The 144,179-nt window shown below is 32.2% G+C and overlaps 4 protein-coding genes across 24 annotated transcripts; 2 read left to right on the top strand and 2 right to left on the bottom strand.

Annotated features, from left to right (window-relative positions):
- The first annotated feature begins 13,207 nt into the window (after window positions 1–13,207).
- LOC145316489 (lamin-like) lies at window positions 13,208–29,756 on the top strand. The gene is made up of 6 exons (XM_080157053.1): window positions 13,208–13,504; window positions 14,274–14,381; window positions 23,054–24,358; window positions 25,118–25,318; window positions 28,075–28,240; window positions 28,660–29,756. Exons 1-6 carry the CDS (start codon window positions 13,268–13,270, stop codon window positions 28,779–28,781), a joined length of 2,139 nt encoding a protein of 712 aa, XP_080013179.1. The 5' UTR covers window positions 13,208–13,267; the 3' UTR covers window positions 28,782–29,756.
- Window positions 29,757–31,928: 2,172 nt separating this feature from the next.
- Window positions 31,929–48,661, bottom strand: Inx2 (innexin 2). The gene is made up of 8 exons (XM_080157030.1): window positions 48,506–48,661; window positions 41,882–42,031; window positions 40,749–40,891; window positions 40,394–40,443; window positions 39,508–39,779; window positions 38,839–38,991; window positions 34,315–34,401; window positions 31,929–33,884 (listed from the first exon to the last, which is right to left on the bottom strand). The coding sequence occupies exons 1-8, from the start codon at window positions 48,590–48,592 to the stop codon at window positions 33,732–33,734; spliced, it is 1,095 nt and encodes a 364-aa protein (XP_080013156.1). The 5' UTR covers window positions 48,593–48,661; the 3' UTR covers window positions 31,929–33,731.
- Window positions 48,662–64,737: 16,076 nt separating this feature from the next.
- LOC145316484 (innexin shaking-B-like) lies at window positions 64,738–126,873 on the bottom strand. Its single transcript, XM_080157028.1, has 6 exons — window positions 125,216–126,873; window positions 76,291–76,386; window positions 74,532–74,655; window positions 74,159–74,292; window positions 72,190–72,299; window positions 64,738–68,856 (listed from the first exon to the last, which is right to left on the bottom strand). The coding sequence occupies exons 1-6, from the start codon at window positions 125,597–125,599 to the stop codon at window positions 68,586–68,588; spliced, it is 1,119 nt and encodes a 372-aa protein (XP_080013154.1). The 5' UTR covers window positions 125,600–126,873; the 3' UTR covers window positions 64,738–68,585.
- RhoGDI (rho GDP-dissociation inhibitor) lies at window positions 77,462–90,102 on the top strand. 21 transcript variants are annotated; one of them, XM_080157052.1, is made up of 5 exons: window positions 77,462–77,633; window positions 78,037–78,197; window positions 79,102–79,187; window positions 88,147–88,444; window positions 90,013–90,102. In XM_080157052.1, exons 1-4 carry the CDS (start codon window positions 77,495–77,497, stop codon window positions 88,358–88,360), a joined length of 600 nt encoding a protein of 199 aa, XP_080013178.1. In that variant the 5' UTR covers window positions 77,462–77,494; the 3' UTR covers window positions 88,361–88,444; window positions 90,013–90,102. The 21 variants fall into 21 exon arrangements, with proteins under 21 accessions (XP_080013178.1, XP_080013175.1, XP_080013167.1 ...); XM_080157049.1 differs by having other exon boundaries at window positions 89,814–90,102; XM_080157041.1 differs by having other exon boundaries at window positions 89,772–90,102.
- Window positions 126,874–144,179: the final 17,306 nt, after the last annotated feature.

The following is a 144,179-nucleotide window of genomic DNA, read 5'->3' as shown; positions in this document are numbered from 1 at the left end:
GAAAAAAGCTACGGTGAAAAATACGAAGAATCGCCCCTTCAGGAGCGTTGCCACGAAAGGGACTATACCCCTTTTTTCTTATGGACACAATTAATATAGAATTTTATTGTGCAATTCAAATAACATTTACTTGCTGATTCAATTCAGTCAATGTAAATATTCTACGACTACATCTTTTTTAAAACGAGGCTTTTTTATAATTAGGGTCCGTACGTCCGTAACGGTTAACTCATTTCGTTAATAGATATGTTATAATTGTCCTATCGATTTCTGACACTCTACAAGGGTTTATGTTCATTTTTCCTACCGTTTCAGAGATTCGCTATTATAGATGTTGTTATCCTTGTTAAATTAAATCTTTGAATAATAATTATGAAGTATAGGGGCGTGTCGGTGAATGAATTAACATTTACTGACATGTTTACAAATTTTAATAGCATAGCTTCTCTATTACAAGAGTATGGCCGTTTGTACGTCCGTCCATTAATTGCAATAACTGCAACTTTTTTAAAGTCATATAAAATTGCACTAAACATGAACCTCTATATAGTGCCTATAAAAAATGACGTCATAAAATAAAAATGACCAATGATAGTCCAAAAAACAGACTATTTTACCAATGGCATGTCAGTATACATTTTAATTGACCAATGGTAGGCCAGTATGACGTCATTTATTATAGACAATATAAAAAGTCTACTAAACATTAATTAATACTAAAATGAGTTGATTGGCCCGAGGCTAATAATGAAAATGTTTTATTTAGTGATTCATTTACAATACCTGCTAAGACTTTTTACTATTTTTATATTATTACTTCACCGTTGCTCCGCTTCTTATGATCATAACTAGGCTTAATGCATTCATTACTAGGGAGGGAGGGGACATTGGTCTGTTTATTATACTAGTCCCCAAAGTTTTACGATAATGTTTCTTATACGTTGGTTTCACAACTTTGGGGATTTTTATTGATTTTAATGGGTTAGATTATTAAGTTGAGTGTCCGAACGTTTCAACCACTAATTGTAATTTACAGGAGGGGTAATTTTGTGTATCATCATTGGGGATATGCATCAATTTATCGGTCATTGTCTTATCCTCTTTATCCCTGATTCATTATCGACTCTTTGTTAGAGAACAAAGATTTTACGATGTGCAATCTTATTTGCACAGATTTTAAAGTCTAATAATACCATACACAAAGTTTATATTAGTAATATATGTTTAGCTGTTAAGTAAGCAAAAAAAAATTGTTTACGGGATGATCTTTGGTGATTGTAACTTCACAAATAATAGGTAATACATCTTAAATAGTAGCCGAGAAATCACCATTTAAGATACAGACTAATAGTCGGACAGACAGACATGGTCAATCATGGAGCAGCTTTGCTACTAATTTTAATTGGTGTGTAGATATAAATATATGCTTAGTAAAATGGAAAATAAATTATTAGGTATGTTTTAAACGATGGCGCTTTTTTACGATGGCGTTTTTTGAGACATATCCTATTATTAGTTTCTAAAAGCAAACGCGTGGCCCAGGTGAAAACTTTTTTGTGTGATTCACCGGTTATTTTATTTTTCGGTTAAAACTTTTGCTTGGTGGCCCTAAGCGGTAGATTAAAGAAATTACTTGTAATTTACATTGAATTTAACTATTGTTTTAGAAAGTGTAATATAGAAGAAAAAAATTATGACCACGTCTGTATTATTTGTTGGCTAAAAAAGCTTTTGGTACTTTTACTGAATTTGATTGGTTGGTTCCAAACTAGAAGTATTTAATCTTTTCAGCCAATAATTTTATAGTGCTTAATTTTGTTCATAATCACCGTAATAAAAATATTTTTTTTTGTCAATTGTCTTATACCTTAATTACTAAAGCATATATTACTATTTTCGTTATGATCTTTTTTGATACTTATGTTTGAAAACGCATTAAAAAATAATGTTTTTTTCATACTAATTATTTAAATTCCCCATTGTAGAGCATATTTCGTCAGGGATCTAAAGGGATAAGACTATGCCCGATAAATTGATGTACATTCCCAATAATGATACACAAAATTACACCTTCTCTAGATTTTAATTAGTGATTGAAACGTCTGGACACTCAACTTATTAGTCAAACCAATCAAATTCAATAAAAGTTTCTAAAGTTGTTAAGGCAAAGAATAAGGAAACATTATTATAAAACTTTGGGGACTGGTGTAATAAACAGCCCAATGTCCTCTTCTTCCCTGATATTTCGTAATGTGACTTAAGATTAATCACATGAAAGTGAATTGAGTACTGTGACAAATCAGATAATTTTAATGTCTTCATATAGATAAGAAACAAGAAATATGTATTTATTGATTTCTCAAAAACTTGTACACAAGAATCCTTTTCTTGTATGGCTACGAAAACAATTAATATACGGTGGACTAAAACTGGTTCTCAGCCATACTGAAAAAGCATGTTATCATCGAAATACAGACAATCATCCACGAATATTAAAATGAAAATTATAAAATCAATAGCAGTTTTGTTAGTCAGGGCCTGGTTTTAATCTTATAAATTTTCATTTTAATATTCACGGAAAGCTGTCTATAATGCGTTGAAATAGTTACTATTAGAAACAACTTAACCATTCGACCAATTTAGATAGCTAAATCTTTTTACCTGATTCCTGCATTGGTCAATAAATTTGGTATTAAGATTATTTGCTATTAACGCGCGTTGGAGGCAAACCTGTTTATTTTTCTGTGCATTATTCATGGTAACTGGACAAAGTGTCTAAAAAATCAGCCTTGTGACGTCATAAAATTGAGGGATTATCCATCTCTTTTTAGGGGTTTTCTTTTGTACTTCTCCTCTCATCTCCCTTATTTTTATGCCGTCACATGGCTGATTTTTGAGACACTTTATCCAGTTACTTATCCATGTCCATGTTTTATGGATTAAATGGGATATTTAAATAGAAAAAAACTGCTTATACAGATTAAATCAAGTATAAGACATAATCACATTTAATCCTATTACTTCATATGGTCTTTTTCAAATAGCATATAGCTACTCTGTAACTTATATATAGTTTTTAAAGTAGGAATTAAATATCTAAAAAAGTTTTATTTTCATAAGTAAAAATAGGTAAATTTTAATACTAAAGCTCAAGCTCTTTATAGTGACTATAAAAAGGCGGATAAATTTAAAAACTTTTAGCCGAAAATCCCGAATGACGTTATATTAGATAATTAAACTATTATAACATGACGTTGTTCTGGATACTTTGGTAAAAAGCTATTACATTTTTCCCCTTTTTATAGTCACCATTAGGAGCTTCATAAAAGCTCATTGATTTTTATTAAAACATAGTAAATGATACACAAATTAATTTCTTCCCCATTTTCTTTCGAAAGCGTCACACGAAATATTGCGTATTTTCTTTTTAAAGGTTTGGTTATCCTACTTCCATTGGCCTATCACTGTATAGAAATTTAGAAATATAATAAGTTTAACCTATGTCTTAGGATAGATAGATTTACCTCAGGGATCTAATGGGATAAGACAATGGCCGATAAATTGATTTACATCCTTAATATTGATAAACAAAATTACCCCTTCTGTAGATTACAATAAGTGGTTAAAACGTTTGGTCAATCAACTTAATGATCTGACCAATAAAAAAAATCATTAATTTCCCAAGTTGTTAAGCCAAAGAAGGAGAAAACTTTGGGGATTAGTGTAATAAACAGCCCAATGTCCCCTCCCTTCCTGGATTTACCTACTTTTTTTTTACACATTATATGATTAGATAAATTGAAAAAAAACTCATTGTATTATAGACAGCTTTCCGCAGATATTAAAATAAAAATTGTAAGATTAAACTGATATTAATCTTATGATTTTTACTTTATTATTCGTGGAAAATTGTCTTTAATGAGATGCCATACATGAGTTTTCAGTATGGCTAAGAATCGGTTCTAATCCAGCGAATATAAATTGGTCTTGAAGCTATACTGAAAATAAAAATTTTACCTGCTAACTTACTCTTACTTCTTTTAAATCGCTTCATATTAATAAATTTCATTAACCATCACAATAAATTAAATAAAAGCAGTAACATTAAGCAAATCTTTAATTTACGCTGTGTCCAGTATTTATTTGTAGACATTTTTTAACTAATTTTTCCTATTACACAACAAACGAATAATTCTGATTTGTGGGAAGGATGGCAGCACGAAAATAATGTAGTAATAATAGTCTAGATTATAAATTGTTTGTAAGCCACAAATAAAAAAGTAATCATTATGTCTTTGATTGTTGGAGCTTATCACTTTACTGGTTGTGGATCTAATTTTTGAGTTGGGGAACTATTCTATAATTCACTTTGTCTGTCTGTACGTCCGTTTGTCAGACCATCCGTCCGACAGACTTTTAGTAAGTAACGCTAAAAAATGGATGCACTGGAAAGTGTCATGTGTGACGTCGAAAAAAAACGTCTAAAAATAGGGATGAGAGGATAATTGGGAAAGGAAGCTACTAAAAAAGAGACGGATAATAGACGTATTTTTATGACGTCACATATGACACTTTCCAGCGCTTCAGGAAATGTTATTTGTTGAGTCCCAATTTTAGATAGAATGCTGGTTTTTTTTGTGAAGAAATGCCTTATCAAATAGCATCTAGTATATCATTTATTTGGTCCGTTTTTCAACTGAGAACTAAATGGATAAGACAATAGCCGTTAAATTGATGTACTTCTCCCATGAGGATATACAAAATTGCCTCTTCTGTAGATTACAAATAGCCTCTGAAACTATTGGACACTGAACCTAATAAACAAACTAACCAAAATTCATTCAAGTCCCCAAAGTTGTTAAGACAACGAAAAGAAAAACGTTATCATAGAACTTTAGGGACTAGTTTAATAAACAGCCCAATTCTCTCTGGTTTTTCAATCAGTCATGCTACAAAAGATAAAAAATATTTAGGAGTTTGTAAATTTCTAGCATCTATATATGTTGTCATCCTTGTTATAATTATCCTGGTCCTACAAATAATGTACAACTGTCTATACTTTTTCCAAAATGTTTTTGGTTTTTGCATATTACATGAAAAGTCTTTTTGTATACCTTAAACTCAAGCTTTTCTATAGATATGACCTGAAAGCAAAAAAAATATGACTCAGCCATTTTGAAGTCTGCATTAGTCATCACATTTTTTATAGCGTTTTAAAGGCTTATGATGAATTTTGATTTATAAGATAGGACGGAATGTTTTGTTAATATATTATACATTCTCTAAATTATGTATGAATGTAGAATATACGTGGATATTATGACAGGGAATAAATGTCGTCAATTTAGCTTGCTAACATGGACTCGTTTGTTGGCCAGTTCGTTCATCCAGTAGGAGAAGGGGATGAGTTAAACAAGGTGGAAGGAAACAATCGTTATTTAGCCAAATGTCACTATATTAGAGAACTTAAAAATTTGGTATAAGATTCAAGTAATAATATATCCATTTCAAGGGCACATCGAATATCTTGTCTTTTTTGACGATATATGCTCATTTTCTGCTACTAGTAGACAATTTTAACTTTGTAATCCCAATTGAATGACGTCATCAAGGGGTAAACTGAAATGAAATGATAACAAGGATGACAACATCCATAAGTAGAAAAGCATATAAAAAAATAGATGGACAAAAAGGGCAAGTAAGTGTACTGGACAAATCAGCAGCCTTAAATAGTAACTGAGAACATTTCATCATTACGGACTGACGGTCGGACGGACAGACAGTGTGAATCATATAGTTGCTCCACTACTAAAAATGGAGATCTTTATATACTAGCATATTGAATTTCTACTATTTATTTTTAAGCTATGGTACTTTGCAGTAAATATCTAGAGAGAGAGAGGTGACATTCGGCTGTTTATTACACTAGTCCCCAAAGTTCTTTTTTTATTCGTTGGCTCTGAGGACTTTTATTGAATTTTAATTGTTTATTTTTTGTTTAGTAACAAAAGGTTTTAACCACTAATTGTAATATACAGAAGGAGTAATTTTGTGTATCATCATTGGGGATGTACATCAATATATCGACCATTATCTTATACCTTTAGATCTCTGTAAATATCTCAACTTTTAGACTAATCCAAACCTTTACAAACAAATATTCGCCAAAAATCACAACGTTTTCGTTTTGAAAATACATTTTTTTTATACTTTCTTACAAATTTTCCTGTCTAGTATATACCTGTTTTTAAAACCATTTTTGTTACCTAATACATATACGTAGTAATAATATATAATAATTGTTTGCGTATTTTCAGGGAGGGAAAGCGCAATTGTGCTTAAATTTTTTTTATTCAATTGATAATTTTAGGCTTCAAGGGGAAGAATTCTAGGCATAGAATATGGGGCAGTTTAATTTATCTACCATTGCCCCATCCATGTCTCCTTGGTTTATATCTCAATGATTTCTTCTAAATTAAGGGGAAAATGATGGTAGAAGTTGGTGATCATAACTATTTTCGGATATCTTGATTTACCCCCTCTCTTTTTTCCTTTCCCTATTTTTGGCGTCATTCTTGAGTCTACAGGTGTTTATACAAATGTGCCAATTTAAATTTTATTTTTAAATGACATCTGTTTAATTTTCCTTTGCAATTAAGCTTTTTTTTTAGATACAGGGAAGGTTTTTAACTATTTAAAATCCCCCCCAAATTTTTTTTCTCAATATTTCTTATTAAAACTCAAATAAAAAAGTAGAAGGGCGGTTGACTTATCCCCCTCCCATTTTAAGAACACCTAGAGGCTTCTTGGGGGCGTTCGTTGCCCCTAGTCTTTCTTAAAACAAAAGCTATGTCTTGCATTTTTTTACAATTAGGTGTTTGATCACGAATTTCATATGGTAAAAATATTTTTCTTATTTAATTGTCATCCTAATAAGATAAAAGATATGCTTGAAAATTGTTTAATAGCTATTATTATATGATGCATTTTTAGATAAACGTGAGAATTGTGATCAGAATTTGCGTATCATTTGCGTCATTTCTATTTTCAGATATTTATTACCCGTCATCGGGAAAATCTTGGGGACTGGGAGGTGGGGGGGGGGGAGAGTGAACTAAAGCGGTGTATAAACCGGGGGGGGGGGGGTGGAAAGAGAAAGGGAGGGGAGAGGATATCCTAACATTCCAGGCAGTGAAACTAAGCCATGGCTTGGTTGCATCAATACAAGGGATAAAGGGATAGGTCAATGGATCAAAATTATATTTTCTTGGTTATTATAATTTATCTGATTTAGGTTCATAAGTAGTTTGAAATGGATGGAATTTTATCTAATAATTTTGCAGAAAATGTGTTTTTTTCTTATGATTTTATAATATTACCAATAATAATATTTAAACCTTTTATCAAATTATTATAATATCTCTATTTTGTTTCTAAATTTTTTATTTATAAGTTTTTATTTTATTTTAGGCTCCGGGGGGGGGGGGGGTTGGAGGGGGGGAATGCATAAATACAACTATCTACAACATGAAAATTAAGTTTTATAAAAATAGCCAAATACAAAAAATATCAAAAAGCATTAGTTTCCAAAAATATTCTTGTTCTAAAAATCACTTATTCGTGTTTTAGAATTTTAATAGTTATTTCTCACATCGTATTATAAACAGCTTTCCGCGTACATTTTTATATTCGTAGAAAGCTGGATATAATACGATGCTAGACATAGTTTTTTCGTATGGAGGAGAACCGGTTTCTATCCACCGGATTCGAATGAATACGAGAAATATGTTTATGACATGAACAGATTTTAAATAATGGTAATCAAAATACAGAATAGTTCATTATAAGAGTAACGTTATTTTATTTTCATAATTGATTTTCTAAAGAATATTGATTTTGAAAACTGCTATTAATTTATTTTGTCTTATCCTTTATCCCAGATAATAACATCCTCCCTTTTACATTCTACAACTTTGTCCCCCCCTCACACTCCCTCACATGACGCTCCCCACCTTCTTACGGCGGTGGTACACTCCTCAAATAATACTCACCTGTGGAATTTAGGCAGTTCCACAGTTTGTTTCAGGCCATAACAAGCCAAGGGCACGACCAACGGCTTGGCTGTATAATTTTAGAAACCACTCCTTTATCAGTATAAATCTGTGACTATAAAAAAAACGACATGGTTTCAAATTTTGTCATGCCTGACTTTTTTTTTATGCTTTTGACAGGTGTTTAGTTTTATGCATGGAGTATGTTTTGATTGTGATCGATATATATATATACATGTATATATTTATAAATGGTTGCTAAATTTAAGGAAAGGAAGCGGGGGAGACCCTCCCGTGTTTAATGTTACCTATCTCCCCTCCTCTTATCTTTCCCTTGTATATTTGACGCTTTGGATTGAAGTATATTGCATATCTACCTGCTTGCTTTATATATATTACTCTGTAGTTTATACATCAGGGATTTAATGGGATAAGACAATGGCCGATAAATGTATGTACATCTCCAATGATTATACACAAAGCTACCACTTCTTTAGATTACAATTAGTTGTTGAAACGTTTGGCCACTTAATGAACCACCCAATCCAAATTCAATTAAAGTCCCCAAAGTTGTTATGTCAACGAATAAAAAAACGTAATTATAAAACTTTGAGGACTAGTGTAATAAACAGTACAATTACATTGTCCCCTCCCTCCCTGAGCATATATTGTTGTTGTATCTACCTATATGTTCTATATTATATTCCAATTTCCAGTTGAGAAAGGTATTTCAAGTGCTGTGGGTGGCGAATAAGTGAAAATACGTATTGCTGTCATTAAGGGGGGGGGGGGGTTGTACCACTTAATATATCGGCGTCGACGGAGGCGGAATTTGGTGAAAGTTTATAATTTATATTGAGGGTGGGTGTGTGTGGGGGGGGGGGGGGGTGGATGGGAGTTAAATGAATAACTTTTGATATTGTTATTGTGGGTTTAGTTTGTTATTACTTTGATTATTTCCTGACATACAGTAGCTGTGACTTAATAATATTTGTTGTTCCCATGTTTTCAGTAAGGGCTCGAAACCGGTGAATATCCGCTGGATTAGAACCGGTTCTCTGCCATACTGAAAAGTCATGCATAACATCGCATTCAAGAAATTTTCCACGAATATCAATATAGAAATCACAAAAATAATACCAGTATTGTTACCCGGGCTTTCGGCCCCTCGGGCCCAATAAACCTGGATTTAATACAATAATTTTTCATTTTAGTATCCGCGGAATGCTGTCTATAATACGATGCGATAAATAACTATTATAGTATTCTATATTTTATCTTCAAAAAAAAAACTACTTAATTCAATACCTACATATATTTTATCTCTAATTTCTCAATATTGAATATTACTATACTATCATGTCAAATGAAAATAAAACGCCAGTGTTATCGAAGCGTTACTGTCTACGATAATATGAAGGACGCAAATTTATACTAATTAAATTATTTTATCATATGTGTTTCATACAAATTTTTCATGCTAAGGTGCTTTTCTGATTCATATTTTTCTTAAAATGTGATATGAGTCATATATGAAATCTAGCTTGTAAATAACAAAATTTATATAAAAAAATGGTTATTTTTCTAATAGTCTATTAGGCAAAAACAGTATATTTAAGCATTTTTGGCGGCTTTATTGCGGCTGCATTGACTTGCAAAACTATCTATTTATAAAAGTTTTACCTTTGTTATTATTTGGAAAGAAAGTTCATAGCCACAGACAACGATAATCAATAAAATTAGATGATTGGTTTTATCAGGGATTTAAAGAGATAAGACAATGGCCGATAAATTGATGTACATCCCCAATAGTGATATGCAAAATTACCTCTTTTGTAGATTAAAATTAGTGGTTGAGACGGTTGGACACTTATCTTAGTGTTCCAATCAATCAAAATTCAATAAAAGTCCCCTAGGTTGTTAAGCCAACAAATAAGAAAATGTTATTATAAGACTTTGGGGACTAGGGTAATAAACAACCCATTGTCCCCTCCCTCTCTGGGTTTTATTTAGGACAATATAATCAAAACTTTTATATAATGATAATGACAAACCCCAAACTGTCCCAGTTTTGAGCATGACGATTCCAGTTACGTCATATACGTTTCGGGAAAGAAAAAGGGAAGGGGGGAAGAAAATCTCTTCAAAAGAGATGGGAGAAAAGGGAAGATATTTTCTTCCCCCCTTCCCTTTTTATAAAACGTCACAGGAATCGTCTTGCTCAAAACTGGGACAGTTTGGGGTTTCTCATGATAATTATTGGGAAAACATTCAGGATGGTTATAAAATGTCCTAAAAACCGTCGAAATTAATACAGTTAGTCTTTACCATTATTTTTCAATCAACAAGAATATTTTCCAGTATGGTCTTGAAACCGATTAGAACCCGTTTTAAGCCACACTTCGTCAATACTAATTTGCTTAGCCTGAGCCTTTGGCACCCCAGGAGGGCTAATAAAACTGGTTTTAATCTTATATTTTTTTTTATTTTAATGTCCCCAGAAAGCTGTCTATATTCGATGTGATAAATTTCTATTCTCGTCTTCAGTGGCGTGCACAGGGTATTGTGATAGGGATGCAAATATCTAGTAAGTGAAAAAGAGAGTTTATAATCTTCCATCCAATCCAAAGACACTGGAGCCGTCAGCCTTTGCCTTTAGAGCCATTCCATATCCCTAAGTTATTATAATAAAACATAATGATACTTATTTTATCTAAACCGCTGTTAGCTTGTTAATGCAATAAATGTAGAAAGTATAGATGTGTAACCCAGACAACTACCTGGAACCTTTTTCGTCTGCTAGCATACTGTTTTCTTTTCTTTTGTAACGACTTGGCTGTGTTAATATTTACGACACTATTGGCTGATATTCAAAGACCCAATCGAAAGTCGACTCAGGGTCCACAGGGTGGGGACATACAGTTATTTAATACCTTTCCCCTCTATTGTTTTCCTTTAATGTTATTGGTGCGCTACTTTACTGTTAATTTTTACTGTTGATAAACAAAGCAGAGGGCGTAGTTGTATTATTAAAGGGAGGATGCAAATAAACATTTCAATTATAATGTTATATATTTCCAGAGAGATGGGGACTATGGGCTGTTTATTACACTAGTCCCCAAAGTTTTACAACAACGTTTTCTTATTTGTTGGCTTAACGACTTTGGAACTTTTTACTTAACTCTGATTGGTTGGATTATTATGTTAAGTGTTCAAACGTTCCAACCTTTAATTTAAATCTACAGAAGGGATAATTTTGTGTATCATCATTGGGGATATACATTAAATTATTGACTATTGTCTTATCCTTTTAGATCCCTGGATATTTCAATCCTTCATAGTAATAATATTCTAACCATATGGATTTATAATTGTGCTATTGATTTATTCGAAATTTTAACCATAATTATACATAATGCCTGTAAATTTCTGTTTGACAGCAGGGACCTAAAGGGATAAGACAATGGCCGATAAATTGATGTACATCCTCAATTTTGAAACACAAAAATAGATTACAATTAGTGGTTGAAATAAGTGGACACCAACCAACCAATCAAAATTTAATAAAAGTCCCCAAAGTTGTTAAGCCAACGAATAAGAAAACTTTATTATAAAAATTTGGGGACTAGGGTAATAAACAGCTCAATGTACCATTTCTCCATGGTTTAATAGCAAAGTTTTTTTCTCACTAATTTCTCTCCTCAATTAAGCCTGATTTTTCAGAAATAATTTTGTCATCCTACTTTTAGGTTAGGTTAAGTAAGGTTTACGATATACCAAAAGGGCTATGAGTGTGTCAGTTGCACGATATTGAACCAAGAGGAGGTTTATTTTGGGATCAGCTTGCAAAAACAGGATTTTTCTTTTCAATAAGATACTAAAAATAACTTTTGTTATAAAAATTCCTAATTACAAAGAACTCCATTTGTTAAGTTCGCAATATAGGCCTAGGGCACAATACAAAACATAAAATTTCTATATTTCACCAACTAATCACATAAAGAGGGGAAAATCGTCCTTGGAGCTCTACTTAGACATTGTCTTAAAAAATATAACAAGCAAAATTGCTAGCTTAACTATCTAGTATCAATATGTATGTCTGTATTAAAAAAGAGGGGTGGGTTTCTGGTAGAATCCGTAATGGTGTGTGTTTTAAGGCTTAAAAATATTAGTAGAACGGTAATATTCACTAAATATGTGTATTTCTTATTGAAAAGAACTATAGACAATTTAAAAAAAAAAAGTTAACATAAATTTTTATCGTTATACTACTGTTTTTAACTTATAACACATAACCTTTACGGATTTTACCAGAAACCTACCCCTCTCTTTATTAATATTTAGAAGAATTTTTTATTTTGTTACCTATTCTTTTCCTAAATACAAAATTTATTTACTAATATAAAAAATATTAAAAATTTTACATATTTTTTTTGTTGAATCTTTTTAAAAAAGTAACAGGATCTGTGTCTGTCTGTTTGTTTGTATCCAAGGACCTCATGAAACGCTGAACTGATATGGTTCTCTTTTTCGTCTCATAGATTATGGGAAGGTATTAACTAATTTTGGAGAGGGTACCACCAACCGCCCAAAAGAAATCACCCCAAGAAAAGAAATTACACCAGCAAATTTTCTCCTTTCACTTTTCAAAACTAATATGAGAGAGGCCTCTAGGGGCGTAGCCCTTAGTAAAATATAAAGGAAGAAAAAAAAACTTTTTAATTCATACTATTTAGTGAATCTTTTCAACTAACAAAGCCAAAAAAATTATAAAATCAAGGCGTGTCTCTTTTTTATGCTTGACCACTTAAACGATCTTTTTACATGTATTTTATTATCCATGAAAAAAGTCCACAAAATTTTATTTTTTATACTGAGGTTTTAATCCCCCTAAATGGTTTACACTATCCTATTATATAAAGTAGTAAGGTTTTTTGTTTGAAGCTTAGGATTTCAATAACTTTTAAAACAATTGTTAACAATTTAACTATTTTTTTTTAGATTTAAGAGTCTTGGGATTGTTTTAGGCTATTCCTCTGCCCTCTACCTTAAAAAAGATCCTCTAGATATTAGGGCGCAGCTGCTAGTTCAATATAAAGCTTCTAAAAAATAACGGTTTAAATAATCCAGTTAAATTTTATTTAAAAAAAACCCTATATTTGATGTATAAATTTCAGATAATTTAGATTATTGTGTAACAAGTGAATAACTCAAATATGCCACCTGCGATGCGTCCCCGCGTCATTCAGGTCGACAGGAGCAACAGGGGCTTCGGCCTCAGCCTCATATACAGGGGCCTCGACAAGTACGAGGAGAAGGACACCGGCATTTTTGTGGCGCGTGTGGTGCCGGGCGGTCAGGCCGCCAGGTTCGGCGTGAAGGAGAATGATAAGATTATCTCAATTAACAACAGAAATCCTCGCAATGTAGATGATGCTGTCGGAATTATTAAGGTTGGTATACTTTTTTATGGCTTTAAAACTGATTATTTGCCGCTTGATTAGAACCGGTCCTAAGCCACATTGAAAAATCATGTATCGAATCGTATTATATACTGTTTTCTACGAATATAAAATGTAAAAACATAAAATTAAATCCAGTTTTGTTAGCCCCGAGATACATTTTTATACCCGCGAAAAGCTATTTATAATACGATGCAATAAATAAATGTTGCAATTCAACTCTTGTTTAAAATTAAATGAGCAATTATTTTCCTATTATTTTGGAGAAAAGAAACTTTTCTTATAACTATATTTGATTTTAAAAAAGATATTGTAATATCCCTCTTAATGGTTTACATTGAAGCTTTTTATAGTGCCTATACAAAAATGACGTCATTCTGGCCTACCATGGTCCATTAATTTGTATACTGGCCTGCCATCGGTAATTTAGTCTGTGTTATGGCTTATCATTGGTCATTTGTATTGTATGGCGTCATTTTTTAAAGTACTATGAAGAGCTTCTTTACATTTTATCCTAAATAACTATTTATAAAAATAATTTATATGGATCTTTGATTTAGGAAGGGGTTAAATAACTGTATTTCCCCATCCCAAGGACCCTGTCACTACTTTCAATTTTGTATTTGAAAATCAACCTAAAGCGTCGGGAATATTAACACAGCCAGGTGGCAGAAAATATTTTGCTAGCATACGAAAAAGGTCTCTAACAGGGGAATCCAGGTGGTTACACATAGATTATATTTATAAATTTATTGTTTAGGAGGCTGGAAAATCCATAAAGTTGATGTTGTTGAGACAAGAAGAGGTCCCAGATGTCGTCGTTGATGATAATCTCAGTCTACAGTCAACAGATATGGATTCCACTTGGGTAAGTTTTAAAAAATTGATCCATGGAAAGAAAACAAAGTAGCGGGTTTCGTCATAATTTCACAGTAGCCTTTGATATGATATTTTAGGTTAGGCAAATGTTAATGATTGCCCCGCAGGGGATAGAAATAGTAGAAAAGCTACTGTGAAAATACGACAAAATCCGCTACTTCGTTTTCTTTCCTTGGTCCAAAGATTTTCTCATAGATACCTAAAGTCGTTTTATATTATTATAAACACTTTTTTTTCCTAAATAGGAAATGGATGATCAAAAATATAAAAATCATTTCCCTGTGCCAGTAAAGCTTAAAATCAACCCACCCCCAAATGAAAAAAATGTTAAAATATAATTTTTATTTTACTCTACCCCTTGTTTTAAGTGCTTAGAGCAATATATTCGAGAAGGAAGAATAAACAAAAACATATATTAAGTAACTTAAATATCTTAGTTAAAAAATATTTGGCAATTATTTTGATTATTTTGATATTTATTTTATCATGAAAACACTAGTTAAATCCTGATTAAATCTAGCTTTTCATAAAAAAGTCTTTTAATAAAATTCTGATATTTAAAGTTCTAAACGTTTTTTGTTGGTTTAATTATATTTTTAAAACACTTAACTTTTTATGTCAACCAGTGAATTGATTGACATATGTTGGATTTAAATAAAATATTTTTAAATAAGTACCAGGGAAAAAGGAAAAGGGAAGCGTAAACTATAAAATTGTAATTCTTAAAACTCACGTAAGCCTAAAAGTGCATATCAATCTTTAAACCAAAAAATTATAGCAGAACCCCCATCAAGTATAAACCCCTACAAGTTAAATTGGCAACAAATCCTATTATACAATCTTTGGATGAATTTTGAAGTTTCTGACTTCAATTCCCTTATCCCTGAAACGTGTTTTTTTTCACGGATTTTAATCATATAAAAGAGTTGGGAAATTATAGAAATCGTCCTTCATACCATATTAAAGTTAATATTTTGAGAACTTAATAACTGAGTTTTGACTGTAAGTCGAAGCTAAGTGCCTATAAAACTGACACCATACAATACAAATGACCAATTGTGGGCCAATACACAGACTAAATTACCAATGGCAGGCTAGTATACATTTTGATTGACCAATTTTAGGCCAGTATGACGTCATTGTATAAGCACTAATAGAACGCTTCTTTGGATTTTTAACATTTATCTATATAGATAGTTTAAAAATATGCCACTTTTTTAGGTTTTTTAAGCACTCACATTAAAAAAAACATTTTATATTGATATATAATCAATGAATATAAGTTTACATTATTATTTATGAATCTCTCTATTTTGCTGCTTCTTGATTATATCTATTTTACCACTGATATTTCGTGATTGCACACTGAATGGCTTTAGACTAAACCCAGCATATACTTTTATCGCATTATTTTAAGAAACATGTCGCATTAATACGTCCTTAATGACGTAACTTTTTTATTACTATACAAATGACGTTTCATATTTTTTAGATTTTTTTAAAGGACGTGTTGTGTACCAAAAACACGTCGTTATCTTTAAAAAAACGTCACCAAAAAAATATAAATAATAACAATATTTTGAATTTAATTAATGACATTTTATCTTAAATAACGGCGCATTAAAACGTCAATTTTTCCTTTAAAACGTCCAGAAAAACAAGATGGCCGCCAAACTTTCAAAATTGTATTATAATTTTTTTATTATTTGTGGTAAATAAAATGATTAAATTTAATTCAATTTAAATCATTTAAGGCTGTATTAAGACGTCAAATTTTTATAAAACGTCAAAAAAAACAATATGGCTACCAAATTTGGTAATGTATTATTTACTTACAAACAAAATAGTAGAAATAGTTCAGGGTTAAAATTAATCTAATAATTTTGATTCAAACACATAATATGTTTCTATTATTTCATCGCTTACTTACAAGTTCTTGACCTACATATATGGTTCTATTCTTTCTAGAAGGTCTCACCAAAAAAATTAGTTTTCATAATATACATGCATAAAGGAAATAAAATATAGATTCATAGTGGTGTCTGTAGTACTAATATCCTTCATTTCATTACAAAATAATAATTGTCAAACTAAAAATAAGGTCAAAACATTGAGAAAACAAAGCTAAACAATGAGTGATTTCAACTGCCATCTAGTGTCAATATCAGTAACTATTTGATCCATTTCCTTTTTAAATTTATATAAGATCATTTTAATGCGTCCTTATTTATCAATACGTCATTTAAATTATTTAATTAATAAAGATGACTTATTACAAATAAAGGACGTTTTGACTCCACATTATTTATTTTATTTACTGTCACATTAATATGTATTCTAAAATATATTTTAATATGTGGAAAAAATAGAATATGACGTATTGAAACAACCTTAAATTTTATATTTAATCAGGCATTAATTTGTAATTTCTTTTTTTAAGAAAAATAATGGCAAATAAAAAACAATTAAGGCCTTATTAATAAGTCATTTTCTTTAAATACGTCACAAAAAAGACGTATTGAAAATTAACGACATGTCAATGCAACATTTCTAAAGAAACAAAACCACTTTAGTAGATGCTGGGAATAGTCCCAAATTAGTCCTTTTCAATATTTTATTTGGTCAATGGTCATGTTAGATTTTCAGCAGTTTTAGAAAAAAATTCCCATAAACAGGGGTAATTTTCATGGATCCAAAGGGATAAGACAATGGCCGATAAAATGATGTACAACCCCAATGATGCTACACCAAAATTACCCTTTCTGTAGATCAAAATTAGTTGTTTAAACGTTTGGACACTCAACTACATGAACCAACTAATCAAAATTTATAAAAGTCCTCAATAAATAAGAAAACGTTATTACAATACTTAGGAGACTAGTGAAATAAACAGCCCAATGTCTCTCACTGGGTAATCTTTCTAAAATTTAATCTAGCCTATCAAAATAATTAATAAAATTTCTCCTAAATTTGATAAGTAACAGAAATGCAGAAAGTATCATATTTTAAATAAATCAAAGAATTTATGTTAATTTAATTCAACTCCTTATACATTTATTATATTATTTTATTACTAAATCAAAGATTAAGGGATCAATACAAATGCTTTAATAAATTGATTTTTTCAAAAGTTTTTTTACTTCTTTTTTTATGCTATAAATTGTTTTACAATAATAGTAAACTAAACTGAAATGGGTCCTTTTATATAAAGCAGTAAGATTATTTGTATGAAGCTTATGATTTCAATAACTACTGAACCGAATGAGTTATCTTTTTTAGGGAAGCTTTTAGGCTATTTCAATTTTAGATTTAATCCTTGAGATGGTTTTACTTTTAGGCTATTTTCCTGATCCCTCATTGATTACAGATCCCGTAGATTTTAAGAGTGCAGCCTCGAATAAAATAAATACAAAGGAAAAAATAAAAACATGCCCATTATTGACAAGTGATAAAAAGTCACTTTACATTAATATGTAGAGAAACACTTTATAGTGCCTATAAAAAATGACTTAATACAATACAAATTACCAATTATAAAGAATACACGGACTAAATTACTAATGGCAGGCCAGTATAGAATTTCATTGACCAATGGTAGGTCAGTTTGAAATTTTTTCTATAAAAAGCTTCAAATATAGAACAAGTTTTTGGTTTATGATATTGACTTAAAGTATTTTTTTCTACATCTAAAATATTGTAAAGGCTGATTTGAAGCAAAAAGGAAATTAAAGAAAAAATGAGATGAGAAATGTTGGGTAAATTGTTGGTAAATCTGCCATTTCCTGTGAAACATTGTAAGGATGTGTACCAGGGATCTAAAGGGATAGGACAATGTCCGATAATTTATGTAAAACCCCAATGATAACATAAAAATTACCTCTGGAGTAGATTACAACTAGTGGTTGATACTTTTGGAAACTTGATAAACTCATAAACCAACCAAGCAAAATTCAAAAAGTTGTTAAGCAAACGAATAAGAATAAGTTATGATACAACTCACGGGCCTAGCTATTCTAACAATCAATTCCACAAAAAGCACAAAACCTTGGAAGTAAGTTGGGTGCATATCTTTTTTTTCGTGTAACTGAAGAGGCATGGGTAAGAAGAGGAGGAAAAGGCGAAGGGTGTTGTGGGAAAATTTTCCTTTATAATTGTTTGTCAGAGTCAGAATTCCTTTTCCCTGATTTATACGAAATCCCTTTTCTTCTGCAAGAAAATTGTTGAATGAAAGTATGAAACATGAGGAAACCACAAAGTTCACGACTCACTGAGTCCTCCTGTAAATTAAACCTTTCATAATTTTCTGGGCCTTGAACTTGTCAAAAACAAAAATGCATTTTTTTTGCGGCGACGCCGCGTGACACGTTTTTGAGAAAGTATTTAAACTTTTAAAACAAAGTTTTCAAATATTTAATAAAAAGTTGTCTGACTTTACAAGGTAATTAGTAGCGTAGCTACTCGTTGATTTGATTCATAATTAAGATCAAGAATATAAAAGCGAAATATCTACTTTTTATTAATATCCTTATGGAAATAATAATTTATTTATCAGTTCTATTTATTTAAACTTTTTTCATACCTTGTAACAATAATAAGCACTTTTTCGGCTGTATACAGTTTTCCTAAGAATATAAAACTGTTTCTCTGCTTCGCTTGTTAGGTTGTCCTTGTCATATACAATATCAATTTAAGTTCAAATACTATATATATATACTAGCGGCTTCGCCTCTAGCCTCTAGGGGCTATGCCCCAAGAGGTATAATTACATCTTCTATTACTTACCCAGCAGAACGGATCACAAATTTTCGCACCTACCCAGCAGGAAAACATTTTCTCGATTAAATAACGAATTCGCAAAATTCGTAAAAAAATAGAAATAAAAGAAAATAGCGATTAAATTACGAATTTGCAAAATTCGTAAAAAAAAAAAAAATTGGGGTTGAGGATTTTTTTGTTTTTGGGGGGGTTGGGGGTGTCCCACCCCCCAAAAAATAGCTTGAAAACCACCGCAGGACCAATAGGTATATACCCTGAAGAGTAGAATCCGATCGGTTCAGTGGTTACCGAGATCTTAAGCTTCAGACGGACGGACAGACAGACAGACAGACATCAAGCTACTTTGTATTATAGATACTTATCCGATTATAGCTTTCACAGGGAAATGGATACTTTTTTTTGCCTCTTTCTAAATAAATCATAATAAAAATATCTTATATCGTGTACATAGTCTTTTTAGCAGAACTCGGCAGCCGTGCCTCAGCCGCGAATAAGCCTTTGAACATGTTTGGATCCGTTAGTTTTGTTTTGTTTTGAGGGATTGTCATATTTGGATCAGGTTTATAGACTTCAAGCTAACTTTTAAATTTGTAATAGTTTGATTTCTTAAGACTTACAGGTGACAAGGGCGCTGCTGCAGAGCACTGCTTTTTAGCTTTACAAATAATATGCAATGATTTTTCCTACGTTGCCACATCCCTGTTCCCTAAAATTTGCATCCTTGGTCATTTTTTTCCATGTCTTTTACGGTCCATAAATTTTAAGGTTAATGATTTTTAGTTTTTCTCTTTCCATAGACATTTATATGCTCCATGAGAATGGATTTATCATTACTTGGATCTTACACCAATCAATGGATTATCATGTACTCTAATAAAGAGAAACGTGTAGCGGGCTAAAATAACGATCACCTCTTTCATCCCCTTTACCTCATCTTCTCCGGCCCTTTCTACTGGATTAATGAAATGACCTATAAATGACAAGGATAATATTAACTTAAATTGATTACAATTTCTCCCCAGTCATAATATTTACGTATATTCTACTACATCCATTACCTGCATGAGATTTGATTCAGCAGTTTTATCGAAATGGGAATTGTCGAAATTTTGGATATTTGTTGCGATAAACTAGTGGTGGAATACAGAGAGAGTGGGGACAGTATGCTGTTTATTACACTAGTCCCCAAAGTTTTTTTTTAACGTTTTCTTATTTGTTCACTTAACAACTTTGGGGACTTCTCATGAATTTTTATTGGTTGTTTCATTAAGTTGAGTATCCAAAAGTTTGAACTAATAATTGTAATCTATAGAAGGGGTAATTTTGTGTATCATCATAGGGGAAACATATTTATCGACCATTGTCTTGTCCCATGGATCCCTAAGCTAATGTGTTACAATTGCAGAATTATGAACTCGCTATTGTTTTAGTATTTTAGTCTGCTAATTATAATTATAATTATACTTAGTATTCAACTTTTAAATTAAGTATATCTTGCAAGGTTAAAAATAATTTTTATTTTATTTAGAACAATGCAATTTTTAATTTTCTGTCATTATAGCTCTGTTACTTGAAACTATTAATGTTTATTTTAAATTGGCGTTTTAAATCTTCCATTTAGCCTGTAAGGGAGGCACATACTTTCCGCCAATAATTTTAATTTACAGAAGGTATAATTTTTTTTTTATCATAAACGATTTTGTACATTAATTTAACATTGTCTTATCCCTTAAGATCCCTGCATTAAACTGTCTTTTCTAAAATTTGATTTGACAATTTAAATTTAATTATTATTACTTAGAAAAAATAAATATTATGATTTACTGTAAAAAAGAAAGAAAATGAAAATGAAATTTCAAGGTTTTGTTTACTTAAAAAATAAAGATAAGGTTCTTTTATTTAACATGAGATAAAAAAGAATTAGGGGAAAGAAATGAATATTTCCTTACATGCTTATTCATATCAGGGATGACAACATCCATAAAAGCAAAGCTTTGAAACGGTAGCAAAAACTGAATAATTTTATAAAAGTCGTAACAATTTTGTAAGTAAACTGGTTGAATATCTGCTTAAATACATGATATTGTTTAAGGACATACTTACATTTTTAGGACTTGATCATAGAGATGCTTTGCTTATAAATGTGTACTTTGTTGTTATAGGAATCAGTTTTAAAAAGTTAGATCAATCGGATATTTTTATCACATAAAAGAATAAAGAGTAGTTGTTAAAAAGTTAAATATCAACATGTTTAAAATGGACGTATGGACCTTCCGGTAATGATTATAGAGTTGCTACGCTTTCTAAATTGTACTACTACAGGAATCACCATGCAAAGTTTGGAATCTGTAGGACAATTCTAACCTGTTTAAATTAACGAAAAGAGCTAATCTTTACGGACCGACCCTAATTTTAGAAAAGCTTGCATTTAATAAAATTCTTTTTGGAGGGTTAAAATTTGCCTAGTAATCTGATATGATTAGTGTCGCTCAAAGCGAAGGACAAAGACGGTGAAAGTTGGTAGATTTTCTTACGAGAGGGGGTTGTTTTCAGGGAGGGGAGGGGAGGGGGAGGGGACCTTTGGCTGTTTATTACACTAGTCCCCAAAGTTTTCTCATTCATTGGCTGAACAACTTGGGGGACTTTTAATGGTTGATTCATTAAGGAGAATGACCAAACGTTTAAACCACTAATTATAATCTACAGAATGGGTAATTTTGTGTATCATAATGCGGATGTATAGTAATTTATCGGCCATTGTCTTATCCCTTTAGATCCCTTGGTTGTTTTTGCTTGCGTTTCTTGGTGTCCATGAAAAATTTGTGTATGTCTATTTTATGACAGTGTGTGTGTATGTGTGTGTGTGTGTGTGTGTGTAAAAGTCGAGGAATTTAAAGTCTGTACCAAGAAAAAATGCGTGCATGAAGGGAGGACGATTTCTTTGTGGGTATTACGTTTAATTCAAGAATATAAGGGTTTGGCATAAAAAAATATTTTTCAGGGATCTAAAGGGATAAGACAATGGCCGATAAATTGATGTAAATCCCCAATGATTACACACAAAATTATCCCTTCTGTAGATTATATTAGTTGAAATTTTAAAACACTCAATTTAATTTATATTTTGATTAGTTTAAGATTTATTTATCAACTATTAACCTATCCTTGTTTCCCTGATTAAATCAAAATGCAAATCTAAATTCTTAATATTGCACTCGAAGACCTTTGTGCACAATATACATATATCATGGAGAAAGAGGACATTGGTCTGTTTTTTTAAACTAGTCCCCAAAGTTTTATAATAAGTTTTTTTTCGTTGGCTCAGTAAGTTTGGGGACTTTAATTGAATTCTTATTGGTAGGTTTATTTAATTGAGTATCCACACGTTTCAACCACTTATTGTAATCTATATGGGAGAAGTTATTTAATGTTGTATTATTGTGGATGAAATTCAATTTATCGGCTATTGTATAATCCCTTTAGATCCCTGTCCTTCTATTTATAAATATCTCCCAACTACCAAAGGAAGTATTTTGCACACATTAAATTGGGGAAAGATTTTTTTTATCGATGGTCTTATACATTTATTCCTGACAATATGCTTATTGCATTGCACACATAAACAAATTCTATAGTATAGTATTTTTAAATCTCCACCTTATTTGAGAGTCACTTTGTCCTCCTTTCCGTTCGAATAGGCGACCAAATTGGAATAGGATATACCCCTATTTACAATGTGGATATTGCCTTCTTAGTTTCAAATATAAGTCTGCCCTAAATAACACTGACACTTCTCATTACTTTCTTCAATAATATGATGGTTTACATTTTCAAATATTAATTTGTAGTTTAATTTTAAAAATTTGATATCCTTTTTTTGTTTAGATGCGTAGTGCTATTGGTCAGCCCGGTTCAAGAACTGGTTCTGTGCGCAGCTTCAACACTCAATATGGCGGCCGCCATACCCCAGACAACAACAGCCCGGCTAGCCAGCCTCGCTCATCCACACTGCCCTCAGCAGCAAGCCAGCAGCAACAGCGCTTCCTTCAAGAGCAGGAGGAGTACAGGCAGCGTCAACAGCAAGAGCTGCAGGCGGCTCAGGAGGCTGAGGCACAGCGTCAGTATGAACAACAGCTGTTGATTCAGCAGCAACAACAGCAACAGCAGATGATGATGCAGCAAGAGGAACAGGACAGCCCTGTCAAGCAAAACGTTAGGGATTTGATTAACAAGCATGATCCTGATTTGTTGATTAAGCAGACCATGAGTACTCCCAGGTATAACTCAATGCAGGAGGAAACAAGACAATCAATGGAGAAGTTAAATATCACACAGCAGCGCCCCAAGTCCCCGGGAGCCATGTCCAGCAAGTCAAGCAGGTACAAGTCCACAATCAGCCTGCATGAGCTCGGCCTGGATGCCTATCCATATCCAGATATGCCAGAGAGCAGCAGACTTTCCAGAAAGGAGGAGAAACAGACTTTACAAAATCTTAACAACAGGTTAGCTGGCTACATTGACAAGGTCAGGCAGCTGCAGAGAGACAATGCCAAGCTTACCAAACAAATAAAGCACATTGAGGAATATCAAAGTAAAGAGGTAACAAATGTAAAACAGATCTACGATACTGAAATAGATTCTCTGAAAGAGGCCCTGGACGGCCTGTCTCGCCAGTACAACCAACTCAAAGTCGCCTCCGAGGGACTGCTGAACGAGAACGAAGATCTCAAAGACACTCTGCGTAGGAAGGACAACGATCTGAGAAACACTGGCGACATTGTGTCAAGCCTTCAGGATGAGGTGCGCCAGCTGAACAGCAGGCTCGGAGACATGGAGAATGCCAAGAAGAAGACTCAGGAGAAACTGGACGAAGTCCTCCCAGAAATTGCCAGGCTAAAGGAGAAGCTAAACGACGCCAAGAAGCAGCTTGACGACGAGGTGCTGCGCAAGGCCGAGCTCGAGAACCAATGCCAGCGGCTGGACGAGGAGCTAAAGTTCAAGATCTCGCTGCTGGAGCAACAGCTGGAGGAGGTGAAAACAAGGAAGGAGATTGAGATTACAGAGATGGACGGCAAGCTCCAGGAGGAGTACGAGGACAGGCTGCAGAAGGCGCTGAATGAGCTGAGAGATGTGTATGACAAACAGATGGCTCAAAACAGAGAAGATTTTGCTAAACTCTACGAGACTAGGGTAAGTTAATTTATTGCTAGTATGGCTTTGATGCGATTAATATCCGCTAGATAAGAAACGTTTCTAATCCATACTGAAAAGTCATTTATCGTTTCGTAATATATCCAGTTTTCTACGAATAATTGTACATTTTTATATCCGCGATAAGCTGTTTATAATACGATGCGATAAATAACTATTATTTCATTGCCAGATTTTGAAATAGTTAATTTGTATGATTTTAAAATAAAAATCTTGCAATAACTAAGATTTGATATGAAATTAAAAGAAACCACATTTTGCTCTAGTGATTTTAGCGGTTAAATTTAATTAAAATAAGAAATATTTGAGGAATCTCAAAAATAAGCAATACGCTAATCTTTGATTTGTACAAAATCTTTTTCATTATCAAAATGTAAAGACTAAATAAAAAATCTTTTATTTAGAAAATAGGATTATTTTTTTATCTTCCATCGACTTATCTATTTACCCATTTCATGATTTGTTTTAAAAATCAGTATCCAGGCATTTTATTAAAGATTTTACTGCTTTTTACACTAGTCACTAAAGTCTTAAAATATCGTTGCCTTTTTCGTTTGCTCAACTACCCTTCATTGATTTTTTATTGGTTGGTTCATTTAGTTGAGTGTCCAAACTTTTCAATCACTAATTGTAATCTACAGAAAAGGTAATTTTGTGCATTATCATTAGGGGAGGTGCTTATTATATGCCATTGTCTTATCCCTATAGATCCCTGATACTAATATTTATTTTTTAAAGGTGCATGAGCTGCAGAACCACCTGGCCTCTGAGAGAGGCAAGGCCTCCTCCAGCACATCCTCCCTGGCAGAGGCTCGCAACAGGATTGAGACTCTGGTCAATAAGATCTCGGAGCTGGAGGGAGCCAACCTCAAGTTGAACCAGAAGATCTCCGACCTGGCCCAGGATATCGAGGATCAGAACTCAAATCACAAGGCACAGGTGACACATTTTTTATTTATTTTTGAAGCTCTTTATAGTGTTTATAAAAAATAACGTCATACAATCAGATGACCAATGATAGGCCAATACATAGACTAAATTACAACTGGTAGGCCAGTAAACAGAATAAATTACCAGGCCAATAAACAGATTAAATTACCAATAACGGGCCAATACACAGACTAAAATACCAATGGAAGACCAGTATATATTTTAATTCACCAATAATTGGCTAGTATGAAGTCATTTTGTATAGGCTCAATAGAAAGCATCTTGATTGTATTAAAGCTAAAAATTTTAAGTATACTTTCTTAAAATTATGTTTATAAATCAACTAAAACAGGTTTCTTTAAATGTACATATAAAGAGATTCCTTTTTGAAATAAGGGTCAAGAAATATTTATTTGATATTTTCATTTAATTTTTCTATTTAGAAAACAAAACAAAAATTTTTATGAAAAGAATATTCATAAATCATGTAATTTATTTTCGCATAATAAGTTATCTACTGAATAATTATCAATCATTTATCAATATTACCTTAAATAATAATCTATCAATACAATTGCCTACGGCATAAAAATTAGAAATTTCCTCCAGAAAATAAAAATAGATAAATTAAACTTAGGAGTTGTGATATTTTCAATTAATAATCCGGATCTAGTGCAGTTAATGGTAGAATGTTCAACTTCTTGGTAATGATTATCTCCAAAATTCTATGAACTTTGAGGCTGCTAAACGGCCAAACGGTGGACGCATAGATTATGCTCGAACAAAGTTTTAATCTACAAAGAAAGGTCTACAAATAATCTGGAATAATCATTACTCAATAATGCACAGTTATTTCGCAGTGCACATGAATGCGCGAAAAAGACTTGTAGGTATTACGCGTTTTTTCTTCAGTGAAGCTTTACCTGTGTATCATTGGATCTTGGCTATTTCAGATGATTTATAGGCCTTATAGGAACATTTTACCGCGAACTGAATTAGATCCAAAAATCCAACAAAACATTGCAATTTCTTGCTTCTGATTTTAAATGATATATAATCAAACATTATTTGTTTTAAAAATAATTTACTTTTATATTTGTCAAACGATGTAAAATGAAATATTATTTTTTTGCGTTGTTTGTTATCAAATATTTGTGTAATTTGATATTTTATTGTGAATACAATATAGCTCATCTTTAACAGTTAGGAATTTGTGTGGATTATTTAAAACTTGAGCAGTTGATACAATGATATAGATCACTAAACTATGGAAACATTTCTTTATATAGAAACTAGCGGCTACGCCCACGACGTAAATATTTTCTTTTCAATATCTATTAAAATTAGCTGTTTACCAAAAAATAATTTTACGACTGTTAGATGTAGTTTGTTATATTTTTTGTGATTTCTCCTGGGAGGGTTGTTGTATCTTCCTCCAAAATATTTAGAAACCTTCCCAAGACATATGAGAAACTATCCTGTGAAGGAGAACCATATCGGTATAGTGATTAGCAAGATCCTTCTGTACAGAAACACAAACAGATACACAGAGATCCTGTTACTTTTTAATAAGGATAGGCATTTCATTTCTATAATTAATTGTTTATAGAAGTCTTATTTAAATATAGTTTTAAATCCATTAAGTCACTTGAGTAAACAATAATCAATTTATATACTTGACCGTTTATATAGACAAAACAAGGAGCATTTTTAAATTTTAGTTTTTTTTCATTAGTTTTCAATAAAACACCTACCAAGGCCATTGAATATTGATAATGATTTACAGTTATCCATGTTAAATTTTGGGCTATTATTTGATCAACATAATTATATATATGTGATCGACAAAAACTGTACAGTTGTTAGAAAAATTATTAAGCTCTTTACAGTGCCTGTAAAAAAAATGACGTCATACAATACAAATAACCAATGATAGGCCAATACAAAGACTAAATTACCAATGTCAGGCCAGTATACAGTTTAATTGACTAATGGTAGGCTAGTATGACGCACTGTAAAAAGCTTTCAAGCAAAATTGCGAAGATAATTTATTTGTAAAATCTTTTTTTGCAAGGTATTGCTATGAAAGATCATGTTTCAACAAATTTTATTATGCTTATTCAGACAGTTTATTGACCTAAAAAGAAAAGGCAAAATATCTTCAATCGATAGCATAGCATCCTTTGCTCGTAATAATGAATAATGGGCCGGCTAGGTTAGGTTAGGTTAACCTGCAAGGTTAAAGGCTCCCGATGAGTTTAAGATTAAAAAGTAAAAAGTAAAGGGGGGATGGGGGTTATATGGTTCACTGGTCGGCAAGGGTGGATGGGATTTTGCCTACAAAAGTGAAAATACATTTTAATATGTTCATAAAATACTCAATAATAATAGTTTTATTAAAATATAAATTTTCTATATAGAAATTCAATATTTCATGACTTTTAAAAATTATCTTGAAATCTTTTCAACATTTTTATTTGGAGTAAAATTTATTTAGTTGCTTTGTTATTAGTAAGGGAAAATGAGAAAAAAAAACTTTTTCATAGATTATTTTAATATTCATTGAATTTTTGTTAAACAATTGACCCTAAGTTTTCAATTAAATTCAATCACAGAAAAAATAGTTTTAGCTTAGCGAAGTATTTAATTCAGTAAAACAAACCTTTTTATTATTAAGCTTAAATTGATAGATCAATTATATACGAAATATCATAAAAAAAAAAATTTTCTAAGAACAAACATTTAACAATTTTTGTTTATTTTAGTTGACCGCCAAGGACGACGAGATCAAGCGGTTGTTGGACGAGTTGAACAACCAGATGAACGAGTATCAGACCCTGATGGACACGAAGGTTGCCCTGGACATGGAGATAGCTGTGTTCAGACGTCTCCTGGAGTCAGAGGAGGATAGGCTGGGTATTAATATTGGAGGTAGGAAACTTATCAATTAACAAGGGGGCCAACATCCATAAGTAGTGAAGCAACCAGAAGAATCATAGATCTAAATGCGGCAAAGGAGCTGAATATTGAAACTTTAGTTGAAGGGGAGGGGATACTAGTTATTTAAGAGAGCATTATTTATCAGCTTTCCTCGGATAATAATGAAAAATTATAAGATGATTTCCAGTTTTGTTGGTTGGCCTTAAGGGGATTAAGGTCCGGATTTAAAAAAACTGGTATTATAATTTTTCAGTTTACTAATAGTAGAAAACTGGATAAACTGCGATGCTATAAGTAATTTTTCATATGGCTAAAACCAATCATAATTCAGCGTTTATTAATCTGTTTTGAAGCCATCTGGAATAAAAGATATAACACCGCCATCAAATTTATATGTATTTCTTTTTTAGATGATTCCTTTGACGAGGGTATGATGGACCATAGCACCCCTGAAATACACAGAGTCGTCACACAGAACTCTACAGAATCAAATTTCCAGAAAAAGATCACTGTGTCTCAGACTCAGCTTTAAATAAATAAATATATATATTTGTATTATATTAGTACAAGTGTGCGGATACAGATTCCCTGGCTTCAGATAACCAGTAAATAAAAGGCGGGAAATTTAAAATCTCCTGTTACTGGGCATCTGAGGCCCGGACATCTGATATCACACTCATGTATGACATGTATTAATAATGGAATAATAAGTATTAAGATTATTTATTTTGGAAAGATATTTTCAAGGCTTTTCATATTATTATAATGATTTTATTTAACTTTTATTAAAAAAACAGTATTTTAATCAAAGGCTGATTTTCAGCAGTAGAATCTATAAAAGTTGCTGGTTTCTCTTCCTTAATTATACTGTTTGATACATATTTATTTAAAAAGAAAATAAAAAGCACAATTTTTGCCATTATGAAATGTTACTTATGTGTAGAAAACACTCTTAGTTATATCTATTATGTTATTAGTTTTGCTTTGAATTATTATTTAGTATTATCAGGGCTCGGCAGCTGACAAATCTGCAATAATATCGTTTTTTTAAAGTAAACCAACAACTAAGCAATAATTTTAGGCAATCTAGTTTTATTGGCGGCTTGTTTGCAGGTGCAGAGCCCTGTAATTTATACAAAACATTCCAATATGTACAACTTAAAAAACTGCCAGTAAAAATGTAAATAAAAAAATATTATTTTGAAAATTAATCTTATTTTTTAAACTCATTTTATTTGTAAAAATACTGACATTTTTTGCAATTTTAACTGTATAATAAAATTTTTTTAAACATCAATATTATATAGGATCTCCATTTTATGTAAAGGAAAATGTTACTTTTACTTAATTTGTGTTTTAAAAGAGAAAATTTGTAGTTATAGAGCTTTTTAAAAATTATTTGTTTATCAGTTAAAAAGAGCTCTATTTATATTTAAAAATGTTAATTTGTAACAGATGATATTTTTGTAAGTTGTGAAAAGTAATAAAAATAAATTTGTATAATCAATGTTATTTTTTCAAAAAATTTCTTCCAGAAGGAAGAAAGAGTGATGTGATTAGTGATAATCTACAACCCGTTCTTTTCTCAAGATAGTTAAGCATATTCTAAAGAGTCCCCATTCCTTCATTTTAGCTCCTAAACGACAAATCTCAATGATTATTAATACTAACAACGCGGCTTTGAATTTCAATTTTCTGTGATAAAGAAAAACGCAAATTAGCTTGATACAGGGAAGGGAGAGGTTTTTAAATAGTAAATTACGCTGGTACCCAAGGTTTTATGACTACGTTATTTTATTTGTTGGCTCATACCTTTGGGCACTTTTAATAAATTTGTATTAGTTAGTCGAGAACTATTAGTTTCTAAACGTTTCAACTAGGGTTGGGCCGGATACTTTTTTTGGCCGGATTCCGGATATCCGGTATCCAGCCGGATATCTGGCCAACGCTTGATATCCGGCAAAATACCGGATATCCGGCCGGATAACAGGATATCCCGCAGTAAAAATCAGTCGGATATCCGTTATCCGGATAGTTTCAATAACCTATAACCGGCCTGATATCGAAAATGGTCGGATATCCGGCCTAACCCTATTTTTACCCAATGATATTAATCAACAGGTAGGATAAACGTATTTATCCTCATTTGGGGATTTATATCAATTCCATTGTCTTATACCTTAAGATTTCTGGATAGACAAAGTGTGGAGATGGCTTGAACTAAGTATAATGTAAGCAAAGCGAAAAGACAATACTCGTGCTCGTGGTCAATGAAAAAGTTTTATGACTGACAATGGAAAAGGTTTCGTGATTTTTATCCGTAGAAAAAGACATTGTCCATTCAAAAATCACATATTGCATGGAGCTAATAGAAATCAACATTTATGTACTTCTCCAATAGATATATGAAAAGTATCAAATATAACAACCAGGGAGTAAGGGAGGGGACAATGGGCAATTAATTCAATATAAGAGTTATCAAAGAAAGGGCATGAAATCCAGTTTAATCCAATAAATTTGTAGGAAATTATAAAGGGATTGTTAATTGAATAATAGATTTCCATAGCGTCATGTAAAGTGAAATCACAACTTGTTTTTGATGAAATATATTGAGGTTTTTTGGTGTGATTTTTATATTAAAAGATTATTGGACCCGGCCAGATGCTAGCAAGAATATGACTGCCCCTTTTTATTCTGTTTATTTCTCTTGCCCCCACCTCCCTTCTCTCTTCTCCCCGTCTGCTACATTCCAAACTAACACAACGAGTGTTTATTTCCCTTCCCCCCACTTCCCTTATCCCTTCTCCCCGTCTGCAATATTCAAAACATACATAACGAGTAGCGGCATTCTATGCGCAAGTCCCCAAACTCAGTCAGAAACTGCTAAATTCTTACACATTCCCTTTAAGCCAGTCCCCAAAGTCTGAGACTCCTAAAAAATGAATATTCGATCCATTGTCCCCTCCCTTACTCCCTGTATAACAACAGCTGTTCCGGTCTAACAACTAACTTATTCTTTTTTTGAAAATAAAATCAAAGTAGTGGCACAAGAGCCTGAAAAACACTAGAAGAATAGCCACTAATTTTCGTTAAAAATAGGCTCCGGCTCCGGACTAGATAAATAAAGAGATTTTTTATAAATTATAATTTGGTAACTCTGTTTTGTCATGTGCAAATGCCCTTTTAAGTTCTTCAGGTCCATTTTTTTCAAAAATTGAACTTTTAAAACCTTAAATAGACGTGGGAAAAAAATATGTCGAGTTTTTCTTGATTTTAGGTCGGAGGCGGAGCCAAATCCTGAGCCACTTTTATCACAGACGGCTTCGCGGAGCCGGAGCCGCACCAAAATCAAACGGCTCCGCAACGCTCTTGAAAGAAAAAAATAGAAAATAAGGATGACGACATCATTAAAAACTAAACTCTGAACTCAAACTTGCACACTTGTAGAATGTTAAAACTTAATATAATATTTCTAGTAGGTTCCAAATTGTACCTAAACGTTACAGAAATCCTCATCTAAAGTTAAAATTGATGGGAAAGTTTAAACATGCCTAAAATTGTACCTAAACGTTACAGAAATACTCATCCAAAGTTAAAATTGATAGGACAATCAAACATGCCTAAATTTATGAAAAGGGCTAAATAATTATAGGAAAGCTTCGGTTTAAAAAAAAACATATTTTTCATTTACATTTTATTTCAAATAGGAAATGCATTGTTTTTTTTTATGAAATTTATAATACATACAGATATGTTATAGTTAAAGCAAATTTTACAGAAATTAGAAGCATCATGTTACAGACAGCTATCCGCGGATATCAAAATGAAAAATTACAAGAATAAACCCAGTTTTGTTAAGGCACAAGCTACCAAAACTGGTATTAATTTTTATAATTTTTAGTTTAATATTCGTTGGAAGTTGTCTGTAAAACGATGCTATACATGATTTTCAGTATGGCTAAGAACCGGTTCTAATCCACCGGATATTAATCGAAGCCATACTGGAAATTAATTAGAAGCCTCGGGTTATTTGTTTGCATAAAAGCTGCTACATTTTTGGGATCCATGATCCATTTTCCATGAAAGAAAACGAAGTAGCAGGATTCATCGTCTTTTTACAGTAGTTTTTGATAGGTTATTTTAGGTAAATGTTAATAATTGCCCTTACAGGATTAGGAAATTGGCCCCGATGGGTTAGAACCCACAGCAGGGGCTAGAAATAGGAGAAAAGCTACTGTAAAATATGGCGAAACTCGCTGCTTCGTTTTCTTTCCATGGTCCCATTTTTGTACTATATACATTTACATATAAAAGTATAAAAAGTTTTAATAAAAAAATATAAAATGTTCTTACTAGCAGCCAATTAAGGGTTACTTGTTTGAAAATGCTCGTCAGAAAGTTGTTCTATTGGAGTACTATCGCCTATCCTATCCTATTGAAGAGGTTGCGTGATTACGTGATTTCGTGACTATGTTAGGTTAACCTAATAAAGCTTAGCTTTCACACACGCGCAAATGCCGCGTAACCTCTATGATAGGAAAGAATATGGGATAGGATTTCAATGAAACAGAGGTATAAATTTTATTTACCGTATTTTTATGGAAGTTCTAAAGTGAGGTATAGTAAAAATATCAATAATAGCACTTTAATGAAGCTTTATCAAATGCCTATAAAAAGGCCGTTATACTGGCCTACTATTAAAATGTATACTTGCCTACCATTGGTAATTTAGACTGTATTATGGCCTATCAATGGTCATTTGTATTGTATGACGTCATTTATTCATAGGCACTATAATGAGCTTCCACTTTAATTTGAGAGTTTGGGCAGTTTTAAAAAAAATATTTTGAACGATTACATAATTGAATTGGAATTACATGTCACCGGTTATTTTTTAAGAATTGAAGCAAAAATGAAGAAAATATTTTAACTTTTTATAATTTAGATATTGTGTTAGATAAATATTTAGCAAAAATGTATTAATTTACAAAAATTGTGAAAATATTATTAAACATACATTATTGTTAAATTGTATTATTTCCAAACATTCAATATATTGTTAAGTATATGTAATTTTAAAGAAAATATTGCTTTCTCATATGTCATAGTAATAATAAGTAGATAATCGTTATTTATCGCATCGTATTATAGACAGATTTCCGCGGATATTAAATGAAAAATTATAGGATTTAAACCAGTTTGACCTGAGGGGCCAAACACCCGGGTTAAAAAAAAACAGGTATAAACTTTATGATTTTTATTTTATTATTCGTGGAAAATTGTCTGTAATACGATGTTATGCATGATTTTTAGTATGGCTGAGAACCGGTTCTAATCCAGCGGATATTAATCGGTTTCAAAGCCATAATGGAAAAAAGATTCTAGTAGAAAAAAAACAACCTTCAATATGTTAAAAAACGCACAATTCAGTACTAGGTCAATGGCATATAAATCAACCTCACGTCATTGAGCACATAAATATTTAGCTGTAGGCTTCCTCCACCTTGGAGTTGTCCTTCATCTTCTGATACAGGTCTCCCAGAAATTCTTTGAAGACGAGTGGATCAATATTTTTGCCCAGCTGGTACAGAAGGAACCAGTCTCCGATGCTGAACTTGCTGCACAGCGTGTTCACCTAAAAGTATATTATTTATTTAGATTACATATTTGAGGCAGTAGAAAATATCCATTGACTTATAGAGTGTGTTTGTGTGGCCCTAGTTTCTTAGTGTTTTGACCTTAGTATTCATAGAAGATCAGTAATAACCAACATAAACATTTCTTTCACTAATTGCCTTCCTTAAAGCAATCAAAACTTAATACGTTATTATCATATTATGTACAGATTTCCACGAATATTAAAATGAATAATTATAATATTAAAACCATTTTTGTTAGCCCCGAGGGGCTAAAGGCCCGGGCTAACAAAACTAGTTTCAATTTCATGATTTTTATTTTATTATCCATGGATTATACGATGCTATATATGATATTTCAGTACGGCTTAGAACCGGTTATAATCCAGCGGATGGTAATCGGTTTCGAAGCCATACTGGAAGTTTTACCTCTCTCTCAGGTGAAAGTCTTGATCTTGCACGCAGAAGCATTTCTCTCAATTTAGGACTGAAAAGGGTCACTCCACGGTATAGAACCTAAATATAGTATATATGTTCATATTTTGGGACTAAAAATAGTCACTCCACGGTATAGAACCTAAATACAGTATATATGTTCATATTTTGGGACTGAAAAGGGTCACTCCACGGTATAGAACCTAAATATAGTATATATGTTCATATTTTGGGACTAAAAATGGTCACTCCACGGTATAGAACCTAAATATAGTATATATGTTCATATTTTGGAACTAAAAATGGTCACTCCACGGTATAGAACCTAAATATAGTATATATGTTCATATTTTGGGACTAAAAATGGTCACTCCACGGTATAAAACCTAAATATAGTATATATGTTCATATTTTGGGACTAAAAATGGTCACTCCACGGTATAGAACCTAAATATAGTATATATGTTCATATTTTGGGACTAAAAATGGTCACTCCACGGTATAAAACCTAAATATAGTATATATGTTCATATTTTGGGACTGAAAAGGGTCACTCCACGGTATAAAACCTAAGTACAGTATATATGTTCATATTTTGGGACTGAAAAGGGTCACTCCACGGTATAGAACCTAAATATAGTATATATGTTCATATTTTGGGACTAAAAATGGTCACTCCACGGTATAGAACCTAAATATAGTATATATGTTCATATTTTGGGACTGAAAAGGGTCACTCCACGGTATAGAACCTAAATATAGTATATATGTTCATATTTTGGGACTAAAAATGGTCACTCCACGGTATAGAACCTAAATATAGTACATATGTTCATATTTTGGGACTAAAAATGGTCACTCCACGGTATAGAACCTAAATATAGTATATATGTTCATATTTTGGGACTAAAAATGGTCACTCCACGGTATAGAACCTAAATATAGTATATATGTTCATATTTTGGGACTAAAAATGGTCACTCCACGGTATAAAACCTAAATATAGTATATATGTTCATATTTTAGGACTGAAAAGGGTCACTCCACGGTATAAAACCTAAGTACAGTATATATGTTCATATTTTGGGACTGAAAAGGGTCACTCCACGGTATAAAACCTAAATATAGTATATATGTTCATATTTTGGGACTGAAAAGGGTCACTCCACGGTATAGAACCTAAATATAGTATATATGTTCATATTTGGGGACTAAAAAGAGTCACTCCACGGTAAAGAACCTAAATACAGTATATATGTTCATATTTTGGGACTGAAAAGGGTCACTCCACGGTATAAAACCTAAATAATATTATATGGTTATAATTTGGGACTGAAAAGGGTCACTCTACGGTATAGAACCTAAGTACAGTATATATGTTCATATTTTGGGACTGAAAAGGGTCACTCCACGGTATAAAACCTAAATTTAGTATATATGTTCATATTTTGGGACTGAAAAGGGTCACTCCACGGTATAGGACCTAAATATAGTATATATGTTCATATTTGGGGACTAAAAAGAGTCACTCCACGGTATAGAACCTAAATACAGTATATATGTTCATATTTTGGGACTGAAAAGGGTCACTCCACGGTATAAAACCTAAATATAGTATATATGTTCATATTTTGGGACTGAAAAGGGTCACTCCACGGTATAAAACCTAAGTATAGTATATATGTTCATAATTTGGGACTGGAAAGGGTCACTCCACGGTATAGAACCTAAATATAGTATATATGGTCATATTTGGGGACTAAAAAGAGTAACTCCACGGTATAGTATCAAAACATAGAAATAAATATTGCATTACCCGGATCTTACATAATATTTTCATCTTTCTAATAAAGTGAAACAAGTAGCGGGCTAAAATAACGATTCCCCTTTATCCCATCCCCTTCCCTCCTATTGGATAAACAATAAATGACAATAGCATATATATATGTTTATAATTTGGGAATAAAAAGAGTCACTCCACGGTATAGAACCTAAATATGGTATTTATGTTCATAATTTGGGACTTAAAAGAGTCACTACACGGTATAAAACCTAAGTACAGTATATATGTTCATAATTTGGGACTGAAAAGGGTCACTCCACGGTATAGAACCTAAATATAGTATATATATTCATATTTTGGGACTAAAAAGAGTCACACCACGGTATAAAACCTAAATAATAATATATGGTTATAATTTGGGACTGAAAAGGGTCACTCTACGGTATAGAACCTAAGTACAGTATATATGTTCATATTTTGGGACTGAAAAGGGTCACTCTACGGTATAAAACCTAAATATAGTATACAGGGTGAGTCAGAAAAAACTGAGTTTTTCGATTTTCAGAAACAACCAGAAGGAATACAGAAAAAATAATTATATGTCCTTGTTCTCTGTACAAAAGCACATCAAACTTGTAAAAGGTGTTTTTCATTATCTCTAAAAATGCGGCCTCTATGATAGGTGTATGGTGTCAAAAAATGCCTTGTGTGAAAAATGTTGATCAAGAAAAATTAAAATAACTCATCTATTTTGTATAAAAAAATCTTAAAATTTCAATATTTATTTAGAAAAAGGTCTAAGAAAAGTACTCTAATGAGTTTTAAAGGTGAAATGCTTTTTTGCTCCTCACACAAGCATTTTTAGAATACTGCAATTTGTCATTTTTTTCATATTTCTTGATTGTGATGCATGTCATTTAAAAGAATCTTCTATAATAACGTAGCCTATGGTAAAAAGAAAAAAACCTTTTTATTTGACAAAAAAATCTCTTAAGATAAAAAAGTTATCAAGGTTTGAATTTTCAAAATAAAAATGCCTTTTAGAAACCCTACCCTATTTAAATGAAGTTATTATGATGGATTATAACACACAAGTATAATTTGTCAAAAGGGGGCGGAGATTTTGTAGATTAAATCCAGTCTTGCACCAAATATAGAGGAAATTCTGGGGGAGGGAAGATGAATTTAGGTAACAAGATGAAATATTTCCGGTCATGGGGTATTAAATCTTAACAATAGATTACAACAAAACGTTTGATTTATAATGTGATAATTTAATTCAAATAAATTGTATTTTTAAGATGTTAAATATTTACAATCTGTTGAATAAAAATTTTAATAATCAAAAAATATGTTTGTTTATCTTTTTAGAATGGTAGACATTTTTTATTATAAATAAATCTACCTAAAAAGTACAAAATAATTGCCGAAAAAGTCACCACACACACTTTTTGAAATCTTTATGCTCTAAAAAGCGCCGTTGTTTTCATAGATATTCAAAAACACCTTTTCTAAGTTTAATATATATTTTTATAGAGAACAAAAACCTCTAACTGTTTTTTCCAAATTCCTACTGGTTGTATCAGAAAATCGGAAAACTCAGTTTTTTCTGACACCCTGTATATGTTCATATTTTGGGACTGAAAAGGGTCACTCCACGGTATAGAACCTAAGTACAGTATATATGTTCATATTTTGGGACTGAAAAGGGTCACTCCACGGTATAAAACCTAAGTACAGTATATATGTTCATATTTTGGGACTGAAAAGGGTCACTCCACGGTATAGTATCAAAACATAGAAATAAATATTGCATTACCCGGATCTTACATAATATTTTCATCTTTCTAATAAAGTGAAACAAGTAGCGGGCTAAAATAACGATTCCCCTTTATCCCATCCCCTTCCCTCCTATTGGATAAACAATAAATGACAATAGCAAGCTAAATTGACGAAAATGTTTCTCCCGTCAGAATATCCACGTATATTAATTTCTACATCCATAAAAAACGGCATATATGATTATATTTCAACAAACAGTATTATTGTATCTGATCTATATGACATTTCTTTTGAACACAGCAAAAGTAAGACGACTTTCTTACTATAAATCCCTAAGTATTCATAAAATTTCTTAAAATATTCACCATTTAATTTTTTTTATATATTTTACCTAATTAGTGATAGAATTGACTTAAAAATTTAAATTTCCAAATCTAATTAAACTTCATTCCAAATCATTAAATAACGAGCGGACACCCTTTTACTTATAAATAAGTATGAAACTCATTATGCAATTGTAACTTGCTTTTACTAGATATTTTGCTATAAATTAAAATCCTTCGCTACTTTATATTATACCTAGACGATTTTTAAAAACCCCAAATAAAAAGGTCTCAAATTTAGATTTATTAAGTGGGAAATTTAACGAAAAATTTGGCATAAAAACAACTCATACCTACCTAACCCACCCATGCGGTAGAGGGGTGTGAACACCCCGCCTCAAATTGAAATTGTTTACTATTGGCTAGGCCCTTAGCATCTAGGGGCTATGTATTCGAAGAGAAAGGCTAGAAAAATAGCTTAAAGCCATCCTAGGGCTTAAATCTAAAACCATCTCGGGACCAAAGTGAAGCTTACCGAATTAGAGAACTTAATCAGTTCATTAATTATTAAGATCTTAAGCTTCAGACAAAAAAAACCTTACTACTTTATATAATAAGAGGATTGCTGACCTGAATGGCAGTGACAATGGCGACAATGATGAACCAGAACCACAAGAAGACGTAGATCTTCTCGTTGATGATGTTGAGTGGAAGCACACACAGGGCGTCCAACTTCTCCACGGTACCGGAGCTACCGAACTTGTGGAATTCACACTTGGTCATCTAAAATTATAAACATTTACGTTTCATGTAAAAGGTTACTTTTTGCTCAGTCACCTTTTCAAAACTTTAGCTCTAAAATTCTCTGTTGTTAATGTAGGTAAAATTTAAATCTTTATATATTCTTGTGTGTAAATATATAGAGAACAAGGACATATGCTACATTATCTTACTTGGTCTGTCAATTTGTCAGTTATTTGCCTGTGAAATTACACAACACACTTTTGGGTGAACATAGAATCATCGTATCAGCTTCCAACTTCAATTGATTGATTCATTAGACAATGTTATTTAGTCGTTTTGGGGTAGGTTGAGAATCTTCATCTTTTATATAGCCAATTTCTATTGGGAGGGTGGTGGTACCCTCCCCCAAAATAGTTATAAATCTTCCTTGGACCTATGAGAAGCTACCCTGTTAAGGAGAACCCAATCCGTTCAGTGGTTAGCGAGATCCTTCGGTACAGACAAACAGACATTTAAACAAACATCCTATTACTTTATCATAAGGATTTTTCGTACCTTAGGGAAAACTCTGGACATGGGATCCATCCTGTTCTCCGGGGCCAGCTCAGTCATGGCCACCACCTCAGCACCGTATGTTGTAAACTCTCCCCCCAGGAAGACATCCATCAACCAGATCTGCCCGACAACATTCACAAAGTTGAGCAGCTCGCAGAAGAAGAACTTGTAGGCGTAGAAGTCGTGGTTGAAACGGTTGGAGGAGAAGTAGTCGACTAGAATCTTGGTGCGGTCCTTCTTCGCGTCCTCCTCGATTATTGGCACGTTCATGTCTAGACAAATTAAATAATAATTAGAAAAATTGTCTATCGCAAACTTTTATTGAATATTTGCTAGAATGAAACAAGAATAGCTTTCATGAAATGCCTTTTTAAAATGAAAAAAGCTTCTTATTGACTGATTTAGACAGTGCGTCTCTAGATTATTTGTAGTGTAGTGTCTCTATTAGCGTAACTAACAAACTAACAGACAAACGGACAAACAAACATTTTAGGGACCATCATTTCAGATGTCCCAAATGCCGTAAAAATGACGAGAAAGCATTGAAATGGTGAAAGAATTGAACACTAGATACAATTTTTTTTTCAAAAAGGCATAAAAAACGTACAAAATATCTGGAGGTAACCTGCATTTGAGTTATATAAGAAATTCCACAGAAAGAAAGTGGACAACGGGCTGTTATTACACTAGTCCCCAAAGTTTAATAATAACGTTTTCTTATGCGTTGGCTTAACAACTTTGGGGATTTTTTTTCTTCATTTTTTAAGGAAAAGTGTCTGTAATACGATGCTATATATGATTTTTCAGTATGACTGAGAACCGGTTCTAATCCAGCGAATATTAATCGGGTTAAAAGCCATACTTGAAAGTTTGTTTTTTATCTTACCTTGCACAAGCATTTTCAGCTTACCACACTCCCATGTCTTCCACATGTATCTAAAAAGAACAATTTAGATACCTAGTTTATTTCATAAATTACAGATAGTTTTTCTCGTTGGTTACTATTTAAGCTTTCATTTGAGGCTTTAATTTCTATTTAAATTTTAAAGATAGAAAAATTCGTCATAATCAACAAAAATTAGAAATTATTATACAGATTTAAAAATAAAATGTAGGAAATACAACCAAGTATTTTATTTAAAATCCATTTATTATTAGTTTTATATAATGCCTTTAAGGACAAAAATAAGCCTTTAATATGTTTTAACAATAAAATATAAGAAACACATTTACATTCATACCTGGGAATATAGAAGAGAATGGCTTGGAAGAAGAGTGTGAAGCAGACCCACTGATAATATTTGTGATATTTTCTACCAGATCCATCTCCATTGGGCGTGGCCACACCAGGGTGGGCTACATCAGCTCCAACAACACCATCAGCCTAAATATAATATACTATTATCTCTAGTGGGTGTGGACACACTAGGGTGGGCTACATCAGCTACAACAACACCATCAGCCTAAATATTAATTATCATTATCTCTAGTGGGTGTGGCCACACTAGGGTGGGCTAGATCAGCCTAAATATTAATTATCATTATCTCTAGTGGGTGTGGCCACACTAGGGTGGGCTAGATCAGCCTAAATATAATATACTATTATCTCTAGTGGGTGTGGACACACTAGGGTGGGCTACATCAGCTACAACAACACCATCAGCCTAAATATTAATTATCATTATCTCTAGTGGTTGTGGCCACACTAGGGTGGGCTACATCAGCCTAGATATTAATTATCATTATCTCTAGTGGATGTGGCCACACTAGGGTGGGCTAGATCAGCCTAAATATTAATTATCATTATCTCTAGTGGTTGTGGCCACACTAGGGTGGGCTACATCAGCCTAGATATTAATTATCATTATCTCTAGTGGATGTGGCCACACTAGGGTGGGCTACATCAGCCTAAATATTATATTTTATTATATCCATTAGGTGTGGACACAAAGTAGAACGATGTCTGTCTGTCCGTCTGTCTGTCTGTTAAGCTTAAAATCTAAGTAACCACTGAACCCATCAGGCTCTACACTTCAGGCAATAAACCTGCTGGTCTTGTGATGGTTTTGTGCTTTAGATTCCAATGACCACTAAGCTCTACATTTAAACAAAGCTTCACATTGGAACTTTTTTATCTGGTTTTCTTAAATTACCTCTAGATTTATTGCAAAGTATTTGCTTTGTTTGTGTCCCTATCAGGCTCAAGAGGCATTTTTAAAAGAAGAAAAGAAGGGGGGGGGGGGGAAGGACTTTTTTCTGTACAGAAATAGTGCAAAAAAGAAACAGTATGTATAATACTCCTCCTAATCCAATTGTAGACAGACATATCCTAGTTATATAGTAGCTCCGCTACTATTTAAAGTCAAATGACAACCTTATGAGTGACACTGTAGGTGGAGTGGATCCAGCAGTAGGTATCCATCACATTCTGAGGAATCTCTTCCACAATACAATCAATAGGATCCCCGATGTACTGTCTGGAGGTCACCAACAAGCTGCACGTCACCAACACGATGAAGGTCGCCTGAAATTATATCCTGTTATATAAAGTAGTAAGGTTTTTTGTCTGTATCTTACTGAACGGATTAAGTCTTCATTTTATGGAAGCTTTATATAGGTCCATGGATGGTTTTAAGGCTATTTTATTTTTTCATCTAAGCTTGTTTTTTTTTTAGATATTTTTCTATTTTTCTTACTCATTTGAATACAGAGCTCCTAGTTTTTATTAGAGGAAATGTATATATAGGTTTTAAACCCTAGGCATGTAGGGAAGTGGGGATGTCTACACTCTACATCCTTCTTAAAATTTAAATTATAAAGGTTAACACATCCCTGGCACAATCCTGTGCACGCCACTAATTCAAACATAAGTTTATATGTATATCACCAAATATACGTCTTACTTTGAAAAAAAATCATGTTTTAAAATGTTTATGTTAATTTTTTTTTGATACATTTTTGATATTGTTTTTAAAACATAAATAATTTTTACGAGCGAAGTTTTTCTGTAGTTAGGGTCGGTCCGTACGTCATTTTTAACATCAATTTATTATAAATATAATTTTATTGATTCTTATCACAACAATATACAATGTTATAAGCGACGCATAGCATCTACAAAATCAAGTCCTAAAATGTAAGTATATCCTTAAACAGTCTTATGTATTTTTAGCATTTTTGTAACAAATTCATTTCCAATATTGTTTAGACTTAAAACAGTGGTATTCAGCTTATTCAGTTCTGTCACTCAACAAGTGTTAATGTTCGTTTTCGTTTGTCCTACCGTTTCAGAGCTTCACTTTTATGGATGTTGTCATCCTTGTTTAAAAAATATATTTGGGCAGGAAAAAAGCTGTGATAGGATGCAATATCCTGATTTGCTAAGAGTACAATGTAATCAATCCAATCAAGGGTCAACTGAATTTGAGTTTTCCGATTGTGTACATAGTTTCCTCTCAATATCTCAATATTTACTACTAGCTAAAAAAGCTTCAAACTTTCCAAAAATCAAAATTTTTCTTCTTCCATTTTTTTTATGAAGTTTGAAGCTTTTTTTAGCTAGAGGTAAATACTGAGATAGGATGAGGAAACTATGTACACAATCGGAAACTCAAATTCAGTTGATCCAATCAAGGGGTAATGGAGTGGTAAAATGTTAACATATATGACATCATGTTATACATGCAAACACATCAATTTAAGCAACATTTTAGCAAAAATTACACAAATAGTGATAAATCTTGTGTTTTTCAAACTTTTGTAGCTTTAAGTGTTGTAGTATACATGTATAACTTGCATAATGAAGGTCTACAAATAATCTAATATATCAATGGCCAAGAAATGCGCCTGGCTTCAGAAAACGCGCGTTTAATTATTTTTTTCGCATATTTTTGTGCAATTCAATAAAACTTTGTATCATTGGGCATTTTTCATTCCATGTTAATGATAAATTGATGTACATCCCCAATCATGATACACAAAATGATTTCCCTTCTGTATAATACAATTTGAAACTTTTTGACACTCAACTTAATGACCCAAATCAAAATTCTAATAAAGTCCTCAAAGTTTTAAAACCAACTATTAAGCTATAAAAGTTTGGGGACCAGCTCCCTCCCTGGTGCTGTTATAAAATGCTTAAAAACAAAACATAAAAATACATTTGTTTAAAAAAAATAAGCAATAATCTAATTAAGTCTTTAAGTCTATTCATCACTTAATTGTCCTTGATTATTAATGTATAAGATTATAATTGATAATCTATTATAACTGTTCTAATCTGAATATTTTATCAACAATAAGTGCAACGAACATTCTACAGAATTTTATATTTTACAAGATATCCTTCGTTATTGGATATATTATTACTTGGATATTACACCAGATTTTCATGTTCTCTAATAAAGTGAAACAAGCAAAGCAGTGGGCTAAAATAACAATAAACCCCTTTCACACCCTTTACCACATCTCCTCATAATGGATGAACGAACTGGCTAATAAATTAGTTCCAAATTAAATTGACGACAATTTTTCCCCTGTCATAATATCCATGTATATTCTAAATCCATTCCTCCGTTCAGCGAATCCAACAAGGTATTTTACTCAAGAATATAAATTTATGAAATTGTAAATTTTGATTGGCAGAAAAGATTGATGCAAATTACTTTATTCTGAAATGTTCAGCGCTGGAAATTTTTTTTCAATTTTCAAAATTTTATTTTATTCTTATGATTTGATGTGAAAATAAAATATACACAAGCTGTGAGTAATTAAATTCAATGTGATAAGTAGTAACAGAATGTATTTGTGCGTGTGAAAGATCTCGTAAATGTGTGTCCAATATGTAACAAATTTAGGTTTTGAATCCAATGAGCAGGTTTTATGCTATTTATCTGATGGGTAAGTCAGCCTTAAGAAGAAACAAGGCCCAATTTGAAAAAATATCCCAATACCACCCCCCCCCCTCTGAAAAAATGATTGAATATGGGGGATGGTTGGGAGCGGGGTTAAACAAAAAATAGTAAGTATAAATACCCTTTAAATGACTTTAAGCTAATTTTTAAACATTGTTTTTAAACAGGCTAGGAAGAAAAATTGCGATGCCTCCTGCAAATATTACATATGAAATTATTACATATATAATACGTGTATCTGTGATATTTATTGATTATGTTAGTTATTTATCACATCGTATTATAAACAGTATTCCGCGCGCGGATATAGAAATTGAAAATTATAAGATGAAACCAGTTTTTTAGAACAAAGGCCGGGGTCAACAAAACTGGTTTTAATTTTATTTAAGTATTCGTGAAAAATTGTCTGTAATTCTATGCTATACTGGATTTTTTAGAAAGGCTAAGAACCGGTTCTAATCCAGCAGATACAAACCGGTTTCGAAGTCATACTGGAAAATATCTTCTGGTAATAAAGTGTTGATTAAAACTATGCTAAATGTTTGATGAATTATCCTCTTGAGTTGCCAACATGTTTCACAAGTCAAACCTCTTCAGGTCTTGTCAAAAGAAACTTGAAGTAGAAAAGTTTATAAATCATCAGCTCTTGGAACCTATTATATAACTTTTCTTCAGACTTCAAAGTTAAAATGATTTTCTATAGGACAGGCAGGCAGGGATCAGATATGTGTAGGTATAATTTACATTTTACATAGATTAATCTACATTCCTGTTCTTCCAACTAATAATCACAAGATTTGAAAATTACAGAATACAGCAAATATGATTGGTGGAAGATTAATTATTCCAACGTCTTGGGTTTTGACCTCCTAACCACCCCCCACCCCCTCCAAAAAAAATGTTAGAAACTAGGGTTGGGCCGGATATCCGGTGTGGCCGGATATCCGGCCGGATATCCGGCCATTTTCAATATCCGGCCGGATACCGGATATTGAAACTATCCGGCCGGATATCCGGTTCTATAATTTTTTATACTTTACACCAAAAATCTCTGCTTTTTAAAATTTTAAATGGTTATAATTTTATTATTATTGAAGCTAGAAGAACATTTTTTCTGAACAAGTTTAACTTTATGTAAATTTATATAAGATTTCTGAAAAAAAATTTTTTTGCTACCTTAGTATCTGGTAATTTGGCCGGTTATCCGGCCGGATATCCGGTAATTTGGCCGGATAACCGGATATTTGCCGGATATCCGGCGTTAGCCGGATATCCGGCCGGTTACCGGATATCCGGCGTTTGAAATCAGCCGGATATCCGGTATCCGGTATCAGGCCAAAAAAGTATCCGGCCCAACCCTATTAGAAACCAACTCCTCCTTTTAATTTATACCTACTAGTTTTTTTTGGGAGGAGGGGGGGGGGGGTTGTCGGGAGCTATTTTACACCAATAAACCTAAATTAACCCCCATATCGAGATATTTTTGTCTTAAAAACACTTACGACCTTTATATCGATCCATCCCCCAATTTTTTTCTTCTATTATTATGAATGGATTTATTATTACTTGGATCTTACACATTACCATGTATTCCTATAAAGTGATACTCGCAGCGGGGTAAAATAACTAAACCGCCCATCCTCCCCGTTACCCTACCCACCCTCTCCTACTGGATGAACGAACTAACCAATATTGAAAATTTTACCACCGTCATAATATCCACGTATATTCTACATCCATTTTATATTATGCCTGTTGGTTATACCTTGATCCTGCAGCATACATACGAATATATGCGTAATATTAGACTTCTCCAGAATTTTTATTTTTTCTTTGAACTTCACAAAAAGGAGAAGTGAATTTGTATTTGAAATTTTGGATATTGTTGCTGAAATTGAGCACTGAATATTGTAAACTTTGTTTTCTCAGGATGTCATAAATAGGAAGGATAGTGGGGAAATCAAATATAGCCTTTATTGTAGTTTTTTTTTGTAGAGCAGCCTCTTAATAAATAGAGCATCGTTGTTCGTCAAACCGTCCGAATAAATAAAGGAAAAAAGCTCGGGTATAGTCCCTTTCGTGGAATCGCCTCTTAAAGGGCGTTTCTTCGTATTTTCACAGTAGCTTTTCTCATTTTTCTAGCCCCTGCAGGGCAAATTGAGTAACCATGCGGGGCAATCACCTAACCCAATAAAAGCCATTTTTTAAATACCACTAATCGCCCCTTAAGAGGCGTTGCCACGAAAGGGACTATACCCAAAAACGCTTTATATTGTCTATAAAAAAAAAGAAAATAATTTTAAAAACTTTTGGCCGAAAAAGAACGAATGACGTCATATAAGAATAATAGACTATTATAATATGACATTATTCGGGATACTTCGGCCAAAAGTTTTAAATTTATCCCCTTTTTATAGACACTATAAAGAGCTTTAAAGGAAATTATCTATAATTTTATTGCTAATTCACAGATTTTTAAAAAATTACTTTAAAGGAAATTAAAAATATTAAATGCAGTATAACTTCCATATCAGTTATACCATATTTTTTTAAGAACCGTCTAATTCAATAACAAAGCCTGCCAAAAACTAACTTACTACACATGCATTAAAAACCCTTAAAGGATGTTCTAAACATTTTTTCATACTACAGTCCACTGTATTTTGTTATTATTGTTGCTGTACTTACTATGAATAAGAATGTTCTTTTGAATATTAAATAAACTTTACAATAATAAGTAGAATAAAAATGTGAATTTGTAATATGATTACATAAAAGGATGCAGAGAGAATTATTTTATCTACAGAACAATATTTCACCTCTACTTTTATGACAGGCAATGATACCATATCATATGTTTTTTCTTTATTAAAAGCGAAGGTTTCTATAATTAAGGTCGGTCCATCCGTCAGTCCTTTTAAAACATGTTTATTTTTAACCTTTTAACAACAATTTTTTTATGTGTTATAAATATTCTATTAATATGATTTTTGAAATATTAATTCCTATCACATCTAATATTAGAAGCAAAGCATCTGTATATTCAAGTCCTAAAAATGTAAGTAATTACTTAAGCAGTTTTGCAAAAAAAATATATTATATTATTCTTACTCAGTCTCTAAAAGTGTTAATGTTCGTTTGGTCTACCTTTCCAGAGCTTAGCTTTTATGAATGTTGTCATCCTTTTATTAATTACTATAAACTTAAATTTAATAATTATGATTTAGATTCCTTAATCTTATTTCTCGTATTCATTCGAATCCGGTGGATAGGAACCGGTTCTCATCCATACGAAAAAACTATGTCTTGTCTAGCATCGTATTATATCCAGCTTTCTACGAATATAGAAATGTACAATCATAAGATTTAAACCAGTTTTTTAGCCGGTGCCTTCGGCACCTCGGGGCTAAAAAAACTAGTTTTAATATCATAATTGTACTTTCTATATCCGCGGAAAGCCGTTTATAATACGATGCGAGAAATAACTATTCTTTGCAAGTGAAAAAATTTAAATAATTTATCTTTGAAAAGTTTGAATAAAATTTTTTTTCTTCAAAATGATTAAAAGCAAAACTTGTATCTATCAAATTTAATTGTATAGCAAACATACCTATAATTCATTAAAATAAATATTAGGGACATATAAAAATTTTATAACATTTATTTATCTTTTGAAAGATAAGAAGAATAAGAAAACAAGAATGACAACATCCACAAGTAGCAAATCACAAAAAATCGTGGATTGGAATACGTACAAGTACATAGATTTAAAGAGAATTTGTTAAAATCAAGAATATAATTTATTAGAGAAAATACACACTAAAAAGATGTCCGACTGCCATGGATGTTTATGCTCATTATTTATGGGAATGTTGACAAGAAATTTCAGTAGTCTATATTTTTTTAGTTGTACAGAAACTTTCAAACGATAAGAATTTTGTTCTTGTTGTGTAGTATAACTCTAACCGCGCGTTTATTGAGTCTATATTTTTAGGAGCTGAGAAATTCACGTTTCACCCAATACGTCTCAGACGGACTGACATTCAAAATTACAGAGTAGCTTCGCTACTAAAAAAATGACTAACCTTGTAATGAAGTCTAAAAATATTATTATCAATGCATATTTCGTCTAACTTTATCAGCCCTTTAACAGAGCCAAAAATGTCAAACATTTTGCCTGAAATTAAACCATAAATTATTTCTTTTTTAAATTAGAATTTTGTTTATAACAACAAAGTCCCCGATGAATTACTGAGCTGCAAAAGTAAACAAAGACTAGTTTCCTTGGCATGACACTGTTTTTATACAAACAAACCTTTGGACTGGGGACCTTGTTGAATCATAAACAAATGCCTGTATAGAAGAAATGTTACTCATATCAATTAGCGTTAATTCTTAATCATTTAGGTATTTTAAAATGCTAAAATAATTGTTATTGGATCAAAGCTTTAAAAATGAAGGGAAGGGTCACTGGTACCCAATGTTTTTATGACCCCGTTATTTTATTCGTTAGCTCTAAAACGTTGGATACTTTATCAAATTTTGATTGGTAGTTTCAAACATTATTTTTATCTAATAACTGTAATCTACTGAGAGGAAGGAGGAGGGGGGGGGGGGGGTGGTAATTTAGGTATTTATAAAAATTAAGATACCTAATTGTTATTGGAAAAAAACCTACAAAATTCCAGGGTGGGAGAGGACATTGGAATGTAAATGACATTGTTACACAAAGTTTTATTTGTTAGCTTTAAAAATTTTGGTACTTAATTAAATTTTGATTGTTAGTTTCAAACAAGAAGTCTTCATTATTTTCAACCAATAATTGAAATACACAGAGGGAGGTTATTCAGTTTATCATCATTGGGAATGAACATAATTTTTTGGTCATTTTCACTTCCCTTAAGGCCCTAGAAAATTTCCCTTGCTAGCCTAAGATTAAGGATTAATGATTGTAGGATTTGGCCCATTTTATATTTCACGAAAAACATTCTTCTTAAAATAATTATTTTAAGAAGAATGTTTCAAAGAAATTTTCCCAAACGGGGTAAATTTGGGGTAAATTCCTTTAATGAGCTTAATTTAACGAGTATATTCATTTATTGTGATAATAAATTTAACGTTTTAGGCTAGGTTAAATTATGATAAACGAAAACTTTTGTATACATATGAATTTGTAAAAAAAATGTATACTGTATAGTTAGGTTATGTACAAGTATATCATGTTGGAAATACGAAGAAGGGTACTTTTTAAACAACTGTGAGGTCTGATAAATACGACATAAATTAGTTTGTCCAAGGGGTGATGATTACCACCAGCATAAGAAATTTGGAATTGCCATAGACCCTTTTTATAGAAATTTAATCCCAAAAAGAATTCAAATGTGTAATTTCTCCTTCCCATTGCTTGTATATTTGAACCCTGATTGAAAAATTTTGGGTGTTAAGCTGCCAAAAATTTTTTAGGGTAAGGGGGTGAACACCCCATTACCCCCCTCCCTTCTTGGAGACATTGTTCCTTAGTAATTTCGACTTGATCCAACCTTCTTTTTTTCTGGAAGAAATTAAAAGTTTGAAACGAATCCTGGGAATTTGGACATTTTTAATAAACTTTAACAAATTTTAAAAAATACGAAGAACTAGATATAATTGTATTTTAAAGAAAACATTTGAATATTTTTTGTAACATAACTTGTGATACATAACATAAATAAGACTGTGTATATGTCTGTACCGAGGGATCTCTCTAACCGCTGAACCGTTATGGTTCTCCTTTAAAGGGTAGCTTCTCATAGGTCCTGGGAAGATTAATATTATTTTAGGGGAGGGTACAAGAACCCTCCCAACAAAAATCGCCACTAGAAAAAAATACACCCCCTCAACAAAAAAAGACATTAAATTTTTCTTTTTTAATCTAAAATAAAAAATTGGTTTATCTAATTCAACTCCCCCTTTCTAAGGTGCTCCTAGAGGCCTCGTGGGGGCGTAGCCTCTAGTAAGAAATAAATCACTACTTATTGTTCTAAATTTGGAAAAATCTAGTATTCATAGACTTGTACTGATACCATCTTCAACATAAAACCCAGGGATCTAAAGGGATAAGACAATGGCCAATCAGATGTATAGTATATACCCAAAAATGATCAAAATTACCACTTCTGTAGATTACAATTATTGGTTGAAACGTGTGGACAATCAACCCATTGACCAACCAATGACAATGTTATTATAAAACTTTGGGGACTATTGTAATAAACAGCCCAATGTCCCCTCCCTCCCTGATAGAACCTGTCAAATCTGCAACCATTGTGGCATTAAATCGACTACATGTCATTTATTACATGGTCAATGAAACCAAATCCTGGAAGCCTAGTGCCTCTAAATGACGCCATACAATACAAATGACCAATGATAGGCCAACACACAGACTCCAGACTAATGGAAGAACGAACTTGCCAATAAAAGACAGGGAAATAGCAACCTAAATTGACGACAATTTTTACCCTGTCATAATATCCACGTATATTATACATCAATTCATATAATGATATAATAACAGCACAAAATTAAGACATGGAATATTCCATATACTATACCACCAACCAAAACTCAAGATACTATTTGTTCATTCTTAAATTTGTTTAAATTTACATAGAAAGGCAATAAATTAAAACATTGGCCTTGAATTTTCTAGGGAATTTATTTTTATACTATTATGTACAACAACCAAATAAACAGAAAAACAAAGACAAAATTTCAGTATTTAAGATTATTAAATATTCTTACGATAAAGTAACAGGATGTCTGTATGTTGTCTGTTTGTACCGAAGTATCTATAAGGTTTATAACATTTTTGGGTGGGAGGGTATTACCACCCTACCAAGAAAAATCGCCTCTAGGGGCGTAGCCGCAAGTTTAAAATAAAGTAGATCGTTATAACTCCGTAGCTTAATAAGTAGAGCAGACAATTCTAAGTACGTCTAAACGAAATTGTACATAAACTTGTTACATAACTTCATAAATATATGATACAGTAAAAGGACATACTTTCATTTAAAGGATTTGATTATAAAGATGCCTCGGTTATAATATTGTACCTTGTTTTGCTAAGAGTCATTATTCCAAAAATCAGATGAAATCATGCAAAGTTTGAAATCGATAGTAGAATACTAACATTTCTAAATTAACAAAAGGACGGACGAACCGTCCCTAATTATAGAAAAGCTTCGCTTTCAACAATGTTAATATTTATTTACAATAATTTTTTGGAGGAGCTTTTGTAATTTTCCATAAATTTTTTATTAAGCAACGTATTTTTTGAAAATATAACACATTTAATTCAATTGTATTAAAAAGAATGAATATTTATATTTGAACACAATATATTTCTAGAAAATCATAGTTTTTAAGATATTCAAATAAAGTAGGTACAAACTTCTTAAATATAAATGTGATAAAAAATACCATAAACAAAGCTTTGTTATAAATATATGCTTTATTTTCACTTTATATAACTGAAAGATAAGCTAATAAGCTAAGAACAAACTAAAAAGAACAAAAACTTTTGGCACTAATTTAACTTTACACATCATGCTTAATGTTTATATTCTTCTTTATATTATAAAGTAACAACATGTATGTGATTGTGTGTGTGTGTTTATATGTACTACTAATACAATGTTTGATATTTCCTTCCCTAAATTGAACCAAATTCATTCTAAATAGGAAGAAACGCCGTCTTTCCCCCTTTGCATATAAAAATTAACTGCCTTAGCCCCCACCCACCCCCCTCCTTTTTCAATTTCCCCTTGTCAGCTTCCTGCTGTGTTACATTTCTTGTCCCACCCTCTCCCTCACCCCTCCCCCTCCTTCCTTATCAAGGCAACATACATAGACTTCTTAATAGGCATGTTTTCTGCTATGGCGCACTATATGGAGTGGGGTATACGAGGGGGGTATATTATAAGAGGATGGGGTATTTGAAGCTTGAATGAAGCTTCGCTTCGCATTCAGAGGAACCGGATTAACGTAAAGCACATATGAAATATATTATAGTTAATCTACCTGCCTATGTTATCCAAAAGTCGTTTTCGAAAAAGGACGTTATCTTTATTTGAAATTGAACGATTTTTTTTATAAGTTTGCACATTTTATTTACTTTTTTTTGTCTGTGCGTTAAGATCTCGCTATTAACAACCCAGTCAAACATGCGTCATCTCTCCAAAAAAATTAAATGACAATTTCAAATTCATAGAAATGATAGGAATCTTTTTTTCATTGAAAATGAAAAATAAATGACCAGCATTTTTTTTCCATTTTTGTAATTTTCCCCCAAATGCCAGAAAGATGAAAAGAATGTTTTTTTCATTGAAAATGAAAAGTGAATGACCAACATTTATTTTTCATTTTTGTAATTTTCTGAAAAATGACCCGGCATTAAATTTTCATGTTTGACTTTTTCCAAAATGTGCCAAGAATCTTCATATCATTAAGAGATGAAAAATAAATGCTGGTCATTTACTTTTCATTTTTTTCATGAAAAAAACATTCCTGTCATCTTTTTTTCATCTAAATGACTTTCATTTAATTTTCATTCCATTCTTTTTTTCTATATTACATGGTTAGAAAAAATCCCGCTAGAGGTCTCAAATTTTAATTTTAAAAGTGGGAAAAGTTAAGTAAAAATAAATTAATTAAAATTGAGTAATTATTATGTTATCAGAAAATATAACGGAAATATTTTTGAACATGAAAGGAATTTTTAACATTCATTTAAAATAAAGAAATCTTATTTGAATTACAATTTCAGTTAGTCATATAAACGACTAAATTCAGTGTCAACTACAACACATTATTTATTACAGTAATATCTTTGGCCATCATACTTAGGTACATGTGGCAAGTCCTTGGATGCTGCTTTACATTATATATTATTTCCTTAAAAAGATGACCTGGCATGTAAATTTCATTTCTCTACAAACATGACTGTCATTTAAAAGTCAGGTCTCCACAAAAATGATTGTCATTTAAAATTCATTTCTATAATCATCAAAATCGGTGCCATTTCAGAAGGGAGTTGATTCTGAAATATCCCTGATTTTCATTTTTCTGGCATGATGATTTTAAATGAATAGATGTAAGCGAAAAAGATGAAAATTAAATGAATTTTAATGAAAATGTTAGCTGGGAACTAAACAAATTAAAAGCTGTTCTTTATTTGTATAGCTTTTTATAGGTCCTTCCATGATATAGACTTTTTCATTTTTATATTAGAATTGTAGATCTGGTTTTAGGCTATTTTTCTTCATTCTCACCCCACATACGAATGAGGAAAACTCACTGTTTTTTTTATATAAACCCGAACGTATCCAATTTTAATTAAAATATTCTTAGTTAGATTTTAAAAAGGGGTAAAAGAGTTGCAGATTTCTAAAAGCAGAGTTGTTCTATTGGAACCCTATCCCCAATCCATAGGATTCTAAAGGAACATCTATTTAGGATTTTTGTCATCTCTAGGGGCTTTGCTCCAAGAGATGACAAAAAAAAGTTAAGGTGAAATTCGTAAAAAAAATAAAAAATAAGAAGGACCAAGGAAATCTCCTGCAAACAAAAAAAAAGGACCAAGGATATCTTCTACAAAAAAAAAATGGGGGGGTCGTTTTTTTTAGTTTTTGGGGGGGTTGGGGGTGTCCCACCCCTCAAAACCATCACAGGACCAGTAGGTATAATCCCTGAAAAGTAGAGCCCACTCGGTTCAGCGGATACTGAGATCTTAAGCTTCAGACGGACAGACAGACATTGTTCTATTTACCTTGTATTATAGATAGACTAGCGGCTTCGCCCCTAGCCTCTAGGGGCTTTGCCCCAAAAAAAAAATAATTTTCTGCACCAGCACCACCAGCACCAGCACCACCAGCTGCACCAGCAGCACCAGGAGTATTTTTTTGGGGGGGGTAAATTTTCATTTTTGGGGGGGTTGGGGGTGTCCCACCCCCCAAGAAAATAGCTTAAAACCACCGCAGGACCAATAGGTATATACCCTGAAGAGTAGAATCCGATCGGTTCAGTGGTTACTGAGATCTTAAGCTTCAGACGGACAGACGGACAGACGGACAGACAGACGGACAGACATCGTTCTACTTTGTATTATAGATAACGACCATAAAATATCGCTTAGTAGGCAATCAACTCTTTGATTGTACAGCCTTTGGCACAAAGTTGTTAGAAATTTCTAGATCCAAGCATAAGCCAAAGGCAATTCTATAATTAGGTTAAATTGTTTGTCTTGCTGACAACTAAACCGATTGAGTTCTCCATTTTAGAGAAGCTTAATAGAGTTCCCGGGATAATTATAGGTTATTTTATTTTAAATATATGCCTTGGTTGGTTTTTGGGATTTTTTGGCCACTAGATGCTAGAGTGCAGCCTCTAGCCAATAATAATAATTGTTTTCAACGTTATTACTTCATGCAGACTTTGCTGTAACTTAAAATCATCAACTCCCCGACAACTAGCAGATGAGTTACACATAAAGCCTTGGGTGGCATGACAACCTTCTAAGCATTAAATCCAATTTTCGGGTATAGTCCCTTTCGTGGCAACGCCTCTTAAGGGACGTTTCTTCGTATTTTTATATTGCCCTGCAGGGTTAGACCCCAGCAGGGGCTAAAAATAGGAAAAAGCTACTTAGGAGGCGTTGTCACGAAAGGGATTACATTTTTCCAAAAAGAAGAAAAAAAACAAAATATAATAAAATAAAAATAATTCTGGTGGAAATTTAGTACTGAAATCTCATGAATACATTCCAGAGTGAGTACCAGCACTGAATACAAATATAAACAATATCATTTACACTTTGTATTAGGGTATTATATATGTACATTAGAGAGGGTCCACTGAATTTGCCATGTTCAAGTATGTAAGACATCATTTACACTTTGTTTTAAGGTATTATATATTATTAGGGAGGGTCCACTGAATTTGCCTTGTTCAAGTATGTAAGACTTCATTTACACTTTGTATTAAGGTATTATATATGTACATTAGGGAGGGTCCACTGACTTTGCCATGTTCAAGTATGTAACACATCATTTACACTTAAGGTATTATTCAAGTACATTAGGTAGGGTCCACTGAATTTGCCATGTTCAAGTATGTAAAACATCATTTACACTTTGTATTAAGGTATTATATATGTACATTAGGGAGGGTCCACTGAATTTGCCATGTTCAAGTACATAAACAATATCATTTACACTTTGTATTAAGGTATTATATGGAGGGTCCACTGAATTTGCCATGTTCAAGTATGTAACACATCATTTACACTTAAGGTATTATGTAAGTATATTAGGGAGAGTTTACCGAATTTGCCTTGTTCCAATATGTAAGACATCATTCACACTTTGTATTAAGGTATTATATATGTATATTAGGAAGGGTCCACTGAATTTGCCATGTTAAGGTATGTAAGACATCATTTACACTTTGTATTAAGGTATTATATATGTACATTAGTCAGGGTCCACTGAATTTGTCATGTTAAGGTATGTAAGACATCATTTACACTTTGTATTAAGGTATTATATATGTACATTGGGGAGGATCCACTGAATTTGCCATGTAAAGGTATGTAAGACATCATTTACATCATCTTCCTCATTTTTATGACGTCACATGGCTGATTTTTAAGTCACTTTGTCCCACTACCCATTTTCCAAGATGTTTTGGTGTCTGTCAGGGGCGTCCAAGCTTTTTTTGGGGGGTAAATACTTTTTAAGGGGGGGGGTGGGATAATTCGTTATTCGCGCCTTAAATTTTTTTTACCTCCCCCAAAATTTTTACCCCGGGGGTAAAATTTGCTTGGGGGGGTAATTACCCCCCTGAAATCTGTTGGCAGGGGTAAATTTTGTTTACCCCCCCCCCCAATATTTACCCCCGGGGTAAAATTTTTTGGGGGGGTAATTTAAATTTTAGTAAATATTTAGTATTTTTTTTGTTAGAGATTTTTTATTTTGAGATGGGAATTTACCCCCCAAAATTGTTTGGGGGGGGGGGGGGGAATACCCTCTTCTAAATGGTAGAGGGTGCCTACGGCACCCCTGGGGTAGGGGTAAATTTTAAATGGGGAAGGGTAAAATGAAAAAAAAATTTGAGGGGTGCCTACGGCCCCTCTAATTCGTTTGGGGGGGAGGGGTAATCCCCACTTTACCCCCCACCCCCTTGGACGTCTATGGTGTCTGTAATGCAACATGTCAATATCCGTGGGTCCCCTGATGTAGATATTTGTAGTTATATGTGTGTGTAACTGTACAGGTAGACAGAATAAGAAAAGAGATTACTTTGATACAAATAGGATAGGATAGGTATTATTCTATCCATACAGATTATTCACAACTCATCATATTGATATTGTTCCACTTGGTTTTTAACAGAGGTATAGAGCCATAGGTGAATGGCTCCAGTTTCTGAAGCCATATCTCTTGCTGGAGCCTAACCAGAGTCTACTTAAATAACAGGTGGCAACGAGCCAGGAATAACTTTGACAGGATTCATTATGCTAAATTTCAAATCTATAGTTGGTAGAGTTGCTATGCTTTGCTTGCTAAAATGTTATAGGAATCATCATGCAAAGTTTGAAATCGATAGGATAATGCTAAGTTGCTAACATGTCTAAATTAAGAAAAAAAGCTAACCTTTACGGACATACTATGGACGGATCGACACTAATTATAGAAAATTTATTTTATAAATATAACAATAACTATTGACATTTTTTCAAAGTTTTTCAAGGTTTTGAAACAGTTAGACATGTATTTATACTATCAAGTAGATTAAAATCTCAATAACTATTAAACCGATTAAATTCTCTATTTTACATAGGTAATGTAATGGTTTTAAGCTATTTAATTATTAGATTTAAGTATTGGGATAGTTCCAAGCTATTTTTATCACCTTTCTGCCCCTTCTAATACAAAGCCCCCTGATGCAAGGGGGGTAGCCGTTAGTAGGTTTACTATATAGTATGGTAAACCTAATCTCAGCAGTTAATATTTTACATTGATTTTTTTAAAACCAACACATAAAAAAAGAACTGAAAAGCAAAAATTATATAAAAATGTCTTAACAAATTACAAACAAATTGTCAACCTTTTTCTTTTGAATAACAAAAATTGTGTTTTAAGAACGAGTAAGTCAATATCAGACAAAAGGGAGAGAGAAAAAACATGAAAGAGAATATAAATTGGATCCAAATAGTAAATTCATTCTGTTTGTTAATTCCTTGGCTACTATATTGTATACTAGCGGGTTCGCCCCTAGCCTCGAGGGGCTTTTCCCCAAGAGGTAATTGAAGAAAAAAATATAGTATTTCTGGTGCTGCCATTTTTTGTAAAGTAACTGTCTTAAAAGAAATTTTTTTTGGGGGGGGGGGGGAGTTGTCCCAACCTTCAAGAAAATAGCTTAAAACCACCACAGGACCAGTAGGCATATTCCCTGAAGAGTAGAGCCCAATAGGTTCAGTGATTACTGAGATCTTAAGCTTCAGACGGACAGACAGACGGACAGACAGACAGAAGGACAGATGGACAGACATCAAGCTACTTTGTATTATAGAGCTACTATATTGTATACAAGTTGCTGCGTTACTATACTTTAGGGTTGTAAAATAATATCCCAAAACACAGAAAAAAGTAAATTTTTAGATAGAAAAAGAAATATTTTTTTGTGTTTGGGTGGGGAGGTAGGGGGGAGGCCTCCCTAAAATAGAGTACAAACAAATTTGAAAAAGGCACCCTATATTTTTCAAAGCAAAGCTTTTCTACAATTCTAAAATTGTCCTATCGATTTCAAACATTGCATGGTGATTTGTATAACTGGAAAGAGTTAGAAAGCGAAACAATTCCATAATAGTATACCAATAAAAGTCCATACGTCCATTTAAAAAATGCTGATTTTTGACAACAGTTTTTTAGATTGGGGGATTCGTTATTTTAGCCCGCTGCGTGTTTCACTTTATTAGAGAACATGAAAATTTGGTGTAAGATCCAAGTAATAATATATCCTTTTTTGTGTGTTACATTTTCAATGTAAAAATACATTTTTCTGGCATAGTATAATTCTATTATTTAAGTATATTGTATATTTACTTTTTGTATTATTTTGTGCTCTTGCTTTTTATAAATGTAAATGTAATGCTCATATAGATTATATTATGTACTATGTACTATTTACATAAAAAGTGGCTGTGCCCCTAGCATCTAGGGGCTCTGTATTAAAAGGGACAGATAGGGGGTGCTAGGAAAAGAGCCTAAAACCATTCAAAGTCTTAAATCTGTAAAAGAAATAGCATAAAACCACAATTGGACCTATGTTAAGAGAACCTATAATAGGGAACCCAATTAATTCAGTAGTTATTGAGATCTTAAGCTTCAAAGAAAAATACTTTACTTTTAAATATAATAAAAGGACTAGGTGCTTCGCCCCAAGATTGAGGTAAAGACAGACAACAGACAGATTCCCAATTATAAAGGTCCTACGACAAACGCAGGTGTCCCAAACGTCGGAGTGGACACTTAACCTAACCTAACCTACTTTTGGCCATCTTATATGTTTTTTAAATGCATAACCCCTGCAGGGGGCTTATTTGTTTATTCATATCTTAACCTAACCTAATCTGCATAGAAATACTTAATACAATTAATATTTTAACACTCCAGCGTTTGTCCACTCCGACGTTTGGGACTCCTGCGTTTGTCCTGGAAATATAGTATATAAATACTATCAGCTGCGCGTCAACTCCATTATCTAGGAGCTTTGTATTTTTAGGGGTAGGGAGAGTACTGCAAATAGTTTTAAACCATACAAAGACTTAAATTTATGAATAAAATAGCCTATAGCCATCCCGCAACCCTTGTAAAGAATCTATAAAGGGAGAACCTAATCGGTTAAGTTTTTTGCGAGATCTTCACAGACAAACAAAAATCTTAAGTTGACTCCAACACTTTTTATCTGTACAATGAGCAGGGTGTCTATAGAAAGGTCTTTACATGTACCATCTAAAACTCGAAACATTACGGGGTCTATCTCCAAGTTTTCACGTTTCTAAGATGGTTTTATTCTCCTGGTAGAGCAATATTCTCCCCAAGATTTAGGCCTCGAGCTGTTGTGCTCTGAAGAGGCTAGTAGATTCAAAATTAGATATTGTTTTCTTATTGTAATTGTCGAAGCATGAATTAAATTAACTAAAACTAATATTAAAACCAAAATTGTGGGTTTTCTTCTTTACATCCTTAAATACTGAATTAATTTATTTGTTGTTGACTGACTCCACAAATAAGACTATAGAGTAGCTGCTAGGCTCTTCTTATGTTAAGGAATTAACACAATTGATGAACTATGAAATTTGTATTAGAATTCTCCTACCATTCACAGGCTTTAAGCTAGATGTTAATTTTACATATTTAAACATATACAAAATATCAATAACATGATATTTAAAGACCTATTTTCGTTATAACATTTTGATAATCCATATTTTTCAAAAATGAACCGCCAATGCCTTTGCATTGGTATAAAGTCCATATTTTTTGAAAAAATAAGATTATATTTTTAAATTGGTAAAAATATGTCGAGTAAAAAGATGTAAAAAGGGAAAAATATAATTATATGTTAAAGAAGAGAACATTTTACATTTTCTTTTGTTTTATGGCGATTTTTTCAGGTTTTCCAACTCGACCTATTCTTTATATATTTTGGATCTAGTGCAGTTCACGGAGTATTGTTCCTGGTAACGATTATTTTTAAGACTGCTAACGGCTAAACGGTAGAACGTATAGATGCTCGCACACAATTTTAACTGACAAAAGAAGGCCTACAAATAGTCATTACTCAATAAAGAACATAAATGCCCGAAAAAGCGTTTTTCTTCAGTGAAGCTTTCCCTGTGCATCATTAGATCTTGGCCATTACAGATCATTTATAATCATTTTAACGCCTCTTAAAACGGTGTGCGGTCATGACATGTACATTTAGCCGTTTGGCAGCTGGCAGCCTTTAAAGATAATAGAGTTTTGAAGATAATCGTTACCAGGAACATTTTACCCTAAACTGCACAAGATCCTATATTTTATAACAACAGTGGACAACATTGTATAAAATCAATATTAAACCTCTAATATTTTTGAACATTAAAAATATACTTTTAAAAAACTTTTACTGAAAGGAAATGGTTAGAATCAGGGCTCGGCATCTGCGCCTAAGCCTCAAATTTAAATCGCCTGTGTAGAACAAAAATTCCAAAAAGATGGATTGTCTGTTTGGGAACAGGTTTAGTCATCCAGCTGAATTTTAACAAGGCTTAGACGCGGCTGCCGAGCCCTGGCTAGAATTCATTGAATTCACACTGGAAAACGATAAAGTGGGCAGCAAAGAATTTTCTTATGAAACACATGCACAGCAGTAGGGCACAGAATCAGAACAGTCAAGTAAAAATTGAAAAATAATTGCTACCGTTTAGCCGTTTATCTTTTTTGTTTACAATCATAAATGCCTAGATTTGTTTTCTATATATTTAAGTAGAAATAAATTAAAACTCTAAAAAAAAACAATCACAAATTTCGCATTATTTAAAACACAAATAAAACTTAAGATAGAATTAATTAATAATAGTGCAACAAATATTATATTTTCTATAATACAAAACAAATATTTTAATTTAAACATTTTCCTATCAAGGGAAAGTATGGAATTTAAATTAACTAGTGTTTACTTGTGCGTGTGATTTAATTTCTTCTATGAGATCTTTGTTCTAAAAATGTATGTTGAAAAAGGGTCTGCGGAAAGTGTCTTGTTTGACGTCATAAAAATACGTCCATTATTCATATCTTTTATTAGGGGTTTCCTTTTCCACTTCTGCTCTCCTACTTCCCTTTTAACGTTTTTTATGACGTCACACATTAAACTTTCTGCTGTCCCAAATGAAGAAAAATCATAAAAGATCATTATTAAAACTAGGTTTTCTCCAAAAATATGCAAAACATATTCTAAAACTAAAGTTTGCAAAAAAGGTTATGTCGCACAAGTTTACAGTAGTCCATTCAAATGCCGCACTTTGGGATTTGTTGTTTCTAGGAGGAACTAAATTTAGATAGAAGAGATAAAGGGTTTACAATTCTATTAACAATATTTCCAATTCCAACAAAATACAATTTGGCAGATACAGGGATAGAGTAACAGAAGAATATTTAGATTAGTCTCTATGTTATTGCATAAGGGTACCTTATAGCAAAATAAAATACTGAAAAAGATGCAAATTGTTTACCAGTATGGCTTCCAAACCAATTACTATCCGCTAGATTAGAACCGGTTCTTACCCATACTTAAACGTCATGTACAAATGCTGTATTACAGACAATTTTCCATGAATATTAAAACAAAAAACATAAATTAATTCCAGTTTTGTTAGCAATTTACTTCGGTTGCTCGGGGCTAACAAAACTAGTTTTAAATTATTATCTTTTTATTTTTATAACCTCGGAAAGCTGTCTATAAAATGCGAAAAAAACTAGTACTGTTTTTTTAACTGGCGGAAATACTAAAAGCAAACTAATTTTTCTCTTATCCAGCACCCCCATAATTTTGGCATTATATAACTGAACTTTGGGATCGACCATTTGAATACTTCTCAAATTAATGTTCGTTAGCACAAAAATATGATTAAGAATTTTTTTATTGATTTAAGACTGTGTATCTTAATATAATATTTTCTTTAAATTGCAAAAAAAATTAAAGTTATTCAGTTTTTGATGATACTATTTTTAAATTTTAGTTAATTAAAGCTTTTGAATGAATATTAACAAAGTTAATAAGGAATAGTTATTTCTCGTATCGTATTATAAACGGCTTTCCGCGGATATAGAATGTACAATTATAAGAATGTACAATGCACCCCGGGGCTAAAAAAACTGGTTTTAATCTTATGATTGTACATTTCTATATTCGTAGAAAACTGGATATAATACGATGCTAGACATAGTTTTTTCGTATGGATGAGAACCGGTTCCTATCCACCGGATTCGAATGAATACGAGAAAATACCTTATGTAAGTTATAATTTGAATTGAGTTCTAAATATGTCAGTTTACAAAGTCATATTTGTCACAAGAAACCAAATATTGTGCAGGAATCTAAAGGGATAAGACATTGTCCAATTAATACACAAAATGACCCCTTCTGTACATTTACATTTAGTAGCTTAATGAACAAACCAATCAAAATTCACCAAGTCCCTAAAGAAGTTAGCCAACGAATAAGAAAACATATTTTTAAAAACTATGGGGACTAGTGTAATAAGCAAATCATTGTCTCCTCCCTCCTTGAATATTGTGGCAGCAGCCAGCAGCTGTTGGGCTGTTTATTACGCTTGTCCCCAAAGTTTTATAATAACGTCTTATCTGTTGGCTTAACAACTTTGGAGACTTGAAATTTCATTAGTCGACTAATTAATTTAAGTGTCCAAGCATTTCAACCAATAATTGTAATCGACAGAAGGGGTAATTTGTATATTATCATTGGGGATTTATATCAATTTATAGGCCCTTGTCTTATCCCTTTAGATCCCTGCGTCAGTCAAGTGATATGTCAAAGTGAGACAATCATTGTTCAAACTTTCCTCATTTATGTCTGGTGTAGTAAATATAACAAACTAAAGTAAATGAATATAATATGTCATGCACGGATGTCTGTTTAGCTGTTTAATAAATGCAATAAGTATAGATGTATAACCCAGACAACTACCTGGCCCCTATATTGGGGACCTTTTTCGTCTGCTAGCAAACTGCTTCCTTATTTTCTTATTAGTTGGATTCTTATTTTTTGATAGCCTTTTAAATACACAAATCATTTAAACAAAACATTGTTTCACTCACTCTATCTTTCTATGTGTTTATTATCAGGGATCTAAAGGGATAAGACAATTGTAGACAAATTGATGTATATCCCCAATGATGATACACAAAATTAGCCTTTGTGTGAACACAGTAATAGTGTCTGACTGATTATGACGTAACCAAAAAAAAATAGCCAATGGAAGGTCGTTATTGACCAATGGTAAAATTTATGGTGGCCTCTCATTGGCTAATTTTTTTGTTACGTCATAATCAGTCAGACACTATTACTGTGTTCCTTTGTGTAGTTAACAATTAATGGCTGAAACGATTTGACACTCAACTTGATTAACCAACCAATCAATTTTCAATTAAAGTCTTTAGAGTTGTTGAGCTTACGAATAATAAAACGTTATTGTAAATCTTTGGGGACTAGTGTAATAAACAGCCCAATGTCCCTTGAATCCCTGGTTTGTAATGCTTATTGTCAAAAAGTATTCTAGTTGTTATAATATCTTAAAGTAAGCTTTAAATTTAACTTTCTATAAAGAATAAGATATTACATAACTTAACATTAAAAAGGAAAAAAATAAAAGTTTGCATTTTATTTGAATTTTCTATGAGTGTATGTATAAGAATGATTTTAAATGTGAAAAGTACTGTAAGGTATATTCATGTTGGCACATGTATGGTTTCATCAGACACCAATTAAATAACAAAATCAAAACCAGGCATAGAAAACTATTCACAAATACATTACATTTCATTATTTTATTTCCAAATAATATTATTTGAAACAATATAATTTAAAACTTACTCCTTTTTTTTGGTTTTAGTCCAGAAAATCTGCTGTAATAGCCTTTAGATTCAAAAGGTTTCAATTAAAACTACTTTATTAATCCACCCGCCCCCCCCCCCAAAAAAAAAAAAAAAAAAGATAAAAGTACAACGCAGGATCTATAAACCTTAAAAAAGAAGGTCTTGAGACATCTCTTAAGTAAGATTATATTTTGCAAAGAATTTGGCAGGGATGAGTGGAAACTAAGTGCCATGGACAAGTGTCTTCTTATAATTTTTAAAGTCCTGGTGAGGGAGGGGGGAGGTGGTGGAATGGGAGCTTATCCATAAGTTTTGGTGTAAGAGGTCCCACTTGGATTATCAAAGTAAATACTTGAACGGGATTAACAGTTACTACAAGAAAGAAAGAGATAGAAAAATAGATTGATAGAGAAAGAAAAAAAGAACAGTCAAGTAGCTTTTAACAAGAATTTTTTTATACCTTTTTATGAAACTTTTTTGAAAAAAAAGTAGATGAGGTGAAAGAATATTTGTTTGCAATTTCTAATCGATGGTCTGATAAATTTATGTAACAAAAATAAATGCATCACTTAATTTTAATATTATGAAATAATTTAAATTATTTATCCTTTCCATCATTTATTTCCTATAAGCGAAGATTCTCTACATTTAGGATAGGTCCTTCCATATTTTTATAGGAGAAATACGGTCAAAGCTAAACTTTGGCACTATTCATGAAATATCAATTTATTAAATCTTTTTAAAATTCTAAAATTCATAATGAAGTAATAAACAAATGATAATAGTTATTTCTCGCATCGTATTATCAACAGCTTTCCGCGGATATAGAATGTACAATTATAAGATTAATACCGGTTTTTAGCCCCGAGGTGCCGAAGGCACAGGATAGATAAACTGGTATTAATCTTATGATTGTACATTTTTATATTCGTAGAAAGCTGGATATAATACGATGCTAGACATAGTTTTTTGGTATGGATGAGAACCGGTTCCTATCCACCGGATTCGATTTTTTTTATTGTTTATGAAACTGTCAAATGCTTTGCAAAAGTCAAACTGTTGTCAAAGCTGTATTTTATGCTTATCGCACAGTATTACAGAAATTTGTCCGCGGATAATAAAAATTATAGGTTTGAAGGACCGGGCTAACAAAAAAGGGATAAATTATTTAATTTCTATTTCCTTACTATACATGTTTTATAAGCACGGTTCAGATCCTTTTTTATCCAAAAATAAGATTGTGTTACAAATACTCTGTTAAATATATACAGATATATTATAAATACAAACTCTCTTTTTCTCTCTCTTATTTTTCTTTTATCCGCTGTCTATCAATTCCTCTCTTTCTCTCTGTCTATCTCTCTCTCTCTCTCTCTCTCTCTCTCTCTCTCTCTGTCTATCTCACTCTCTCTCTCTATCTCTCGAATCTCTCTCTCTATTTCTCTCTTTCTTCCTGTTCTTTCAACTGTGTTAACCAAATTTATATCAATTTGTTGGGTTCGGAGGGGGAGGGGGGGGGGATGGGTGTAGGACTCGGTTTCACAAAATCAATTTATAAACCAGAACATACAGACCAAGGTTTTAACAAGGTATACAACTCAGAGATCTAAAAGTATATGACAATGACCGATAAATTGATGTACATCCCAAATGATGCTAAACTTAATTTCCCCTTCTGTAGATTAGAATTAGTGGTCGATTGGTCCGACACTCAACTAAGTGAACCAAGCAATCAAAATTCAATAAAAGTCCCCAAGGTTGTTGAGGCAACGAATTAGATAACATTATTATAAAACTTTGGGAACTAGTGTAATAAACAGCCAAATGTCCCCACAAGCCCTGTATACAACCACCAAATCTTTTTAAATTACTCTTTTGGTGGAAAAAATATTTTTGTTTGAATAATTAAGATGTGTGATATAGAACATGACGTCATACACTACAAATGACCAATGATAGGCAAATAAACAAACTAAATTACCAATGGCAAGCCAATATACATATTAACTGACCAATGATAGGCCAGTATAACGTCATTTATAATAGGCACTATAAAAAGCTTTTGAAAATTAGAAAATATTGCCTATAGAATTGTAAAATTGTAATAGGATTAAATTAAATAAACAATTAATCAGAAATAGTAATGAAATATAACATAGTAATAAAATATCTCTAAATCTTTGTAATGTGTATAAATGAAAGAACATAATAATAAAATTATAGAGTATTTGATATAGAATTATTACATGAACTAACAACAAAATCTAATAAATATATTGCTATATGTCTCTCAAGAATTATTTTAATTTACACATTGTAAGTAATCTTATTATTAAGTAAGCTTTGTACGTTATTTTCTCTTTTATAAAAAGTTAAATTTTTAGCTATGAAAATTTTCATCTTACATTGAAAAATATAGCAATTATGGACAGATTTTTTATCAATATTTGTGTGAAAAAAATCAAACTTAAGATTTGTTGAAAAATAAAGTACATTAATAACTTTAATAAATACAATAATTATGAAACAATACATAGGATACAAATTATGATTACTTTAAAATGGAAGGCAAAAAATAAACTTTTGTTTTATACATAATCATATGACGATAACAATAAGAAAAGAATATAATATCATATAATTAAATTTAAACAGAAAAAAATGATAAATATTATAATAATCCTTTCAGTTTCATGATATTTATATTAGATAAATCTTTGATTAAAACAAGGACAATTGTGTCGTCAATAATTAAGTAGAGCAGCAATAACAAAAATACAACACATTGTTTTATTGTAAGAATAGAAAAAATATTTAGGCTTGGAAGCTCTTTATAGGGCCTATAAATAATGACGTCATACAATACAAATGACCAATGATTGGCCATTACAGGCCAATAAAAAGAATAAATTACTAATGGCCAATACTCAGACTAAAAAATCAATGGCAGGCCAGTGTACATTTTAATTGAACAATGGTAGGCCAGTATGGCGTCATTTTTTATACGCACTATAAAAGGCTTCAATAATTGGGCTTGATAAAAAAATCAAGCAAGGAAAGAAACAGATTTTGAAAGGAGTAGATAATTATACGGATTTAAGTTTGTACGGACTAATGAAAAGACATACAAAATACCAGGACTATAGAGTTGCTGTGCTACTAATATCAATAAGACAATACTGAGAACCGGTCACATTATTTGGATAGGTTACAAGGGAGAAACTTATCAGCAATCAAAATAGAGTACAACATTATAAAATTAATTTTTTAATAATTTAAAACAGCATAGGTATTTAATGAAGAATGATGAACCTTTTATTATTATCATTTTCGTATAAAATTTTAAGTTGAATGATTATCTATAGAAAAATGAGTGTAGTGGGCATTTCCACAGGGCGCGTCACATAAATTGCCCGAGACTTTTACCTATAAAATTCAAATATACAAAAAAATACTTTTAACCAAAGAATCATTTTAGATTATTCAGCGATGACTCATTCGAGGCTTAATCTTTTTTAATAGAAGGGTTTCGCCCTTTTAAGTTGAATGTCATTACTAATCCTTAAAATAAAGTAACAGGATGTTTGTCTGTCTGTCTGTACCAAGGATCTAGCTAACCGCTAAAACGATATGATTCTCCTTTACAGGGTAGCTTCTAATAGGTCCTGGGAATGTTTATAACTATTTTGGGGGAGGGTACCACCAACCTCCCAAGAGAAATCGTCCCTAGTTAAGAATAAAGCAACGTGGAATATTCAAATAATGATTTTTGTTTAAAAATACTTTTTTTCTATCATGAACTTTTTAATGGAAAGCATTGAGACAATATATGTGAGGCAACCTGTATTTTAAATTTTACTTTCTCCAAAACTTTTAAAGGCACAGAGATGATGATTTTTCACAAATTTATGTCGTCTTTAGGTAGAAAAAAAATAGTTATTTAATCATTATTATTAATATTCTAAATTTTCATATTTTAAACTTTGGTAAAAATCATCATATCACTGAATTCGACTAGAAGATATATTTTGCCCGATAAAAGTTAAATTTGCTGAGTATCACAATATCATTACAAAAATTGAAAGAATTTTTTTTTCATGTTTTATCCTATTGATTCAATCATATTCAATTGAAATTAGTTTAAAACTATCTTTAATTGATTATGATTTTAAGACAGTTAATTAAAATTTAAAACTGCCTCCTCCCCCCTCCCCCAAGTGATAAAACCCCTTCCATTTGGCATCATCCTTTGTCCAGAAATCTAAAACAGTTTTGTCCCCTTTTCCATGTTGGCGTGTCATAATTTTCCAGATGCCATTATGGCTTCGCTTATGTGTGTAATGTTTCATGCTTGTTGCAGCATAATCACCTTATGTAGCACAACACAATATAGATATATTAACAACAATGTTATAACACGCATCATGACTATAACCATCACCACCTACGCAGTGTGGATCACTGCTTACGTGTCCGTGAAGTCCTTACCGAGGTGGCCCAACTTCCGCGCCAGCTCGTGCATCACCTCCTTGAAAATCATCGAGTCCACGTTCTGGCCGAGCATGTAGAACAGGAACCAGTCGCCGACGTAGGACTTTTTCACGATTGTGTTGATGACCTCGCGACGGATGAGCCGGAAGCGGATGTAGAGGAGGTAGGCGCGCATCTTGGGACTCAGGATGATGATCAGGCGGTACAGGATCACCAGCAAGGTCAACAGAGCTAAGAAAATAAACCTGAAACAAAAAAAAGGATATTATTTTTTGCTCAAATTAAATCTACTTTGAGGAAAAAATACCAGGAAATCTAAAGGGATAAGACAATGGCCGATAAATTGATGTACATCCTAAATGATTATACACAAAATTTTCCCTTTTGTAGATTACAATTAGTGGTTGAAACGTTTTACACTCAGCAAAATGAACCTACCAATCAAAATTTAATAAAAGTCGCCCAAAGCTGTTAAGCCAACGAATAAGAAAACATTGTTAAAAAACTTTGGGAACTAATTTATTAAACAGCTCAATGTCCCCTCTCTTTCTAAAAAAAATAATTTAACCCAAATAACCATTTTTTACAGCATGAAAAGTTTTGCTAAGATTTGTAAAATAAAAACATTTGATAAATATGACCATTTACCTCAATCCAATTTAATATAAATGTTGCACTAAAGCTCAAAAGCGCAACTATTTTTCCTTTGATAAAACTTTTATAAAATGTAACTATCTGAGCTACGGCTGCTGCAAAAAGTCTTTGTTGCGAATCAAACTTTTTCTGCACGCCAAAAGTTACATGAAATTATTTATTTAACCAAAGAAATGCGGGAGAGGAAAAGATAACTTTTTCTTGCGAGGAATGCCGCAAAATATTATTTGATTTATGTTGAGTGCAAAACTAGAAAATCCTATTAATGGAACAAGTTGTCAGTGAGGAATTCTAATAGGAATTGTTACTTTAAGAAAACATTTTTTTTACTTTGATCTCCAGGCCAGTTGGTGTAAGTGACAAAAGAGAAAATTCGAATCTAGAGCAGTTCACGGTGAAATGTTCCTTGTGAAAATCTATGAACTTTAAAGGCTGTTAGCTTCATAACGGATCAAAGTACGTGTTAAGCCGTCACACCGTGTTAAGCCGGCAAAGTAGGCCTATAAATACTCTATAAGAGCTAAGATCCAATAATGTACAGGGAAAGCTTCACTGAAGAAAAAACGTGTAAAATAAGGCATTTTCGTATATTTATTTAAACTCCAACATTAATGAATAATGACAATTCTAGATTATTATTAGGCATTCTTTTGTCCTAAGCTATAAATTCCACCGTTTGGCCGTTAGCAGCTTTTAGGATTAAAATTCAATTGCAGTTGCAGTTTCATAAGGTTTACCAATGTAAATAATATATACTTTTTAAGGTATAGGTACACTATATACCATACTAAAGCTTTTTTATACATTTATTTCTTTGAGATGTCTTTTAATATGATCCCATGATATCAGGGAAAGCGGGGACATTGGGCTGTATATTACACTAGTTCCAAAAATTTAAAATAATTTTTTCTTATTCGTTGGCTTAACAACTTTGGGAACTTTTATTGAATTTTTTTGTGGTGTGAAAGAGAGGTGGGTTAGAGTTTTAAGCCCCTTAAAATGATTTTTTTTTATCAATTATTTCTAGTTTTGAACATGAAAATTTAGTATAAAAACCTTGCGACATTTTAATTGAAGCCATATATCTATACAAACTACACACACATTTAATGTAAAAAGTATTGAAATTTGTTGGATGGTTGTAATTAATATTGTCATAAAGAAATTTGTTTCCCCAAGGACATTTTTGTCAAGCTTGTTTCATATTGTAAAAAGTGTATTAAGCCAGGGATTTGGAGCTACAAGACAATTTACAGAAGCAACTATTGTAACTTTTCTGTGAATTAAAACCCAGAGATCCAAAGGCCGATAAATTGATGTACATCTTAGAAGTTAAATTACATAATTAACCCTTCAGTAGATTTCAATTAATGGTTGAAACGTTTGGACACTTAAATTAATGAACCAACCAATTAAAATTCAATAAAAGTCACCAAAGTTGTTAAGTAAAGAATAAGAAAACTTTGGGGACATGCATTAAAAAAAAATTTAGCTAATGAAAGTAAATCAACCACAGCAGTCCTTTTTTTCATTAATTTTAACAATTCGCAATCAAAGCCTATTTTAATTTGCAAACTAGTTTAAGCTTGGCATAAAAACCTAGCTCTGCATACCTGCCAAGAGCAACATGAACAAAAACTGAAATTTTTGTTGTTGTTGATGCTAGCATAGTCAACATAAAAGTTTACCAATTTCAATTCTGTTGGCGGGTAACTACGCAAGGCTGCTCCTGCTTTTATTGAATTTTAGTTTTAAAATATATACAATATAGAATGCATTTTTTGTTGGCTCTGCAATATATTATTAATAACATACTTGTTCTACTTCTAGGCTTACATATATGCATTTGTATAACACCAAAGTTAACCAGGAAGGAAGGGGACAATGGGCTCTTTATTACAATAATTTTAATAATGTTTTCTTATTGGTTGGCGTAACAACTTTGGGGACTTTTAATGAATTTTAATTGGTTAATCCATCCAGTTAAATGTTCAAACTTTTCAACCAATAATTGTAATCTACAGAAGAGGAAATTTTGTGTATCATCATTGGGGATGTACATTAATTCATCGGCAATTGTATTATCCCTTTAGATCCTTGAAACTTAACCTATGTGATTTTGGATATTTTACAGAAAAATTTAGGTTGGACAAAATAACAACTAATACGAAATTAACTTTAGGGATAACATTTTTAGACAGTTAATTCAACCAATAAACAAGGTACTTTATATCCTTGCGGGGCTCTTGTAAACTTTACTTAACCTAACCTCATCTACAAAGATATGTTTGTTTCTTTAAAAAAGCTCGTTTATTTTGGTTCAAAAGAGATAAGGATGGAAATGCTAATACTTAATCGTTCAAGTTTTCCTAGCCTTTTCCCCCTTTTACATAAGCAAAAGTCTGTTATTTTCTTATTTTTGAAGCTAGAAAAACAATTTTTCAGAAAATTTTTATGTAGACATGTAAGTAAAGCTTAAGTTTAAAATTTGAAGTCTCTAGGTCAAACATTGCGGTCACAGAAGGCTTTTAAAGATTTATGAAGACCCAGGACCTGGAGGATCATACCTAGAACCTAAAATTGACTTGAACACCTATATTTTGTATAAGGGTTTACTTCTAGAGGATATTTTTGTATTTTGGTGAGATAAAATGCTTTGTTTAGTCAAAAAAAAAAAAAAAATGTTTTGCTTTTTACCTGGATGACCCTGCCAGGTTTGCTGGCATCCTGTGCCCTCCAGGATGGAGATATTCAAAAAATTCCAACTCTCAGTTATGTGTCATATCCAATCCATAGTTAAAAAGTCACTCAGTTATAGCCCTCTATCTTTCACATACAGAAAATGAGATAGAAAAAATCGGACGGGGGTCGTTCAACGCCCCCCCCCCCCCCCCCGACCGTTAAGGAATAATAAAAATGCTTACCAAAACCACAAGAAGATATAAACTTTTTCATTGACTATATTAAGTGGCAGTAGACACAGGGCATCGTGCTTTTCAACCTCGCCAGAGCTTCCAAATTTATGAAACGTGCACTGAAAAAAAAGATTCAATGTTAGAAAAAATTACTTAAAACATTGCTTTCAGTATTGCTTCAAAACCGGTTAAATTCCACTGGAGTAGAGCCGATTCTCAGCCATACTGAAAAACATATTACATAAAATCTTTAAATCATGCAAGTTTTTTTTAGCCCGGGCCTTCGCAATCTGGGCTAACAAAACTGTTGTTATAATTGTACATTTTATATCTGCGGAAAGCTGTCTTTGATACGATGCGATAAATAGCTTCGAAAACGATTAGTATTTGCTGAATTAGAACCAGTTCTCGGCCATACTGAAATCATGCATCGTATTACAAACTTAAATCAGAAAATTTCCTATATTTAGTGCTGATAACTATTAACACAAAGAAAAGAGTATCATAATAATTTTGCAATTTTTCTAAACGTTTTTAAAAATAATTTTTCAGCATTTAATTTGTCAAACTAAATTATATTTACATTTACTTGACTATGAAATAATATTGAAGTGCTGGTAATATCTTGCTTTATTGTTTTCCAATATCAGATTAAAGCGACTGTATAATGTATATAAAGCTTTCCACATCACAAAAGTTTAACTTTTATTCACAAATTGTAAAAGTTTCAAACATGGTCATTGAAAAATGATCAATGGTTCTCTTTGTACGTACATACAAAATCTGAGGTAGATTCTTAAATTTTTTTTAGCTCACTGCACTGCCTCACTATAATTAGTGAGGCTCCCTAAAAAGTTTTGTAAAAAATCCTCCAAAATCGCATTAAAAATCTACAAACATTAAACAAAATCTTATGTTAATAACCCTTTCAGGATTTTATTTAATTTTTGTAGATTTTTTATGCGATTTTGGAGGAATTTTCAGTAATTTTAGTGAGGCATTGAGCCAAAAAGTTTTTAGGTATCCACCTCTACTCTAAAAGTAGGTTTCATATTGCGATGGTGTCTAATTGCTAATTGGCGTGGTCAAGGGATGTACATTAATCAAATTAAATATATTTATGTCAGAAAAAAAAACTAATTTATTTGCAATTAAAGTGTGTGTTATTGGAATTCTAAATTATGTGTGCGCTTCGTGCATTTAAAGTTTTAAAATCCATCACGAGAGTCAATATTTTAACAAGTTTCCTCTACGCTAATACATAATTATAAGGAACAATAGAAGGCATATAAAAGTTATTTATTACATCGTTCTATAGACAGCTTTCCGCGGATTTTTACATGTAAAATTATAAGATTAAAACCAGTTTTGTTAGCAGCCCGAGTTTTGTTAATAACATCAAGATTGAACATATTAAAGGTACTAACAACTACGTCCCAAACCCTCGAGCCAAAAATAGCTCAAAACTTTTATTCTGAAAAAAAGGAACTTTGCCAATAAAGCGGTAACGAGATCTTAAGAACAGACATCCTGCCTATGTTTTATTAGGATATCTATTTAATTTGAAGAAGCTTTTTATAGTGGCTATAAAAAATTACGTCATACTGGCCTACGATTGGTAAATTAAAATGTATATTGGCATGCCATTGATAGTTTAGTCTGTGTATTGGCCTAGCATTGGTCTTTTGTATTGCATGGTGTCATTTTTTGTATAGGCACAATAAAGAGCTTCAATTTAGAAGAAGAAAATGCAAGTATAGTCCCTTTCGTGGCAACGCATCTGAAGGGGTGTTTCGTCGTATTTTCACAGTAGATTTTCTCCTATTTCTAGCCCCTGCGGTGGGCTCTAACCCTGCGGGGCCAATTGCCTAACTCTGCAGGGCAATCACCTAATCTAAATCTAAAGCTACTCTGAAAATACGGCGAAATAAGAAATAAGAAGCGTTGTCACGAAAGGGACTATATCCGAAAATGGTACCTTGGTCATTCTTGGGAACACGTATATGAGGGGATCCAGCCTGTCCTCCTGGTCCTGTTCAGCAAAGGCTATCACCTCCAGCCCGAAGGTCAAGAAAGCACCGTCAAAGAATCTATCCATCAGGAACATTTGGCCTGCAAAATTTTTTAAGCTTTAATTTTGCGAATTTTCTACTAAGTTGTACCCGGTGGTGTGCAGTAGTGGGGTGTTAAATCCTTTGGAATGAATTCCTTCCCACTTTTTTTTACTCCCTAAAGGTTATATCCTAAGCTGGTAAGAAGGGGTAATTTTGTGTAGAATCATTGGGGATGTACACCAATTTATTGCCCATTGTCTTATCCCTTTAGATCCCTATTTGTTAAAAACTACTAACCTATGATATTAACGAGAGCTAGAAACTCGCAGAAGAAATATCTGTATGCCCACCAGTTGTGGTGCTTCAGGTTTTCAGACAGGTAATCTAACAACAGTCTTTTCTTCTGTCGCTTCTCTACGTCCTAAATAAACAAGCATGAAAACATCCACAAAAGCAAAGCTCTGAAATGGTAGGACAAACGAACATTAACACTAGTAGAGTGTCTGACCTGAATTGGCAGAAAATAAATGTAATAGATGTAGAAAGTCTAATCAAAATTGTAAGTGAATTTGTTGCAAAACTGCTCAAATACAGGATAATGTTTAAGGTCATATTTACATTTTTAGGACTTGATTTTAGAAAAGCTTCGCACCACGCCCCTTATTTTTAATATAAATTAAGAATACGAAAATAGTGAGCTATAGAGTAGCTTCACTAATAAATAAATAATACATTTATAAGCTAAAAACTAATGTATAATAAACATAATGAAAATGATTTGATTTAGTGAATATAGTGTAGAAACTAGTTATTATTTTGGCTCAATGGTTAATCTTGTAATGAAAGAATTGGCTTGTTTGCTTCCTTTATCAGAGAGAAAGGGGACAATGGACTGTTTATTACACTAGCCCCCAAAGTTTTAAATAACGTTTTCTTATTTGTTGGCTTTACACCTTGTACTGAATTTTGATTGATTGGTTTATTAAGTTGAATGTTCAACAATTTATTCTAATTTACAGAAGGGTTAATTTTGTGTATCATCATTATCAATTAGTCATATACAGCAATATATCGGCCATAGTCTTATCCCTTTAGATCCCTGTTCCTATAGGGCGGACTTTAGAGTAGGCTGTTACAATTTCATAATGTATCCTTATAATAAGTAACAGGATGTTTGTCTGTTTTTTTTTGTACCGAAGGATCTCGCTAACTAATGAACCGATATGGTTCTCCATACAGTGTAGCTATACATAGGTCCTGGGAAGTTTAATAAATATTTTTAGGGAGGTTAAACCCCCCCCCCCCCTTCCAAGAAAAATTGTATCTAAAATAAAATTAAATCCTCCGAAAATTTTATTTTACTTTTTCTTTTTAAAACTAAAAGTGGGGGGGGGGGTTGACTTCCACTCCCCACCCTCAAGTGCCCCTAGAGGCCTCTAGGGGGGGGGGGGGGGAGTAGCTACTAGTGTTGTATGAACTAGCAGAGGCAAGTGTGATACTGCAACAAACTTGTAAGTTGTAAATAATGACTCTAAAACCCTAATCCGAGGTTTGTGGGTAATCTATTTGTTAATCAATAATACAAAGCTATTGGATGTCTGAAAGTTTGTCTGTCTTTATATGAAGCAAAGTTATTTTTATTTAAGGGATGCTTAATTGAAAAGCCTTTTTTTGATTTATTGTATATATTTTTGAGGGGAAGGGGGAGGGAGATAAATCTAAACTCACTACGTATGTGCAATCAAAGGGGGTATTTGCTCTCCCCCCCCCCCTCACCAAAAAAATCAAAAATTACACAATTTACCCTCCAAACATAAAAAATTGCATTGAAGTGTCTCCTTTGTAATTATGAAGAATTGAGGGGTAAAAAGTAAGGTTTTAACCACCCTCCCCCCAGAGTTTAAGTATTGGGGAAAAGTTAACCGTTCCCTTATTTCTATCAAAAATCCTAGAAAAGCGTCTAAGATATGCTAAATTCCATATTATGTTAGTTCGTTATTTTTTAGGAATTGGCTGAATTCATAAAAATGTATGAATATGAAAATGAGAAGTGTACCTGTACAACCCCAATGTCCAGGTCCATCATGAGGGCGTGGATCTTCCCGGCCTCCCAGTTCTTCCATAACCACCGCGGGACATAGAACAAAATTGCCTGAAATAAAGAAAAAGATTGTTAAGCCTAGTTTTATTTCGATTAATTCCTAAAAAATCAAATATATGTTTAATTTTTGTCTAATTTCTAAGTTTAACTAAAATAAAATGTCATTTTTTTAAGAAGAAAAATCTTAAATGATTAAATTTGACAGCCCTGTTAAAATGGTTTCAATTAAACCCAAATAAAATGTTGGTAACCCTGATAACAGCTGACTGAGTGATTGGCGCGACCCACACACACACACACACACGCACGCCCGTCTTCGCTCGCGAGTCGCTTCACAATAAAATTATTTTGTATTATGAATGATTAAAGAAATATATGTATAGTAATATTTTGTTATTTTCTGTTATCAGTAATTTGTAAAGTGAATTGATAAAATAATTGTATGAGCGCATGCTCTAGGTCTTATCAAATTATATCAAAGTTGTATTCAGTGATAAGAAACCAAAATAGCTCCAAATTAACGTATTTTGAACGTGAAATAATTTTAAAAAGTGAGATTTCGGGTTTGTACTTTATTTTCTTCCCTAAGTTTTCATAATATATATTCAATATTTTGTCTAAAAACATTATTCTTTGTGCGGTATAGTTTAATTTGGTTTAAAATTATCTCCAAGGTTTTAGCCTAAGGTACAGCATATAGAGTAGATTAAAAATTCTCGATCCTATATTACTCCTAAGAATCTTCACGGTAAATAATAGCTTTATCGGTTCAGTGGTTAGCAAGATTTTCAGGTACAGACAAGGCGCCAGAATGTATACAAACATCATGTTACTTTTATACGATGATTATGTTTTGGAATTATTGTAAATATATTGAATATATAAAATATATTGTTAGTGGTCAATTTTGGTTCCTACCAAAGTCGTTCTTCATTTATTGGTCAAATCGCTCATCCAATAGGAGGGTATGATAGATGTTATATTGTTAATTTAGCCAGTTGTGAGTATCAAATTATTAGATAACATCAAAATCTGGTACAACATCCAAGTGAAACCAACTTTTATATCTCTTTATTAAGGGCCACTCTATAAATAGAAGCGCCACTGAAAATTAAAAAATTTCTGTAACTCTTATGAAAAACACTTTTTTTCAGAAAAAATGGCTGACGAAGATCCCCAGCCTGTAGTTGATTCTGATGATGAAAACTTCCAGGCTCCAGCTAAACTAACTATTGATGATATTATCAACGCTGGCAAGGAGGATCAGTCCCTCAAAACCTACACAGAAACTCTGCTGGGTGGGAATTTAATTTTTATTAAATATTTAAAAATATAATTTGATAAGAAGGTAAAGGATATTTGACTCAACTTTTTTTTTTATTTTTTTAAAAGTACATATTGTATCAAATTTAAAGCAAAACCAATGATTTTGAATCATTTTAAGTTTTAATTACCTAGAATTTATTAGGGGTAATATATCTGGGAAAAAAATTTATTCCAAAGGGTTGTCAAGGAATCATGCCGCAAAAATCATGTATAACATCGTATTATGAACAATTTTCTACGACTATCAAAATAAAAATCATAAAATCAATACCAGTTTTATTATCTGGTCCTTCGGGCTTAATGAAACTGGTATTGATTTTATGACATTTCATTTTAATATCCGCGGAAAGCTGTCATTAAATAACTTTTTATCAGGTGATGCTGCCGCTGGTTCTGGCAAGGTTGTCGTTGATGAGAACGACCCCAGAGTTCTCATTCTTAAAAAGCTTTCTCTTGTTGTGGAGGGGAGACCTGATGTTAGTATGGATCTTACTGAAAACTTAGAACAAATTAAAACAAAAAAATTCACACTCAAGGTGGGTAAAACATTTTAAAATACCTATTCAATATTTTTATTGCAATGAGAAAAGTAGCAGGATGTGTGTCAGTTTGTTCTGAAGGATCTCGCTAACTGATAAACAAATATCACAGCCCACCCCTCCCTCCAAAGAAAAATCCTTTTACCTATAGATTTCGCCAAGAGCAGTTTTTTATATTTTTAAATCAAATTATTGGGAAAGCCTCTTGAATTAGATGCTAGGAATGCCAACAATTAGACAGGAAAAGACCACCCTTTTCACAATTCTACTTTGCTAAAAATCGCTTATGTTAGCTTTTTTACTTGAAAGAATGCGTTGTAGGCCAAAAAATATAAATGTACAAGTAGGTATTAAAAACAATAATACAATTAGATTAGACGATTTCGACATACTTCTCTTTTTTTCTTTTCAGAGAACCCTTTAAGATTAGGTCAATAAGTTTTTATATTTCAGTAAAAAAAACGACATACCATCTAGATTTAAAGTTATATAAACCTTACTGTGAAAGGTTACCTATTTTTTTCCTCAAGAAATAAAAATAGAATTAATTCTTTTCGATGGAGAATTTTTTTATTTGTGGGGGCACCAACCTATTTATAGGCAACTGAAAAGAGATTTATTTCTCTCTCTAAACTGTTTATTGATTCTAATCTACCAAACTCTTCCTTCGACTAGACATAACATAAAACTAATAAACTAAAATAGTTATTTATCGCATTGTATTATAAACAGCTTTCCGCGGATATTAAAAATGTACAATTATAAGATTAAAACCAGTTTTGTTAGTCCCGAGTTGCCGAAGGTTTTTTAGTACCGACTGAGAACCGGTTCTAATCCAACGGATATTAATCGGTTTCTAAGTCATACTGGAAAGTAAAACCTATATTTTATTGTGTTTCAGGAGGGCTCCAAATTCCGTATCAGAATAGAGTTTCTTGTTCAAAGAGAAATCATCACGGGACTCAAGTACATACAGAAAACAATTAAGTGAGTATTATATTAACCCATTAGTGCCGAACCGGGCACTAAAACCCGGTTCCGAAAAATGGAAAAAAACCGGTTTCCGGCTTCATAATTGCATCATTCTCAGAATGAATCCCCCCTCTACTACCCTGACTTTCATTTCCCCCTGGAGCAGGCAGTTTAGCTTACTTCCGTTTGCTGGTATAGCTCAACAAAATTTGAAAATCATGAAAATTCAAAATACCCTTCTAACTTTTTTGTTTTTATAGTAAAGTCGCTGATTTTTTTGTGAAATCTAATGTTTATTGACAAGTACATCTATTTGTGAATTCGTTTTATTCAAATTATAATTTTTTATATGATTTTTTAATCGTTTTTTTACGCCCTATTATGACCCGGTTCGGCTTGGCCATAAATACCCGAAAATTTTAAAACCCGGCTCGGTTTCGGTTTTTATTACCCGGTTTTAACTTTTCAACCAATAAAAAAACAGTTTACGTCATTAGTAAGGGTTTGAGCCACCCTAATAACCCTAGTAATCTCTATAGATGTCACCCAATAGTTTTATGCTCGTTTTCTGATATGTAACATCCAAATTTTATATGTTCTTTTTTTGTAGTGTGTGTCTTTTAAAACTTCGAGCAACGGGTTTTTTTACCCGAAAACGGCGGCACCTATAGCCGAAACACTAAATTTGAAATAAATCGCTTCGTATTATACTTGTAGCTCTTTAGATTACATGAGGTTGTGTAGTTTTCAATTACGGATCGTATCAAAGTTCCCAAAAGTGTTCATCTCACTTTTGGCGTTCAAAAATTACATTTTTCGATTTTTGGTCAAAATAACCGGGTTTATACAGGTCAACCGGGTTTTAAAACTGGGGGAAAGCACCAAAAACGGGTGTTAATGCCTGGTTGGTATTTATGGCCAAGCCGAACCGGGTTTTTTTGCAACTTTCCTGTGCACGCCACTAGAGCAAAACAAAAAAATACGAATTCCGTTTTGACCATTATAAAGCTTCCCTGAAACTTACAGCTCGATCGGCCCATAAAAGTGGCGCTCGGCACTAATGGGAACATTTTGATACCCCTCCTAAGAACATTATTATTCTTGTTTTTTTTTTAGAGCAGACAACTTTTTTGCAACATAAGCAAAGAATCGAATCTTTAAATTCGAATTTCTTTCATAGTATGGGATTTTATTTTTCCATATGCCAACTTTTCTTTCAGCCAACAAGAAATACATTTATAACATTGAATTTTGTACAATATTAAAGGATTAATTTTTCTTTTTTCTTCGTGAATTTACTTGTGTTGTAGGGAATATAAATTCTTTTTACCTAGGTATTATCTATTCATGTTTAGTAGTTTTTATATCCTTTGAAATAAAGTACACTGCATACTTACTTTCCAGTCCATCTACTCTAAACTTTTCTTCGCCACAGAATATTACATTTTGATGATATATATTTTTGGCGTTGAGGGCCCGGTCTAACAAAACTGAAATTAAGGGGGAGGTAGGTTGTGCTAAAATTCCGTAAAGGTGTGAGTTTTAAGTCTTAAAAATAGTAGTAGAACGGTAATATTCACTAACTATGTGTATTGTGTATTTCTTATTGAAAAGACAAAATTTTTTTAAAAAAAAGTTACCTTAAATTTTTATTGGCTTTCTACTGTTTTTAACTTAAAACACATTAGCATTATTTTTAGCACAACCTACTCCTCCTTTTTATATTTCAGTAATTTACTTCAAAGTGAAGCTGATACTATTTTATCTATTCTTCCCTTTTACTTATACATATCTTAATAATATTCTGAGATTAGAAATATAATTGTGAGAAATCAGAGAGGGAGAGGGGACAATGGGCTGTTTATTACAAAAGTTCCCAATTTTTTACAGTAAGTTTTTTATTTGTTGCCTTAACAACTTAGGGGACTTTAACTGAATTTTGATTGGGTGCTTTATTAAGTTTCAACCATTAATTTTAATCTAGAGAAGGGGTAATTTTGTGTGTCATTGGGTATATACATCAATTTATCGGCCATTGTCTTATCCCTTTAGATCCCTGGTAAGAAAGACATTTTGTGCTAGTGTGGCTGTCAGGATTGATTAGGTCAATAGTGACATTGAGGCATCTTGGATTACTTAACATTGATTACAAAATAATAGGTTTTTGTCTTGGAAAAGAATTATGAAAGCGTAGTGATTCTTTAATTAGGGTAGTTCCGTCCGTAAAGAATTTTACTATTGATCTAAAAAATGACATTTTTGAATTGATAAGCAAAGAATCTATATAATATAGGATAAAAATGAAGTGTTCCTTTAAATTATACTAGTGGCTTCGCCCCTAGCCTCTAGGGGCTTCGCCCCATGAGGTAATGGAAAGTCAACCCTCCAGAATAATTTTATAGTTATATTTTTAAAAAAGTTATTCTTTGCCGAATTACTCTTTGGTAAAATTAAACCCAGGTTGCACAAAAATTTCAATTCGTAAAAATTAAACCCGGGTTGTTCACCGTATATCTCGCACGGGGTGAGCATAAGCGAGTACCCTGTATGCGGCGCAAGCTCTGATAGTCCCACTGATTGGACCACATATAAACAAAAATTGTAAACTCTCCTCTGTAAATTTTATTTAATAACTATAATTGCAACAACTTTTTAAAGATGTCAATTTTTAAAAGTTACAAAAAGCCCCAAAAATTTTTTTGGTGAAATTTTTTTTTTTTTTGGGGGGGGGGGGAAAGGGGTTCATGGGGGCTTCGCCCCATGGTGCAGTGGGGTTCCCCCAACCCAATTACTGGTTTTTGTTTACAAAAATAATAAAAAATAAAAAATTTGGAAATAGGGATTTTTTTATTTTTAGGGGGGTTGGGGTGTCCCACCCTCCTAGAAAATAGCCTAAAACCACCAGAGGACCAGTATGTATTTTCCCAGAAGAGTAGAGCCCAATTTGTTCAGCAGTTACTGAGATTTTACAAAAAATGTAAAAAAAAAATTTGGGGGGGGGTGGTTTTTTTAGTTTTTGGGGGGGTTGGGGGTGTCCCACCCCCCAGGAAAATAGCTTAAAACCATCACAGGACCAGTAGGTATAATCCCTGAAGAGTAGAGCCCAATCGGTTCAGCGGTTACTGAGATCTTAAGCTTCAGACGGACAGACGGTCAGACGGACAGACATCAAGCTACTTTGTATTATAGATGTGACATTTTTGTAAAGAAAAGTTCTACGCCGTCTCAATATTTTATTAGCATTTACTTAACATCCAAAATATATTTTTTTTCTTGGATGATTTTAATAAAGGTAGGTACCTATATAGTTATTATTTACTATAATCTAAGTCACGCCCCTAGCATTTAGTGGCTATTTATTCGAAGGAACAGAGGGGCGCTAGAAAAATAGCTTTAAACTAACCCAACACTTAAGTCTGAAAATAAAATAACTACCCTTAAACTATCACAGGACCTATGTGAAGCTTTTCTAAAATAGAGAACCCAATCGGTTCATTAGTTATTAAGCTTCAGACAAGATAAAAACAAGATAAAAAAAATGGATTTTGCATTACTTTTAAAATGTATGAAAAAGAAAGAAATCTATATTCTGTGCATACATGACAAATCAATTTTAAGATTTATATTGAAATGTATTGTCAGACAGAAATATGTCGGTACACACAGGGAGGAAGGGGACATAGGGCTGTTTATTACACTAGTCCCCAAAGTTGTATAACAACGTTTTCTTCATTGTTGGCTGAAAAACTTTAGGGACTTGGTTGGTTCATTAAGAAGAGTGTTCAAACGTTTCAACCACTAATTGTAATCTACAGAAGGGGTAATTTTGTTGGTCATTATTAGGAGTCTTATCCCTTTAGTTCTCTGATGTTCACACCCCCATTTTATTTTGTATTTAAAAGAAAGAAGTATTCCTTAAAGGATATTTATTTCACTTGTTGTATGACTATGTATTTTAAGTATTTTATTGTTAAAAAGTGAGGAGTCATGAGGGGGGGGGGGTGAAAAAACAGCATATATTATTTTTAAAACATTAGTAATCCAACCTAGTTTTTAAATAAGGGATACAAAAAAATAGACCTACAATTATTAAATCAGTTTCAACAAATCACAATTTTCATGTCTTGATATTTTCAAAACTACGTGGTAGAAAATTGAAATTCTTTCCAATATATGCCATATAAATATAATTTAACCCATTAATTAGCAAAAATTATGCGGTTCACTAAATTAAGTTCAAATGAAATGCATTTCGTGAAACTATCCCTTTAGCATGGTTACGCGTGAATTTTAACCCAGCCTCACCTTATATAAACTAGATAAAGTTAAACTGGTGAATATTTTGTCTCGACAGGTTTCACATTTTTCATCAATATCATGGGCTCCTGGCGGTGAAGTTTTTAACAAGAATTTTACATAATTAAAATTATTAGATAAAACAGCATGTAGGTGATAGGACAATGGAAAATAATAAAACCTTTCCCTCAATGCCTATATATTGGATTTTGTTTTAACTGGCATTAAAATCTGCTTTCTGCTCTTTTGTAGCGATATATCTGTGTTAATATTTATGATGCTATTGGCTGATATTTAAAACCAAATTTAAAGTCGGCACAAAGGCCAAATATTACTTGATAATAAAATACCAAAGATAAGGAAAAAAAGATACCTATTTAAGGTATCTCCAATATCTTGTATAGATTAATTGGTAGCCATTTTTGCTTGGTTTGTAATAGGTGTAATTTATTGAGTTTCTAACTTGTAAATATTGTATAGCACATATAAACTACACACACACACACACTCACTCACACATACATATATGTATACACTTACACACACATACACATACACATACTCACTGAAGAAAAGAATATATTTAGTTCCTACGAGAATAGCTTACATACCCAGTAAATCTTAGAGTGTAAAAGAAAAAATTTTCACCTAATAAAATATATTACATTGAGAGAGAGGGGAAAATGTACTTTTTATTACCCAATGTAGTCCCCAAAGTTTTATAATAACGTTTTCTTATTCGTTGGCTTAAAAACTTTGGGGATTTTAGTGAATTTTGGTTGGTTGATTCATTAAGTTAAGTGTTCAAACGTTTTTTTCTTTAATAGGTTAAAAAAACTTCTGATCTGGATCTTTAAATCATTTTAGTGGTGAGCCAGATCGGGGTGAGCCGAATTTCAGCCAATCACAGCGCGGCATTTCATAAAATGCTGTGCTCTCATTGGTAGAAAGTTGGCTCACCCCGATCTGGCTCACCACTAAAATGATTTAAAGATCCAGCTCTGCTAATTTTTATTACATTGTTGTAGTAAAGAAAATAACGCCTTTTTGCAATTTGTTGAAATATAAATGGTTCAATATGACAAGCTTTATTAATTATACAAGAAAACATTAATTTTCTTGAAAAAAGAAATAACCTTGTTTTCAAATGTACATGAATAGAAAGAACTTAATACAAGTTTTAATGATATCACGCTTTGATAGATTTATTAATATTATATTATTATTACATTTGTAATGTTATTCAAAAAAGAAATCTATTAAAATCTAAAATTAAAGGTTTGATTAAGGCTTTACACAAAGCCATTAAATTAGATGGATTTTGATCCATAGTGGATCAATTTTCATAGCTCCTAATAGGTATTTAAAAAATACTCTACTTGGTAGTATTTAATATTATGTACAAAAAAAATTATCTCTGATTGATCTATCCATGTTTAAATATGACGAATAGAATAAAAGTGTCTCTTTATCTCATAAAGAAAAATAATACATTACTAATAATGCAACATAAATAGCCAAAAGTAATATTATCCTTTTTTTTGTGCATAATTGCCACTATCAGCCATTAATTGAGATTGGTGACATGCGGCCCCCGAAGATTAATTATTGCCAATTTGCCTAATGGTTGGGATCTGTCTAAACTGTAATCACCCCATGCTTCAATTTACCACAACACTGAATCAAGAATAGTGTGCAAGTGGGGGAAAATTTATAGGGGGGGTGGGGGGGTTGACAAAACTATTCAGGGGTGTTAATTTAAGGAGAAAGAGGGAGGTCATTTTCTAGTAAATCCCGTAAAGGTGTGTGTTATAAGGCCTAAAAATAGTAGTAGAACGATAAGGTGCTCTATATATTTGTATTCCCTATTGAATAGAACAATAGGGAAGAAATTTTTTTTTTTTTTTTTGATAACCGTACCTGGAATATCTTTAAAAAATAAGAAATTTCTATCAAACGCTTTGTTTGGCTCAAACTGACACAAATAAAAAAAATATAATTATAACAAATCAACCTGTAAAGAATGACTTCTTCCTTTGTTTAATGGTATAGATTGTTCTTAACCTTTACCTTATACCTATAGAAAACATTATTATTATAATTATATTTTTTTTTAATTTTTGTCAGTTTGAGCCAAACAAAGCGTTTGATAGAAATTTCGTATTTTTTAAAGATATTCCAGGTACGGTTATCAAAAAAAAAAAAAAATTTCCCTATTGTTCTATTCAATAGGGAATACAAATATATAGAGCACCTTATCGTTCTAAAACTATTTTTAGGCCTTATAACACACACCTTTACGGGATTTACTAGAAAATGACCTCCCTCTTTTAAGAATGGAGATTTCTAATAAATATTTTTTGAGCAAAGCTACTTTCAAGTCAAACTTGTTGGTCTGTCCTTTGTCTTATCTTCTCTTTATCTCGTTTAGAATTTTGCTTCTTAAAAGCGAATCTTTTCCATAGTTATGGCTGATCCCTTTGTCCGTCCGTAAGTTTGTCTGTATACATGAAATAATGCGTTTATTGGCCAATTTTTTATCTGAATATAATATATCTAGGTCATTCTATGAAGAAATGTCTATGACTACATGCCGAAGAAAAGCTTTTCTTTTGTTTATGTGCTTATTTTGATATTTCTCTCTTCAAAGCTACAATTTGGCGCCATTGTCCTTGTTTTATTTAACCTTAAAGAATTGTTTATTAAGGAGGGGAAGTACATTGGCATTTTAATTTATCTTCACCATCCAAATAAAAATCTACTAAATGCAGAATCATGCAAATTTAAGAGAAGATTTATTACTTATCTTTCATTGTCCTATCCTAGTTTCCCTGAACATTAACCCTTGAGATGAGAGGGGAAATTAAGGAAATCAATCTTTATGTGATTAAAAGGAGGGGCTGGGCTGCTGTGCAATGTAGTGTAACAATATTAGGATACATTTTTATATACAAACATTTAGAGATATTTTTTAGAAAGAAAATTGCGGTTTCTCTGTTAAAATAGTACTAGAAGCTTCGCCTCGAGTATAAAGGGGCACTGAGGTCGAGAGAGAGTGAGGGCAAGTTAAATAATAACCCCAAGACATTAATTTAGAAAATAAATAGACTAAAACCATTTACCCTTTACATGAGTTACTTTTTCATCCATAGACCTTTTAATGATGATATAATGTTTTGTTCTTTTCAAGAAAGATACTTCAATCTTCGATTAAGCTATTCCTAAAATATAAATTCTTTGATTAAGGACTATTTTTTTCAAGTCTGAATTGTCTTGCTCAATTAATATTTTAATGTTATCACAGAACTTGTTAAGATGGTTTAATTGTAGGAAAGCTGTGCTTTAGAAAAGGAAGGTTAACTTTATGCAAGTATGCATACAGGGATAAGACAACAGACAATTTAATCAACATGCCCAAAAATGATATTTTAAAATTACACCTTAAATATTAAACACTCCAAGTGTTTTAATTAAAGTTATAGAAAATTACTCCAAGTTTTTGAGCCTCTGAACAAGATAAGTAGTTATAAAACTTTGGGAACCAGTGTAATTCAAAGTACAATATCTCCTCCCCCCCTGAATCTGAAAACACTACCAAAGTAGAGAATCATATGTAGGCCAGTTAAAATTGTATTGTGAGTGTATGCAGCATTGTGTTGTTAATAACTGTCAGTAAATATACATCACTTATAATCATAAACTTTACCCTACATATTAGGATTAGCTTTTAATTTGGATTGCCAACTAATTAAAGGAGTTGTCTGCCCCACTTGTGTGTTTAAATGCTTTCAGATTCTAACTTTAGAGAGCCACTTTTGCTTCCTCTAACATGAAAGGATAATATTGAACTATGGATATATTAATACTTGGATCTTACACCAGATTTTTATGTTCTAAAAATAAAATAAAATAAAATGAACTCTGTAGCGGGTTAGAATAACAATCTAACACATCCCCCTTCTTTATTTCATTCCCTCCCCTCCTATTGGGTAAACAGCCCGACCAATAAAAGCAAGGGGAAATTGCACAATAAGTTGACATTTTTTCTCCTGTCATAATATCCTCATATTTTCTACATCCATTTATTATAAAATCTTTGTTTATCCCCCGTGGGGTTTGGCTCACCAGACATGCTAATAGATATTGATTTTCATATAATAATATTATGTAACAGTATATCCATCTTTTTATTGGGGATTTGAGTCTGCATTTTAAGCAGTTTATACTTGTTTTGCAGTGTTTTTGGATCATGGAATGAAAACGAAGTATCGGGTTTTGTCGTATTTTCACAGTAGTTTTCTAGCCCATGTAGGGGGCTCTAACCCTGCTGCGGGGCAATCATTAACTAACCTAACCTAAAATAACCTTTCAAATTCTACTGTGAAATACGACGAAACCCGTTACTTCGTTTTCTTTCCATATTCCGTATTTTTTTTTAGGAGAGGGATAGTTAAAAGTTTCTCGGGTGGCAGCTGTCCCCTTTCAATGGAATCCTTTAGTTTTAGAATCCTAATATATAAAGTAGTAGCAAAGGATCTTGTTAACTGCTGATATGGTATTTATGGAGAAGCGTTTTGTAGGTCCAGAGAAGGTTTATAACTATTTTGAGGTTGGTATCTCAAACCTCCCAAGAGAAAACGCTAGTATTTATACATAACAATTTATTTAATTGTTTTAGGAGTCATGTAACAGTTGACAAGCTGAAGCATATGGTGGGATCCTACGCGCCCAAGAAGGAGCCCTACACAACTCTGACGGAGACCATGGACGCGCCCAGCGGCATGCTCATGCGCGGAGAGTACAAGGTCTCCTCCATGTTCACGGACGACGACAAGCACGAGCACCTCAAGTGGGAGTGGGCCATCGAAATTAAGAAAGATTGGGATGATTAAACTAATGGCCCTCTGTCTATATGTTATTCTTTCAAACGGCCAAAAATACTTGTAATTTTACTTTATAAATGCTGATATTATAGGGTTTAAAATCCTTTTTTTAGGTACCTAGTATAAATGATCAAATATTTTGCAACATTTTTTGCAAGCTAAAAATAAACTAGTAGTTAACATTTTCGCAATTTTGCATTAATATTAACAAGCATTGACATTTACTTCCATTTGTTTCATTGTCCTAAATTGCGTGAGATGTAATGTAAATTAATTGTGTGTAATGTAAAGGTGATGTAATTTGTAGGTACATACATATTTGTTTCAAAGTTGGAAAGGTGTAGTAATATATATATATAGTATATATATAGTATATATCTGCAGGGAGGAAGGGGATATTGGGCTCTTTATTACACAGGTACCCAAAGTTTTATAATAACAACTTTGGGTACTGTTATTTAATTATTATTAGTTTGTTCCATAATATGAGTGTACAAATGTTTCAACCACTAATGTTACTCTACAAAAGGGATAACTTTGTGGATGTACATCAATATATCGACCATTGTCTTATCCCTTTAGATTCCTGATTTATCCGTCTTCTAAGAATCTGGGAGGGGGATGTAAATAGACGAGAAAATAGAAAGGAGAGAGAAGATAAGAAGAATCTCTTTTAAAATGTAAGAGAGAGCGAGAGAGAAAGAGAGAGTGAGGGAGGAGAGAGAGCGAAAGTTTGATAATTTGAGGAGCCCATGAATTATTGACAGTGTTAATTTGGAAGGAAGTTGGTGGAACATAAATACACACCAACCCAGCTCACCTATTCTCACACAAAAAAAAAACAATTACAAAACTTTTTTTTTTTTTGGGGGGGGGGGGCTAAAAATACTTTCATCTTACCATGCATGCTTAAAAAATATATTAGGTACTTAAAGAAGGTTTGGGGCTACAATTTATCTCCTCTAGAATGAAGTTAAAAAACAAAATAGAAATTTTTTTCTTTATTTATATTGTTGACCTATCTCTCCGGTAAAGGTTTAAAAATCTGGGAATTCCTAATACCTTTACTATTTTAGCCTATTTTGAAATCTTCTTATAAACTTGGGACCCACTCACACCACGCACATAAAAAAAACTTAAGAATTTAAGAAATTTTATAAATACTATTATTTATTTGTAGTATCAAATTATAGACAGCTTTCCGTAGATATCAAAATGAAAAATAAGAAGATTAAACCAGTTTTATAAGTCCGAGGGCTTAAAAGAACTGGTAGGTATTAATCTTATGAGTTTTATTTTGATATTCGTGGAGAATTGTCTGTAATACGATGCTACACATGATTTTAAAATGGCGTAGAACCGGTTATAATCCAGCGGTTTCGGACACCAAGAAAAGGATTTTAAATCTATGTAAAATCAGTATACCTACCTACCTAATTCAAATATTCCTATTTTTATTCAGTTTTATGATGATTAATACGTACTTATATTTTTATCTAAGTTTTAATTTCTTTATCAAACTCGTTGGCTTTATAAACAGCTTTATACTAAGATTCTACTTTTCTTTTTGGGGTATTTTCAACTTATTGAAAAACTATTTTCTTTTGAGCAAATTATTATTAGAACTATGCGTATTTGAAATTATCCCTTTTATTACAAAGATAACCAGTGAAAAAATTCCATGGCATTTTTACTTGATTGTGATTCAAAAACTAAATTGCCTTTCCATGAAATACATTTTTAGTTTGTTATACATTTCGTAGTTTTCTTTGTATTAGAACTTGTTAAAGGCGAAGCTTTTCTATAATTAGGGCCCGTCCGTCCGTAGGTTAGCTCTTTTTAGTTGATTTAGACATGTTAGAATTGTCCTATAAAATTCAAACATTGTATGATGATTCCTTTTAAGTTTAACAGTTGATTATGATTTAGGAAGCGTAGCAACTTTATAATAGTTACCAGAAAGTCTGTACGTTCATTTAAAACGTGCTGAATTTTAAGTTTTTGACAGCAAAATTTTGTACGATGTTATTATCCTATTCATCTGATTTTAGGATTAAGATTGCTAAAACAAAAAGGTAAATATTATAAGCGAAGCATCTCTATAATCCAATCTCCTTTAACTGTATATTGTATTTCAGCAATGTTGCAAAAAATTTATGTGCAATTTAATTCAGACTTACAAATTATGTTTTGCTTATTGAGGTATGACAATTTATTACCTACAAGAGTTATTGTTCGTTTGTCCTTCCTTCTGATTTTATAGCTTTGCTTTTATGGATGTTGTCATCCTTGTCTTCATTATGGGTTATACCTTACATTTCCTAATAAGAAGTAGTTCGTAGTCTGTCTGTCAAAATATATATTTATTTTGTATATCTATAATTGATTGATTGAAGAGTTGTGAGTTGTGAGTACAAAACAGTTTCACCTAAATACTCAACCAGTTCTGCTTTACAGAAAAGCCACTACCTTTACTTTACTTATAGTTCTGAAAAATAATAGTACAGTTTCCAAAGATTAAATCAATTTAAGACAGAGTTAAGACCTCTTAAAATAGCAGTTACGGATTTTGAAAATGCATAAACGAAAAAGGTACCTACGCCATATAAAGGCCTTTTTTGCTTGAAAGTAAAATCTTTGCACATGTTACATTTCATATATATTTACAATGTAACTATAAAAGTCAGAATCTAATCTTGAAATTGCAATGCGGAACCCAAATTTGTTGCAGAAAACAGGGCAGGATTATTTGTGCTACTTCCAACTATCCTCTAGTTTTCAGGGATTAGGAGAGTTAGTGAAACCTGAATTTGTTTGGATCAGTATTGGATATATATATTAATAAATTGTAACAGGTAGCGAACCAAAATAACGATTCTTCCTTCCATCCATATCCCCTCTTCTCCTACTGGAAGAACAAACTGACCAATGAATGAGTTCCATGTTAGCAAGCAAAATTTACGACAATTTTTTCCCTGTCATAGTAACCACGTATATTCTACATTCATAACTTCAGTCATGTACTATGGAAATAAAAATTCACCTTTAATAGTATATTAGTCAACAAAAAGTAAGAAAATATGAATTAAAACTTAAATTTTCATCTCCCTTATCTCTGTAACGTTCACATATCCTCTTTTTAGTTTACAACAGTTGGATGTATTGAACAAATTTCAATTTTAGGTAAACATTAATGGATGTAGAAAATACGTGGATATTATGCAAAAATTGTCGTCAATTAGGCTTGCTAACATTGAACTCATTTATTGGTCAGTTCGTTAATCCAGTAAGTGGAATGGGGTTAAGGGAGAAATTGTTATTTCACCTGCTGCTGCGTGTTTTACTTTATTTAGAGAACATGATAATTTGGTGTAAGATTCAAGTAATATTGTGCCCAGTTCACAAACAACTTTTAGGGGTCGACTGATTTATTCTGTATGTCAACCTAAACAAGTAAAACTAACAAACGCCTTTATAATATCAGTCAACCTAAAGCTTCTTTAGCTTGACCTAAAATTGCAAGAGGTTAATTTATGTCTTTTGCAGGGGTGTATATTTTCAAAATTGACCCTGCTCAGGGGAGGGGGGTAAAAAATAATTAGTTGGAGGGGAAAAAAATGTAAAATTTATGAAAACTGAAAAAAATTTAAAAATTTGTAGCCGAATGAAAAATATAAATCTTGTGCAGAATTTACACCTGTGAACACACTCGGAACAGTTAAAAAAAAATCTTAGCATCTTTTAGCATCAAATCTTACGTTTCCTCCACTATCAATCCTTATGTAAAAGTATCAGGATGTCTTTTGGTTTGTAGCAACGAATTGCGCTGACAAAACTACTTACAGTAATGGATTTTTAATTACATGGATTTTACACCAGATTATCATGTACTCCAATAAAGTGTAACTTGTATCTTGCTAAAATAACGATCCCAAATCCACCCTCTTTATCCTCTCCCAGAAGAATATTGAAAATAATTTATTACCTATATTTTCTGTTTAGGTTAAAAAAAAAACATTGAAGTTCCTAACTGAAAAAGCTTACTAATATTTTGGTAAACCAACTAGAGCCTAAACTCGACCCATTTCTTACAAATAGGATAAACAGGGATAGAACATTAAAAAATAATTTTGCTTACATCTTGTTTGAAATTCTTCCATTTGGCCAAAATATAGAATATAGGTGTGGATATTATGACAGGAGAAAAATTTTATACAATTTAGGTTGCTAACATGGACTTCTCTTATTGGTCTTTACGTCTTTTGGTCTTTTATCTAGTAGGAATGGAGGGGATAGGGTATATTTGGTGGATGCAGGGGATCTATTTTAGTCAGCTTCAAGTTTCACTTTATTAGAGTATACGATATTCTTTTTTTTTAATAGAAGGGGAAGTATGTAATTAAAAGTATTATCAAAATCCTCTCTTTCCCTTGGGATAAGGTTTTAGTTCAAAGAAAAACAAAAATAGTTTTTTTAGTCTCAAAAGCTATTCTCTATCTATAAATTTAAGTAGGTAGGTCTGTTTTATTATTTACTAAGTATATTTGCGATAACTTTTATTTAATAGATTCTTCCGATTTTTAACATTTACAAAACAGCCTGCTTTATTGCTTTAAGATCCATGTCAGATCTATATAGGAAATAAATGTCTATAAATGAGCTCAAGTTTTCCAAGAAATAAATGTTTAATACTCATAGTGCTCCAATAATCCTCATTAAACTCTCATTGGCCAAAGCGATAAGACCTTTATTCTATTTGTTTATGGAATGAATAAAGTTTTTCAATCCATGTTGATATTTGAATTACATTGAAGTATTTAATCTTGATTTAATAAATTTAAAATATTAAATATTTACTTCTTTCTTTTAGATAGTAATGGCGAGGGAGGAAAATTGAAATAGATAAATAGATATGTACTTATAGAAAACTAGCCAATAGTGAGATAGTTATATCGAGCCAACTCTAGTTTTTAAGATATTTTCTTGAATTAAAAAGAAAGTTTTTAAGTTACTTATGAAAAAGATATTAATCTTTCGATAATAGTTATTTATCGCATTGTATTATGGAAAGCTCTCCGCGGATTTTAAAATGAAAAAAATAAGATTAAAAATAAAGAAAACTTGTATTAATTTAAATTTTTATTTTAATATTCGTGGAAAACTGTCGGTAATATGATGCTATGCAAGGTTTTTCAGTATGACAGAGAACTGATTCTAATCCAGCGGATATTAATCGGTTTCGAAGCCATGCTGAAAAAAATGGTTACCGCTTCTAACCCCAGATTAACACCTAGTAGAAAATCATGCAAATTATATCCTTATGTTAGCGGACTGAAAATCCTTGTCTTTATATAAGTTATAAACGTTCACTGGATATATACAGTGGGATCTTTTGCTACAGACAAATATATGTACTCTTACTACTTTATATAATAGGATTTTTATAATTGTTCTACTCTCTCATAAACCATAGGGGTGTAAAGGCTTTCGGTCAATATCTTACCTGAAAAAAAAATTCGATTATAAATAAAAAATCGTATAATCCCCAGTTGAAGTTGTGAATATTATTACCCATTTCGTAAACTCCTGAACATTTCATATAGATGGAATATAGGGAGGCATTTTAGTGGCAAAGATACTCTACAATTTAAATAAAAATCTGTTCAGCAACAGCGCTTCAACAAGCCGCAAAATATAAGCTGGTTCCTAACCCTGTACTTGTCAAATAAATCTATGTAATATCTTTATTAATAATATTTAAGAAACAAGGATGACAACATCCATAAAAGCAAAGCATTGAAACGGTAGGACAAACGGACTTTAACACTTGTATAGTGTCAGAACTGAATAATCGGAATATAAATGTACAAGAGTCGAAGCAAAATTGTAAGTAAATTTGTTGAAAAACTGCTTGATACAGAAAAATGTTTATGGAGTTGCTACGCTTTCTAAATCGTACCTAACTACTACAGAAATCACCATGCAAAGTTTGAAAACGTTAGGACAATTCCAACATGTCTAAATTAACGAAAAAAGCTATCCGTAACGGACGGACCGATCCTAATAATAGAAATCTTCGCTTTTAAAAATGCAGTTAATTGGCGGGATATATGCGACTAAGGGAGGGGGGGGGGGGACAATGGGCTGATTATTACACAAGTCCCAAAAGTTTTTCTAATTCGTTGGCTTAACAACCTTGGGGACTTATCCCATTAGATCCCTGTATGCGACTGCAGAGCATTATAAATATTTTCTCTGTTAAAGAAAAATACCTTTTGCTTATTAACAAGGATGACAACATATTGTTGTCAAAAACGGTAAAATGTTTTAAATGGACGTACGGATATTCTGGTAACGACTATAGTGTTGGTACTCTTTCTAAATCGTACTTAAACGTTATCGGAATCATCATGCAAAGTTTGAAATCGATAGGATTCTAACATGTCTAAATTAATTAAAAGAGATTACCGGACGGACAGACTGGACCTAAACATAGAAAAGTTTCGCTTTTAAATAGTTGTAAACCAACTTCCCCACCATTGTGCAAAAAATTCCTATAGTTAAAAATTGCAAAGTTAATGCTTCACTTAAGGCAATTGTATAAAACAGGAAAAGGGTAAAAAAGTGAAAATCATGCACTTTTTTCCCAGAGACTTTTACTTGTTTACCCAAATTAATGGAAAACTATGAAAAGAATTTTTGCAATTTTTGATGCAAGGTGTAACTGGAAGGTTGGTCAATCGTATTTTTTTGCAAATTGAGTGAGGTTGCGAAAATTTGTAAAAGTATTTTATTTTCCAGTATGGCTTCAAAGCCGATTATTATCCGCTGGATTAGAATCGGATTAGATGATGCATCGTAACGTATTATAGAGAATTTTCCATAACATAAAAATGATAAAATTAATTCATGTTTTTTTGGCCCGGGAATCAATTCTATAATTTTAATTTTTTTATTTGCGGAAAACTCTATAATACTAAGTATTAAAGAATTTTATGCGGCTATGTCAATTCTGTCGAACCCTGTGTTATACCAACAACCTAAAAGCATAAAAATGCAGTTCTTCAGTGTGTCAATACAAATAAAATTAAATATTTATAAATCGGCATTTTATATTTTAAGTCTAGTGATTTTAAAAAAGACTAGAGGTTGTGTTTCTATTCTTTATTTCAAGAATATTACAATTTTGATAATTTTTTGGAGGATTTTCGTGTGTCACTGCAAATTAATAATGTATAAATCAGACAACTACCTGGTTCCAGTGATGGGAACCTTTTCCGTCTGCTTGCAAAGTGTTTCTGTCCTTTTGTATCGACTTGGCTGTGTTAATATTTCCAACGCCATTAACTGAGGACCGAATTTTAAGTCGGCACAGGGTCACCAACCCGTGAACTTATAGTTATTTATTCTTAGCGCCTGCCACCTCTAATTTACATTCATGTCACTGCAACCTTAACATTTATAAGGTGAGTATGGCTTAGCACCGGTTTTAATCAAGCGGATATTATTTCGAAGCCATGCTGGAAAATTATATAAATGTAATATAATCAAAGAGATAATTATGATATCAATTTATTTGCCAGCAAGTTGATTTATTGACATTAGGATTAGTAAATGTCAGGTTGACCTTTACATTAATCAGTTCAATATAAATACACACAGAGTGAGAGTGAGTTGGATATATTATTACAAGGATATTGCACCAGTTTTTCATGTACTCTGATAAAATGAAGCTGGCTAAAATAACGATTCACACCGTTTTCCCCTCCCCGCCTACTGGACCAACGAACTGACCAATAAATGAAGTCCATAATAGCAAGCTAAATTGACGACAAATTTACCCCTATAAAAATATCTAAGTATATCCTATATAAATTGAGAGTGAGGAGGATATCTACGGATAGCTTAAGGAGTTAGGAATAAGCTAATGGCCGATAAATTATTTATCCCCAATGATGATACACAAAATTACCCCTTCTGTAGATTAAAAGTAGTGGTTGAAACGTTTGGCCACTCAACTTAATAAACCAACCAATCAAAATTCACCAAAAGTCCCCAAATTTGTTAAGCCAACAAAAAGGAAAACGTAATTGTAAAAATTTGAGGACTAGTGTAACAAACAGCCCATTGTCCCCTCTCTCTCTCTGAGTGAGAAGACCTTGATTGCTATAGGTAGTAGAAGAGAATGCAAAATTAGATGAGATTAAATTAGATTCATTAGAAGGTAAATGTGAAGGTCAGTTAAACAATCAGAAAATTGAATTGATTGCAGTGTATCAGAGTGAACAAAATAAATGTAATAAGTATAGATGTATAACCCTAACAACTACCGGCCCTTGTCTTGGGGTTCTTTTTAGTCTGCTAGCAAATTGCTTATTGCTGTTTTGTAGCAACTTGGCTGTGTTAATGTTTACGATGCTATTGGCTCGTATCAAAGACCCAATTGAAAGTCGGCACACGGTCCACGGGAATAATTAGGGAATTTTTCAAAGATCTTAAATGGGTCGTTGTTTAAATACTGCAATCAATCCAACTTCCTTACTGTGAAAGTTAAACATATAGACTGTTAAATATAATAATATCTTTCTTAAATAAAAAAAAATAACCAAGACAATGCTTCCTTTAAAAAAACAGAAAAATGATTCTAGATTTTAGAAACTTTACAAATAAACCCATGCAATGGACAAAAATAACAACTTAAGATTTCTGGATCTACTGCAGTTCACGGTAAAATATTGCTGGTAACGAATATTTCCAAAAATCTATGCATTTTAAAGGCTGCTAGCTGCCAAACGGCTGAATGTACAGATCATACCCGCACACCATTTTATAGCGGCATAAGAAGGTCTACAAATAATCTGGAATAGCCAATATCCAATGATGCACAGGGAAAGCTTCACTGAAGAAAAAACGCGTAAAATAGGTCTTTTTCGCGCATTTCTCTGCACTGCGAGATTATTATGCATTATTGATGTATGACTATTCCAGATTATTTGTAGGCCTTCTTATGCCGCTTATAACAGTGTGCGGACATGATCTGTACGTTCAGCCGTTTGGCAGCTAGCAGCCTTTAAAATTCATGGATTTTTGGAAATATTCGTTACCAGCAATATTTTACCGTGAACTGCAGTAGATCCAGATTTCTTTTTGTTATTTAAAAAGAAACTATATTATATGAGAAAATATTAAAGAAAAGTGATATTTTCTTCTTCCTCGACCTTGTAAGATATTTAAAGAACAAGGATGACAACATCCATAAAAGCGAAGCTCTGAAATGATAGGACAAACGAACATTAATACTTGTGCGCAGAACTTAGTATAAGAATATAAATGTATAAGTCTAGACAAAATTGTAAGTAAATTTGTTGCATTCACTGTTTAAATACTGTTTAAGGACATAATTACATTTACAGGACTTGACTATAGATATGCTTCATGAAAAATTGCTTTAAAGTCATCATGCAAAGTTTGAAATCAATAGGACAATTCTATCATGTATAAATTAACAAAAAGAGCTAACCAATCCAGCCGGGCCTACCATAATTAAAGAAAATCTTCGCTTTTAAAAATAAATATATATCTGGACTTGTAATATAATTGTACTACTAACCTTCAAAACTATTCCAATACCTCACTTTTTACCCCAGAGATTTATCTTTTTTTACTTTTCTTCTTACTCAGCAAAGAGCAATGTGTTTGTGTGTGTGTGTGTGTGTGTGTGTGTGTGAGTGTATGTGTGTTTGTGTGTGTGTGTGTGTTAGTGTATACAGTCAACTTTTTCTCATTAAGTAACTTTATATACACTTTTCTGTGCTCATCCTTAGAAAATTGTAGTTTATACAATAGTGGCCACCTTTCTTACCTTATACAGTTAGGTTAAAGAATAGTTTATACAATAGTGGCCACCTTTCTTACCATATACAGTTAGGTAAAAGAATAGTTTATACAATAGTGGCCACCTTTCTTACCATATACAGTTAGGTAAAAGAATAGTTTATACAATAGTGGCCACCTTTCTTACCATATACAGTTAGGTAAAAGAATAGTTTATACAATAGTGGCTACCTTTCTTACCATATACAGTTAGGCAAAAGAATAGTTTATACAATAGTGGCCACCTTTCTTACCATATACAGCTAGATAAAAGAATAGTTTATACAATAGTGGCCACCTTTCTTACCATATACAACTAGGTAAAAGAATAGTTTATACAATAGTGGCCACCTTTCTTACCATATACAACTAGGTAAAAGAATAGTTTATACAATAGTAGCCACATTTCTTACCATATACAATAAGATATATAAGATGGAAAGAATTTTAATGTTAGAGGTAGATTTGATATTATATCTTGATCTTACCATATATAGCTAGGTAAAAGAATAGTTTATACAATAGTGGTCACTTTTCTAACCATGTACTTACAACAAGGTAAAAGAATACATTACACACTTTAGTACACAGTATTCTATTCTTGTACCTAACTGGTATACACATTACACACTGACAACTAATTAATATTCCTCTTATGTAACATTTAAGTAAATGATTTATGTCTTCAATGAAATCAACCAGGGATGAGGAATATTATTTTACCCAAAGAAAAGGCGTTGGTCCTGCAAACAATCCGCATGAAAAAAGCCATTGCAGAGATAATAGTCATTTACTGCATCGTATTATTGACAGATTTCCGCAAATATACAAATGTACAATTAAAGATAAAAACCTGATTTTTTAGCCCCGAGATGCCTAAGGCACGTTCAAATATATGGTTTTGATATAATGATTGTACATTTTTATATTCGTAGAAAACTGGAAATAATACGATACGATACGTGATTTTTATTATGGCTTAGAACCGGTTCTAATCCAGCTGATATTAATCGGTTTCGAAGCCATACTGGAAAAGTTATTCCTTTTTTATCCTGCTTTACCACAGCACAATGAAGAAGCCTTTTTCTAGAGTTGAAGTCAAATAATTTTCGTCTAAAGTAATATCCATGACCCTGGATATGATATAATGCAATAAATTTATTTTAATTACATATAATCAAGAGATACAATAAATAAATATATAATGCTTTATTTTGATACTTTTACACAATTAATAAGAAATTTTGCCCTTTCTAAAATAAAAATAAGCAGCAGTGCTTCTAAAATTGCAATAAAAATCCAGGAATATAAAGACAATGGTCGATAAATTGATGTACATTCCCAATGATTATACACAAAATAACCCCTTATTTAGATCACAGTTAGTGAAAACGTGTGGTGACTCAACTCAATGAAACAACTAATAAAAATTCAATAAAAGTCTCCAAGGTTGTTGGGCCAACGAATTAGATAACTTTATTAGAAGACTTTAGGGACTAGTGTAATAAACAGTCCAATGTCTCCTCCCTTCCTGAGCAAAATCCCATTCTATTTAAATGCTGAGATGAGATAAAAATTTGGCAAGTAACAGAAAATTGTTTGTCTTATTTATTTAGCTTGTTTATTTAAATGCACGGAGCTTGTTGTAATTTGAATATGCTAATTTTGCGCAATTCTAAAAACTTAATTTGAGATAAATAAGTTTTGTACTTAATGTTTTATAAATTACATTTTTCAAAACTTGAAATTTAAGATAACTTGAAGGAGGTACGGAAAGTGTCATGTGTGACGTAATTAAAATACGTCCAAACCAATCTCGTTTTTAAAGGTTTCTTTTCCCACTTCTCCTCTCAACTTTCCTTATTAGACGTATTTTTTTTGACGTCATACATTGAACTTTCGTTATCTTTATGGTGACTTGACATGTCAGTCTTTTTTTGTTGTTTGTCAAGATTTAAACAAAGGATAAACTTGCCTCATAAACTAATCTATAGAGATGTTACGCTAGAATACATTACAACTATTACGTTTAAATTGTCTAATTTTATAAATCATATCTATAATACAAAGTAGAACAATGTCTGTCTGTTTGTTTGTAGCGAATGATCTGAACCGATCGGGTTCTTCTTTACAGGGTAGCTTCTCATAGGTCCCGGGAGGGTTTATTAAAACTATTAAACTAAAATTAAAATAGTGGGGTCGACTACCCCCCCCCCAAAAAAAAGAAAAAAAAAATTAAAAATTTTCTTTTAAATCAAACATACGAAAAATTGGTTTGATCAAACCTTTTGGGGCAAAGCCCCTAGAGGCTAGGGGCGAAGCCGCTAGTTATAGAATAAACAAGTGAAAAAATTTCAGTTTTTATTAAATTAATCTCTTATTAACAAAAAGTTTTCAGAATGGTTTCCAAACCACACTGGATTAAAACAAGTTTTAAGCCATACTGAAAAATTATGTATTGTATCGTACTATATATTTTAAATCATAATACCAGTTTTGTTATCCCTGACTTTCGGCCTCTCGAGGCTAACAAACTGGTTTTAATCTTATAATTTTCATTTTTATATCCGCGGAAAGCCTAGAAATTAAAAAGGCTTGGATTTTCGCAAAGCAAATAATTGTTTAAATGCATTTTCCAGTTAAATATCTGAATTATTGTATCGATAGAAATTTGCAGGAAGAAAGGGGAAAATGGGCTGTATTACACTAATCCCCATATTTTTTTAAAAATTGTCTTATTCGTTGGCTTAACAACTTTGGGGACTTTTGATAAATTTTGATTGGTTGATTCATTAAGTTGAATGTCCAAATGTTTCAACCTATAATTGTAATCTACAAAAGAGGGAATTTTGTGTAGCATATTTTGGGATGTATGTACATCAATTTATCAGCCATTGTCTTATCCCTCTAGATTCCTGGATATTTGCAACAAAGTTAAATTGGCTGATAATGTTAATAAGGTTAATAACAAATTCTGTCAATAACTAACAGGATTTTTAAAATTATTATATAAGAAATAACCACAAAGTAAAATAAACAGAAAAACTTTTGGATCAGATATTTCAAGTGGCTGATAACTTCGAACACAGTAATAGTGTCTGACTGATTATGGCGTAACAAAAAAATTAGCCAATGAGAGGCCACTATAAATTTTACCATTGGTCAATAACGGCCTCTCATTGGCTAATTTTTGTTTGTTACGTCATAATCAGTCAGACACTATTACTGTGTTCGATTACTTCAACTTCTAGTTATTATCCACCCCATACAGCTGACCACTTTTATATTAGTAATTTATCACATAGTTTTATAGACAGCTTTCCGCGGATATTCAAATGTAAAAATATTAGATTATAACCAGTTTTGTTAGCCACGAGGGGCCGAAGTCCCGGGCTAACAAAACTGGTATAAATTTTTCGATTTTTCTTCTAATTTTCTTGGAAAGTTTTCTGTAATACGATGCTATGCGTGATTTTTCAGTATAGCTAAGAACTGGTTCTAATCCAGTGGATATAAATCGGTTTCAAAGCCATACTGTAATAACTTTAATGGTATTTAATGGATTTACATGTAATACCTAATCGTCTTAATGACTAATACCAAAATATCCTTTGCTTTTATTATTGTACCATTAACCAGGGAGGTAGGGGATATTGGTCTGTTTATTACACTTGTCTCCAAAGTTTTATAATAATGTTTTCTTTTTCCTTAGCTTAACAACGTTGGGGACTTTTTATTGAATTTTGATTGATTAGTTCACTAAATTGAGTGTCCCAGCGTTTCAACCACTAAATGTAATCTACGGAAGGGGTAAATTTATGTGTTACTATTTAGGATGTACATAAATTCATCGGCCATTGTCTTATCCCTTAAGATCCCTGACCATTAACAAATACATTAATGCATCATGTACTTTTCAACAAGCTTAATATTCTTATGCAATCAAAAAATTACTGCAATACTATTCAAGAACTTTTCATTCCATTTTGCTTTTGTATTTAAATTGCAACCCAAAGAAAATTATTTCCAGTATGGTTTCAAAACCGATAATATCCGCTGGATTATAACCGGTTCTCAGCAATACTAAAAATTCATGTATTACAGACAATTTTTCAAAAATCTTTACCACCTCGGGGCTAACAAAACATTTTTTTATTATTATAATATTTTACTTTTATCGAAAATCATCATTAAATTAAATTAAAGTGATGCTTTTTCATTTTGGATTCCAGCTAAACGTTGAGAATAATGTAGATTTAAACAACGCTAATTGACCATTGTGAATTATAAAAAAAAATTTACAGTGTTTTTTTATTAAATAAAAAGTATTGGCTTATTTATTATTTAACTCACTTACCCCTGTCAAAAATTGTTCATCAAAAACCTATTTTCTTTTTGAGTTTTTTATCAGAAAAAAAATATTTCATGGTTTTCAACAAATTATGCCTATATCAAATGTATATATATATATTTAGTTATTTATCGCATCACATTATAAACAGCTTTCCGAGGATATAAAAATGTTTAATTAAAGATGCAAAAATATTATGATTGTACATTGTTATATTCTTAGAAAACAGAATATAATACGATATGATACATGATTATTCAGTATAGCTTAGAACTGATTCTAATCCAGCGGATGTTAATCGGTTTCGAAGCCATAATGGAAAAAAATAATTATTGAAGAACTTTGCTCGACTAAAGAAGAATAATGCACCTTCTCACTTCATCACCCTCCCCAACCTCTTGGAGGGGCAGGCCAACCCTCACCCTCCCCCAACCTCTCAGAGGTGGGAAGGGACATGGCAACTGCAATTAAAGTTTAGAATAGTTTGAAAGGTAACTATCTAGTATGCAGTCAAGGGGTTATTAATAGGTCATCATTTATTTATATTACAGCAATATGAAGGGATCTAAAGGGATAAGACAATCGCTGATAAATTTATGTAAATTCCCAATAATGATACACAACATTAAACATTCTGTAGACGTCTATAGACTACAATTGGTGGTTAAAACGGTTAGACACTCAGCTTAATGAACCCAGCAATCAAATTTTATAAAAGTCCCCAAAGTTCTTAAGCGAACGAACAAAAAAGGTTATATAAAAACTTTGGGGGCAAGTGTAATAAATAGTCCAATGTCCCCTCCCTCCCTGTATATTGATGCAGAATTATTAATACAGTGGCATGGTGTAGTTAATGTTGATTAAAGTGATGCAAAAATATAGTTTAACTCAGGGCTCGGCAGCCGCCTGTAAGCCTAAGGGAAGATAACCTTAACAGTTTTAAAAATGAGATGGAAGTCTAAGCCAGACGTAAATATGGCAATCCCTCTTTTCAAAGAAATAATTAAAGCGTCCAAACAGGTTTAGATTTGAGGCTTAGTAACACCTGCCGAGCCCTGGTTTAACTAGGTTGCTGGGTAATTTTTATTGAAGTAAAATAGCCTTTTTAAAAGCGAAGCTTTTCTATAATATGGGTCGGTCCGTCCGTCCGTAACGGATATCCTTTATTGTTAATTTAGGCATGTTATGATGTTAGAATTGTTCTTTCAATTTCAAGTATGGTGATTTTAGTAGTAGTTAGATTTTAAAAGCATAGCAATTCTATAATCGTTATTAAATTGTCTATTTAACATCTAACATGTTGATATTTTACCTTTTTCACAACAATTTTCTATGTGATAAAATAATGTAATTCCTCTGAGTTTTGTAATACTGATTCATATTACAACAAGGTACAATGTTATAAGCGAATCATCTCTATACTAAAAAAATAAGTATATCTTTAAACAGTATCCTGTATTTAGCAGTTTTGCAACAAATTTACTTACAATTTTGTTAATAGTTAAACATGTATTTTTTTATTACAAGTGTTAATGTTCGTTTGTCCTACTGTTTTAAAGCTTCGTTTTTAAGGATGTTGGCATCCTTTTTAAAACTCGAGCAATACCTTACTTGAAAAAAAAAATTGGATTGAAAATAAAAAAGTCCTTGTTTTACTTATTACAAGGTTTAAGACATTTTAAGAAATTAGAAAAAGTAAGAAACTTTGCTTCTATTTGTTGAAAAAAAATTATCCCTAGGAAATTTTGTACTTTTTAACTGAAATGAAAGTGCTATTTATGGAGTAGCCGCTAGTTTTAAATATAACATTATTTTATATAAAAAAAAGATTTTAATTATTATTATTCATTTCTACTAATAACATATTGGTTTGAACTAAATACTACATGAATATAAAATTATAAAATCTTGATTTAAATGAAAGTATTGCTCAGATTGTTCCCACTATTGTAGGGCTTCCCTCTTAACTACGGTTTCACCAGCAGAATGGTCATACAAATTATCAATTATGTTATCAAAAAGAGCAAATTTAAAAACAATAGTTAGTTTATGTCGGCAATGTGGAAATTAATCCAGGAATAAGGTATAACCAACAAGCAAAATTAATCAAAATAATTTTATGGGGGGGGGGGGGCAGATGTAAAGGTCGTAATTTCTACTATGTGTTGACCCGCAACGACTGCTGAAAATCGTGTATAGGTTTCGTGATTCTTTTCCGAATTAATTTCGTTGTTATTATAAGGTGGGTGTGTTCATAATTGACATGTTGATATATAGCCTATTTCGCCTGATATCTACGTCTAAATAATGCCCAATATTATACAGAATTACCCCTCTAATAATGGCTAGAGGTACCTAGGCAGGTTTAAGGATATTTTTCAAAAGGATTTCAGAAGTGATTTAGTTTTTTATCGCATTGTATTATAGACAGTTTTCCGCGGATATTAAATTGAAAAATTAAATTAAAACCAGTTTTGTTAGCCCCGAGTGACCAAAGTCCCAGACTAAAAAACTGGAATTAGTTGTATTATCTTTATTTTAATAATAGTGGAAAAGTGTATAAGATGCCATACATGAGTTTTTAATGACTTATGACTTACGACCGGTTTTAATCCATCGGATATAAATAGATTTCTTTGCCAAACTGGAAAATGTGTTTTTAATAACCTCTTATATGTATTGAGGACTGCGAGAAACCTAGATAAACATTATTTTGCTGTTAAATTATTTAAGTTTATTATGAGAACACCCAGGTGGAGTGGTGTGCACCTTTCCTTGGGAAATATCAGGGATCTAAAGGGATATGACATTGGCCGATGAATTGATGTACATCCCCAGTGATGATAAACAAAATCATCCCTTCTGTAGATTTCAATTAGTTTTTAAAACGTTTGGATACTCAACTGAATGAAACAACCAATCAAAATCCAATAAAAGTCCCCAAAGTTTTTAGGCCAACGAATAATAAAACATTATTATAAAACTTTGGGGACTAGTGAAATAAACAGCCCAATGTCCCCTCCCTCCCGGGAAAATATACATAGCAAATGAAAAGTTCACGAGTTGTAATCCTTTAATGTTTGGTAAGGTTATGTTTTATTTCAGTATTTGCCTTGTAGCGCCATGTTCTCATTAACACAAGACACATGGCAAATATAGAACTTAACCTAACCAATGTTTTATTTCAGTGTTTGCCTTGTAGCGCCAGGTTCTCATTAACACAAGACACATAGCAAATATAGAACTCAACCTAACCAATGTTTCATTTCAGTATTTGCCTTGTAGCGCCAGGTTCTCATTAACACAAGACACATGGCAAATAAAGAACTTAACCTAACCTTTAAGATATAGAACATTTTTAGGTTTTTAAAAATTGAATGGGTAGGGAAAAGAATAAGATAGCCTAAAACCATTCCAAGACTAATCTAAAGATAAAATAGAATATAAAAACCTATTTAAAGCTTACTACTTTATATAATAGGATATTATATCAATCATACAAACGGAATCGCATCTAGGGGCTCCGGTTTTAATCTTCTTTTTCTGGAAACACAAACTTTTTTGATGAGTTAGTTGCTAGGTATAGTATTAGACTTTAAGAAACAACAAGAACTTATTAAAAGGTTATTCATTTATTTTTGACTTCAACTAATGCCCAAATTAAATGTAGAGGTAGACTATGTAGGTAAACATTGAACTATTGTACATAATGTTGTAAAGTATAATACCTTTAACTGACGAGTACACTACACAAGAACCTCTTCCCCAACTTATTAATTTAAAACTTATTAAACCTTAAATATCTTTTTACTTATAAGGAAGGTTTAATCATACAGAGCCCTCCGGATCCCCTTTCCTAAAGGGGGTTTATATCTATTCGGCCCTATTCTGTATGGAAAAATACTTTTTTTTCACAGAAATTTAACTGAATTTAACTTGCAGCACACTTTAGATAGAGGTGAATTTGCCTATGGCATTACACCCATAACATACATTATACACTATTATATCAAACTTTTAGTACAATTTTACTGATACGGACTTTAAAACACAAAATAAATGACTTTAAAATTAATTTCAAAGATTCTTAATTTTGCTTACGACACAGCTAAATTATAGTTTAACTAGCGGCTGCGCCCCTAGCGTCCATCTTGGGGCTTTGTATTTGAAAGAACAGAGAGTAGCTTGAAAAATGCTCAAAACCCTCCCAAGACTTTAATATTAAATTAAAATAGCGTAAACCATCCCCAGATCTATGTGAAGCTTTCCTATTATGGAGAAATTAATCGGTTATCGAAATCTTTATTACAGAAATTACAGACAAAAAAAATTACTTCTTTATATTCTAAGATATAATAACGTGTTCATAAACATATTTGTACTATAGCTATTTTGATATTAAGTTTTAACATCATAGAATCTATTTGATTATTTTTTCCTAAAAATATTCATAAATCTTTTGTCTTATAAATTTAATTTTGAAATTGATCTAAGTTTGCAGTTCTAGGTTTTTCTTTTCAATATGAATTACCTTTCTAAATTCATTTTAATAGTTATTTATCGCATAGTATTATAGACAGCTTTCCGCGGATATTAAAATGAAGAACTATAAGAATAAAAGAGCCCGGGCTAACAAAACTAATATTAATTTTATGATTTTTATTTTAATATTCGTGGAAAATTGTCTTTAATTAATTTCATGCTAAACATGAATTCGACTCTCCCCTCCTCAAGTGCCCCTAGATGCCTCTAGGGGCGTAGCCGCTAGTAAATAGATATGTTAGTAACGATCCTGACGGATTATTTTCCTATATAAACAAAAGGCAAACATCTATTCCTGCCTTTCATCCGGATAAACATTTATTCGGGACTTTCCCACAATCTTTCAGTGGAACATGCAGCCCCCCCCCCCTATAAACGGTTAAAATAAAAGTGAAAAAGAAAACGTAAACTTGATTTTTTTATATAAAAATTCTAGATGCCCAAAGAAAGTATGAGGCAAGGCGCATTTCTACCAGGAAGGGAGGAGACATTGGACTGTAAATTATATTATTACCCATAGTTGTTTATACTATACTATACAAAAAGAATTATAGGGAGAGGTACATTCGCTCTCCACTTGAAGAATAAAGGACTTTCTAATTTTTACTAACATTACTATTACTACTCAGGGAGGTAGGGGACATTGGGCTGTTTATTTTACTAGTTCCCAAAGTCTTGCAATAACGTTTTCTTATTCGTTGACTTAACAACCTTTGGACTTTTATTTAGTTTTGATTGGTTGTTTCATTAAGTTGAGTGTCCAAACGTTTAAACCACTTAATCTAATCTACAGATGGAATAATTTTGTGAATGGTTATTTGGGATGTACATCAATTTATCGGCCAGTGTCTTATCCCTTGATTACTACATCACACAGACAGACAAATTCAAGGTCTCAGTTTTGTTTAACATTTTACACAAAAATAGTTTAAGTAAACAAATTTTAAAATGAGTATAATCAATGATGTTCACACAAGGAGGACAACATCCATAAAAGTTCCTTTAAACTGTTGTAATATTGCTCTAAATGTAAGATGACCAATCTTAATTTACCTTTAAGACAAAATTGATTAGATTCAACGCTTTAAACAACGGGGAAGATAGTCACGAGAACCATAATTGAGATATAAATTTAAGAAGCTCTTTATAGTGCCTATCAAAAAATGACGTCATACAATACAAATGACCAATTATAGGCCAATACACAGACTAAATTATCATTGACAGGACAGTATACATTTTAATTGACCTATGGTAGGCCAGTATGACGTCCTTTTTATTGGCACTATAAAAAGCTTCACCAATTATAGACCACTATGACGTCATTTTTATAGGCACTATAAAAGCTTCAAAATTTAAATATAAAGGTTGTCTTTTATTATATCAAAGTCAATAATCTATTGTTTCTCATAAATAAATCCAAGGTTTTACATGCTTAATTTAACGTTTAGTCAAAAGTACTAAGGACAGACCATCAAGCACAAAATTTAAAAGCCTCGCTTTGAAAAAGCTTAGCAATAACAACAAAAGGTAATCTATCCAGCTGAGAAAGGGATTCTTATGATAACAAAAACAAATAAATTCTCTAATGGGAACTTTTTAAAAACACAGTGTGGGCAGATAGGGTTTCTAAACACTATAAATTTTTAATCTTTTATTTGATTAAAAAGAAAAATAATTTTTTTAAGTTATATTGAGGATTTTTTGAGTCCCACTGAATCAACCTAACCAAATCATATGATTTTTAGAACAGCAGGGATCTAATTTATGTACATTCCCAATGATGGTACACAAAATTACCCCTTATGAAATCCCTTAGGGGACTAGTGTAATAAAAGCTCAATGTCGTCTCCCTCTCTGCTAGAATTGTCATATGGATTAATAGGAAACAGGAACTAATTTTTACAGAAATTATTGAGATACTTTTCTTCAAATTTGCATTATATAAACAATAATTATTAATCCCATCGTATTATAAACAGCTTTTAGCTGATATTAAAATAATGAAAATAAAATAAAAAAAAACAGTTTTGTTAGATCTAGTGGCCCAAAGGCACGAGCTAACAAAACTGGTTTTAATTTTAGGATTTTTATTTTAATATTCGTGGTAAAATGTCTTTTATACATTTGTTTTCAGTATGGCTGAGAACCAGTTCTAATCCAGCGAAGCCACACTGGAAAATATTTTAATAGTACAAAAATACACATGAAATATAAAAAGTGTGTGCCTAAACCTGGAGTGTTTAATAAATTGACAGGTCTAGGATATAGCACAAACATTCATCATCGGTTTTTCCAGGGAGGGAGGGGACATTGGACTGTTTATTACACTAGTCCCCAAAGTTTTATAATAACGTTTTTTATTCGTTGGCTTTACAACTTTGGGGACTAAAATGAATATTGGTTGGTTGATTTATTAATTTAAGTTTCCAAACTTTCAAACAATAATTGTAATCTACAAAAGATGTAATTTTGTGTATCATGATTGGGGATATACATAAATTTATAGGCCATTGTCTTATCCATTTAGATCCCTGGGTTTTTCATACATACCAATTCCTACAAATAATATTTTAATGTTTCTTCATCATGAGTAAAAATTTACTGAAAAGACAGAATTGAGCTCTTTTACTTAAAATGCCAGACTTCATGTTTATTTTTATAAAAAGACTATAATAATGGATATAGAATACCTGGATATTGTGAAAGATTCTCGCCTACCCGAATAAAATGTTTCTCTTAGCTGGCAAATATAACGTTACACCCTCTACCCCCTTATGACGTTACCCCAACTCCTCCCCTGAGCACAGAGGAACGTATTGATCAACAACTGATGACTATATTAGCAACCTAAATTGACGACTAAAATTCCCCTGTAATAATATCCACGTATTCTATATCAATTACCATTTTTTTCGTGATTCTTTGACCCCAAACACCTTAAATTTGTTTTTTTTTAACTCTAAAAAGTTCTGTTATAAAATAATCCTCATTGTCAATTCATTTTGAAGCTTCTAAAAATATATCCACCCATCGGTATATACGTATAATTACATATATTTGTAATACTTGTATAAGTACAAGTATATTCTTTTTTTTATTATTATTAGATGAGTATTTTATACATGCTTGAGTTTGTGTGTTTATGTTTAAGTATGTATATATATATATACTCAGGGAGGGAGGGGACATTGGGCTGTTTTACACTAGTTCCCAAAGTTTTATAATAACGTTTTCTTGTTTGTTGGTTTAAAACTTTGAGGACTATTATGGAATTTTGATTGGTTGGTTCAAATGTTTCAACCACTAATTGAAATCAACAGAAGGGTTAATTTTGTGTATCATCATTGGGAAAGTACACCAATTATTGGCCATTGTCTTATCCCTTTAGATCCCTGATATAAATGTGTGTCTGTCTGTATGTTTGTTTATCTGGTAGCATACATGATCAATCTAATCTGGCAATATGGATTAAAGACGGAGAGGAGAGATAGCGAGTAGTTATACACTGCCCCTCTTTAGTTAGCTTCCTCTTTATCAAACAACAAGAATAAAATTAGGTACATTAGTAGCGCAACAATAAAAATCTAAAAATACCTTTGGTAGGTAACACATTCATATTTCATTCAGGAAGGAGAGGGACAATGGGCTATTGATTACACAAGTTCCCAAAGTTTTATAATTATGTATATTTGTTGGTTTAATAGTTTTGGGGACTTTTACTAAATTTTGATTGGTAAGTTCATTAAGTTAAATGTCCAAACGTTTCAACCACTTATTGTAATCTACAGAAGGTGTAATTTTGTGTATTATCATAATTGATGTGCATCAATTTATCGGACATTGTCTTATCCCTTTAGATCCCTGCCTTACACCCCTCTCATATTTTAGCTCTATACCTTTAGAGAGCTAACCCTAAAGGGCCTCTGTAAACCTTACATAACCTAACTTATTCTAAAATAAGCATCTTAAGTATGAATATCCAATAAGTTAGTTCGTTGTTCATGAACATTTTGGACCAAACAAGCTTGGTTTTTCTAATAAACATACTTTTTATGTCTTATAAGTATAATGTTGGTTTAAAACGTAGATACATAATTTGCCAAAAAGCTTTGCTACAATCAATGCCTCTGTCTTATCAGTATATACACTTTTATACAAGATTAGAGCCAAGGTTAGAAAAAAAAGCTACAACTGTCTTTTACATTATTACATATTATTCTTTTTTTACATATGGGTAGACACATCTAGTCTTCCGGTCATTTCACACAAAGTGCCTGTTTAGTACTGATAACCCCTCCCCCATATTTTTAAATAAGTAGAAAAGAGGTGGGGGTGTTCACTTCTATGCCTAACCTTTTCGGAGGGCCCTAACCCTGCGGGATAATAAACAAACAAAAGAAAACTACTCCTCCCTCCCCCCTTCTTAGTTACAATCTATTTCAAAAAAAGTGAAGGGGGGTTCATTGCTCAAAATGGTATTTTCTGAGAAAGCGCCAGTCTTCCTTATTAATTATTACTAAAGTTATTCTAGTTTTCTTCATTATATACTGTACACAAAAGCTCAGTCCAAATTACGAGGACAATTAAGCCCATATAAAGCGAAGCAAATACAAGCTAAAACTTGTTTTTCTTTATAATTTGTAAATATTTAGTTAGTGTCAATTTGTCTTTTGTAATAAATTCCCAGTGTGAGAGAGGGGACATTGGGCTGTTTATTACCCTAGTCACCAAAGTTTCATAAAACGATTTCTTGTACGTTGGCATATAAACTTTGGGGACTTTTTTTGTTGGTTCATTACGTTGAGTGTCAAAACGTTTTGACCACTAATCGTAATCTACAGATGGTATAATTTTGAGTATCATCATTGGGGATGTACATTAATATATAACATTTTGATACTGACAATGAAAAGTAATTATTGAAGACCTTTCCTGCATATATCATAGAGGTTTATCTTGTACAAAGTTCTTGTGTATATATAGAGTATCAAAACAGCATCAATCAAGATTAGCATAAATAAAAAGCTTAGGTTATTTTTACATCATATTCTTCTCTTTTATATATATTTTTTTACAAAATTATCCCTTTGGAAACAACTGAACTAATGATAATTAGACTTAATTTTATCCTTATAATAAAGTAACAGGATCTTTGTGTGTGTCTGTAACTAAGGATCTTGCTAAGTGCTGAACCGATATGGTTCTCCTTTACAATGTAGCTTCTCATGTAGGTCCTGAGAAGGACTATAACATATCTAACATACCATATTACAAACTAAATTCATTTTTGTTTTATTGATTTCATATTACTGTTCTTTTTTGGGGGCATCACCTCCCCCCTTCCCCCACTTTATTGAACTTTGTTTATGGCTTATCCTTGTTTTTTTATTCGCGTGTCTGATAATCCAAAGTATTTTATCCTATGAATACGTATTTTATAGAATTCAGTGTATAGAAGGAATAAAACTTCTAAAAATAAACATTTTCACTGAACTTTACACTACAAATTTTATCAATAATAATCAATTTTAAAAAATCAATGCAAATATAAAAAATAATAAGGGGACAAAGTGTCTAAAATTCAGCCATGTGACGTCATAAAAATGTGGGAGATGTGAGGAGAAGAGGGAAAGAAAACTCCTAAAAATTTTTTTATTTCCACCAAATAAGGTAGCATTAAATCTTAAACTTTATACTACTAGCGGCTTCACCCCTAGCCTCTAGGGGCTTGGGCCCCGAGAGGTTTGATAAAACCAAATTTTCGTATTTTAGATTTAAGATAAGAATGTAAATATTTTTTTTTTTGGGGGGGGGGTAGTCCACCCCACTATTTTAATTTAAGTTTAAAAAAAAAATTGGGGGGGGGGGGTATTTTTCATTTTTTAGGGGGGTTGGGGATGTCCCACCCTCAAAGAAAATAGTCATAAACCTTCCCAGGACCTATGAGAAGCCACCCTGTAAAGGAGAACCCGATCGGTTCAGCGATTAGCGAGACCCAATTCGCTAAAAACAAACAGACAGACAGACAAACAAACAGACAGACATCGTTCTACTTTGTATTATAGATAAAATGGAGGGTCGTACTTTTGAGCCAAGTCTCTTATAGTGTGGGTGTGAATGAAAGCAGGGAGGAAGGGGACATTGGGCTGTTTATTACACTAGTCCTCAAGGTTTTATATTAATGTTTTCGCATTTATTGGCTTAACAACTTTTTTGACTTTTATTGAATTTTGATTGGTTGGTTCATTAAGTTGATTGTCCAAACATTATAACCACTTACTGTCCTCTACAGAATGAGCAATTTTTTGTATCATTATTGGGGATGTACATCAATTTACCGACCATTTTCTCATCCCTTTATATCCCTGTAATGAATGTGTGCTAAAATTCTGGTTGTGTAGTAGAAAGAAGGTTAAACTGAGAGGCCACGCACGACACCCAGGTAGAGAGACTTATCTCTGGGTTGAAAACAATGTTTTTGTATCATATTTCAGGGATCCAAAGGGATAAGACAATGGTCGATTAATTAATGTACATCCCCAATGATAATCCACAAAATAACCCCTTCTGAAAATTACAATTAGAAATTGAAAAATTTGAACGTATCAACCAATTAAAATTTAATGAAAGTCCCTAATGTTGTTAAGCCGACAAATAAGAAAATGTTACTATAAAACTTTGGGGACTAGTGTAATAAACAGCCCAATGTCCCCTCTCTCCCTGATCATGTTTGCACCAGGATATGGAAACAAAAATAGATCATCACACTATTTTTCATTTCCACTGGTGTGCAACCACCACCACAAGTCATTTAAAAATAGCCAGGTAGGGAGGGGACATTTGGCTGTATTTTACACTAGTCCCCAAAGTTTTATGGTAACATTTTTTTTTTATTCTTTGGCTTACCAACTTTGGAGACTTTTATTGAAATTTAATTAGTTTGTTTATTAAGCTGAGTGTCCAAATGTTTTAAATCCTAATTTTAAATTACAGAAGGGAAAATTTTTTGTATCATCATTGGGGATGTACATCAAGTTATATGCCATTTTCTTATCCCTTTAGATTTCTAAAAAAAACGTATAACACATTTCTTCAATAAAAATTAACGTACGAAAAAAATACACGAAATATTTCCGCAAATATCATCCGAGCCAATTTACATAACAGCTTAAAACACATCGACACTTATAGTGACGAGATTTGTTGCTGTAGCAATAAATTAGCAGTTCTGATAGCATTTAATTTATTTTATGCTGATGTAAAAAAAGTTGTTTTTAGAAATGAATACACCTTTTTCGATAATGTTGTACACATGACTATCATTTATAATATTATTACGTTAAACACAAAACCAGCTTCACTAGAGAAATATTTGTACTTTGAATTGCTAGTTTTAGTAGCACAGCACAGATACGTAGCTGTGTGTGTTTAGTGCCCTAAGAAAATGGGGACAGTTGTCACCGCTTTCGGCCTACCTATTAACGTCATAGTTGATGAGGGTAAGAGAAAGGGAAGGGGGAAAGAAACCCCCTAGAAAAGAGATAGGGTATAGGATATTTCCTGACGTCAAAAGCAGTGACATCTATCCCCATTTTGCCAGGGCACCATAGACAGCTACCACAGCTACATCTTTAAGATTTGGAAATATTTGCCCGGCCACTGATCCACAAGTCTTAGGTAGATAAAAATTATTTTAAAATCTAATGGAACTAATTATTACATCCTCATATTTCTTTATTTTTAACTTGTTTTATTTCATCTATATGTTTTTATTTGAAACTGATATTTATAACTTTATTTCTCTTATATAGACAACACAATAAAGTATGTCAAGAAGCATTTATTATTTTTTAATGTTCTTATATCAAACTATTAATTGTTACCCTTTATGATCAAAGTAACCAAATTTTATACATTAACTTGTATTAATACAGAATTAAATTTATATTTCTAAAATTACAAAATCCTCCAAATAATCAAAATTCGATAGGTATGTAAATTAGTCAGACTTACAGATTTTCGTGTTTACGCATTTTCCTTTAATTAGAGTAGCTACTTTTCAATGAGATCAATGGATGTAAAATATATATGGATATTATGACAGTGGAAAAATTGTCGACAATTCAGGTTGCTGTTTTCACTGTCATTTATTGGTCAGTTCGTTTATCCAGTAGGAGGGGGAGGGGATAGGGGATCATTATTTTAGCCCGCTACAAATTTCACTTCATCCAAGTAATAATAAATCCATTGTAAAGTCATATTTCAAAAGATGTGCGCTTAGTGAAATGCTATTTTGCAAATTGAATTTAATAATATCAAATGCCATTCTGAAGTCAAAGTGTCATTAAATGTAATAGTTTAAAACTGTTACTCATCGCATCGTATTATCGACAACTTTCCGCGAATAGTAAAATTCAAAATTGTGAGATTAATTTAAGTTTTGTTACCTTCGAGAAAAATCTTAGGATACTGTCTATAATACGATACAATACATGATTATTCAGAATGGTTTAGAACCAGTTCTAATCCACAGGATATTAATGAATATCCAAGCCATACCTGAAATGATTTTACAAAGATTTTTAAAAAAAAACATTAATAAACAAGGATAACAACATCCATAAAAGCGAAGCACTGAAACGGTAGGACAAACGGACATTTACACTTGTATAGTGTCAGAACTGAATAATCAGAATATAAATATAAAAGAGTCGAAGCAAAATTGCAAGTAAATTTATTGAAAAACTGCTTGATACAGGATATTGTTTATGGACATACTTACATTTTTAATACTTGATTATAGAGTTGCTTCGCTCATGTGATATAGTAATTTGTTTCCTCAGAAACCAATATACCAAAAATCAGATCAATCGGATAATTAGATCACATAAAATTTATTTTTTAAAAAGTAAAAAAATCAACATGTTTAAAATGGACGTACTGGCATTCTGGTAATGATTATAGAGTTGCTACGCTTTCTAAATAATCGTACCTAACTATAACAGGAATCACCATGCAAAGATTGAAATCGATAGGACAATTCTAACATGCCTAAATCAACGAAAAAAGCTATTTGTCTTGGACGGACGTACGGACCGACCCTAATTATAGAAAAGCTTCGCTTTTAAAAATTATGCTTGAGTTTATGATGAGTGTAACAAGCTTATATAGTGAAACACAGAGTATTATTTGCTAATAATTAGGATTAATGTAAAGTTTTCCAATAATAAAGCACAAAGCAAACAATCATATAGAGCAATTAGTGTGGAGACCAGGAATCTAAAGGGATAAGATACTGGCTAATAAATTGATGTATATCCCCAATGATTATACACAAAAGTAACCCATCTGTAGATTAAGATGAGTGGTTGAAACGTTTAAACACTCAACTTAATGATCCAATCAATCAAAGTTCACTAAATTCCCAAAGTTGTTAAGCCAACGAATAAGAAAACGTTAATATAAAACATTGGGGACCCGTGTAATTATCAGCCCATTGTCCCCTCTCTCTCTGCTCTAGACAAAGTTATAGATAAGTGTTATAGCAAACTAGGACACTTACTTCTTTCATGTAGATTTGTGTCTGTTCCTCCAGCCTTTAAGGGTTTTCTCATAGTAGTAAAGAATAATTGGAGCTTATTGAAAGAGTGGTCTCGGGAGCAATTTCTAATAGTTGTTTTTTCACTCAAACCTTTTTCTTAATTAAAAAAAAAACTTTTTTAACCCGTGAGGGCGGGCCTCTATACGATCGGGGCTATTTTAACTTAACTAAACCTAAACTATCCTACAAAGAGTGTCAAATATACTTTTTTTAAAAGTAATATGTCATTTGCGAAAAACGCCTGATAGATTTACACCCTTTTAGCTATATGCTTTTATCTTAATTAGTTGACAAAAAAATAAGTTTAGCATGTATATTTTAAAGAGTAAAAACAATACTTTTTGATTGTTTATACATATTACAAAAAATACAGTAATTTTATTATTTTTAAATGAATATAAAATTGAAAATCATACTTTATCCGAAACTGATGACGTATTATTCTCATATTTTTCATCATTAATTAATTATAAGATTTATCACAATAGTATGACGCGGAATGAAAATAATTAAAATATAATAAAGGGTTAATTAAAAAACAAAACTTTCTGAACGAGTTAATTATATATTAACTAGCGGCTTCGCCCCTAGCCTCTAGGGGCTTTGCCCCAAGAGGTATAATTACATCTTTTATTACCTGGAGATCCCCCACTCCACTACTAGTTTAAATAATTTTTTTAAAAATGCCGGGGGGATTTTTGAGGGGGTTGGGGGTGTCCCACACCCCAAGAAAAAAGCCTAAAACCATAACCCGAAGAGTAGAATCCAATCAGTTCAGTGGTTACTGAGATCTTAAGGGACAGACGGACAGATAGACATCATTCTACTTTGTATTATAGATTAATAATTGGGAGAAGGAGTTAATTATCAAATTTAGAGAATTAGGGGCTATTTTCTTTAATTATAGTATGTTAGAAGTATGCCATTGTATATGAAGGCAGGGATCTAAAAAGGGCTAAGACAATGGCCGATAAAATGATGAGCTTCCTCAATGATGAAACACAAAATTAACACCTTCTGTAGAATATAATTGAAACGTTTGGACACTCAACTTAATAAAGCAACCAATTTGAAGTCCCCAAAGTTGCAAACCAACTAATAAAAAAACTTTGGGGACTAGTGTAATAAACAGCCCAATGTCTACTCCTTCCCTGATTTGAAGATAAAATAAAGACAGGAAGAAATAATAATAATATCATTTTTGATGGTTGGGTCGGGGCAATGTACCATGATGTATATGATACCTTTTAGTATATACGGGATCCAAAGTTTTTCTGTCACAGTTGGGTATTGTAGGACAATGGGAGGCAATAATATTAATGGGGGTGTGATGTAGCGACTCTGAAACTGGGGAAATATTTATTTATGCAACTAGATTCACAACATTCTTGGCACACATTTCTGCACATATAACATTCATAATCACACACACACATTCACCTACTTCCACACACACACTAACACATATTAGGTACTTATAAATAGATAAGGATGACAGCATCCATAAAAGCAAAGATCTTGAATGGCAGGACAACCGAACATTAACTCTTGTAAAGTGTCAGAACTGAATAAGCATAATATAAATCTAACAAAACAATTCTAACATTTTTAAATTAAAGAAAAGAGCTAACTGTTACGGACAGACGGACGAACCTAATTATAGAAAAGTTTCCCTTTTTAAAATGTAAAGAGAACTAAAATACAGTAAAAATAATATATATTGTTTTTTTTTTTAATATAAGAATCAATAAAGCAATTAAAAAATAAGATTTTTTTGCCAATAGGTTCGATAGGTCTAAATTTAGTTTGCTTATTGGCAGATTTAAATTTGAAAATGCAAATAATTAATGCAATGAACCTTGTTCTTTATAGTGCCTATAAATTATAAATCTTAAATGACCAATGGTAGACCAGTATGATGTAATTTTTTATAGATACTACAAATGCTTCTTGTTTTTTAATCTTTATAACCATTTTTTTTTACTTTAAATAGGTTTATTAATAAAAATAACATGTAAGGATAATATATTATCTTTGTAGAGAGGGTAAATAAATGTAAAATGTTTGTAAGTATAAAAGAGCCCGGGGGGGGGGGGGGACATTGGGCAGTTTATTAGACTAGTCCCCAAACTTTAATAATAACGTTTTTGTTGACTTCGCAACTTAGGAGACTTTTATAAATTATAATAAGTTGAGTGTCCAAACTTTTCAACCACTAAAAGTTATCTACACAAGGTTCAATTTGTGTATCATTATTGGAGATTTACATCAATTTATCGGCCATTGTCTTGTCCCTTTATATCCTTGAAGAGAGCTGCCACTCTAGAGTAAGGTTATATTGTTGCCAACTATACTAAACAGAGAATGACACCCGCCAAACAACCCACCAAAGAAATATATTTTGTACTAAAGTAGTTTTATGCAGGGAGGAAGGAGACATTGGGCTGTTTATTACACTAGTCCCCAAAGTCTTACAATAACGTTTTCTTATTTGTTGGCTAAATAATCTTGGGGACTTTTATTGAATTTAGAATAGTTAGTTTTAGTTGAGTGTCCAAAGTTTTAACCACTGATTGTAATCTACAGAAGGGGTGATTTTGTGTATCATCATTGGAGATGTAAATCAATTTAGTCGGCCATTGTCTTATCCCTTTAAATTCATTAAAGTTATGTAGCCGATCTTTTTCCGTTATTCCATTACATCTTTTATGTTTTATTTTACTCAGCGATTTTGCGGTTTTAATGCGGCTGACGAGTCTAGAAAAAAAAGGTAGCTCGCCAAGTATCTGTAAGCTAAGCATGCATATTAGAATGGTATCGTATTTGCGTGTATCTACACAACAATACCCAGGAATCTAAAGGGATAAGACAATGGCCGATAAATTGATATATATCCCCAATGATGATACACAAAATTACCCCTTTTGTAGATTACAAAGTAGTGGTTGAATCGTGCGGATACTCAACTTAATGAACCATCCAATCAAGTTCAATTAAAGTTTCCAAAGTTGTTAAGCCAAGAATGAGAAAACATTATCATAAAGCTTTGGGGACTAGTGTAATAAACAGCCCAACGTTCCCTCCATCCCTGACTCTACCCCCCTCCCCCCCCCTTCGGATGAACATTATTATACCCTTTGGGCATAAGGTTTTTAGTAGCAAGACTTTACTATGTATATGGTTTGTATGTACGTTCTTACATAGATTTACTTTATGTTTATTGGCGGATTTAAAAAGACTAAAAATGTATTCTTTAGAATTTATGGAAGTAGAGTTCAACTATGTAATGAATCTTTAACCCTTTTTTGCAATATAAGCCAAAATTATATTTATACGAATTTGAAGCGATTTCTGGGAGGGTGAAGGTACCCTTTCCCAGAATAGTTATATTAGAGAAGGAGAGAGAGGGGACAATGGGCTGTTTATTCCACTAGTCTCCAAAGTTTTATAATGACATTTTCTTATTCGTTGGCTCAACAACTTTGGGTTGGTTGGTTGGTTCATTAAGTTGAGTGTTCAAACATTTCATTTTCAACCACTAATTGTAATCTACATAAGGGGTAATTTGATGTATCATTAATAGGGATGTACATCAATTTATCAGCCATTGTCTTATCCCTTCAGATCCCCGCTAATATGTTCTTGCCGCTCCATTTATGGCCGTACATAATTGTCCTTGTTATAATATTCCCCCATATCCCCTCCCCCCGAGCATCTTTATTTTTACTTATCTCAGATACTTATACTGGATAAATAATCAATGCTCATTATGGAGATTAAGTTTCATTACAATTTACATAAAATCTTTACATTAATGGATTATTAATTGATTTACTCTTAAGATATCGTATAATATTTCCTATTTTTAAAGAAGTAAAGTTTTTTGTCAGTAGCTTAAGATTTCAATAATTACTGAACCGACTGAATTCTCGATATTAGGGAAGCTTGACCTAGGTTCCTAGATGGTTCAAGGCAATTTTTCTGCCGTTCCCTATCATTTCGAATACAGAACTCATAAATGCTACGGACGCAGCTGCTGTTAATATAAATTGTAATATAAATTTTGAACCTTGCCTTGAGGTAGAAGACTAAATGTCATGGCTTTTAGATGAAAGCTAGATGTCAAATACAATTCTAATAGACCCTTTGTTAATAGTTTTTCTCGTATTCATTCGAATCCGGTGGATAGGAACCGGTTCTCATCAATACGAAAAAACTATGTCTAGCATCGTATTATATTCCAGCTTTCTACGAATATATAAATGTACAGGGTCATTCAAGAGAAATGATTTTTTTAAAAACTTAATTATGCATAGAAAATAAAACAATTATGTAAAATCCTTTATATATTTGGAAAACCTATTATGAGACATTTATGTTTCAAATATTTGAAAATGATTATTTCAACAAATTATGTCCTAAAAACCGGTTTTTCCAAAGGCCATATTTTCGAAGATTTATTGATTTAAAGTGTGTAAAAAATGTGAACCTTTTTGAAATTCAAATTTCTTGGCTTGTGTTAATAGTAGAAAAATGTTGCGCATATTGTTGGAATCGTCATAAGCTCTATTTTTTGAAAATATAAGAACCGTTTTTGTGCTTTTTAAAGTTTAGGAGCTACGTTGAAAAATTTGAGAAAAAGGTTGAAAAGTTTTAAGAAATTGGAATATTTTACCTCGTAGCTCCTATACCATGCGTAGCACTGGAAAGGTTTTCATGCAGTAAAAAAATAGAGCTTATGACGATTCTAACGATATGCATAACATTTTTCTACTATTAACACAAGCTGCGCAATTTGAATTTAAAAAAGGTGCACATTTTTTTACAACCTTTAAATCAATAAATCTTCGAAAAAAAGGCCTTTGGAAAAACCGGTTTTTAGGACATAATTTGTTGAAATAATCATTTTCAACTTTTTGAAACATAAATGTCTTATAATAGGTTTTCCAAATATATAAAGGATTTTACATAATTGTTTTATTTTCTATGCATAATTAAGTTTTTAAAAAAATCATTTCTCTTGAATGACCCTGTACAATCATAAGATTAAAACAAGTTTTTTTAGCCCCGAAGTGCCGCGGAAAGGTGTTTATAATACGACGCGAGGAATAACTATTATCGCATCGTATGATAGACAGCTTTCCGCGTATGGTAAAAATAAAAATAAAGCTTTATACTAGTTTTCGTAGTAGCCCCAAGGGGCCGAAGGCCCGTGCCCATTCATAAACTATATGAAAACATGATTCGTAGTATTGCTCATAACCGGTTTTAATCCAGCCGATTTTAACCGGTTTCAAAGCCAAACTAGAATATGTATTCGTGTTAAATTATCATATTTTAGCATCTAAAATAATTAAAACTATATTGTGTGTTTTTTTCTTATTCAATATGTAAATTTGTAAGTAATATAAAAAAATTTAAATATATTTTACTGGAGGTAAAATTTCTTTCCTCCAAGTTTCATATCCCTTGAGATAGAGAGAGGACAATAATCTGTTTATTACTCTAGCTAGTCCCCAAAGTTTTATAATAACATATTTTTTATTAGTTGGCTTAACAACTTTAGGGATTTATTGAGTTTTAATTGGTTGGTTCCCCTAGTGTCCTATCCCTCCTCCTTGCCGTGGCGTGCACACTGGACAGAAGCTGAAATAAGTGGACTAACAAAGTAAATTTCCTCCTAGTGTCCTATCCCTCCTCCCTAGTGGCGTGCACACTGGACAGAAGCTGAAATTAGTGGACTAACAAAGTAAATTAAGTTTATTTGTGCTCTAATCCCCTGCAAGCTTATGAACTAATCCACAATGAACACGACCAAATAAATAAACAAACACTATTTTTTATTGATTTTAATGATGCTTCATTATAAAAATGTAAATATTTATTTATCGCATCGTATTATATACAGCGTTCCGCGGATATTAAAAGAAGATTTAAAACATTAAACACAGTTTATTAGTCTGGACGTTCGATATTAATTTTATGATTTTTATTTCAATATTTGTGGAAAACTATCTGTAATACGATGCTATACTTAATTTTCAGTATGGCTCAGAATCGTTTCTAATCCAGCGGATATTACTCGGGTTCGAAGCCATAATGGAAAATGAATTACAACCTGCACCAAAAAGTAACGTCGTTTAGCTTCATTATCAGGTATTTAATTCTTAGAAGATTTTTATAGGAAATTGAATAGCAAAAGTATTCTTAAACTGTTTCTAAATAGATCATTAACATATTTTACGTGTTATATTTGTTAAGATAAATTTGGCACATTCAAATTTAAATTAAATTAGCACAGCCAAGTTTCAACAGTAGAAGGGGTAGAATACCTTTAATCGGATAGTGGACCCCACAAGGGCCCTACTAACACCTTTAAATTGTTTCAAATCGGACTGGTTACAATGATAGAGTTGCTACACTTCCTAATTCGTACCTAACTGTTATAGGAGTTATCATGCAAAGTTTGAAATCGAATGGGCAATTCTGACATGTCTAAATTGACGAAGAGTTAACAGTCCTGGACGGACGGACGGACCTACCATAGTTATAGAAAAGCTTCGCTTTTAAAAATCATTCTATCCATTGAAAGCCTTCCAGAGCGTTCTTTACCTAACCTAAGTAAACCAATAAGCAAGTAAGCAGCATTACAAATATGCTTATTTTCAAAACAGACGATAAATTGTTGTACAAATGATGATAAACAAAAGTACAAAACGAAATTACCCCTTCTGTAGATTTCAATTAGTGGTTAAAACGTTTGAGCACTCAACTAAATGAACCAACCAATTAAAACTTAATTAAAGTCCTGAAGATTGTTAAGCTTACGACTTAAGACTTTGGGGACTAGTGTAATAAACAATTCAATTTCCCCTCCCTCCCTGGCTAATTTTCCATTAAATAAAAGGAAGAGGTGGGGAGTTATTGGTTATCCATGGTTGGCGAAAGGAGGAATACTACCTTAGTAGGAAAACAAAACAAAAGTTAAAGCTAACTTGAAATTATTACATTCTCATCTACTTTTCGCCAGACTAAATCTTATCAAAACATTTTCTCTTTCTCAGTTGTTTTATTTATTATGTTGAAAGTTGAGGAAAGAATAACATATTCAGAACCTTATTCAGAAGGATTAAATAAACAAGAACAATTTTATAATACAAAGTACCTTGATGTCTGTCCGTCTGAAGCTTAAGATCTCAGTAACCACTGAACCGATCGGATTCTACTCTTCAGGGTATATACCTATTGGTTCTGTGGTGGTTTTTAGCTATTTTCTTGGGGGGATGGGAGACACCCAACCACCCCCCCCCCACAAAAAACCCAATTTTTTTCTAGGGAAACTACTTCACATAAAATTAGCAGCACCAGATTTTTTTTTTAATTACCTCTTGGGGCAAAGCCCCTAGAGGCTTGGGGCGAAGCCGCTAGTTTATACAAAGGAGCAAGAATGTTTTCTAGATTTTGTCAATTAATCCTTTTATTCCTTATAATAAAGTAACAGGATCTTTGTGTGTGTACCGAATGATCTTGCTAACTGATGAACCAATATGGTTCTATTTTACAGGGAAGCTTCTCATAAGTCCTGAAAAGGTTTATAACTATTTTAAGGAAAGGCACCATAAAGGTAAAATAAAAAATGGGTGTCAAATTCAACACCACCCCCCTTGAGGCCTCTGACCGCTAGTATTCAATAAATTTATGAACAATGAATTATAAATCTTGAGGATTTTCAAGTTTTGTTTTTATGAAGATAATCTATCTTATAATTATACAATCTAATAACTTCTTTAAGCCCTTAATTTGTTATTTTTATTACATTATTTAGTTTTGTCTATTAATGAAGTAATTCGATATTTTCAAGGACAAAAATAAAATTTCAATCAAATTCTGAAGAAAAAATTGAATATAAAATTTGTCAAATTGTTTAAATCTATTTTCAAAATGTCTGACTTTAAAATTTATAACATTAATATAATTTTTAGAATAAAGCTACTCTATTCCCGCGACCGTGGCTCAACGTGTAGCGCATCAGCTCGTCGTCGGGGAGGTGATAATTTCAATTCTCGGATAAACACCGCGCCATAACTAAATACGTTAAAGATGGTTCCTACTGCTGCTATGTCAGGTGTGTTACATAAATAGTTAGAGTAGGGGGGAATACCTTGGCCAAAAACAGACGCAACAAATTACCATGCACGGTTAGGACGAAGGTCGTGCAATCAAAGGGTTGGTTGTCTGAAGGACATATAACCAAATGACCACGCACAGCATTAGGCAACGTTTGGTTTTCAGAGATACACTAAAATATGATCTCGTGGTGTATCCCGTTCTCAAGGCTACCCGAGGCTACTCTATACGTGACTATGTAAGTCTGTCTGTCCTACATATTCAAATACTCTATTCGGTTTATTTAGCTATTAGCTGATTTGAAAGTCGGCACATGATCCCCCTCTATACCCTCTATTATTTTACCTTTACATTTGAATAATCTTACCTGAAAGAATAAACAGAACCCCACCCACTGATAGTACTTGACATGCTTCTTATCCCTCTCATCCCTGGTCTTGTCGACGCCGGGATGCGGCACGTCCACGCCCACGCGCTTCCAGTGCGCCGAGCTAAGCGTGTAGGTCGGGTGGATCCAACAGTACGTGTTCAGCACGTCCTTCGGGATCTCTTTCGTGTGCACGCACATGATGGGCGAGCCTATGTACTGTCTGGTTGTAACTATGAAGGTGAAGGCGAGCAGGACCATCACTGTGATGCGGTAGTGCAGCCTGAACACGCTTCCATCCGTGTGAAATCTACTGACTTTTACTAAACTTTTAAGGCCTAGAAATAGATGTAACATAGTGGCGGATCCGTGTGTACCAACCATGCAGGGCGCACAGTCGGTATCTCACAAAATCAAAAATAAATTAAACTAATTTATTTAAAGATTTAAGATTTATCCCTTGTTAATTAGGGATGATAACTTTGAGGTTCCTAAAAAGGTGGCAGTTATGTTTTAAAGGCCTCTGGGCCTATCACTTCAAAAAACCACCCAAAACCTTTACCCAACAAATAACACTAGTAACTTGGTTCATACATTTTTTCACTTTTTCCATCTAATCAAACATTGTTTTCTTTTTTGTTTATAACAAAAAAATAAAAGCGGTGACTCTTGGTCACGTATAAAGTCCCCATTTTTAATCAATCATTTAGAACAATTATTTTTATGTCATCACTTTTGTGTAATAATAATTTTTCATTAGATTTTTAAGTTCGTGTACTTTTTAAATTGTACTTTGATTAGATAATCATTCTCACAATTTTTTGTATGATTATAATTACATAATTGTCACAAATAAATCTAATGTTCTAAAATGTAATGAACACCTATAAATAGATGGAGGTATGGTTGTCTGTCCGTCTGTATATTATATATAGAGAAGTTGGTGTATGTGTGTGTGTCTGTTTGTGAGAGAGAGAGTTCAGAGGTATTCAAAAATAAGAGAAACACAGAGAGAAGAATTGTTTAAAAATGGTTGCATTTACAACCAAATTATTCAGAATTAACCATTTATCTCCATGTTTCCATGGTAGTTTTCATTCTTGTCCTCTTAACTATCCATTTTCTCTCTTTATTATAGTTTATTTCTTATTATGGATGGATTGTTGTTGGGTCTTCTTCTCTTGTAGATTTGTTTGTTTGTTCGCAATGACGTCACACAAAATACATCACGTCTCACTCACTTCAACTTCTTTACAAGGCAAATACAGATTTGGTTTTACTGTAACATCATCATACAAGATACAACATACTTGTCAAGGCCTTTTATTATTATTATATTATGATAATAAAGAGTATTAAAACACAGGTAGATGTAAAGAATACTGATAATAAAAATTGGCAGTTTTAATCTTAATCTTATTATAATTTGGTTTCAGAAATTTAAGGTAAACAAATTTAACAACCAAAAATATTGGCCACAAATTTTGTTTTGAGGTGAATTTAAGGTTCGGGCCAGCTTACAGCTGAACTATAATGTCAGCCAACGGCGGCTATGGCTGATGAGCTGATCAGCACGGCTGTAACGTACACATGGTAGTACCACAGTCATTACCATACATCTCACCACACTGGCCTTTACTGGACGATGTGTGTGTGTGTGTGTTTGCGTGTGTGGAGAGTTTCACAGAGAGAAATAGAGAAAAAGAGATAGAGACAGAGAAAGAAACGGGAAGATAAAAAGAAAGAAGGAGGGAATTGGGAAACATAGAAAAATAGAGAAAGAGAGAAAAAATGTAAAACGAGAGAAAAAGAGCGAGAATGAAAGAAAAATTAGAGCGAGACAGGGGGATTAGGAGAAATAGAAAATTAGAAAAGAGAGAAAGGGGAGAACTTGGGAGAAATAACGAAGTGAAAGAGACTTAACATCCGTTGGGGGAGGGAGGAGGGCCCAACCCGTCTTCTTCCTTCTCATGTGGCCTTCAATCCATGCATTGATCCAGTACTCTGGCCTCTGCTGGTTACACAGACCTACGGGTGAGTAGCGTAGATAAGGCTCGCTACGGGGACACAAATTTATGGGGGTGTGGCAGGAAAGTTACAATATAAAAGGGGGGATTTAATGAGAGAAAATGGATATACAATAGGAATAGAGAGGGGGGCGGGGGGGGGGGGGAGGTAAAGAGGATTCTACGTTCAGAGTAGTCATAGACCTCGGAATTTCGCCTCCGTTTTGTTACTACAGTTTTTTTTAATGTAAGAGCAAAGCTCTATATTACATTTTTAGGAGCGAGGCTTTTCTCTAACTATGATGTCCTTACGTCTGACGTTTTTAGAATTTTATATACGAAACTACTCTATAGGCACATAATAAGTCTATTATGCATTATTTACCTAGGTTATATGATTATTTAGATGAATCTTGAATTTGTTTTCATATTTTTCCATCATACATTTCAAATTTTTATATTTATATTCTTGCATTGCTTTATAATAAAATATACCCCATAGAAAAACTTCTTTTTTTATTTGAATTTAATACCAATACTAAGAATCGTATCGTTCAAAGTTAACTAAGCTTTAAAGTAGAAATACAATATCATCTCTCAATAATACAAATGTGGAGGGGGGGGGGGGGGGGTAAATGGAAATACCCAAGAAGGAACATCAAATGCGTACTATAAAAAAGCTGTTTTTGAGATCTCATTATTGATTAAAATTTGAACACTATTTCTGATTAATATAAAAATATTATGAGATTGTGTTTGTGTTAGTTTATGTGAACGTGTAACGTCACAACGCCTCTTGTATAAAAGTATTGCTATTAATATCTAAACAAGGATGACAACATCCATAAAAGCGAAGCTCTGAAACGATGACATACGAACATTAACTTTTGTACGTACGGACATTCTGGTAACGATTATAGAGTTGCTACGCTTTCTAAGTCGTACCTAACTACTACAGGAATCACCATGCAAAGTTTAAATTCGATGGGACAATTTTAACATGCCTAAATTAACGAATAAAAGCTAACTATCTTGGACGGATGTACGGACGGACGGACCGACCCTAATTATAGAAAAGCTTCGCTTAAAAAAAAATTATTTTTTCCTTATCCAATTCCAGATATAAATATAAGAGGATTAGGGTTTAACAATCATGTGATTTCATTCTAATCTTATTTTCATTAACATTACATATTTATGTAATATTATTATTATACATATTTGTTTAAATGGATTTATTATTATTACTTGGATCTTACACTAGATTATCATGTACCCTAATAATGTATAACTTATAGTGGGCTGAAATAACGATCCCCTCCCCCAATCTCCTCCCCTCCTACTGAATGAACGAACTGACCAATAAATGACATGGGAATAAGTAACCTTTTTTGACGACAATTCTTGCCATTGTCATAATATACACGTATATTCTGCATCCATTTTTAAAAGCGAAGCTTTTCTATAATTAGGGTCGGTCCGTCAGTACGTCTGTCCGTCCGTAACGGATAGCTTTTTTCGCTAATTTAGGCATGTTAGAATTGTCCTATTGGTTTCAAACATTGTATGGTGATTCCTGTAGTAGTTAGGTACGATTTAGAAAGCGTAGCAATTCTATAATCATTACCAGAATGTCCGTACGTCCATTTTAAACATGTTGATTTTTCTACTTTTTTAACAACAAATTTTTATGTTATCTAATAATCCGAATGATCTGATTTTTGGTAAACTGAATCCTGGGACAACAAAGTACAATATTATAAGCGAAGCAATTCTATAATCAAGTCCTAAAAATGTAAGTATGTCCATAAACATTATTCTGTATCAAGCAGTTTTTCAACAATTTTACTTCAATTTTGCTTCGACAATTATACATTTATATTCTGATTATTCAGTTCTGACACTATACAAGTGTTAGTGTCAGTTTGTCCTACCGTTTCAGTGCTTCGCTTTAATGGATGTTGTCATCCTTGTTGTTTAACAATCAAATCATTTTATCTTAATTTCATTAAAATTACATATTTATGTAATATCATTTATTATCAAGAAATTAAACCACTTATTGTCCGCGGATTTGAGAATATGAATCATAGGTTTAACTCCAAAGGGGTGTCAAAAAATAAAAAACCTTGCTTATATGAGATAAAGATTCCCCCCCCCCAAAAAAAAAAAAAAAAAAATATTTTGAATTTTTACCCCCCCCCCCCCAAATAAAAAAGCTTGGACGCCTTTGGTAACTGGTTTGATTCTTGTTGATAAGAAGTGAATTCTAGATTGCCAAACCGCTCGGCGGGCTTTGCTGCCAGGTCTGGTAAATGACTCATCGTTAATCAACAACTTCACTACATAGATTATTGCGTAAATATTTGACTCTATTGGGATGTTAGACCAGAGACGTGCCCGCCGTCCATCCTGCACCGTGCATCAATGATCCTAGGAGCTACACCAGATGAGTTTTTCTGCACTGGAAATGTTTAAGGGTAGATTACTAACTGAGTTCTGGTCACTTCCTCAAGTTCAGGGGGTTTGGATTGAGCTCACAATCCTTCCCTAGAAAAAAAACCTACTCAAGTTCAATCCGCACACTTTGACTCTATGTTTCTCACAATAACTTTTTTTCTTAAATATTTTTTGGAAGGTGACAGTGGGGGATACACATTTGAAGAAAAAAAATCATTCTATTAATTGATAGGTTTAAAAACTAAACATATCCACATGTAAGATTCTCTGAAAACCACAAACACAAGATTGCAGACATCAAATTCATTTGCTTTTTAATGTGTTTCATGCTTTGGATACAGTTTGTTCTATTTAATTTCCTCTCTCTCTCCTATTAACAAACAATGTACGTCCTTTCTTTCCTCATATATATTTTCTTTTCATCTCTCTCTCTCTCTATCTCTCTCTCTCTCTCTCTCTCTCTCTCTCTCTCTCTCCCTCATTCTCTCTCTCTCTCTCTTTCTCTCTCTCTCTCTCTCTCTCTCTCTCTCTCTCTCTCTCCCTATCTCTTTCTTATGAGCACTGTAGTACGCATGGTATACCACAGGCAGGGCCTATTAGCGGAGATGCTATACACAATACACATATATGCCAGGGAAATAAAGGGATAAGACGATCCACTGATGTACATCCCCAATATCCCCAATGATGATCCACAATATTAACCCTTCTGAAAATTACATTTAGTGGTTGAAATGTTTTAACATTTAAACAAATCAGTTTTAAATTTTTCAAAACTAAATTAATATTCTGTTTTTTAAGTTTTGCACTCTACAAGTGTTCGTATTCGTTTGTTATACTGTTTGATTTCACAGCTGTGCTACTATGTATGTTGTCACACTTTTACATATTTTGAATTAATGATTCCGAATATATAAAATGTAAAGTATTGTCATACATTTCATTTCAAGACTCAATTATAGAGATGCATCGCATATTATCCGTTTTACTGAAGGATAAACAGACCCTAAGTGAAGAAACCCATCCCCAAAATAGTTATAAACCATCCAAGAACCTATGAGAAGTTATACTGTAAAGCAGAACCATATTGGTTCAGTGGTTAGCGAGATCCTTCGGTACACTTACATAGACAGACACACAGAGATCCAGTTATTTCAGTTATATCAGGATAAATCCCCACGGAACGATTATCAAATTATGCACTTCAACACTATGGAGCAGAGTCATAAAATATTGTCGTTAATTTAAGTTGCTAAAATGAAACATGAATGAAACTCATTTGTTGGTCAGATCTTTCGAGGAGGGGATGGTGAGTAATGTGTGGATGATTGGTATCGTTAATTTAGACCCGTCGAGTTTCACTTTATTAGAAAACATAAAAATTTGGTGTAACAACCACGTAATAAAATGTATATCAATGACCAAAACGTATCAACAATCTAACTCACTTAGCCTGCCTACCTGTTGGACTTTGCTTACTTTTCAAGGTTCAGTTACTTATGACTGGTGTCTGAATTGCTTTTAGAAATCATTTAAAAAAGAAACACATGATTTCCAAATATATTCATGGGCGCATTGAAATATCAAAATTTCAGTTTTTGGAAAAGTTTTTAAAAAGTATTATGTACATACTTCTTTAAACATTGCAATATATGGAAGAAAATAAATTATATTTATGATAATGTTGTACATAATATATCTTTTATCTGCAGTACATACTTATTTTACAGTTAATTCATAACAAATAATATGCCAGTGTGTGGGGAAAAAATGTATATATTTATAATTTAAAGGAAAAACAAGAACGATATCAATCCTTTAGCGAGTAATAATATCAATATATAAGCTATTCATAAGGATATGAACCTGGTGCTTTATACCTGGAACTTTGTACGATTTGTACCTTTGATAGCCCACCAAGGTTGTCACGGCAGAAGGGGTACGAGCCGTGGTTTGACCTATTCATAAGTCTGGAGATTTTACAGGACAAACACACCCAGAGCTATTAACCAAAGAATCAACAGGTTTTCGTTCTTTATTGACAAGTCTTTCAAAATACTCCTTAAATAACAATATCAATTAGTTATATTTAAAACATACATCGGAAAATATTTTTTAATGAGCGAACTATTATTTTTAAGAAAGCAACTCAACTTTGGTTTCAAAGTAATGTATTTTTAAGCTCTAAATATTTGAAAATGCTTTGGATTAAACTTTGCAAATCTGTATAAATATACATCAAATAATTAAGTGGTTTTTATCAAGTTTTTAGGCGTCTAAGATCTAAACTCTACAAGGGATTCGGGTTAATTTCTCAAGACACTTAATCATGATTTTGCACATACAATTGTACCCATAAGTAAACATTTTTCTCGTATTCATTCGAATCCGGTGGATAGGAACCGGTTCTCATCCATACGAAAAAACTATGTCTAGCATCGTATTATATCCAGCTTTGTACGAATATAAAAATGTACAATCATAAGATTAAAACCAGTTTTTAGCTCGTGCCTTCGGTATCTCGGGGCTAAAAAAACTGGTTTTAATCTTATAATTGTACATTCTATATCCGCGGAAAGCTGTTTATAATACGATGCGAGAAATAACTATTACATTACTGAACATCTTATATTTGTTTAGACTTTAAAAGTATATTTTCACTTTTTAAATTTAAATGATCGGATCATATGAAGAAAATGAAGTCATTCCTAAAAAGGACAGAAATTCCCTTCCTTGGGTATAGGAAGGCTATTTACTTTCCTTTTTCTTACAAATTCTCTGTAAGGAAGGTGATTTCTGTCCACTATCTTACAAATTCTCACTAAAGGAAGGTGACCTCTGTCCACCATCTTACAAATTCTTCCTAATTCTTAGAAATTCTTCCTTTTCCTCACTATTACAACTATGCTTAATAAATCTACCTTATTTACCCAAATTCTTACTTATTCTCAGAAATTCTACCTTAATTAGACAAATTCTCCCTTATTCTAAGAAGACCTACCTTATTCAATGAAATTCTTCCTTATTCTAAGAAAATCTACCTTATTCCCTCAAATTCTTCCTTATTCTAAGAAATACTTCCTAATTCTATGAAAATCTACCTTATTCTAAGACATTCTTCCTTATTCTAAGAAAATCTTCCTTATTCTAATAAGATCTACCTTATTCTAAGAAATACTTCCTAATTCTATGATAATCTACCTTATTCTAACAAATTCTCCCTTATTCTAAGAAGACCTACCTTATTCTAGGAAATTCTTCCTTATTCTAAGAAAGTCTACCTTATTCCTTCAAATTCTTCCTTATTCTAAGAAATACTTCCTAATTCTATGAGAATCTACCTTATTCTAAGACATTCTTCCTTATTCTAAGAAAATCTACCTTATTCTAAGACATTCTTCCTTATTCTAAGAAATTCTTCCTTATTCTAATAAGATCTACCTTATTCTAAGAAATACTTCCTAATTCTATGAAAATCTACTTTATTCTAAGACATTCTTCCTTATTCTAAGAAAATCTACCTTATTCTAAGACATTCTTCCTTATTCTAAGAAATTCTACCTTATTCTAAGACATTCTTTCTTATTCTAAGAAATTCTTTCTTATTCTAATAAGATCTACCTTATTCTAAGAAATACTTCCTAATTCTATGAAAATCTACCTTATTATAAGACATTCTTCCTTATTCTAAGAAAATCTACCTTATTCTAAGACATTCTTCCTTATTCTAAGAAAATCTAGCTTATTTATTCTAAGAACTTCTTCCTTTTCCTTACTAATTCTCTCTTATTTTCAGATAACCTAGCTTTTTCTAAGAAGTTCTTCCTTAATTCCCCTAATTCTTCCTTTTTCTCAGATAATTTTCCTAATTTATATTGGGATATCATAACTGAAATAGAGGTATAGAGAATATATAAATTCTGCCTTTTCCCCTTCCTTATTCTCTCAAAATCTTGGTTTTTCTCACATATATTTCCTTATGTTTATTGGAATATCAGAACAAGATGTGTAGGATAAGTTTGGGTTGTATCTTTTGACCTGAAATGTTTGTTTGTACTTTAGAGGTGGAAATTCATAAAGTACATTTTAATAGGAACCCCAGTCAGAAGTATGAAATTATCTTAAGAAATAATAGAAAATTCAGTATTTTTTTTGGTTGTATCTTTTGACATTTTAGTGTTTATGTTTTTATTCATAAAATTATCAATAATATTAACATAATTTTGCAGAGAAATAAACCTAATAATAACAGGATAACAGAAAAAGACAAGTAGTCTTTACAATCTTTCTCTAGCCAACACATAAAATATTAGACCAAGACCAAAAAAGTAATAATTTCAAAACAAATTAAAATATTTTGTATATTTTACTGATAATTTTCTTCAATAACTATATGTAATTAGCAATCCTTTTATAAAAGTAACAGGATGTTTGTCTGAGCTCCCAAGAAAAATTGCCTAAAGAAAAAAATTTCCCCCCTAACCATCAGAAAAAAATCTTTTCCTTTTCAAAAATAAAATCCCAGGCTTAGAGTCAGACATTTTTATTTGATTAATTACCCAAAGTGTCCATAGAAGCCTCTAGTGGCGTAGCTGCTAGTCTCAACCAATGTAATGTTTTTTTTCTTCACATTCCTATTTATGTGGTACAAACTCTATAGAAAGTTGGCAACTTATTCTTTTCGTCGGTAAACTAAAACAGCTGATAATTATGAAATCAATTCAAGGGCAATTAGAGTGGGTCAATTTTCAATTTTTTTTTAAATTTTGAATTCACCACAATGGATTTATTATTACTTAGATCTTACACGAAACATTTCATGTTCTATAATAGAGTGAACTCTCTTGCGGGCTAAAATAACGATCTTCCCCACCCAATTCTTTACCCTATTCCCTCCCAATGGAAAAATGGTACACCAAATAAAATCGAAGGGAAATTGCAACCTAAACTAACTAAAAATTTTCTCCTGTGATAATATCCACGTGAATAAATATAGAATTAATTGGAAGTTGAACCATAATTTTGTATCCTCTTAAAATATCATTGTTGTAGATGGTTAAAACATTATCTATCCCCTCTCCCCTTTACCCTATCTCTTTTCCTTCTTTATGGTGAATAAACTGACCAATAAACAGGTTAGCAACTTAATTTGGCGACAACTTTTCTATGTAACTCTATGTCAATAAGATAGGGTACTTATAGCTTTAAAAATCGAACCATCCTTTTAAATATTGACCCAACTCGACCCAATTTGTTGCTTTTAAAGACCAATACTAAAATCTAAATACAAAAAGTTTTGACATTAAGAAATATTTTATTTTTTGGTATTAAGTAATATGAATATTAAGAAAATTCATAATCCTTTATATCTTTTGAACATATATTTATAATTATAAAAATATCCGAAAATCAACAATTCTTTAGCTCTGATGTTGGTCATCACTCATCCCCTCGCTAACCCATATGTTCTATTATTCATTCCCCAAATATACTATTAACAGGGATCTAAAGGGATATGACAATTGCCGATAAGTTGATGTAAATCCTCAATGATTAAACATAAAATTATCCCTTCTGTAAGTTATAATTGGTGGTTAAATCGTTTACTATTAACAGGGATCTAAAGAATAAGACAATTGCCGATAAGTTGATGTAAATCCTCACTGATTAAACATAAAATTATCCCTTTTGTAAGTTATAATTAGTGGTTGAATTGAATCGTTAATGGACAGGACACTCATTTTAATGTACAAACCAATAAAATTCAATAAAAGTTTTAAGTCACTGAATAAGAAAACGTTATTATAAAACTTTGGGGACCAGTGCAGTGTAATAAACAGCTCAATATTCACTCCCTCCCTGGATTATTACACAGTTTTATTTTAACAATTTCTTATTAATGGGCTCAACAACTTTAGAGACTTTTTATTTAATTAATTAAGTAAATTGATTTATCATCCATTGTCCTATCCCTCTTAATTCCTGATTATAGGTTGATTTCTCTGTTTCGGCATGGGACAAGGACAACATATCAAAGACAATTTGTAAATATAGAATATGTAATATAAAAGTTTTTTTAAAATAATTAGATACCGCTGAACCGATATGGTTCATTTTTACACTTTAGCTTCTCATAGATCCTGAGAAGGTTTATAGCCATTTTGAGAAGGGTACCACCACCCACCTTGAAAAATATTACTCCTTTACAAAAAATTTTAATTTAAAATAAAAAAAAACAGAAATGAAAAATGTGGGGATGAGTATGATCCCCCCCCCCACCAAAACAAAAAAAATTAACCCCCTTCCCTTCATTTTTTTCACTTTTTCATTTTAAACTACTATAGAAAATGGAGATATTAAATTCAATTCCCACCACCTAAAGTGCCCCTAAAAGTGTCTCTAGGAGCGTAGCCGCTAGTTTGAAATAAAACACTAACAATATAATTAATTATCCATTAAAATTCTTAAAATTCTAAATATACATAGTCTATGGTCTTATTTTAAATGTATGTCTGTGGGTTTGTGTTCGTTCATAAAAAATACACCCCCTCCCTTACCATGTAGCCGGCCGTGCTGCGTCAAATTCTTGTCCAGGCTAGCCAAGCTGACGGACGTTTTTTTTTCTAATTTCTAAAAGCTACCTTTTTTATAAGAATATTTTTTTAATATTATATATAGAAGCAGTATGGTTCTTCATTACTGTTTAGCTTCTTATAAGACAAAGGAAGGTTTATAGCTATTTTGGGGGAGAGTACTAACACATTCTAAAGAGATATCTCCCCTAGGAAAAATCTCCCCCCCCCCCCAAAAAAAAAAAAAATTAGAAACCCACTAAAATTAAAGAGGTCTCTAGGGGCTAGTTTGTCATTAAATTAAAAACATTCTTATTTTTCACTCTTAAAAAAAGCTAGCTTTTTTATTTGGATGAAAAAATCTGATCTACATAAAATTATTGCAACACAGCACTTTTCTCATCTCCTGGTAGAATATGAAGAAAATAGTAAGGTTTTTCTGTCTGAAGCTTAAGATCCCAGGAATGGTTGGTCTAATTAGCAAGAATTAGCTAAATTATCTGAGACAAAGGAAGGATATGTGATGAGAAGGAAGACTTTGAGGGAAAAAGGTAGATTTTCTTAGAATAAGGAAGAATGTCTTATAATAAGGTAGATTTTCATAGAATTAGGAAGTATTTCTTAGAATAAGGTAGATCTTATTAGAATAAGGAAGAATTTCTTAGAATAAGGTAGGCTATCTGAGAATAAGGAAGAACTAGGAGGTATTGGGTTAATTTTCTTATAATTAGGAAGATTAAGTGAGATTTAGGAAGAGATTTTCTTAGAATAAGGAAGAATGTCCTAGAATAAGGTAGATTTTCTTAGAATAAGGAAGAATGTCTTAGAATAAGGTAGATTTTCTTAGAATAAGGAAGAATGTCTTAGAATAAGGTAGATTTTCTTAGAATAAGGAAGAATGTCTTAGAATAAGATAGATTTTCATAGAATTAGGAAGAATGTCTTAGAATAAGGTAGATTTTCTTAGAAAAAGGAAGAATGTCTTATAATATGGTAGATTTTCATAGAATTAGGAAGTATTTCTTAGAATAAGGTAGATCTTATTAGAATAACTAAGAATTTCTTAGAATAAGGAAGAATGTCATATAATAAGGTAGATTTTCATAGAATTAGGAAGAATTTCTTAGAATAAGGAAGAATGTCTTAGAATAAGGTAGATTGTCATAGAATTAGGAAGTATTTCTTAGAATAAGGTAGATCTTATTAGAATAAGGAAGAATTTCTTAGAATAAGGTAGGCTATCTGAGAATAAGGAAGAACTTAGAGGTATTGGGTTAATTTTCTTAGAATTAGGAAGATAAAGTGAGATTTAGGAAGGTGATTTTTATCCTCTTTTTCAGATATGTGAGAAAAAGGAGAGTGATTTTTGTCCATATTTGAGATATCTGAGAAAAAGGAAGATGATTTCTGTCCTTTTTGGAAGGGAATTTCTGTCCTTTTTAGGAATGACTTCATTTCCTTCATATGATCCAAATGATCTAAATATATTTCATTGTTTTGATTTTTTTGTGGATTTGTTATCTTTGCTTTTCTAATTCGTTTTTTATTATAAGATATCATTCTCTTCTATATTTAAAATTGAACAAAAATTGCAAATAGGCAAAGAAAGTGTATATAATATTTAATTCAACTGTGGACTAATCTATTATTGATTCATTAATGTTAAAATAATTTGTCCATGATAAATAATAATATAATGCCTACTAAACAATTCTATGTTATACTTATAATGTATAATCTTTATGCTAATCACATTCATATCAATCCAGAAGGCAGCTGCCAGCCGCAGCTAGAACCGCAGCCGCGCTTTCAATTAAAGAAAATTCACATCTGCTAATAAATTATTAAAATAAAAGAATAGAGGGAACAGAGGGTTAAGTAACTTTATGTTCACGTGGAGACCCTGTGATGATTTTCATTTTGGTCGTTAAATATCAGACAATAGCGTCGGAAATATTTACCCAGCCAAGTTGATGCAAAGAGCAGAAAGCAATTTACTACCAGACGAAAAAGGCCCTCACCACTGGAACCAGGTAGTTGTCTGGGTTATACAACAATACTTTATACTTTAATCAACAGAGCCTATTAGTATCTTAGCAAAAGCCGCCAGGCAATGACAGCTGAAAGCTGAAAATTAAAAGCAGCAGCCAACCCGCAGCTGCGGTCCCTAATAGGACAACACAACCCACCCTAGCTGCCCATTTTTCAACTATCTACAGCCACAACAACCGATTTGTACTTAATATATGCGGCTAAAGATCCCTGTCAATTCCCCTCCCTGACTCTTGCATAATATAACCCCCCCCCCCCCCCCCCTCCGTCCTTCATCTCTAAGTCACATTTGCTAAGTAATCATTCTTATTGAAGAAACAAAAGGGATTGAATGCAGGGATCTACAGGGATAAGACAATGGTCGATAAATTAATGTACAATGTACATCCCCAATAATTATACACAAAATTACCTGTAGATATCTATTTATGGTTTATACGTTTGAACACTCAAGTTAATAAACCAACCAATCAAATTCAATAAAAGTCCATAAAGTTGTTAAGCCAACGAATAATAAAATGTGTTTTTTTTTATAAAACTTTGGAGACTAGTGTAATAAACACCCTATTGTCCCCTCACTCCCTGGATTGAATGTGTGTATAGTGTTTATTATATATGCATGCATATGGATACCATAATTAGAAGTATACATAAAACATATAGCCACAAAACCACCCTATAATATTTCATTAACATCATGGTTATATGGATGGGTTAATAAATTTATAAAAAGATATGTATAACCAGACAATTACCTGGATCCCCCTGTTGGGGGCCTTTTCCGTCCGCTAGCAAATTGCTTTCTGTTCTTTTGTAGCGACTTGGCTGTGTTAATATTACCGACGCTAATGGTTAATTTCCAAAGACCTAATTTAAAGTCGGCACAGGGTCCTCGGGGTGGGGACATACAGTTATTTAACCCCTTCCCTCTATTGTTTTACTCTAATGATAAAATAATGGACAATAGATTTTAATGTTTTTTCTATATTGTAAAAAAAAGATTTAGTGTCTTAAATTATTGGTGGAAAAGTTTTGACACTATTACTTCCTTGATTTACACCTCCACTACAAATTTTATTTAGCCAAAGAATTAGAGAACAAGAGTCGTGTAATTTCCAGTCCATTGTCCTCTGTCTCTGAATATTCATTTATACTGATATTTGTTTCAACCAATGCTAGATCTTTATTTTACAAGGACAATATGTTAATAAGAAGGAAAATCACTCGATAAGATGACAACAAGAGATGTGTGAATGAGTATTTGTTTCAATCTGGACACAGGGATCTAAAAGGATAAGACAATGGCCGATAAATTTTTGTACATGATTATACATAAAACTATCCCTTCTGTGGATTGCAATTAGTGGTTGAAACGTTTGGACACTACTATCCAATCACAATTCAGTATAAGTCCCCAAAGATGTTGAGCTAACATAATAAAACGTTAATATATAGAAAACTTTGGGGACTAGTGTATAACACAGCCCAAAGTCCCCTCCCTCCCTATTCTGGGCGTGTAAATCAGTTGGATAGAAATAAAAAAAAAAATAGAATAATCAAATAAGACAAAAGATTTGTTTGAAAAAAAAAACAGTCTTAGTTATGATAATGTATCTAAGACCGATGGCAAACTGATTTATTTTTTTAAAACTTTCTCTGACTAAAAAAGACGTGCGGACATATTGTAGTTATGTAGTAGCTGCGACATAATAATTTTTGCTTCTCATTGATTGGAGCAAAAATTGTTATTGCCTTTTGTGTTAAAGACAAGGACAGTTATATCCATTAGCACTGCAACCTTTATTAGACAACAACTTTTTTGTACTATTTAACGTTAGTAGTCTATGTTTTTAATAGTTAGGATTAATAGTTTATCATAGTAAACATAAATGTATAAGTATAGATGTATAACCTGGTGGGGACCTTTTTCGTCTGCTAGAAAATTGCTTTTTGCTTTTTTGTAGCGAATTTGCTGTGTTAATATTTTAGTCGCCATTGGCTAATATTCAAAGATCCAATTAAAGTCGACACAGGGTCCCCCCATTACTTAGAGTTACATATAGCTCGTGCCCCCTCTATTCTTTTACATAAATATAGTGAACATTAGGACAAACATATAATATATTGTTAGTTTATAAAATTATCGAAAAAACTGAATATTAGCCTTCGCAAAATTCCGCAAATTGTGAGTAAGCTTCCAGTCAAATGCGCTTGTTAAGTCTAACTGTTCCTAATGTTGAACAAACGCAGAGTATAATCAAATGCATAATTAAAAACAGTTGGACATAATAAGCGGATTTGACTTGAATCTTACTAACAACTTTACGGAATTTTGATAAAGCTACTATTCCCTTTTGCAATAAACAACTAAATTATGGTCAATTATGTAGAATAGATGGACATATCTAAGTTGTAGAGTAGGAGTATGACTAAAATAACACAATATGAGTAATTGATTGCATTGCATATCATACCAATATAGGCTGAATATTAATTTCTGGGGAAAATTTTGCAAAGAAACTGTTTTCCTTCAGTTTTTTAAAAGACATAGGTCATAGGTCATAGGAAGGTTTATTGGAGTAGGCACCACCACCCTTCCAAGAGAACTTACCCCTCTAGGGGCACTTAAGGTAATGGGGAAGATGTTAATGTTTAGCTTTAAAAAGTTTTTTTTTACGGGTCTAACTATTTTTAGAACATGCATTGCATGTTTCAAGAGTACTATTTTTAAATCAAGGCACAACATGAAAGTAAAAGTAACCGATGTATTGCAAACCGTTTACCCATTTAATTCTTTAAGCTGAATAATGAAGACAAGCATTGATATTATCATAATCATCAGCATAACCTTTATATTATGCTAAACTAACTAGTTTCACCATATTTAGTTGTTCTCATCCTTGTTTTTGTTAGTCCCAACCTTTAAATGCTTTAACAGTGATGCTTAATGACATGAGTTGAACTGGGTCCAATTCATTTTAGAAACTAAAAACTTTTTAAAATCTTCTGACATTTTTATTCATATCAATTCCAAGGATTTTTTTATGCTTGCCCTGTGAAGATGTAGTGCTGTTATTTTATCGACAGAGTTAAAATAATACAATGGAATTTACTTGTCAACGTAAATGAGGCCAATCACTTAGTGTAAATTAATATTTTACTATCCTACTATAACAAGTAGTAAGGTTTTTTTCTGAGCCTTGAAATTGTCAATAACTACTATGCTGATTAAGTTCTTCTTTATAGGTCCACAGATGGTTTTACGCTATTTTAATTTTAGATATAATCCTTCGGGTGGTTTCAGGCTGTTTTCCCCCTTTGAATACAGAGACTCCTAGATACTAGGGGCGCAGTCGCTAGTGAATTTTATAATAGCAGTTCAAATAATTTAAATAATACGACAGCATAACTCTTCTTAGTACAACAGGAATATCGGCAAAGTTTATATATAAAAATTTATTTTGACATTAAAGAATTATCTTTCATGTTTTGGAATGGGGGGGGGGGGACGCTGATTAGCATGATATTATTTATATTTAAATCATTGGTAGAAAAGTATCAACACTTAAATTTTGTTAAAAATTTATTTAGGTCCTACAATATGTCTATTAATATGATTTATAGTTTAATGTCCCCTCCCTACCTAACTTATAACATGTAGAATCCTAGTAACTCCATTTAATGTTTTGTCTGTAAAATTTTAAAATAAAAAATCATAAAACCTTAAATTGTTGGTGGTGAGCTTCGGTATTTTTTTGCCATCCCAATTCTTCTTTATGAGTTTACTAGCGGCTTCGCCCCTAGCCTCTAAGGGCTTTGCCCCAAGAGGTTTGATCAAACCGATTTTTCGTAGATATTTTAGATCTAAAAGAAAAATTAAAAAAAAAAATTTATTTTTGAGGGAGGGTATTTTTCATTTTTTGGAGGGGTTAAGGGTGTCCCCCCCCCCCCCCAGAAAATAGTTATAAACCTTCCTGGGACCTATGAGAAGCTACCCTGTAAAGGAGAACCCGTTCGGTTCAGCGGTTAGCGAGATCCTTCGCTACAAACAAACAGACGGACATCGTTCTACTTTGTATTATAGATAATCATTAATTTAAACGTATAGCCTCAATAGAACAAATCAAATAAAAATCAAAACTCGCATTTTTTTCTGAATAATATAAAAACAAACATGAAACAAATCAGACAAAAGAACAAACGAATGTTAATAAAAATTGAGTAACCTCACCTCGATTATGATTATTGACAATTTAGAACTGAAGTGGGATTTTTGACAATCTTTTTATTTTTATTATTTCTTCATTATTGTTTTCCTGGTAACATACATACATATTTATATAAAAGAGGTTAACAATTCATTTCCAGATTAATTTGCTTTATATGTGCAGGCGGCTAGGCCCCTAGACGCCCTGGAGGAGTGGGAAAGGGGAAGGACGACCAGCCCCCATTATCAATTCTAGTTGTAAATAAAAAAAGGATGAATTGGTACTCTTCCCCAAAATAGTTAGAAACCCTCCCAGGATAGCAGTGGATAGCAAGATCCTTCGGAACACACAGAAAGAGTTCCTGTTACTTTTATATAAGGATTCATTACTCACTTACTATGGGTAAAACATCACTTACGTTTAGATTCTTCTTATTATATTTTGTATGTTATCAATAAGCCGTCAGTTTTATAACATTTTACTACAACACAAAGTGCCCCCTTTTACCAGAAATTAAATGAACGAAAAATATATATTGGTATTGTAACAGGAGAAAATTGTGGTTAATTTAGCTTGCTTTTCTCCTGCCATTTATTGGTCAGTTTCTTTATCCAGTAGGAGGGGATAAAAAGGGGTAAATGGTATGGAGGGAGGGGATCGTTATTTTAGCCCGCTACAAGTTTCACTTCAATAGAGAACATGATAATTTGGTGTAAGATCCAAGTAATAATAAATCCATTGCCGATTAAAAGTAGCTCTAATTGATATAAACACTTTGAAGGTGTTATACACATTTGCGAAAGTTGTGGTGCAACCTTAAGTTGTCGTATACGTTAATGGATTTGTTAATACTTGGATATTACACCATATTTTTATGTTCTCTCATAAAGTGAAACTGGCAGCGTGCTAAAATAATAACATCTCCTTTACCCCCCCCCCCTCTCTTTACTGGAAATACAAAATGACGAATAAATGAGTTCAATGTCCGCAACCTAAATTGAAGACAATTTTTCCTCCGTCATAATATCCACGTATATTCTACATCCATTTCGTATACGTTGTCTCTGTCCATAATGAAAGTTCTCATGAATCATTTCCTTTAATTGTGAGTGTCACGTTCGGACAAGGTACAAATCATCCTATTATATAAAGTATAAAGGTTTTAATTGTCTGTAACTTAAGATCTCAATAACTATTGAACCGATTGATGGAAGCTTTACATAGGCCCCAAGATATGGGTATTTGATGGTTTTAGCATATTTTTATGCTTATTCCACCCATCTTATGCAAAGCTCCTATATGTTAAAGGCACAACCACTAGTTATATAATGTAGTAACGTTTTTTTTGTCTGTAGCTAAGTTTGCGATAATTAGTGAAAGGATTGAGCTCTCCTTTTTAGAGAAGCTTCGCGGAAGTCTAGGAATAGTTTTAGTCTACTTTTTTTGCCTATATCTTACGCCTACAATCTTTAGTCGCTAGTACATGTTAAAGTAGTTGTATGTGAGTGAGTGTGTGTATGCTAAGATCATATAAACGGCTGGACCTACCATTTCAACATTTAAAGAACAAGTCCAGTCTATTTAGCAAGAGGCTCGTCACCTCAACCCCCTCTCACCATGTTTAAAATTTTTTTTTACTAACTGTTTAATGATTCAAATAATCAAA

This window comes from Acartia tonsa, chromosome 4 (assembly GCF_053477335.1).
Source record: "Acartia tonsa isolate MP-2025a chromosome 4, ASM5347733v1, whole genome shotgun sequence".
NCBI classification, from domain to species: Eukaryota; Metazoa; Arthropoda; class Copepoda; order Calanoida; family Acartiidae; genus Acartia; species Acartia tonsa.
The sequence above is the reverse complement of the archived record's forward strand: the minus strand, read 5'-3'. Positions and strand labels throughout refer to the sequence as shown.

Excerpts from the sequence above, each read along its gene's own strand:
- LOC145316489 (XM_080157053.1), top strand. The coding sequence starts at position 13,268 with ATGCCACCTGCGATGCGTCCCCGCGTCATTCAGGTCGACAGGAGCAAC. Across the intron at positions 24,359-25,117 it reads CTAAACTCTACGAGACTAGG|GTGCATGAGCTGCAGAACCA; the intron begins GTAAGTTAATTT and ends TATTTTTTAAAG. Across the intron at positions 28,241-28,659 it reads GCTGGGTATTAATATTGGAG|ATGATTCCTTTGACGAGGGT; the intron begins GTAGGAAACTTA and ends TTTCTTTTTTAG.
- LOC145316484 (XM_080157028.1), bottom strand. The coding sequence starts at position 125,599 with ATGGTTGGTACACACGGATCCGCCACTATGTTACATCTATTTCTAGGC. Across the intron at positions 76,387-125,215 it reads GGTTCTGTTTATTCTTTCAG|GCAATTTTGTTCTATGTCCC; the intron begins GTAAGATTATTC and ends TCTTTATTTCAG. Across the intron at positions 74,293-74,531 it reads AGCTCTCGTTAATATCATAG|GCCAAATGTTCCTGATGGAT; the intron begins GTTAGTAGTTTT and ends AAAATTTTGCAG.
- Inx2 (XM_080157030.1), bottom strand. The coding sequence starts at position 48,592 with ATGTTTGACATTTTTGGCTCTGTTAAAGGGCTGATAAAGTTAGACGAA. Across the intron at positions 39,780-40,393 it reads GCTGAAAATGCTTGTGCAAG|ACATGAACGTGCCAATAATC; the intron begins GTAAGATAAAAA and ends TAATTTGTCTAG. Across the intron at positions 33,885-34,314 it reads GACTTTCACCTGAGAGAGAG|GTGAACACGCTGTGCAGCAA; the intron begins GTAAAACTTCCA and ends ATATACTTTTAG.
- RhoGDI (XM_080157052.1), top strand. The coding sequence starts at position 77,495 with ATGGCTGACGAAGATCCCCAGCCTGTAGTTGATTCTGATGATGAAAAC. Across the intron at positions 77,634-78,036 it reads CTACACAGAAACTCTGCTGG|GTGATGCTGCCGCTGGTTCT; the intron begins GTGGGAATTTAA and ends ACTTTTTATCAG. Across the intron at positions 79,188-88,146 it reads TACATACAGAAAACAATTAA|GAGTCATGTAACAGTTGACA; the intron begins GTGAGTATTATA and ends TAATTGTTTTAG.